At 45.5% G+C, this 144,179-nt stretch overlaps 2 protein-coding genes across 2 annotated transcripts in view; both read right to left on the reverse strand.

The window, feature by feature from the left end:
• Positions 1–1,058, reverse strand: part of ACAA2 (acetyl-CoA acyltransferase 2) — an 18,060-nt gene extending 17,002 nt beyond the window's left edge. The window contains exon 1 of the mRNA XM_050329198.1: positions 1,010–1,058. Coding sequence (XP_050185155.1) covers positions 1,010–1,025 — 16 coding nt within the window. The 5' untranslated portion in view covers positions 1,026–1,058. The remainder of the gene's footprint in view (positions 1–1,009) is intronic.
• Positions 1,059–3,173: 2,115 nt separating this feature from the next.
• Positions 3,174–120,828, reverse strand: MYO5B (myosin VB). Its single transcript, XM_050329856.1, has 39 exons — positions 120,817–120,828; positions 118,372–118,482; positions 114,643–114,814; positions 112,108–112,252; positions 98,290–98,446; positions 95,668–95,811; positions 94,358–94,439; positions 90,896–91,003; positions 88,821–88,930; positions 86,986–87,251; positions 82,041–82,122; positions 80,348–80,488; positions 72,784–72,906; positions 71,461–71,544; positions 66,889–67,038; positions 66,174–66,271; positions 61,473–61,559; positions 52,934–53,045; positions 51,463–51,674; positions 48,580–48,736; positions 45,664–45,903; positions 41,798–42,016; positions 36,771–36,855; positions 35,253–35,401; positions 34,361–34,480; positions 33,100–33,237; positions 31,366–31,425; positions 25,945–26,196; positions 25,027–25,124; positions 16,779–16,977; positions 15,878–15,971; positions 14,738–14,881; positions 13,493–13,644; positions 13,050–13,139; positions 10,969–11,119; positions 9,947–10,232; positions 9,236–9,410; positions 8,267–8,347; positions 3,174–7,524 (listed from the first exon to the last, which is right to left on the reverse strand). Exons 1-39 carry the CDS (start codon positions 120,826–120,828, stop codon positions 7,372–7,374), a joined length of 5,439 nt encoding a protein of 1,812 aa, XP_050185813.1. The 3' UTR covers positions 3,174–7,371.
• Positions 120,829–144,179: the final 23,351 nt, after the last annotated feature.

Consider the following 144,179-nt stretch of genomic DNA (forward strand, 5'->3'; position numbering starts at 1 on the left):
CCACGTCCACATGGCTTTTAAATCCCCCTCCAGGGATGGGGACTCAACCACTGCCCTGGGCAGCTGTGCCAGGGATGGACAACCCCTTCCACGAAGCAATTTTCCCTAATATCCAATCCAAATGGCCAGCTACTGGACAGACACATGCACCCTTCGCTAAAGGTTTGTAGCACGAGTGGCTTGAGCACTGCAGAAACTCAAACACTATATTCTAAGCAGTGCTAAAAACAAAGAAGCTGTGACTGACACCCTTTCCCCACCCTCTGACCCCCACTCCCAGACTTTGACCCCATCTTCCCACCCTCTGCACCACCTTTCCACCCTCTGAATCCCCTTCTCACCCTTTGCACCCCCTCCTCACCTTCTGAGCACCTTCTGAGCCTCCCCTCCACCTTCTGCACCCCCTTCCCAATCTCTGATCCCCTTCCCACTCTCTGCACCCACCTTCCAATCTCTGACGCCCGTTCCCACCCTCTGACCCCTTCCCACCCTCCGTACCCCCTTCCCGCTCCCTGAACCCCCTCCTCAACCTCTGAACCCTGTTCCCGATCCCTTCCCCCCACTCTGACCCCCGTTCCCACCCTCTGACCCCTTCCCACCCTCCGTACCCCCTTCCCGCTCCCTGAACCCCCTCCCCAATCTCTGAACCCTTTCCCCCGATCCCTTCCCCCCACTCCGACCCCCGTCCCCACCCTCTGATCCCACGCTGCCCGGTGCCTTTTGGAAGTTCCCAATCACTCCCAGCTGTTCGCCCGTGCTGACACGGCACGGACGGGACAGCGGGAGGGGGTAAACTCCAAGGGAGGGACAGGAACAGCTTCGGGGGCTCTATTTTGCAATTCCTGAGGGCAACACGAGCTGCCCCCCTTCCCCCCCACACCCCCCCTCCCTCATCGCCCCGGTTGAGGGGCCCCTCCAACCGGCTCCCTCCGCCTCAGAGCGCTGACGCCTGGCTCCCAGGGGTCCCTCCCGGTGCCGGGATCCGCGGGACGGGACACGGGATCCTCACCCCTCAGGAGCGCCATGGCCGCCCCGCTCCGCTCCTGCCCCCGCTCCGCGCCCCGCCGAGCGCCGCGCCTGCCCCGCACATTCGCCACGCCCGGGGCGGAGCGGGGCAGGAGCGGGCGGTAGGCGACTTGTTTGGCGTGCTAACCTACCCTTAATTTTAATATATTATTTTACGTATTTAGGATGTGTTGTTTTATTGGTTTTATTTTCTTTTTTTTTTTTAATGCGACCTCTGTTAGGTTCGATTTTTTCAGCGGTGGCTTTGGCGAATCGGCGGCGGGCGAAGCGGAGGGAAGGGCGGCGATCCCTGAGGGCGAGCTGAGCGCACGCAGCTGTCCCCGAACGCCTCACAGTAATTACATTAATTACAGTTAACCACAGTTAATCACGGTTAATCACAGAGTCATGGAGGTTGGACAAGACCGCCAAGACCGTCGAGTCCAACCTGAGCCCGATCCCCACCCTTTCCCGCTGCCCAGAGCCCTGAGTGCCACGTCCAGTCCTTCCGTGGGCACCTCCAGGGATGGGGATCCAACACCTCCCTGGGCGGCCCTTTCCAGCGATTAACCCTTTTCACGAAGATATTCCTCCCCATGTCCAACCCAAACCTCTCCTGGCACAGCTTCTGACCATAAACCTGCCTGAAGGGGTTTGGTGGAGGGTTGCAGCCCTGCTTTCCTGGACACGGAGGGAGGAGAGCAGGAGCTGCCTGCAGCCCATCGGTTTGACACCGTAAAGCCCTTGGATACTCTCATTTTTCCAACGCTGCAGACATGGAAAAAATAGGGGCAAAATGAACTAAAAAAGGCTACACAGCAGCATCCTCGTGGCCAAGTATATGTAAGCTCCCAGCTGCACCAGGGGATCCACAAAAGCCACCTTCCACAGCTCTGGTGGTTGAAAAGGCACCTTGAAGTATATAGTATGTACCTTGATTTATGTGCATAAATGCTTCAGTGGAACCATCCAGACTCTCAGACTGAAGATGAGAAAAATCAGTGAAGATATTTCACGTACAAACAAAAATTGCTGCATGTCTTTACGGACAAAATTTAAGTCCTATAAATTTTCTAGACGAAAAAATGTTTTCCTGTGGAGACTCACATTTTTTATTTACAAGAAACTTTCAACTGTTTTTGCTGCATAATTCCAATGATTTAATGAATCTATAAATCAGTGAACGTACAGCAACATGCAACTCCATCTTTTAAAAGAGCTGACAGTTTTCCCATATTTTCTCTCTCTGCCATTGACTTACCTCATTTAAGTCTCATTTAAAGTTGAAGGGAGGGGTTCTGCCCCTCTACCCCACTCAGGTGAGACCCCCCTGCAGAGCTACCCCAACCCTGGGAACAACAGCACAGGGACGGGGAGCTGCTGGAGAGAGCCCAGAGGAGGCCACGGAGATGCTGCCAGGGCTGGAGCCCCTCTGCTCTGGAGCCAGGCTGGGAGAGCTGGGGGGGTTCACCTGGAGAAGAGAAGGCTCCAGGGAGACCTGAGAGCCCCTTGCAGGGCCTAAAGGGGCTCCAGGAGAGCTGGAGAGGGACTGGGGACAAGGGATGAAAGGACAGGACAAGGGAGAATGGCTTCCCACTGCCAGAAGGCAGGGATGGATGGGATATTGGGAAGGAATTGCTGTCTGTGAGGGCGGGCAGGCCCTGGCACAGGTTGCCCAGAGAAGCTGTGGCTGCCCCTGGATCCCTGGAAGTGTCCAAATCCAGGTTGGATGTGGCTTGGAGCAACCTGGGATAGTGGAAGGTGTCCCTGCCCGTGGCAGGGGTTGGAACTGGATGACCTTTCAGGTCCTTTCCAACCCAAACCATTCAGTGATTCTGTGATTCAAGCACATGCACAAGGGCTAGTACTGCATCCCCTCTTCTCCATTAATTTACAGTGTCTTTGAAGGCCTTAAGATTCCACACTCAGTTAATTTCTAATTTGCTCAGATTATTTCAGCATCTCTGAAAGAAGCTATAATCTCTAAATTTTTCAGTGTCTTGAGTAAAAACTTTGATACTGTTAATGTTTTTCTAAAGTACTTTGTAATGCTTATAAAGTTACTTTGTAATGTTAAAACAGAAAAGTTTCCAAAAGATAGAAGGAAATATTGATAGAGGTTATTTTTTTACATTTCTATTTTTGACCACGAGACACAATTTCTTCAAAAGTGTTTATTTCACAAATTTTGTTTTTATCCCCATCTGAATAGCACAGTGACTATTACAAGCATTTTCTTATAAACAAAGGTGTAGTTTACAGATTTGTTCAAAATGGAAAAATATTCTATAAGCAGTAGTATTTCATCTACAGTATTCACTCATGTATATCATTCAACTTTGACAGCAGCTATACTTTCTGCTTGTTAAGGTAGACACTTCACACCAAAAAAAAAAAAAAAAAAAAAAGAAAAAAGAAAAAAGAAATAATCCCCAAACAAATAAAATAGACATTGCAATACAGTAGCACTTTTTTTTTTTTTAAATACATTTTTTTCCTTCTAATTTCAAATTAATTTGAAAGTCCTTTTCCACTGGCATTCACACCTTGAAATAATTTGGATACTCATCTGGGAATATGTCTCCTGGATTGCTTTACTTATCATCTATCTTGCTCAAATTTCTTTCAGAAAATAAATAATTAATTTATGACTGTTATATATACGTGAATCAACAAAGAGGAAAAAGACTCATGGTTGTTCATGCAATTTATTTTAATCAGCTTCTATTTATATGCAATGATAAAATGCTAGTTTTTCAGTTAATGGTCTGAAAAAATAAGTTTGAACAATTTTATTAATTTACTATTGAGAATGGAGGGAAATGACCTGTTGTTTCAAGTGCAGCTTTTTTATTTGTATCTTTTGCAAATCACACAAATAAAAGATCATGTCCAGCAAAGATTTCAGTGAGCGAGTTGCAGGATGATTTAAGGCAGCCACTCTGCTTAAAACATGCCCACATTTTGTTACTCATATAAAGAAACTCTTTTAGATCAAGTGAAATAAATTGCATGAGCAAAAAATGATCATGATGTAGGACTTCACAAAATCAGTCTTAAGGTCCAACATTCTACAGCAGCTTTACCAGACAAGATAAGCAACCTCAGCTACAAAATGACAATAAAAGGAAGAAAAAAAAAAAAAAGCAGAGGAAGTTTCTGGTGAAAGTGAAACATGGACATTGTCCTGGATGCTTCTTGTAGGTCAGCCAGCACATGCCTGAACTTCTGGTTGAAACTAGTTTTGTAATGCTGCTGATTTATGTGATTTGGGGGGTTTTGAGGGTTTAATTTATTTTATTTTATTCCCAATAGTGCTTTTCTAAGATACATTATACATGCAACAGTCAGCATGGATCAGTATTGGGTTTTTTCCCTGGGAACTTCAAAGTGTTTATGCAGACCTTGTCAAAGTAAGATTTTTTAAGTAGGGTTTTAACTCCACAGACAACTTTTTCTATGATCAAATAATAAAAATATTCTCCTCTTTTAATGCTTTTCTCAGAGAAAAAGGGGTTGAGCTAAAGGCACAGAGTGGGAAAATGCTCAACTGAATAATCAATATTTAAAAATAAAGACAGATCTGGAGAAGAGCCAGCGTTCTCAAAGCCATGCTTTGTGTTCAATTAGCTTTTTAAAGAAAGAAGTGCTAATCTGAGGAAAGGCATGCTCAAACATAGCGATTTGACTAATATTTAAATACAAATTTTAAAAACTGCTAACAGAAAAGGTAACATATATTAAAGATATTACATACAGTGTATGTAATATCCTCTTTCAGATGGATCTTACTGGATAAACTACATGATCACAGATCAAGACGTTAAATCCCAGTTCCCATCTATACATACCAAGAGTTTTTAAGAAAGTACATATAAATTATGATCCTGAACGTGGAAGGACCATTATCCCCTAGAAGACCATTAAGCACATTTTATAATTGTGATCAGGAACAAAATTGTTGCAGAAGAGGATTCTGCAGCAACCTGTCATTAGTCTGAGTGATGAGCATTGGTTTAATCAATCTGTTGGGAATTGTACTCCAAATAATTTACATCAGTGAGAGGTAGAGACCTGAGGTGCCTGAGAGGAAACTGCTGACCTACTATGAATCCTGAGCAATAGCTCTGTGTTAAAACCACCCTACAGAAAGGCTGAATTCCGCTTGGAATTATCTTTTCTTTGAACCGTGATGACTACTAGAGTTCGGAAAGAAGGGATGGGAGACAATTAAAAAAATTCAGAGCACTGCAAAGACATTCACTGCGAAAAGAGGTAGGTACAAATAAATAAAGATAGCGTAGATGAGCGGGTGACAGGAGTGTGGGCTTGCTGGGCACAGACAGCAACCTGGTGGCATTGAATATAAAGGGGAGATGAAGGCACTACTTGAATACACAGCAGATGTGAGTGCTCAAGGACTGTAGTTTGGAGGTAGTGCTGGCTCTGTACTAGCAAAACATCTTCTATGATTAGCTGGGTGATGGTTAGGGGGGAAAAAATATTTTCTTAGCCTTAAGTGTGTCCTTCAGTGGTAACAGCTGTTCTAAACCAGTCTCCATTTGAAACAAGGTATTTACCCACTGGTATAGACCAACATAGTTCTTCACAGCACTCAACCTTTCCTTTAAAAATGTGCTTTCCTTTAAAAGTGTACTATATACAGATATCTAGTACATACAGGACTATTACAGTTTGTATATACATAGATTATATACACGATGTTTAAACCAAAACACACTCCTTGCCTACAATGGGTAACTGCAGTAGACAGGAGCTAATGTACCTTCAAGAGACTTCACATTCTTCTTTAATCCTCTGAGCAGACAGCGTACCAGTGCTTGGATATCTCACCTCTCATACCCAGAGACCTCCAGCAATGAAAGAAAAAATCATTAAAGGAATTTAAAGAGGTCTTTAAATATGGACCAAACAGGTTTATGGAAGAACCAGTGCACAGTAGTATATGGATGTTGAAACGTAGAGTAAAAAAAGGGACTGGTCTGTATGTCTTTTTTTTTTGTAATTTGTGGCTCAGAAATACGGATACTTGAAAAATAGATTTATTTTTTACTGCTTGGTCTTATGTTGACATAGTTGAAAACCCATAATCGTCTCCAAAAGCCACTAACAAAAAGGAACAGGAGGTGGGAGACAGCAACGGCCTGGGACGTTGCTTATTTCCACTGATGTGGAATTTGTCACAAAGTCTACGTTTGAGAAATGCTGTTGTTCCTCCTAACTATATCCAGTGCATCTGCTTCGTGGGAATTTAAATAAATTGGTAGCGTGGACTTTCCTCTATTACCAAATTTATGTTAGCAAAGGTTGTGTTGTAGTGAAATAACCGTGATACAAGAAACAGCCTTAAGCCTTCTGCTTGTAGACTAGTGTCACCCTTTAGCCATCAGTGTGCTTGAAGCAAGCGTGGGTAGAGCCCTTCTCAAATCTTCGTTTGTGAAGCCTAGCCCTGATGATGATGAGTGTCATCCTGATCCCTACTGTTGGCTTTCCCTGTGCTCGTTAAGTGTCAAAAACTCTCATCCAGTGGCTATCAAGGTTCTTGGACCTCTGACATGGCGTGTATCAGCATCTCATGCATCGATCATGCTAAGGCAGCCCAGTTTAATTACAGAGTCCCCAACACTAATTAGTTCAGTGGTAAGTCCTAGCTCTAGCTGCCCGTGGAAAAACTTTGTTCATGTTGGTAGCCACCCCAAAATGTTACCAGTCGTGCAAATACAGGGGAGAACACTTAAAAAAAAAAAAAAAATAAAAGAAGTGAAATGTTCTAACACAAAAAAGGTTGTCAGATGGTGTGTTGGTAACGTAAGCCATTTCTTTAAGAGTGAACACCAACTCTTTGTCTACAATGACCTTAAATGAATAACTGCAATCAATGCAAACTCTGTTAGGATTTTTTTAAACCAAATTCATCAGCTTTAGTTGAGATACAAACCAACCTTCTGACCTCACCACACTGATGTTGGAGGGCACACTAGCTGCTCGCAAAGACAGTCACTGTTTTTTCTTGGCACTTCCACAACACATTGAATTTTCAGTGGCTGCTGGGCAGGGAAAGAGGTGGGTTCCCACGGCTGAGCGGTGCTACCCAACTGCTCAGGGTGGTGATGCTCCTACCATAGCACAGCGTGCCAAATTGCAACCAGGATGTTCGGCAGCCAGCATTCTGCTCTTTCCACTTCCATAAGGATCTTGTCTAAATAGATCTTAACCTACCTGCTTTTGTGGTCGCAGTTTCTTTCGTGCCCCGCAGTTCCACTATGATCAAAAAGCTTTCAAAGAAAAACCCAATCTCTCTATCTGACTACTTTTATTTGGCGTAAATGCTTAATTCTACTTTCTTCAGACCTTATTGAGAAAATCCAAGTTAAGAGAAGCAGGGAGATGAATAGAGTCCATGGTGATGGAGGATGGGTTGAACGGGAACACAACTGGGAAGATGTGCTTGAAGTCTAACAGCAGCTGTGGAGAGTCATTCCGTTTCTCCAACTGCTTCTGTGAGGTGTGGAGAAAAAAACAAATTTAGCATCACTTGTTGCCTTTTCTTTGCCTATGTGGTGTTTAACATCATCAAAGGTTTGAGAATGTACATAATTTTATAGATACTGCAGAAAACAGTGAGAACTACTTTGTTCTCTATTGCAGTAGCTTTCCTCTGAGCAGGGAACTTCTACACAGACTGTTGAAAACACTGCTTCAGGAGAACCTGGCTACATTTTCTACATGACCACAAAGCAAGATACAGGGACCCAGAAGCAACATGACCCCCTTGCACAGAAAAACCAGCACTGCACAATACCAGCAGTCTCTCTCTGATACAGCTGCTCAGTGACAGAGACATATTCTAGGGGTAGCTGAACACATTTCTTTTTCCTGCCTCCTCCTTCTGAGCATTAAAAGGTATTTGGTTTTAATTTGTTTATTTTTCCTTTAGTTCCCGATTTCTACTTCATGGCTTGGAAGCAGCTCCATTTCAGCAATATCTTGCTGGCTCCTGAAACCTTAATCCTAAATCATGTTCCTACTAAACAGCTGAACTAGCTGAGTTGGGAATTTAGATGCTTATTTCTCTTTGTGATTAACAGCCTAGTTATCCCTGCAGCTGTGTGTGTTGTAGGTGTGTCCTAGGCAGCACGCCTATTACACAGTTCCAGGGTTAACAATGATTTAATACAGATGTCACTAGAATTGCACAGATGCCATTTGTGCCCTCCAGGTTACAGCCCTTTAAATTTACCTGTATGTCTCGTATGAAAGCTACTGTCACACGTTCTTCAAACTCGTTCACAGGAGTGTAGAGATTAAGAATCTTTACGATCTGTTGGAAAAAAAATAAATAGGGTTACAGACAGACATGAGAAGCCAAACCTTTCCAGAATACACCACTAACAGCTTGTCATATAAGGCCATAAAAAGTCTCCTGTGATACAGCTGAGAAGCAGAAGCAGCACTGGTGTTTTCCTTTGCCCCCTCTAAGTTATTGCAATGGACCTTTCAAAGTCACTTCTTATTGCAAAGTTTGTAAACTGGGGATAGACTTGGACAACAGGTTTGTACAGGGACTCCACTTGGTTGGCACACAGTGTTACGGGTGACTTCAGATGTCACCTCTACAATGTTTCTCTTGATGTTCCCTTACTCCTGCTCCTCCCCTACTATCCTTCAGCTTCTCTCAAAAACACATGTTCAAGATGGGGACATGGAGAAAGAACCACTGGAGATCAGTTCACACCTCTCACTTCTTCCTTCTCAACACATTATCAAATTAGACTGGGCAATCCAGCAGCAAAAAACATGAGTTTATATCCTCCTGGGGCGTAGTCTCAAAGTTTAAGGTCAGTGCCTAGGTGGGCACTTCTCAACCTCCTGCTCCAAATAGGAATCCTTGGTGGGCATTCTGCACACCTAGCCAGGTTACACCTGGCAGAAGACAACAGGTGGGTTAAAATCTCAAGGGTTTGACTTGTAGCTTGAACTCCTCAGGGGTGAGTTTCATTTCTGCAGATTGCCACCAGTGGCACTGTAAGAGAGGAGCCACCACAGTGACCACCTCTGAGAGGAGTCACTGCTGAAAAGGACAAATTGTCCCCACCGAGGGAATGGCAGACTGAGGCTGGGCAGTGAAGAACTGGCACCAGAGGACCAACTTTTTCCACTCTGTTAAGTATCCATGCCCTCTGGTGTAAACCTTTGCCCTGCTGCCTACCTGCTGGGTCGTGAGTGATGTGCACAGGGAACAGATGGCCTCGGCGTCCTCCGAGGTTTTCTTCTTCAGCTGCAGAAGCTGTGCTGCCTGAATCAAGGGCACCAAAGTCTGTGCTGCTCCACTCTGCTGCAGGTTCTTCCCATGCAGCCATTCCTCCAGCTGGCTTATGTTAAACCTGGGTAAGCAACCAAGACAAGACGCGAGCTCAGAGATAAGGCGTAGCAGCTCAAAAATCCTCCGTGAGGCTCAAGGTATGTTGCAGTGCTGGTATATGTGGCTTTTTATGATGCATAGCTGTGGTACACGTGGCAAGAGACTATTAGAACAAAGCTTAATACTAAACTCAGAGAAAAATTTATACTCTATGTACCTTACAAATAGATGAGCCATGTAACAGCAGAAGAGCACAAGGGAGGTGCTTTTCTATAGCATTCAGATTCCTTCAAGTTTCAACTGCCAGTTAAGATGAAGCTTTTAACCAGCTTTTAGACGCTAACAAAATCCTGCAAGGTACCCAGGTACCTTTGAAAATATCTCCACAAAAGCTTTTGCTGTTCCCACTCCCCAGCTCAACGGGAGCACACAAAGCTCCAGTGTGGAAAGGGGAGTGGGTAGCAAGAGGAAGATTTAAATAATTTGCTCTGAGAAGTGCACTTAATAAAAAAAAGCTTCCTCAAGCAGCCCCAGCCCTGCCCCAAACCCCAGCCCCACCTCAGCTGCATGCCCGTGCTCCACGAGCAGACATCCTTCCTCAGCAGCAGGTTGTTCAGGGCAACTGCGTTGATCATGTAGAAGATCTGCCTGAACACCTGCTGGACGATCTCTGGGTCCAGACCCTGGTCACACATGATGCTGTGGAACATGTTCAGCTGGTGGATCAGGTCGTCCAACCCGTAGGACATGACACTTTCTGACGACTTGGAGATGTATTTCCTGTAGCCCATCGACTTGACACCAGAAAGCCCTTGGATACTCTCGTTTTCCAACATCGCAGACACTGAAAAAAAGGGGAAAAACAAGCTAAAAAAGCCTGTATCCACCTACTTACTAATCACTAGAAGGAAGAATAGATTCCTCTGTGGGCTGTAACAAACATGTGTCGGTCTCAGCGATGCAAGTGCTGGGTGATGCGGGGTCTGAGAGCAGGGCAGATCCATGAATTGCTGGTTTGTTCTGATAATATAAAACAGTTAAAAAGTACACAAATATCATGGAATCCTAGCATATTATGGGTTGGAGGGGATCTTAAAGGCAGGTCCAACTCCCCTGCCATGAGCAGAGACACCTTCCCCCAGACCAGGTTGCTCCAAGCCCTGTCCCACCTGGCCTTGAACACTTCTAGGAATGGGGCACTCCTCATATTCAGGGATTTGGCCAAGGAGGTAACTCTTCTCATAGTTAGTTCTCTTATACTTGCAACACAAGGTCTTTATAGTCTTTTTCCTCTTCCCAGTTTTCTCCTCTGCACATTTCCACCCACGAAGAAGTTAGCCATGAGCCTGGTGCGGAGGGGAACCCACCAGCACCACCTCACCTCTCTCACTACCTCCCCAACAGAGAGGAAAGAGATATCTTCAATCAAGGCGCAAAAAAAACCCTCAGCCCCGTTGGTTTCTATCATAGGGGTAAATAAAAACTCTCCCAGGTCATGTTAGCACTGTGCAAAGGTCTGGAAAACAGCCAGAGAAGATCATCTCAGCCAGGAAACACCCTCCTAGAGGCTGTGAACTCACCGATCATGGGATGCAGGATGCCCTGTGCTATGTTAATGAGATGCTGGTAGATCTGGATGGAGAGGTGGTTCAGCACCTGGCGGTACTCAATCAGGTCAAAGTTCTTCAGACAGTGCTCGTTCTGCTTCGGCGTGTTTTGCGTCGCGAAATCCTGAACAGAAGGAGAGAAAAACACCCAGGTTCATTATTCCACCCATTTACAGCCCTTCAAAATCACTGCATCAAAAAAAAAAAAAAACCCTCACACCCTCGGAGTACAATATACCCAAAGGACATTTTTACTCTATTATAGAAAAGCTCAAGACTCATAAATCACCTTTGATTTACTCAGGCATTGTTCATAAATTATTACTAGAGGACTACTTTTTGAAGAAAATCATTAAACTATCAGTTTTTTTTTAGCAAGGAGCAACGTTTGTATTAATTGCAGCACACAGAAACTAGAAAATGACATTTCAGTCCCAGGGAAATTACTTCTTAGCTATGTGCCTATCCCTTTGAGCTGCAATTGGGAAACCAAGTATTCAGAAATTAAGATTTTAGAAAATTGAAGAAAAAAAATATAACTGCGTGCCATGTAGTGGCTTTGACAACATTCAAATTGACCTGAGGTTTATAAATCTCTCCAGATAGCCAAATTTGTTGCTGAAGAAGCAGCTGATCTCTGATAATGAGTACAGATGCTGTAAACCCCGAGGTCTGGGTTCGAATATTAATACCAGTTTTAGAGGCAGAAGCAAATCTGATGTACCTTAATTTTGTAATTATCACAGATGCTTTAATTGCCTGATCATATGGTCTTATTTGGTGTCAAAGTGAGAACTATGCAAATGCTTTTGTTGGCTGCTGACGAGCAAAATACAAAAAAAAAAGTGCAAATTTGAGTTGATTTCACAATTTCCCCATTTTCCTGACTAATCAAAGAACATGCTCTTCCCATGAAAAGAGTGCACATAGCTTGGGATTTTCTTTCAGGTCTTTTCTTAAAAATAGGTTGAATTCAAACTAAAGATAACAGTATTTTTGAAACTGCTCAGAATTATTTTTCCCTCTCTGTTTTTTGCACCCAGTTATCGATAGAATTCGCAAACAGCTGATTCATTTAAGACAGTAAATCATAGCAAAGAATGTGAAATTTAAGTTTGGGTTGTTTTTTTTTTTTTACCCTGCTGGTTTTCTGGGCAGGATTTTCTTTAAATGTAATATTATTATCCAGACAGAAGAGGGCAAACAAGAGCATAACTACTGGTAACTATTCTCTAAATTATTTCCCTTTTTAATTTAAATTTTAAATATTCCAAGGCTATCACTGTGGTTTTACACACAAATCATTATCTTTTGAATGACCTGAATAGTTATTTTCATTCCTTGAAACTGTTTTTTATTTATTCTTGAAATCTGAATGCTCAATATATCTAAGAAAAATCAAAACTAACAAAAAACCCGAGTATTTGGCTCTGCTGGAAAATATAATATGCAGAATAGATAGCTACAAGGATGGCAGCATGCATTGTTACAAAAGGACTGTGATAATCTCATTTTGTTGGAGGGGATCAGCTATAACAGAACTTACTTCAGCTTAGGAAATATTACTGAGGTGGGAAGAAGTGACAGAATTTCCTTCTGAAATCTTGTGTTACAATTATCCATGAGTGACAGGACAAGGGGGAATGGCCTCCCAATGCCAGAGGGCAGGGTTAGATGGGATATTGGGAAGGAATTGCTGGCTGTGAGGGTGGGCAGGCCCTGGCACAGGTTGGCCAGAGAAGCTGTGGCTGCCCCTGGATCCCTGGAAGTGTCCAAGGCCAGGCTGGAAGGGGCTTGGAGCAACCTGGGCTAGTGGAAGGTGTCCCTGCCCATGGCAGGGGTTGGGACAAGATGGGGTTTTAGTTCCCCTCCAACCCTAATCATTCTGGGATTTTATAATTCCAGGATCTGCCTCATGCTATATCCACCTTAACAAAGGAGGGATGTCAGAGATCACCCCAGGGAGGGTTAGAGGGAAGGCACTGGACCCAGGAGACTCAAGGACCCTCCCTGGAGGAATCCCAACACACTCCAGACCGGCGATGGTTTCTTACCTCATCTCCACTGTACTGCTTTAGGCAGTGCAGGAGGCGACACGTGTTCGCCAGCCAAAACGACGTCATCTCAAAGTCACCAGGGTGTTTCTGGACAAACAACATTAAAACGTGTGAGATCTCCCCTCCCCTTCCTTGAGGGATGTTCGGCGCAGCAAGACAAAGCAATTTTGAGTTTCTCCACACAGTTATCAGGCATCTTTCCCTCTGCAGGTGGGCAGTATTAGCCACTTCCTCCAAACAAACTTTTTTTTTTTTAAAATCCATAATTGTGAACAGTTTTATTGCTTAGATCATAATTTGCCTTCGTTCTTCTAAAAAGGGAAGCTCCAAGAGTGACTTGGTTTGCAAATCACTGTAAGAGCTGAACGTCACACACCTGGACACGGTTATTACCATTTTACAGCATCTCAACCCCAAGACAAGAGCAAAGGGACACCTGCCTTCAGCACTTTCTTAATGCCGTTGATGGTGGAGGTAAGCAAGGAGTGCACCTTCTCATCATCGTTGATGTAATCTGCATGTCTGATGCACATGCAGAGGATGTAGGCAGGAAGGCAGGGAACAGTAGCAGACACTGCCTGGGGCTTGAGTTCTAGAAGATGTGACAAAAAATAAAAAAAAAAAATAAAAAAATTTTAAAAAAAGAAAACCAAACACCACAAAAAAACCCCAAACTTAAAATTTTACCAGCTGACAGGGGAAGCAGAGAACACCAGACCTGGAGATGTACCCAGGCAAACCCTTCTTTCCCCAGCCCTGGGGAAGATGATATTTTGGCTCTGCAACTTGCATCCCTCCCTGCAGCATGGACACAGAACCAGAGGTCCAGCTGCAGGACAGATGGACCTGCTGAGGAGCCACAGCACTGGGGCTTGGGAGGGTAGCTCTGCCTGCACTGAGGTGTGTGACAGTATCCCATTACACCTTATGGATGCACAGGTAGGGTTAGAGCTTCTGCACCGTGTAAAAGCCTACCCCAGCAGCACACAAATCACCTTAGAAAAGGCTCCTGAAGCTTCTAGGTGTACCTCCCACAGTTTATACCCGCCCTCTTCTGAACTGATGACACAGTAAATCGCTCTTTCTGTCAAGGTACTGAATCCTAATTGCAGCTGAGGGCACTTGTAGCCTCTACAGAACAAGCCTGTCTGATTAGGGGAACTTCAAAGACCACAGCAATGGGTAGCACTGCTCTTTGAACACTTTTTGGATCCTCACAAGGCTCTGCTGGGATTACAGTGTGGTGCTAAATACCAACACCCTTCCAGGGAAGTACAGAACAGGGGGATGCTGCAGTAACTCTGATCAGTCTGTGCAGCAGAGAAGAGCTCACAGGTTCATTATCTGTTATTACCTCATAAACCAAACTGCCTTTGTTCCACTGCTGTTCCAAATCCCCAGGGTCTAACCTTCTGCTACCCCCTCCCCAAGTTACTGCCTACTCTAAAAACTGCAGCCTTGTTTTGCATTTCCAGTTTTTTGCTATCCCTAAGGATTACATCCCTGCTGGTCTACCTGCTCAGTGCAGCCACTTTACCTACCCCAATTGCCACTGGCACAAACGTGCAGCCCCAGAAGGGGTTAATTTGAGATGATCTACTTGTCTACCTTGATCTCTCAAGTTCACAAACGCTCCCAGGCAAGAGAAGCACGAGTCAGGTAGAGGGGCAGAGGAAACTCCTCACCTGTAATGAGGTTTCGGATGAGGAGTGGCTCATCTTCGTTATGATACTCCAACATGCCCTGAAACTCTTTCTCCTTCCTCTGGACAGCAACTTGCATGTTACTGTCATGTGGCCTCCTCTCTGCTGGCGGCATGGTTTGGGATGCTGTGAGGAGAAAAGAGCACGAATGGTGGTACCTGGAAATCAAGAACTATTCAGGTCCTACAACGGCCTTACTGCAGACACCAAGTCAAAGAGTTATATAATAAATTCCCAATAATGTCATCAGCTTTGACAGACCTATAAAAAAATATAAACAACCAGGTCTTGAATTACCAGTCATCAGACTCTGAATGAAAGAAGAAGTGCAAAATTTGAACTTAATAGAGGAAAAAAATGAACCTCATTTTTTATTTTCCAAGAGACCACAGGCTAGAAGGTAGTAATCCTGTGGGAAGCTCTTTAGTGTATGATTTTCACAGATGGGGGGAAAAAATAGGCAGGCAGTGACAAATCCCTAAGCATCACGTCTTCTGTCTGTTAGAAAAGCTGCAGAGCCATGGTGGCACCGCTGAAGTTTAATAAAGCAGAAGAGATCAGCATGCAAATACTGCAGCAAACAGCATGCAAATCACACTGACAGAGACCAGCTGGGTGAGCCATGGAAACCCTCCAGTTATTCAGCTTAATTTCACTTAATGCCTCGTTTCCAGGAATTAGCTCATGAGAATGGGGCCCTGTGATTAATCACGGCTTCTCCAGAGAACAAGAAGCTCTTCCTGCACAACACAGATGTCACATTTGAGGTGTTTTCTCATCAAGAATATAAATACATATTTTTATTCCTAAAGGGTTGTAATCCCTCCTCAAAACTGATAGATCAGAGCACTTGCCTGATAGCCACTAGTCTCCTCTCTGTAGCTCTGCCTGGATCGCTGCACTGAATGCAATGAAAGCAAAAAGGTCTCTAAATACCCTCCAAACCTCAGTACAAGGTCAGTGTCAGCTCAGTGCCTGCTGCTAGTTCAGTGCCAGAATGAGCAGAATCTTACTTTTATAGAAAGAAAGAGAAAAAAACCCTTGCAGCTCTCCAAGGCTCATCAAAGAAGCAAATCCCAAATACGGTTCCCCCACCCCAATGCCTTCCAACAGCCACGTCACCTTCAAAATCCTGGACCTTCTTCATGTAAATCTTCAGCTGCTTCTTCAGCTTCTTTTCATTCTTTTCCAACTTTTCTACTATTTCTTTTAGATCCTGAAAAACATAAGAAGCATTTTTTAAAAAAATACCCCCAGCGTTAAGCCCAACAACGACTCAGCTGGGGTGAGTTTAAGGCTGGTCTGGTCTTTGAATCACCATGGCGTGGTGTGTGTATCTTGGCGGAAGAAGAGCGATGTTATTTCTGGGTTGCTCAGAAAGACCCTTACCTCCACCACAAAGACTGTGAACGCTGGGCACCTGCTTTCTACAGCAAGCAACACTCACCACCCACAGTATTTAATCCTGGCTGTTAATCACAGTTAAACAGTTCAAACACCATTCAGATACCAGAGCTTTTGGGACAGGTAAGAAGCCCTCACCTGAACTCAGGAGGTGCCAATGCTCCCTCCAGACCTTGCACACAGACATAGAAGGTGAGAAAGGGGAAATTTACGATCAGGTAGGCCAACTTTTTGGAGTGGCAACTGCCCCTCTACACTTCCAGAAAATGCAAGAAAGATGAAAGGATTGTGTGGTCTTTGTGTGTAAAGACAAGAGTAGAGGCATCACCAGTGATATCAAGTGGAAGGCAGTGCCACAAAGCAGACAGGCTTTAAAAAACACTAAAAAATAAAAAGGATCTATGTAGTTACAAAAGTCATACAGCAATAGAATATCAGCTCGAGGTCAGGCACCAATGTTCCCAAATGCATCAGGGAGATCCTGATGGTTCTGCAGAGAGTTTGGGAGGAGTGGAAGAGATCCCTGTGCCCTGTCCTCCCCTCCCCATCATGTTTCCTATCTCCTTTCTCCCAACCTGTTTTTTTCCCTTCTTCCTGTGCTTTCTGCACAACCTCTTACCAGGTTTTCATTGGTGAGACGTGTAATTTCTTGCTGAAGTCCAAACTCCACCTGGGCTCCGGGAGAGAGCTGCAGGGACTGCAGGGAGGCCTCCTGCTGTTTGTGCAGCTCTTCTTGTGTTGCATCCAACTTGTTTCTCAGAGCTTCTATCTCCTCCTCGTGCGCCCTTCTCTGATCTTGGAGCTGTGCTTCCAGCAGCCTGAGAACAGGACCACACTGATCAGACTGTGATTTCAGCATCAAGGTAGTCACCAGCATTTAGGTTGGTTCAGTCCTTCAAAATTGGCCACCCTGGGATACATTCCCAGTCAACCTCCCTATAAAACTGACAAACACGAAGCTATGGCTGTTATTGCCACATTAGTCTGTCATTTCCTATACTGCAGATCAAATGCTTTTGAAATTTAAAGACATGACATCAAATGTTGGGTGGGTTTTTCTTTGTTTGGTTGGTTTTTTTTAAATGAAAGGGAAAAAATCCAAGAGCTCCCATTTTATATTTAACTGTACCAGAAGTTTGGGTTCATCTACTTGCAAAAAGCAAACACATGGCAAGAAAGCAGCGCAGACCAACACATGCAGGTTTTGTTTTCAAAAGCCCAGGATCTTTTTTTCTTGCCCTCATTTCCTGTCAAACACCATTTCTTACTTCTGAAAACTGAACTGTAGGTCTTGCAAAGGGTTCCATTCAGTTGGAATGCCACTGGCTTCTGTCACTACTGCTGGGACTGCTGAGAAAGGCAGAAGCCCTCATTCTTTCTAGTTGTTTGTAGAGCTGCTATGTATCTTTGTTTAAAAAGAAATGTACTCACAGGTATTACAATTTTCATTTACAAACTACCTGCAGAATACCACGCACAAGGCAATTTTCTGTCCCCTTGATGTGTTCCTGCTTCCAACATTGCTGCTGACCTCACTAAGAGTCTTCAAGCAGGGGGACAGACTAGTTTCCTTCTAGCCCAGGACATGCAAATACTAACACCATGATTCACAGCTGAGAGGAGTCACCAAAACCACCCCTTCTTCTACTTTTTAGGTGTGCAGTCAACATTTTCCTCTAACAAGTTGTCCTGCCAACCCTTCCTACCCTCCTTTCACTTACACCTTCCAGGTCACCTTCCAGGCCTGCCCCGAGGCTCCGCACAAGGACAGCCACAGCAAAAGGATGCAGCATGTGTGGAGGGCCAGAATGCCTTCTTAAATACCACAGAAGAATGATTCATCACTAAGAGGTTAACTGCAGACACCTGTGCTGGTGGGCATGCTAACAAACCTGCCAGGTGATATGGTAATTGATTCTTTATGGGTGTCCCCACCCTCTGCTAAATAGAAATCTCCTCTTAGTCCACCAGCTCTTTCAGAAGACTAAAATAAGTGACTCCAAAAGGTATGAGGACTGTGAGGAAGGGCCATCAAGCCAGGGAACTGCAAAGTGTTAGTCCCAGGTTACAGAGGGTGATGGTGGCAAAGAGGAAGAATGACCCAAGGAGATAACCAAGCCCAGGTGCCTGCTGTAGCTCAAGGATGTGATCCCCTAGGCAGAGCTATGGATCACCACACACCCACGTCACAGGCTTCTCTTCTGGCATCAGATGCAAAAAGCAATCCCCAAAGATGAGGAAGACTGTAGTGTCAATAGCTTTGCATTTACCCAGGACATGCACAGGCACAGAGCTGGGCCAGGGGGGAAAAAAGCTACAACTCTTTCACCTGTGAACTGTTTCCCTGCAGGAACAATTATGCATGGGATTTTTTTTTTGTTGCTCTGTGGTTTTTCTTTCATAACTCGTATTAAAAAAAACATGCTTTCTAGGAAAAATTTCTGTGTGAAAAGTATTAATTATTCCCCATGGTGTTTTGTTGTTGTTGTTGTTAATGTCTTCAGAAGATTAAATAACACAATCTCTACTCCCATTTTGCAGCAAAGAACAGAAAAGCATATTTTCCTCCTATAGAAACATGGGCAATAATGCACTCAGCCTCATAATCCTGTCAGGAGTTATATCCTTAATAGGCTTGAAAAATACAGACCCACCATGAAATAAGTATTAAGTACTTAATTTCCATTTTATTTCTTCATACTGGGATTAGTTTGGATTCAGTTTGGATTAACTGTGAGACACCCTCAGAAGAACACACTCCTTCTTATGAACTTGGGTTCCTACATTGCTTGGAAAAACACACTTATCATCCCTGTTATTTTTTCCTGTTATTGTTTGCTTCACCCTGATAACTCTAGACATGAACATTTCAGACTACTTTCCACAAAATATTTAAATTTTCCATCTCTATAATGTCCTTAAATCTTTTATAAAGACATTGGAGCCCCATAACCACCAAAGACCAGGCTGAAACAGGGTAAGAATCCAGGAGTCCCCCAGTGTGCGTGTGTACCCTGTGGGGTATTTGCCCAGCAGAGCAGGATGTGGGGAGAGCTGTTGGAAAGATGGCACTGTGTATCCACCACGTGCCTTCCTCTTTACACCTGTGGGCAAGGCATGGATGGGAGCACACAGCCCCCAGGAGCATGCAAAGGTGGCAGCACTGGGATACAAGCACAGGGACTCTGCTTCTGACAAGTCAAGGACTGGGAAAGAACTCTTCAGGGAGGTGCTGTATCTTAGTGCAATTTCATTAAAAAAAAAATCTAAAATGGGAGGGGTTTTTTGGCGTCTTGGAGGTCAAAGCTTCCTAACACCTTTATCACCCAATTTCCCATTAATGTAACATAATCCTTAAGGAATCACAGCTCAGGTATTAGTGGCCACAGCCACCATCAGCAGTGCCCAGCCAGAATCACAATTCTTCCAAAAATCAGAGAAGGGTCTCAATTCCCCTGGTTTGGAAACCCTAACTCAAGCTGCTCCCAGAGAGGACAACAGGTCCTGTAGAGGACCACAGGGTAAGAGCAGAGAAAGAAACAAGAGAAAGAAACAAAAGGGTGGCAAAAGGGAGGAGAAGGGAGAAGCAGCAGTGAGGAAAAAAAGAAAGCGTTTGACCTGGCAACTTGCTTTAAACCTTGGTAAGCCAAGCCGAGCTCTCCATCTTCATTGAGATACCCCCAGTCCTCAGTCTTGCTAGAAATAAAGGACAGAAAAAGGAAACAAGAGGACAGAAGAAAGACAAAAGGTCAATTGCAAGAGAAGGGGAAAAGGTGCAGCAGAACCCTTATTAATTTTATTTAGTACTATTTTATAGAACACACTTTCATTACATTGTATTTCTTTTTCCACTGCAGTGAAGGAGAACCATGCCCTGGTTGTGTCCTGTAAAACATTCCTAGCTAGTGGAGCTTCTCCTCCCTGCCCAGCTGTGACAAGTGACCTCATGTTGCCCGTCCCTCCCCAGCCAACTGCAGCCAACAGGAACCCAAAATCCTTCAGGTCAGAAAGAAATCTTCACAGATCACCCTGTCCAACCTCCTGGCAGGTTATCATCGTTTCCAATATGGAATTTTTATGGTTATCGTAATTCCCAATATGGAATTTTTATGGTTATCGTAATTCCTAATAGGAATTTTAAGACAAGCTTTTCCATTTCCTTCTTTCTGCAGCAATTCATACTGTTTAAAATAAATTATCTTCCTTCCATTTCAGTTGAGGGTTTTCTCAAAACACTGAGTCAAACATGTCAGTCTTTCCTCAGAGCAATCTTTGGTCCAAACACCACACAAGATCAAATCTCCTCTGTATCCATCCAGGCAGAAAAATGCCCAGAAAAGTCTCATCTCACTTTGATACTAAAAGTCTACATTTACCAGACTGTTTGTTTTTTGTTGTTTTGGGGTTTTTTCCAAGTTATATGAGGCAAGAAACTTACTTATCTCCTTCAATGAGGTCTTGAGCACATTACAAATGAGTGATGTAAGCTGGTCAACTTGACCAGAAACACTTGTTATAACAAGTTTTTTACTTAGCTTCGATGTCAGTTAGAAAACAGTTTTTCTTTTTGGAAATAACAATTTCAAAAGTAAATAAAGCAACCACCAAACTTACTTAATATATCATTATAGTTCAGACATACAAACACACACACACACACACAAAAATACTCAGCCAACGCGCATCTCCTGTTTTGGAAAGGGCTGCAGGAGAAGCCATTCCCTGGCAAGGAAATCTCTGCATATTTCAGGGGAAATGCACAACACACAAACTTTCTCCAGCTAATTTTCACAGGGGGGAAGAAGTGAGAAATGCGGTGTTGCAGCACTGCCACGAAAGGACTCAGGAGGTGTCTCACTGCCACAGGCAGCCTGTACATCCCTTCCATGCTGGTGTACAGCATTTCTCCAAAAACAGCAAACATTTCAGGCAATGACATTTGGAAAGTTCACCTGTTAAAGCCACATGTATGAATTTAAATTAAAACCTTGTTGATACCCTATACACAGCAGGTTTCCAAAAGTGTTTGTAGGCTGACAGAAACAAGGAGGTTTATTGGTCTGATTTCCATTAATGCCTTAGTAAAGTCTTTTTTTTTTTTTTTTTGTTCATATAATCTTAACAGGACGTAACCTCAGGCACTGAAAACCAAGGAAAAAAGAAGGAAGTATCATCACTATTTACTGCATGTCAGTAACCTGTGAAATCTCACACAGTGAGCAGCATTTTTAAGAGATGCATTTTCCTGGATAACCTTCTTTGAAAAATAGCTTTCCTTCCTTTTTTTTTAAACAGAGGCATTGTGGTAAATGAGGAGAGCAGCTCAAGGAGGAGCCATTATAAAAGAAATATGTACAAGTGCCGATATAAGATAAACCTGCCCTGGGAAACATGCATTTAGTTCGTCTCCATCAACACAGCACTGACTCAGAAATCACTGAGCTCCTCTTTCTGCCAGAAGTTCATATTGACCAAGACATTAAACATCAAACAGAGGCCCTTTCAAGCTAATTAGATTAATTAGCATGTGACAACATAATTTCCTAAAATGCTGGCTAAATCCTTTTCTCAAACAAGGCTGAGAGGAGCTGAAAGTGCTTGATTCACAAAGCCTTCCTCCTTTATCCTTATCTTGGAAGTGCAGGTCTGGGGAGCAGCTGGGACAAACAGCACCCATCAAAAGTGAGAAATCCCTGCCCAAACACCTCCTTTCCAAAAACTGCAGAGTGGGAAGAGACCCATAGGAGAGTGGGAAGCAGAGATATGAGCCCTTTCCATATGATGGCCTCTTCCAGATGCAAAAGCATCCTCCACGTGAAGCCAGCATCAGCTCTTCACTTTGCACTGCATTTCCAGCTGGGACTTACACAGCAGAAAAAAAAATAAAAGAAAAAAATCAACAGAAATAACTTGGAAGTTATCACAGAAGCTAATTTCAAAGACACAGCCTGATTTACTTTGAGCTGCCAGGTTATTATCTCTAACATCATCACCTGGTCTCTCTTGGCTCTATGTTTCCACCAAGATCAAACAGGCTCCAAAGAACGATCCCAAGAACTGAAACAGGGAACAAAAAGCCTACTTAGCTTTACACTCAGTTACTGAAGCAGAAAATGAGCTGGGAACTAACCTGATGATTTCCCCTTTAGAAGCTAAAAGTAAGAAGGAACAAGAAAAAACCCCAAAACAAAGAAACAAAAAAAGCTGCAGTTATTTAATTTATAAAGGGTTGCTTTTGATTCAGACTTGGCCTTGACCTGGAATCAAAGGGCTTTGCTCTGAAAGCTTTGTGGAGACAGAATCACTATGTTGGCAAGGTCAGCAGCACCTGGCAGAGTTTTTCCTGTTTTCCTCCTGCTGTATTTAGAAGTCCTGCATTACACGGACATGGAGACAATAGAAAGATGATTTTCCACCAAAGTAAAGCCTAAATAACTCAGGTGAGCCTCCCATTAAAATATTTATTGATCAAGATCAGAAAAGGGAAGGCAGCTCTATTTCTCATGCTGACACCCTTGGGTATAGAGCTGCGTAAGTACAAATGCAAATTCATGCTGGGGGGAGGGAATGTTAATTTATATCCTCAAACACCAACAATCCATGCTTCCTAAGCATTTGTTTTCACCTATTTTTCTGCCACTGACACCGGCCTACAGTTTATAAATCAACCCCACACACAGGCAAATGCACCATATGATGGGAAAGCTGGTGGTGGGTAAAAATTAGCCACCGGATAAATCAACACAGAAAATCAGGGTGAGAGTATACAGAGCTACTGCTGCTGTCTTACAAGAGACAAGCTCCAGGCAAGCTTCACATGAGAGAGAGATAATAGGAAACTGAGCCTGGAGACAGCATATTTCCCTTCCCAAAACTCAAGAGGTCAAAAACCACCAAGGCCGGGCCACATGAACTTCCCAGAATTGCAGCTCACCCGTGCAATTGCAGGGAAAGGGATCTGTGCTCTCATGGAGAATCAGATCCTCGAAAATTATAAATCGGGGGCGGAAGGAGGGATTTAAAAGCTGTGCAGATGTGGCACTTGGGCACATGGGTTAGTGCTGGGGGAACAGCTGGACCTGAGACATATTTTCAAACCTAAATGATTCCATGATTCAGTTCTCTCTGCAGAAGTTAAGTCTGGAAACCAGAACATCTGAAGGAGCGCTGGAGTCTCCTGGAAGGCTACAGCAGAAAACATGTACACCAGTACGGCCAGATATCAATTAATGCTGGGGACTAGTGATGCAACCTGGTCAGACACACCTTACAAAAGCAGCAACTCTTTTTTTGACTCTTTCACCAACCCCTGAACACAAACCAACCATCCCTACGCGCGCACACCAGAAGACTCAGGGAGTAATTAAAGCTGTGCCTGACAGTGGGATTTCACATCCCGTATCAGTGCCCACAGCTCCAGGAGAACATTGGAAGGAAAAGAGACAAAATTCACAGACTTCCTTAAGTGACAAAAAAACCACACCTTGCTGCTGGAAGCACACTGAGCATCCCTGATTTACTGACAAGAAAGGATGTGATATTCAAATTAATTTTATCATCTCTATCGCAGGACGGGACAGAAATTTCATCAGCAAGTTCAGTTTGGGAAAGCAAATATTCAATGGCAAATTGAAAAACCACAAACACTGGTCCTGATCCAGCCAGAGATGACACTCAGGTGAGAAACCAGTGTAGCCAGAGTCCTGGACCCCAACAATCCTCACTCCTCCAGGTCCCTGGGCCAAGATGAAAGCTGGCAGAACTAGCCTGGGCAGAGCCTCAGCACCAGTCTGGCCTTGATCATGTTCCTTTCCTCATATTCATAAAGGGATGGATAAAATCCTCATTAAGTCATGGTCTGTCACATCCTGGAGTGTTAGCCACCTTCTGCAACCCCTCTAAAAAGTGGTAAAGTATATTGTCTTGTTATTAAAAGCCATTAATCCACAATGGCTTTGTCTTCTATCTTGATGAATAGAAATTATTTAGGGGAAAAAGTCTCAAACATCTATATTTGTCAAGAGACAAAATAAAAGAGATAAACATTCAATTTCCTTGGAGTGAAATAAAAATTTACTTTTCACACTATCTTGCTGTTAAATCCATGTAATTTTGTCTCCTTTCAAGACACTACTTTATTATTTGATATCCTCCTGGATAACTGCAAGGATGATTTAATGCTTAGCAATATCAGCCCATTGTTACTGTAAGGACAGACACATGTTCACAGAGTTAACCCCCACTATGGTAAACCTGTAATCAAAGAGATGTCCCCAACACTCAGTTTGGATGCAAGAAGAGCAATAATGTGACTGTTTCCAGGGAATAGGGCATGTTTGTTAGCTCAGTTAGCCACAACAGGCTTTTGCCTCTGGGAAAAAGAGAAGGGGACCGTGCTGTCTTCTCAGCATGGTATGAGATACTTTAAATAACTCACTCAAATATATCCCAAATCTTCATCTTGCTGCTATTTGCATACTGGAAGCAAAGTCAAAATCCAGTTCTTCTCGCTTTCGTGTTTGCTTTTCTACCTGCTCAGTATCTCCCCTCTCTTGGGGACACACACACAGCCCTAGCAATGAGGGCTCCTCACCCATTAGAACTAGTCGGAATTAGAAGATCTTTAAGGTCCCTTCTGACCCAAAACATCCCAGGATTCCATGATTCCATAAGACATGCGTCTTTGATTTCATCTTTGCGGCCCATCCTTGACCCAAGGCCCATAACACAATCCAGAATCTGGTAACTCTTTAAAATCCTGCTGTTGATTTTGATCTGGATCCCTTCTCTCACGCTTTGGTTAGGATCCCACCTCTTTCACTTTGGCCAGCCCCCCCTGCTGCTGGAAGAATTCAAGCCACACTTACCGGTTGGTCTCGCTCATCCCCTGGTAGGCTTCGATCACGTCCTCCTGGTCAACGTGCTTGTCACTGTTGGGCCAGCTGGCATTTCTGGGGAGGCCCTCCTAAATCCAACATGCAAAACAGCAGCATGACATCCTGCACACCTCTTCCTGTCTTTTTAAAAAAGTCCCCCCGATGCCAAACAGCTCCCAGCCATTCTGTTAAGAGCTGTTAGAAGCTTCTGTTGAGAAGCGTCCCCGGGGCATCCAACGGACTAGAGAGTTTCTATGAACTCACACACATGCAAACAGACAGCAGGAGAGAGGAGAGGTGGAAGTGATGCAGTGAACATGAGAGAGGGATGAGTGGGGTGCTTGGTCTGAAATACAAAACATACCAAAACCTCGAGGAATGATAACACAGTGAATAAAAAAAAGCCCAAGTTAGAGTTTTTGGAAAATGTGCTCTCCCACTGGAATGGGCTCTAAAAACAAAAGCACATCACAGCTGTTTGAGAGACAGGCTCTCCTCTTGTCTACACACCAGCACAAACACATTACAGCTGCACCAGCCTCAAGTGGGCAGAATCTGACCCAGAAGCTGTTTCTCCCCATCCCATTTTCCTGCAGAATAACAGCGCTGTCAGAAAACATCACCAGGAACAACTCGGACCACCACACCTTGGTATAGGACTGGAGAAGTTGTTCCTTGGTGTGGGGGCTGGCTAGACCTCATCAGGTATGGTGTTAAGCACCTTACAGCAGTACCATGGGGTATATAGTCCTGGGGTGCCTGAAATGTCATGGGCTGCTTCTCATCCACAGGCAGAACCTCCCATATCCCTGCACAACCCCCTGTGACCAGCCCAGCACAAGAGGCATCACTCAGGCAGCCACTGAATTCCCACCAAGATAAGGGAAAATGGAGAAGAAAAGCCATTACCCTCTCCTTTAGTATGTTTTTCCCCGTGTCTTTTTGCTGGGCTGCCTTCATGATCTGTGACCTCAGGATGAGCACCTCCTCCTTCCGCACTTCCAGCTCCTCGTTGGCCACTTTCAGGTGGCTCAGTAGGAGGTTGTAACTGTCCTGGACATTGCTGGATGAGTTGTTCTGGGTTGCTTGGTCTGCAATAGCCTTCCTCAGCTCGTTGAGTTCATTTTTCAGCTTCTTGTTCTCCGACTCCAGCTCTTGCCTCTGGAAAATATCGAGCCATTAACCAGTTTGGATAATCTGTCTTGTAGTGCCTCATCCTTTTCTGAGACGCCTCTAAGGTGACTCAATTAGTGATGATTATGGCTGAATGATCAGTTAAAGACAGGATCTGGATTTTGCTGCCAGTCCAGTCACATGTGGTTCAGAAAAGGGTTTTACTTTTATCAGCAGCCTGTTGCTGTTTAGTAACAACACTAACAGGGGACACAGGGGAGATTTTTTATTTGGTGACACTGTTCTTAAACACAAAAGCAAGCTGATAAAGAAGCTAAACACGTTGTTTTCTTCTCCACCTCTTTTCCTTCTCAATCAAGAAATCACCACAACCCCACAATGTTCAGCTCATCTTTCAAATTCATTAGGTAAGCTGGAAGGTGCTGATTTACATGACCCATCATCGTGGCAGGCATCCCATTAGGTGAGCCACGGGTCTGTGAATTCCCACTACAGCTCCTTTTCTCATACATTTTGTAATTCCCTCACCCTGGTGCAGTGTTTGCAGCTGGAGGATTTTCTCGCCCTGACATCTCATCAAATGCTGGCGTTTGACAGGCAGGGGCAATACTGTACAAGTTTGACTGTGACTGCTTCTCCTGAATAACAATGTGTTTGCTGAGACAACTGAAGGGCTCATTTCCTTTTGCATGACAGCAGAAGACAGAAGAATGAAAATCCTGCAGCTAAGACAGCCTTTCTTTTAGCATGTCACCCCTGAAACTTTGCAGGTAGCAACACACCATTTGGTAGCTCTTTGCAAGCACCCAAAACCCACCTGGAGCATCCCAGCTGGGTCAAGAGCAGCTTTACTTCTGCAGCAGTGCAATCATAGAATCACAGAATGGTTTGGGCTGAAAGCTCATCTCTTTCCAACCCCCTGCCATGGACAGGGACATCTTCCACTATCCCAAGTTGCTCTAAGCCCCGTCCAGCCTGGCCTAGGACACTTCCAGGGATCCAGGGGCAGCCAGGACCTCACAACCCTCACAACCAGGAATTTCTTCCCAATATCCAATCTAAATCTACCCTCTTTCAGCTTAAATCTGTTAAGTCTTTGCTATAGGTCACAGACAGGGTGGGAGCCAGACTCCTGGGGTCTGCTCACACCCAGTATCCAAAAACCCGCCTTCTTTTTGCACTGATCTTCCACCCCCAGATACTGCAGGGTGGCACCCAGGACTGCTCCCTCCTGCCCCCACGCACCCAGACAATGCCAAAACCCAGCAGGACCCTTATCCAACATGGCACAAACCAAGACATCTGCAAAATGAGCTGACAAAGTCTGCTGTCTGAGTGATTTGGGATCAGCTCTTTCCTAGGGACAAACCCCATGTGGATCCACTACAACAGCACAAGATCTGTCCCCACTGAGATCCAGGTGCTTCCCTCTCCCCACCACCTTTTGAGCCTTTCCACAGCTTTCTTCCACAATCCCCCTTATCTCTGGGATATCTGCTTCTTTATCATCTTGGGCTGAGGCGAGTTAATGAATCCAAAAATGGCTGGGGAGGATGGGGGCAATTTATACAATTTATACAATGTGCAGCTAGCACAGCTGTGTAAACCTCGTTTCCATAGGAAACGGGTGTTGTAATTATAAATCCTTACAAATTATAAATAGCAAGGCTTATCACAGCAGAGGTGTGAACAGAATAGCTGATCTGGCATCTGGACAGCATGCTCCTAGCTGAACAAACAACATCAGTAACGGAGCGTATTCAGGTACTTGATACCATCTGTCATTAAAAAAAGACAGGATAAGAAATGCGCGAGATCCAGCAATTCTTCCACATTAAGCACAGCTCAGCAAAGGGAGCATATGAGACATGGGCTTCTCTGTACTGGTTTTTAAAGCAAGAGCTGTGCACACGTGGTGGGAATTCATACCAAACTGGGTTTAACTGTTCCTGCTACGTAGCTAAAGCATCATCTTCACTCTTTTACTGTTCATTCACTCTCTACTGATTATGCTCAGAGACAGGTAAAGGGCAAGATGAAAGCAATTACCTGCTTTTCTACACAAAATGGCTCTCCTGTGATTTTTGTCATTTGCTGATTTAGACCTCTGATTTCCTTTTTCTTTGCTTTCCTCCTCCTCCTTTCTAACCCTTTCTCCTCCTCCTCCTTTTTTAATGGGTAAGCCACACTGCTGACGCCAAGGACTGGTCATATAAAGTTCAGCTCTGGTTAGAAACAAAGCCAGGAGGACTGGGAAAGAAAGGAATAACCAACAACCCTACTTCAAAAGCCAAGCCTTGGACTCCACTTAGAGCTTATGTGTAAATTCATTCCCAACCCCTTTCTTTGTGGATTTCATGGAGCAGTGCTAAAACATCTACTGTCCCCTGCCCATACACCCTTTTTGCACCAGCAATAGCCATGGCAGTACAGAAGCTAAAATAAAATGCTCTGAATGTGGAAAGGGAGATTTCTACTGGTGCTGTGAGAAATGGTCTCTCTCTTCAGCATAGTCCAGTAACGCTGATTTATTTGACAAATTACGGTCAAAATGAACTGAACTTGAACTCACACTTGTCCCAACATGTACAGCACTACAGAGCTGTGAAAGGGGTACCCAAGCACTAACAGTGATGGAAATAGCTTCCCTCTTTAGAAAAGGGGCTTATACAGCAGTGCAGGGGGAAGTGTGAGCCTGCCTAAGTCAGGGGTTAGCAGTGCCATGCCAGGAATTTGCCCTCTCTCCTATTTCTGGTAGTCCATGGGAAAAGAAAATAAAATCTGCTAGAAGCTCATTCTATGATGAGTTTCCAAGTCTAAGGGATCACACAAACATCCCAGCTATGCAACAAGTGAGAAACTCAGTTATGCCTTGTGCTCCTGCTAGGTAGGAGTCCTAGAATGGTTTGGGTAGTAGTCTGACCCCCCTGCCATGGGCAGGGACACTTTCCACTAGACCAGATTGCTCAGAAACAGAGAGTCAGGGCAAGGGCTCCTTGGTGGTTTCATTTCCAGTCCCTCTTTCCCAGCTTGAAAAAAACCAGGCTGGAAAATACATTTTTTCACTGAAGAACTTTCTTGGGCAGGCGTGACTCAGGGGCATATCTCCCTGTTTTGCCTTCCTGAATATGGTAACCAAACATCTGGCTGGGCAAATTCTGGGACAGCGTCTCCTGAAAAATCTGTTTATCCGTTACGAAGGACAGGTAATTTCTGCCTGCTGTATCTATCAGTTTTAGCTCAAGTTTCTCACATTTCTTTGCAGTGTTACAAAAGGAAAGAACTAACTCAAAGACACTGTAGCCACATTTCTAAAACCAGAAACCTTTCTGAGCTGGCTAAGGTGTCTCAGCTTGTAAAAGATGGAGCATCAGTGGAGCATTCAAGCCCATATCTCCTCCTCCTCCGTGATCGGTATCTCATGGACCACTCAAGAGCATCCACAGAAAGATGTGTGTAAGCTTTAAGGCACCTCAGCCTGGTTCCCCAAGATAAAGCCTTTTAAAGCTGGCAAAAAGGAAAAAATAAATCTATATACAGCAGACTCTTAAAGGAGCCCGAGATAGCGCAAGTTTTTGAGATACAAATGAGCAGGAGAAATACAGAGAGGAAGAGCTTTTCCACAGAACCACTGAAGCAGCTGTCATGGGGGAAGGAGGGGCAAGCAGCCCTCAAAATCAGCAGTAAGTCACTCTTTCATTGCAGAGAGAGACTTCAAGGCAGTGTCCTATATCCAGGTGTGGGGAAAACACCAGTGAGGTGTATTTGTCTCTCTTTTTCACTGTTGTCTCTCTTTTTCACTGTTGCCTCTCAGGGAAGCATCCTGTGTTCCTATAGGGAATACAAAATCCCTGCAGGTTCATTTTCCACCTGTTTTAGGCTAAAGAACCCTTCCTTTTTAGCAACATAGGCTACCTATTCATATGAAATGGTATTAACATAGAGTTTTCAAGGTTTCTTAGATACGCAGGACTACGCATGTTAGTACATTAAGAATGTAGAAAGTAAGAAAATCTAAAATTACAATTTCCTCTCTGAACTTCCTGGGTTAAAGCTTGAAGAAAACACACTTTTTGAACTCACACTGAAGCCAGAACTCCATAGAAGCCATTTAAGAAGGTGCCATCCTTCTTCTCCTAGAGACTGTGCAGAGGTACTAATGAAACTCAGCAGGGTTTCCCTCTGCCACAAAAAGCACATCCAGCCAGTTGCAACATAAATACCATGCTCAGAAAATAAAAACTGGATGGATTAAATGACAGAAAAAGCTTTTGCTAGAGGTATGTGCTTAGTGAGGGTTGAACATCTGTCCTTCCCACCTCTGATGTCTGGGGTCTTTGTGTCCTTCAGAGGAGATGATGCAGAAGCAAAAACGGTGTTACTACTTACAGATGGTTTAGCATTGTATTACTCTGGATAACATGTGTCCCCCTGGACTTCTCAGTTGTATTGCAATATTTGCTATGGGGATGGGGAGAGAAGGAGCCTCTGAAAGGCAGGTCTACACCAAAAAAAACAATATAAAAAAAAATTCCCTTACTAACCCTAATCTGGAAACTGGATTTCTGAGGACAAGCAAGACATAAGAATTAGTCTAACAGTCAAGACTGGGAGTATTTGGGTACTGTTAGAGCAGGAGGGGAGAACCCACAGAAGCTGCAGTAGGAGCCCAGCAGGCTTCAGATGCTCTGTGTGTCACAGGGAGAAAATGATGGAGACAGAACATCCACGGATTTATTTGGTTTTGACCTGAGTGGCACCTCAGGAATGCACAGAAAGTGGACAAAAAGCAGAGTTGAAGCCTGGAACAAGAATCACACTGGGCTTCAGCTGTGAGATTTACACTTACAGCAAAGCAAACTGCTGAGAGCTGCAGTGTCCCATCAGAGGAAACCCAATAAGGTCCCAGGGGGAATATATGCAGTGAAAAAAAACATTTTTCACAATAAGTGGGCTTTTTACCTGTGTGGATGACTGAGAAACAGGTAGACCAGTGCAGAACAGATGTTGCCCCAGGGGGAAACATCTGTGAGCCCATCCCAGACTCCAGAGCTGATGGACAGCTACAGCTACAACTGCCCCCTCTAGCAGAGCCAGTTACAGGAGGTTTTGTGTTATTACCACGTTCTTACCATTTGTCTGGGCTGCTGGAGCCATGGAATAGGTTACAGCACTAAGTGGGAGCCCCTCACTCACCTTCAGGCTGTTGTATGCAAAATCTTCCTGTTCTGAAGTCATGGTCTTTGTTTCAATAACCTGCACGGATTAAAGAGACAAATTTATACTTAAAAGCAGCCGGAGGAGCTGGCACACAGCACAGGATGGCTGGGCACGTCCGGCCAGCTCAACCATAAAAATGTTAATTATTGCCATCAGACAGCATCCCAGCAACACCTAGTGGGGTAGAGGACACTTCAAGAGAAAAGGGTTTAATCTCTCATTAATATCCTGACAACTGTGGCTCGCTGCAGCCTTCAAACAGTGACAGTCATTAAGGGAACAATCTTCAACACAGCAGTCGGAAAACAGGTTTTTAATCCACCTCTGCTGCAAGGAGGAGAGGCTGGGGAAGTCTCCTATTTCCTGTGTCCCCTGCAAATTGCCAGAGGTGATCAGTAAGAATAAGTAGTGAAGCAAGCAAATAATTACTGTTGATGATTTTGCCGAGTCTCTTACTGCGTTTGTCCAGTTACATCGATCTCACACTGGAGAGTAATAAAGAAAATAATCCCCAAACGAAGCAACAGAAGCCCCAGAAATTTCAAATACGAAACCAAGAGTGATGGTATTTGCTCAGCAACTCGTAAAAGAGCATCTTTGCTGCTTCACAACACCATGCACACAGCACTGCTGTTCCAAGGCACACATCATGCCCTCTGCGGCCTCGGACAAGCCACAAAGTCTTGGTTACAGGTGGCAAGGAAAATGTGTACAAGAGATCTGCTAGTGAAAGCCCCCAGTCCCAGAATTCCTCTCACCAGAACACAGAGAGCTATATTTTCAGACTTCAGTTGTAAGCCTGGATGGACTCCTGTCCCTTAAGTTACTGGGATGTCAATAATGGTGATTTTTAAAATATATTAATATATATTAATATTTACATTATATACAAGACAAACACATTCCATATAATTATATTATATAATATAATTATATTATATATTTTATATAGTATAGTAGATAAATATATATTAATATTTAATATTAATATTAATATTTAATATATATTTTTATATTTTTAAATTTTTATATTTATATATATTTTTAAATTGTTTTCAAGCAAGCAACTAAAACTGCAGGATGATTTTTTTTTTTCCCCACAAGGAAGAAAGAATACAGCATAGGAATACCCCTGGCCTTGCAACTGGAATGAAGAAACCATTCTTCTAACAGCTATCTTGCTATTTCTGATTTACTATACCATTTTTAAGCTCTAAACCAACCAAACCACACAGATGATAACAATACAAAACCCAGGACACCAGCCTGACTGACATGTGTGAATTGTAGCTGTGCCAAGGCAGTGACAAACTCTTTCTTTAAAGAAATATTTCCTAATATCCAACCTAATCCTCCCTGGAGCTGGAGGCCATTTCCTCTCCTCCTGTCCCTTGTTCCCTGGGAGCAGAGCCCAACCTGCACCCATCTCCACCATCCTCTCAAGCTGTTGGAAAGAGCTTTCAAGATACTCAAGATACTGTCCCAAATATTTTATAACCAGTTTGTTTATACAAATAAATAAAGCACTTCCCCTCTTCAATTGTCTTTAGGTGACAAAAAAAGTTTATCTCTGTTTTCCAGGTGGATTTGTTGCCTCTCCTTTTGGACTTGTCACTCTCAAACCTGAATTCCTACATCGTGTCCTTCAGGCAATAAAGGAAAGCCAGTTACCAACATGAAATATTAGTATCAATGAAAGCCATCCTTTACCTGGGATTTCTTGCTCTCTTGCTCCTTTTTCTCCAGCTGGGTTTGCAGCCTCTTCCTCTCCAGCTCAAGCTCCCTCACTCTCTTCTGTAGCTTTAGGAAGAGGGTCATGTCCATGGCTGCTTTTTCCATCCCAATCTCCTAGAGAAGAACAGGAGAGTGGGAAAAAAGAGAAGATCTCAGTGTCAAGTTTTATAACCACAGTGCCAGACACGTCCTGACTGTACATCAGCACTCACCCCAGCCACAGACAGCAATAGGAGGATCTCAAAAAAAGACATGCACTTTCAAAGACCAAATCTACATTTTAAGCACCTATTTTTAATGTCAGTAATATAGTTGCCTCTTCTTAATAAATCACTGAATGCTTAACAGCCCAACAGATAAACTGGGTCTGATTTGGGCTGCAGCTAAGAACACCAAAAATGCCCAGCTAGAGTCCCTTCTAGCCAAGTATTTATTTGTTGTTTTTTTAACTGGCTTCACCTGGAATATTTTACAGCAGAGCATGGCCATTATATTTTGACTTCAGAAAGCGCTCTCAGAGGAGTTCAGAAATACTAAATATAACACAGCAGCCAGCTAAGGGCAGTGGGGGCTTCTGCAGGCATGGGGTGTGTGTGTGTGTGGGACGCAAAATAAGGTCCTGCCAACAGGGTGTCAGATCCCAGGAATGTTCATCGCCAACATGCGCTCTCGAGTCACAGAAGTGGAATCTAAAAAGCAGCCTATTCTAGCAAATGTAAGTAAAAAACACATTTCTCTTTCCCATAGGATTCTTGATAGCCAGGGAATAATTTATGCTGCTCTTTTCTGCATTAAGAGGCTGTTGATTTGATTACAGGGGCTGTGCTGGCCAGCCAAGCATCCGTGAAGATGCATGGGAGTGAAAACACTCAGGGCAAGAGGGTAATGAATTCTGGTATCCTTGCAGAGAAGGATCATGATACAGTCATCGCCATCAGTGCTGGATATAACTGCTTTGATGAATTTTCATCAGTCTTTAAGCTGGTGCGGCCCAAAGGCAGCACTTCGTTATTTTTAGAGCCCTATTTAAGCCTGATGCTGCAAACGAGTAAGCATTTGCCACAGCACTACAACCCCTGCAATCCCTCTCACACAATTAATGATGTACTTCTTTAGCCTGAAGTCAGTTTTGTATGCCAGACCTTCTCGCCCAACCTTTGTGCTCTAAACCCCACACCCATCACCCCTGCAGAGCAGGGCTGTCCTCCCTCCTCCTCCCCTGCCCAGTTTCCTCTACCTCCACTTGTTGAATCACGTCCTCAGTGTCTCCTATCTCAGAGGAGGATATGGATGGATTATTGGAATCAGACTCCAAACTGCTTTGGTTGGATGGGTTTCTTCTGTGCCCCGGTGACTGCTGCCAAAAAGTAATGCAGATACATAAAGCATTCAGTGTTTAAGGATTCCTCACTGTGTCGTTTATAAAAAGCAAATATTTGACTATGTACCAAAGTTACCTTTACAAAAGGCTTGACTTTCACCATATGGTGGGTTCCATTTTTGAGTTTTTATGCCCTAGCCATGAAATTCCTATTAACACAAAGGAATACTTTAAAATATGAAGGGCTATACAGACCCAGTTTAAAAATTCTGCATGGGTTAAAGGCACTTCACGGCACTAGATGCCTGGTAAGTGTGAACATGCAAATCTGAGCTCAAGACTGTACTGCTGACAGAACCCTCTGGAACTCCATTCAAACACTCAACCTTCCACCAAACCCAGCAGCAGTCTATTAATCTGATTTTCAACAGTTTTTCTAACATTTAAAAACTTTGGCTTTCGAAATTCTACAGTCATGTTGCTGGGGTTTTTTTGGTTTTTTGTTTTTTTTTTTTAACCCAACACCTACACCTGAACATCACCAACACAAAACAAGAACAAGGAGCACAATCCAGCTTTTGCTGAGATTCACAGAGATTTCTAAGGAGTCCACAGAGATGCATGAAAGACCGAGCCCACTTTTCCAAGGCACACAGATGGTTTGGTAGAAGTGTATCCTTAGAAACATCAAGCACAAACTGCACAATAATGTCAGCTCTATTAAATGTTTTGTGGATAAGTGAGTCAGGTTGTTCCCCAACATCAGGTTCAGGGTGCAACAGAACAGGGATAATTCCAGTTTCATTACCTTTACAATCGTCATTTCATCCCTCAAGTTGTCATATCTCTGCTCCAGACCTGAATACTCTTTTACCAGGTTCTGATAACGAGATCTCTCTTCTTCCAGCTCTTTCTTCATCTGGATATTTTCCTCAATTGCATTTCGTGCAAATTCATCTTAAAAAGGGAAAAAAAAAAGGAAAAAGAAAAGAAACTATGAACTTTATCTCTGAAATGAGCTTCTGGTAAATATGTCCAGTTACAGGGGCTAATGAACAAAATACCACCTCTGCCAGGAGCCTTTAGAAAACATGTAAGCATTCTCTAATATTTAGATACTCTTATAATCTAGAGATGTCTCCACGACATTTGAATTTGAGTTAAAGAAATATCCCCGGCACCTACAAACCACCAGATCTGTTATGTTTAACTCAACTGTGCCAGCTCCAGCTCCCATGGGCCAGCCATAAATCCATTCAAGGAAAGACCAGCACAGTATGGAAATACATTCATGTTGAAAAAGTGGCACATGCTGCATTTACAAAATTCCCTCCCTGCTTCCCACCACCAGATCTGGCACAGGAGCAAATCAACTGCAGCAGCTTTTTTTCATGCCATCAACCATTTACCATTGTAAGACTTGGGGGGTTCAAAGTATTTTATATCCACATAAATTAATTTCTTTGTTAAAAACTCCTTTTTGGAAGCCAATCTGGTCCCTCCTTTTCCTGAGGAACCAGGCAAATATAGCCCTTGTGTCCTTTTAAATGGGAGAACAACAAACTAACCCCCTCCACTTGCTTTCTCCCATCTCAGGTGCTCCAGAAGCATCCCATTAAGAGACAAAAAAATATTTACAGGAAGTTTCTTTTCAACACGTTACTTTCGTTCCTTTATTTTGTGTCAGGGGCTGAGGGCAAAAGGTACTTCACACAGAGCAGTGATAGATACATCCACAGTACAATGCTCTTTGTAAACCCTGCTAGAAAATCAAAGCTGAAAAGGATGATAAAAAATAGAAAAGCTCAATACACGCAGTTTCTTTTGTGACATGGGATTTTCCCAGATTGCTTTTCCCTTTGTATGTCTTGCCATCTTAGTCTCTGCTTCTATAAAACACTCACAGACTTGTGTCACACCAGAGAAATCCTTTGTCATAGCTCAGTAATGTAAACTGTGCTGTTCCTTGGGTCCTTTGTTCATCATTCTTGGGATGCTGTTATTCCCCACCCCAGCAGCCTCACTGCCTCCCACATCACCTGCAGGAAGTGCTGCGACCTAACTGAACTAAAAAGCCCTTTCAGGTACTTTATTCCATGTTTCAGCAATTAAACTGGCCTCTGGCTTACCATCCACTAGCAGGGCTGGGTGAACAGAACTACCTGCACAACGAAACAGTGACAAAAAAAACACCGGGGAAGGGTGGCAGGAAGATGAGCACTTTTCAAGGCAGGAGAAACACACAGGAAAAATGAGATTCGGGGGACACCTGTTAAGCTCCTCGCTTAGCAGAGGCATTACAATGCTACAGGCATTTTTCTCTTACCTTCAGACTGACAGAGAATCCTGCTGTTAAGCTCCTCTTTTTCCTGCTTCAGGAGAGCGTTTTCTTCTTCCAATTCGGAGATACGCTACGGAGCAAGGCAAAGAGTTACTGCTTGCTGCAGGTCAGAGCCTCTGCACAGGGATTACATTTCACCTGATGGGAGACAGGGAGCTTTGTTCGGGCTCTCTTTTCTGTTTAAGAGATCCATCCCCCCGTGCTTTACCAGCTACCCTTTGTACATCAGGAGCCGGAGTGCAGGAGAACTGCACTGCTACCACAGAGACTAACTTTCCCCCTTCCTGAGTGAACTGCTCCATTAAATTAATGTTTTCAGCAGAATCTTACAAAATGCTGAACAGCTGGACCTGGCGACCACAATCCGCAGGAGTGAAACTCCTGCAAAGTGATCAGGTTGTGAAATCTGAGGTTTATTTTCACGTCTCAATGGGCTTCATCGCTTTCTTCAAGTCACAGCACAGAGTGCTGTTGGGAAAACGAATCTGCTGATTGTTCCCAGCAATGTAGCACTTAAGGAGTTGAGACGGACACAGCAACTGTGAGCTGAGTAAATAGTTCAGGCTTTTTTAACTATATTGTAACCAATTCATTAAGTGTGGTTAGTCACATTAATGCTTCCCGGTGACTGCAGAACCACTAGTACAGTGAGGCATGGCATGTACCAGGGCCTTTGGTAATACAACAGCAGCATATCTAGCAATTAACACCAACAACTGCCTTGTAAAAATTAACGAGAACAGAAAATAAATCCTGCGAAATGGTATTTTGCGTTGTCACAACACCAGGGCTGGTCTGATTCTGCCAGCAACTGATGCCATAATACTGTTCATCCTCAGGAACTTTGAGGCATTCAAGGGCCTTATCTCAAAACACTAAACCATCACATTATCAAGTGAAATATGCTGCTACAGTTAAGCAGGACAATTCTGCTGCTGTCAGGCAGGAGAACACGCATCAACCCCAGCATAATGTCACTCCCTGTGCCTCCTCCCTCACATCCTATAGCCACTGCTTGGGAAACAGCTACACACAGCAGAAGAATCTCAAGATGCCAACACTAAACAACACTGTAAACATGCCCAAGAGTAATAATTTTGCTGTCACCATTAGATTGAATTTATAGGCAGCCCAGCTGGCATGCATCCCTAGCACAGATTTCAGTCTTCCACACAAGCGTGTTCAAATTAAGGTATTTTATCAAACCCTGCATATGCCAGATACATACTAATGGTGTGGATAAAAGCAAAATGAATATTTTATTGTAAGTCCTGACTGAATCAGTCATATTCTGTGCACAAACTGGAAAACATCACCACCCCTTACTCTCCTTGTGCATTTACTCCAGCTGCTTGCATGACACTATCACCTCCTGCATCTCTCTCTATATGATATGAAAGTTGGAGTCTGCAGATACAACTAGAAAGCGAAAAAAACCACAATTAAGGAATGCAGAGCTATTGGTGTTTTAAATGTTCTGAAATGAGACAAGATTTTAGTATTCTGTACTTAAAACAACTACATTTCTTCTTCCATACATCAAATCTGCCATCAGATCAGCACTAGTGCCTTCAAGGTAGAAAGAATTTTTAAAAAAATGGGAAAGAGCTACAGGAGTTATAGGAAAAAATGAGAACCTGTTCTGCAATGGGACAGCAAGGAATTTGAGCTGTTTATCCCATCAGGGGAAAGATTAAAGGCAATAGGATCATTTTACTAGTGCACTTTAATGGGTACTCATAAGGTACCCTCTGCCCAGAAAAATTCATGATGGTTAGAAACCAAAACTAGGCAAAAACCTGGAGTATTTTCAACAATGATGGAGGGATAATTTGAACTGAAAGGCTCAGTAGAATCCACAACACTTATTCCAAGGTTTTAAAATTTCAAATGCGGATTGGGTACAGCTATTTTTAAGACGTGATCTTAAGGCACTGAACTTGTTTATTGAATTCCTGTTTCTACACGAAGCAGGAACAAGCTCAGAGTTCAAAACCTGTGTTTAACCAAGCCCCCTGAGGATGAGAATAGTCCATTGTACACAGGTGGAGGCAAGACGAGCAGGTTACACAATGGTCAAGCAGCGTGAACTTCATCTCTGCTACCTACTGGCACCTTTTGTACCTCCTTCTCGTCTTTCTGTAGGAAACAGATCTCTGAAGATGCTTCAAAGCAACAGCACCTGCTCTGAAGGATTTCTGTGGAAGATGCTGAGCAGGGAGCACTTGTGATGGCTTCAGCCCTTATGTAAGTGTTATGCTGGAGCAACCTGCTCAGGAGACCTGCCTCCTATCCTCCCCTAATCTTGTGAGGAAAGAATGATGGCATTTAGCATTTTCCTAACAAAAATTCCTGGCCAGGCTTCGAATTACTCTATCTCACCGAGTGAGGAGATTTGATGCTACTGAAAGCCCTACAAAGAGCTGTCGGTACTTACCCAGACCCGATGTTTTAAACTTTATCACAAAATTGAGTGGAAAGAGCTATTCCAAAATTAAGGGATCAGAGAGAACAGCTATGAGGAAGAGATTAAAGGACTTTTTTAAAGTAACGAAATCATAACTGATAGGGGTTTGCAGAATCTGAAGCCTCAGCTCAAATTACAGAATTAAGGCTCATCTCAGTCTCGCTCAGAGGTGAGATGACTTTGGGAATCATCCCTAGAGAAAATATGTCCCACTACAAGCACGGCCATGGTGTAATCCTCATCCTAAAGGTTAAAAGTGCTTCTCACCTGAGTTCAGTTTCTAGACACTCCCCAGCTTCTGGTATTTGTCAGAATTACTCAAAAAACGTCTTATCAGAATTTTCCTTGAGAAGTTTGTTGGCTACATTAATGTTTTCAGGAAGGAAACAGGTCTTCCCCTGTCTCCTTCCCACTGACAAGGAACCAAAAGGAGCAATGGAAAGCTAATGCCAGAAATGGGAGCCTGCACTGCTCATTAGAAATGTTTTATAATTAAACCATTTACTGTCATGGTAAAATGCACAGTATTTGCTCTGCTGTAGGCGCTTCTACAACAAGGGAGAGCTTTTGCTTTGTTTTCATGCTTTTTAAAAGCATTTCTTTGGTGATTAAACCAACCTTCCTTCCGAGTGCTCGAAGGGGATTTGCAATCAAGAAAGAAGAGAAGCAGTTTATCCCCAGCTGCATCACCTTCAAAATAAAGCATCTTTTCTGGCTCTAAAAGTCTGTGCTGCAGCCAGATAATGAATGGAGTCCTGTGCCAAAAAGGATCTTCTAATTTGGTGGTGGATAAAAGAAAATCGCTAATTTCATACGTTCCCTGCGTGGGTGCAACACACATGCAAAGAGTGGAGTAGGTGATTACCTGACCCCTCTTGGTCCAGCCAACAGGCAAGTACACAGGGTGCCCACCTTTCTGAGATGTACACCCAAAAAATGCATCTCAGTTGTTCCAGTGGTTCAGGTTAAGTAATCCTGACCACAATTCCTGCAGCTTCTCAGCCAAACCCGAGTGCTCAGCAGCAAGGGGAAGGCTGGCCAGGGCAGGTGGTGCTGCATGAAATGCCCTAGAAGAGCCCCATGTGGGCACTCTTTCACCATAATAAAAACACAGCTAATTCCAGGTTCTTTTTTTTTTTTTTTTAATTTCCAAAAGTGACTCATCCTCAGGTTGTCACACACAAAGTGCCGTTCCAGAGTAACAGCAGCAAAACAGCTCTTTCTTTGCAGTATACTGAGTAAGAAAGCCCTAAATTCTTTCCAACAGCAAGATCAAAGATTAAATTCACTTGCTGCTACAGAAGAAATATGATGGATTTAACCTGATCATCCACAAGCATTCGCAGAAGGAAACCAAACCCACATCTGAATGCCTCAGGTTATGTATGAGAATGGTTGTTATTCAGAATTAATCTGACCAGCAAAGGAATTCAGGGCAAAAGGTCCATGTTTACTCTTTGCAAAACAAGCTGTCCACACTGAAGTCTCTTCCTCCACTAGAATTCTTTCTTGTACAGTGGTGGCAGTGTTGGACCACATCCACCTCTAGAGATAAAGCACAGGATTTGGACTAGATTATACTTGTGGGACCCTTCCAACTCAGGATATTCTATGAGTTTGCATGAAGGAAGAGAAAATAATAAATATATTTAGAGCGTATCTCAGCTCCAAACCCTATAAAGGCTCATAACAACCAGCCTAGGTGGTGCTGGAGCAGTGCCTCTGCCTGGGTACAGAGAAGTTGGTCTTCACACAGATCTCAGCTCTGTGTACCTACAACACTACTACAACAGCTGCAACAGCCATGGCAAAAACTGAACCCTTGTGTCCCATCCTGGGCTGGAATGAGGAAGGACATCTTCCTAATATTGACAGCATCTATGACAGCCCTATCCAGTACTTTGCATTACATGTCATGATGAATCACTGTACAAACATGGAGCTCTGGCATACAGAGCTGAAGCTCAGGATGAGAAGAAACAACCTCCAGCTGTGCCAGGGGAGGTTTAAGTTGGGTAACAGGGAACTTTTTTCTCACAGAGAGGGTTGTAAAGCATTGGAGCAGACTGCTCAGGAAAGTGGTAGAGTCTTCATCCCCAGAAAGTGTTCAAAAACAATGTGGACGTGGCACTTGAGGACATGGTTTAGTGGTGAACACAGTGATGGGACTGAGTTCATGGTTGGACTTGGTGATCTTACAGGTCTTTTCCAACCTTAACGATTTTGTGATATCCATGGTTATTAAATGTCCTGTTTTCCAGATGGGTTTGGGTTTGGGGAGTTTCTTTGTCATTGGCAGTGCAAAAGGCATCAAGATGGGACATCCTCTCACACAGGGCAGTCACTGCCCCTGCAGGGATGCTGACCTGCCCTTGCTGCCCCATGAGCTGGTTAAAGATAAATTCTAGAGGCATTCAGCAGCAAAAACAACAACAGCAAAAATATTAATCAAAGAATAGAAACTGTCTCCCCTTCAGGCCCATGAAGAATGAGCTTTCACCACTATAACCACCTGCACAGCCTGAGGTGTGACAGACAGACGTACCTTTCTCAGCAGGTCTTTCTCCTGCTCATGGCTGTCCTCCACCACCTTCCTCTCCCCATGAGCCCTCTCCAGCTCCAGCCTGAGGTGCCTCATCTCCTCCTGCAGGCTGACAAGCTGTTTGCCATCGCCCTGCTGGCTCTGCTGGTACTGCAGCAGTTCCTTCTTCAGCTTTTCCATCTCGGAGGAGTGGGCTGACGCCAGGAGTTTGTATTCCTTGTTCTGCATCCCAAAGAGAAGGAAACAAGAGCATAAGTGACATGAATGCACGCACTGCATTGATGCACCACAAAAGTAACCGCTCAAAATCCTCGAGTGTGGTGGGTGACAAGCCCACAATAACAAATATCTCCCTGCATATGCTAATAAAGCTCATAAAGCTAAAAGCTAATTCTAAACTGCGTTGAAAACTCAACAGTATTTTGGCAACAATTACAGAAGCATTTGTTAAATGGGTATTACATTGATATTGCTCAAAGGCAAACAATGCTTGGTAGCACTGGCAACCAAACCAGAAGACTGCACTCCTTATTAAGGCTTCCAAACACTGCTGCCTAATGCGACTGGTTTGCTGCTTTTTTTTTAAATATGTGATATTTGTTTTGCAGTTTACTCTTTTATTGGCTCCTGTGCCCACAGAAACCTGAGGACAATGCAGAACTGCATCCTCGAGCTCTCTAGTTTTAAGTCATGTGCGTGCTCAGTCACCTTCTTATTTGCTCGGGTTTTCTCTTTTAAAGCAGTTAGCAGTGATTTGCTCCCGAGTTTTCAGACTCAAAAATTGAGTAGCCTCATTTGTTTTTTGTGATTCAAATCGAAGTCAATGACACTGTGACTAATAAACACCGTCATTATTAGTCAGTCCCAGAAATGTCAGCTAATTCACAACAGACCAAGAGCTTTGTTAAGACCCTACCAAGCTCTGCTAACATTAGGTAGATAACCATGACAGCAAAAGAACCATTTTGAAACTTAAAAATGTAGTCTGTTTTTTAAAGTTTGTTCTGATCATCCTTTTGGCCCCTCTTTAGGTGACCTCCCAAAGTGACCCCTCTCAGTGTAGAGTCTCAGTGGTCTGATAACACACATCTCAAATGGAAAAACTAGTAAATGAGGGATATTACCATTTTTCCTTTGCACCCTTGTAATGCATTATTAATGAAGATCAAAATTCAGCACTTAGTAAATTACAATTTCTGCGTGACCAAAGGCATTTCATAGAATCCTAGAACGGTTGGGCATTTACTGGGATTCTCCGCACTGCAATCCGAGATTGCTCAACTGACCATGTTAAACTTGAACTTGCTTTATTTCCCATCATTATCCAGCCCTGCAGAGCTGTGAGAGCCCTGGTTTCAACCCAGCCTAGACTTTATTTTGCTACCAATGGCAGAGGCAACAAATTCATCCATACTACTATCCAAACCAGTTTTATTCACAATAAGTGCTCACGGAGATACTACTGCTTGTAGAGATAGTATGGAGACCACACTGTGAATCTAATTATTGGCTGCATGAACATGTAACACTAAATTAGGTACCAGCCTTAATAGTATCTCAGGCTGGCACAACACGTAGATTTAAAGAAACTCAACAGAAAAAAAAAAAAAAAAAACAGGAAGAAAAAGAAAGATTTAGTCTAACATAGTTAGAAAAAAAGTGGTCCAGTGAGGATGTTTAGTAGCAAAATAGATTTAAACCTTTCTTGTGTGTGCAAAAAAATCCTTCACCTCATTCAGAAAACTGAATTAAATCATCCCAGTTACAGATGCCAGAGCATGTGAGCCGAGGCTGACACACAAGAAAAGGTTTTAATGTTTTCAAAGATCTTCTCTTCCTTCGGGCACACGGAGTATTGCATCTCTACTCATGCATGAGCTAAAGTAGCAGAAATAGAAACATTTTCTTCCCCGGCTATTTAGAAAATGATACAAGCGCAGCTCTCCAGGTTACCTGGTATACACTTTTTTTTTTCTTAGAAAGTTAATTGGTATTTCCAAAGGTTGTGTTTATAGATTAGCAAGATCCTTCAGGGAAAATACCATGCAGCAAACTCACTGTGCCAGAAAAAAAATAAATCAGTGTACTGAAAAGAAAGTCCACTGTAATGGTGCTCATTAGCACTTCCAAAGCATCCCAAGGAAGGTTAAAATCAGCTCACTGGACAGACTAACACAAGTAACACAAAGCAGCAGTCCTTCCCTGCAAAAGTTAGACAGAAAACATCAAAGAAACTCCTTCAAAATGGCTTGTGCAGAGACCAAGAGAGAGCAAGATGAGCTTCAGACCATTATTTCTGCCTAGTTAAAAGCTCTCCACGACTCCTTCCCTAAAGCAAGCCCTTCTGCTGCTTCCATAATCCATGACAGGAAGCCAGTGTTAATCAAATATTGGGGGTTTTTTGTTTATTGTTCTATTCACACACTTTTCCTAGCAGTAAATTGGCAACGAATTGGGGAAGAATGTAAACTAAAAACTAATACTGCTGCCCCAGGGCCAAGCCCAGCAGGTCTAGCATGGACGTTCACACTCATTGCACAAGTTCAGCCCAAATATCTGGACCTCAAATGACTCATCCTATTTAATTCCACTGAATACCCTCCGGATAAAGGGTCATATCAAACATTATGCTTAAGGGTTTCCATTCCAAAGCTACTGTTTGCAAAATATAAGTATGCAAACAGGCATTTTAAAATTAAACAGCAGGGTCTGAAAGTCAGACTCGTCTGCAGTGCACGCTTTGCAGCCAATTAATGCTGCAATGAAGGCTGCCAGCAGTAATGCAAATCCCAGGGTATCCTGACTCTGCAGTATCTGAGCCAACACAGAGTCACTTCTCATCATCTTCATCACAGGACTGCTCGTGTCATTCAGGCATGGAGAGGTATAAGGTGGTGAGGAAGCCATGCGTGACGTATAAGGGTCCCTGACAACATCCCAGAATGAAAACCCACAATTACCTCTAACTGGTGCTAGTTATCCTGACTTAGAGGGAATGTTCTTCTGCCTGTAAAAGGCCTGTTGAAGGATGCAAGTGGATATGAAATTGCCTGTTGATATATAGGTCCCACTCAGCATTTCTTATGCTCACCCTGAAGTCCTTGTATGGCAACATAGAGGGTATTTATCAGAGCAACTTGCTTACATTAAGAGGTGGGAAAACCCTTCTCCTAAGTGTGTAATCAAACCATTGTTCTGCAGCTCATTAATAACAAGTGGCAATTGATGAAGACCTCCCTGTGATCAAGGAGTCACAGTAAGCCCACCAAGTCATCCACAGAGGCATCTCCATCCCACCATCCCATGCCTCACCACGGCTCTCGCTCCTGAAGAGCTGTTATGTCTAGTAACACAAACATGCTCAAATTACTTTGCAAAGTATTTACCCAAATTGCTGTTTATCTTCTAGGGAAGGTGACTCATAAGACACACAGTTCATACAACCAGTTGTGGCAGAGACTCTGCACCCTCAGTGCTTGTAAGGCAGGAAGCACAGGAGAACAACTGAGCCCCAAACCCCCTCGACATCGGGATCTCACATGGAGCTGGCCTGGGTTTTCAAGCAACAGCTTTCAAAATTGCCATTCTGCCTTCCTCCTCTGAGTCCTCCTGGGCAGTTCTCTCAACAATTTCATTGCAGCTTTTGCAGCTCCCTGAGCAAGGGGGAGCCTGAAGACCCAAGCGCATCCGCACTTCCATGGTGGTGTCCCACCCTTACAAATGCCAGGCCAGAAGCAGCAAAGGCAGCCACCAACACGACACCCTTCCCAGACCACGTGGAAAGATAAAAATCCTTCCTGGGGAGAACAACAAAACAGAAGCAGAGCGGCAGCAGGACCACACTCGCCCCAGCGCAGCTCGGGACGTACCTGCTCATCGATCTTCCTCTGGAGCTGGACCACCTTGTTCTCCATGCCGACGTTGAGCTTCTTCAGGTGCTGGGCTGAGCGGGCCTCGATCCTGAGTGCCTTCAGCTGCTGCCTGGCCTTCATGCGCCGGTAGTAGCACTGCAGGACGATGGTGGCAGCCCGCACCCTGCGGAAGCGCGTGCGGGCCAGCCAGCCCCGGGCGTACTTCTGCAGGATGGTGGCCTTGTGCTCCACCAGGATCTGAGCAACACGGGCAGGAAGGGGACAGTCAGAGGAAGGAAAGCCATAGGATCGTAGAACCATGGAATGGCTTGGGTTGGGAGGGACCTTAGAGACCATCTCGACACCCTCACGGCAAAGAGTTCCTTCCTAACATTCTGCCTAAATCCAGCCCCCTTCAGGTTATGGCTATTCATGGGAAGTCACCTGTACAGGTACCAGCAGCCCTGGTTTGGCTGCATCACGGCACTCAACACTTCCCAAACTGCCTTTGGAAGGGCTTGTCCTCCAAGGAGTGTCCTGGTAGGTGCAGAGGGAGATGGCTGGAGATAAAGGCATCCTCTGTCACAGATGGGACTTCAATCCCCCCCTCCTGGGGGTTTTCTCCAGACACTGTGCTTGACACATCCAGACCTCTCTTAGGAGCTTGGCTCTCTAAAACGAGTCAAGACCTGCTTGGCCAGTGACATGAGGGTGTATAACCCTGGTTAGTGAGTAGAGAACTTGATGGGAACAGGGGGCATCTGGGCTCAAGTGAGGCTCCACGGACTACCTCAGAACAGTACTGAGATCCACAAGATCCAGTGGATAAATGGATAAAAAGATCCAGCAGAATAAACAGCCATTAACAGACACACAAACACTTAGCAGTAAACTTACTGGCCCTTCAGCATCAGATATAACTCACACCAGAACAGGACTGTAGATTTTTTTCTGTGTTCCACCCCTGCATTATGATAATTTTTGCTGCAGATAAATGCTGTCCTGGTGGGATTTCTTATCATGTGAATAACCTTCAGATAAAACCCTGAGTCCTTTCACTACAATCTGCAGCCAGTGCTCTCACACAATTCAATTTCTAGGAACTTTTATCTGGGGTTTTGTGAAATTTCTGGTGCTTGTGCATTGAATTTCTTCCCCAAATTTTATCACAATCTTTTCAGTAGGTGGCAATTCAATTCCTTCCTCTACAACTGAACACTGACATATTAGAGATACAACCAATATGTTGTTAATAACTTCCTTATGCTCATCTATGCTTCAGTCTGATAAGGAAATAAATAGCAGAAGAATTTAAAGATTACAAGACACTGCTGTTATTAGTTTGGGATATCTTGTCTCAGAAAAGGTACCTTCTCAGCTTCTCTTACAAATCTTTTGTTTCACCCTAAGGCTTTCTTTGCCATTGCAAATTTTAATTCAGAATAAAGGGATTGCGTGAACTCAGGATGCAGCAGGAGTTACTGGGAAATGAGCTTTGTATGTTTCCAGCCTTGGCATTCATAGATGGAGAAACTGGGGGTGCCCAAAGAGGTACAAGAAACCCCACTGCATTGCCTTGGGGACCTATTCCAGCCTTACAGAAAAGTTTTGGTGGGCACTGGGCATGCCCTGACCCCAAGGAGCATCACCCACCACCCTGCACCTGTTCCTGAATGAGCCAATACCTGTGCCCACCACCTATACCCAGGTGCTCCAGAGATTAAGGATGTTCAGATTCGAGAGCCCTGGACTTCTCCGACTTCTACAACTTGTTAAGATTTGGGCTACCTTTAATCTCAGAGTGTTTAACTGCTGGAAAAGCTGCCACCCCTGCAGAGGCTTCCAATCTGAAAAACAGATTCTGAAAAAGCAGCGGAAGCACAAATTCCTTATCACCAGCACCCAGCTGCTCTGTCTCAGAGGACAACCCTGATCTCTCTGGCAGGTTACCAAGTGTCCAGGTTAACCTCCACCATCCCCAGGAGCAGGTTTTCCCCTCCTGTCTCATCATTCTTCTCACTTCTTCAAGTGGGCCCATGGCCCAGTTAGGCATAAGTTCAGGGACCACCAAAACAGTGCTGGATCTGACGAGTGGACAGAAGATTCCCCAAAGCTGTTCTCAGTTTCCTGACAGACAATAGCTGGAGAAAGAATTTTGAAAAGGAGGAATGGCTTCACACTGACAGGGGGCAGGGTTAGATCAGAGATTGAGAAGAAATTCCTGGCTGTGAGGGTGGGGACGCCCTGGCACAGGTTGCCTAGAGAAGCTGTGGCTGCCCCTGGATCCCTGGAAGTGTTCAAGGCCAGGATGGACAGGGCTGGGAACAACCTGGTCTAGTGGAAGGTGTCCCTACTCATGGCAGGGCAATGTAAAGGGATGAGCTTAAAGGTCCCCTCCCACCCAAACCTCTCTAGGACTCTATGGTTTCTCACTGTACCACTGCTGTCATCAAACTTTTAGTTTTTGCATTCAGGTCCTGGTTTAACACAGAGAGCTAGTGTAGACAACTAATTAAAGGGAGATTTCTATCAACAAATGACTTGTTGCCTTCCCTGACAGACCCTACTTGTCTTCCTACTCTCCTGGAAACAGCACCTGCAGCACAGCTCAGGCACAGATTCAGTTGGCCAGGGAGGTTTTAGCAGAGAACAGATCAAATGACATTCCCAGACTCCCACAATGCCTTCCAGCACCTGAATGACTGACTTCATTTAGCTGCTCCACTGAGGTGCTGCTGCCAAAATCTTCTTTTTTTTTTCTTTGCACAGCTTTAAATTGCAATGCTCACTGCCACTGTCTGCTCTCCAGAAATATCAGAGGCTGTCGGCTTTGTAAACATCAAAACAGCCACAACAAACACATCCCAGTGCTGTGGCAGCACAGGTAAACACAGAGGCTCTTCCCACTCTTTCGTAATGCAAAACGGAGTGTACCTTGTGGTAAATCCTCCTGGCAAACATTCCCCGAGCAAAAGCCTGGATGGTGATGGTGGACTTGCGGACCCTCTGGAAAGCTCGGAGGATCCGCAGCATTCGGTACTGCTTCTGCAAGACGATGGCAGCTCTCGTCCTCCTCAGGTGCTCAGCAAGCCTGCAAAGCACAGGAGAAAGGTTAGCAGGAAAACCAAACTCCCCTTCTTTCTGCCAAATAAGTTTTAAACTGGACAGAGAGAAAAACTCTTTTTCCCAAAGTAGTTTGGTGGTATTCAGGAAAGACCACCCCAACAGTAGGGCTAAGGAAATCTCCATGCTATCAGACAGCACCTATGGAACCCAGGAGCACTGGAGCCACAAATCAACATACCTCATTGTTCCCAAACAGCATTAAAAACAAGTATTTCCCGGGGTTTTCCCTGGATTTAGTCTCTCTGCCTTATGTACCTGAGCCAATCAATGTCCAGGTTGGCTCCATCACTTCCCTAACTATAAAAAGCCCATTTTGCATGGGGTATCTACTGACTCAGTGAAAACAGCAGCAAACTGATTTGACATTTCAACTGGTGTTTGGCAGTGGTTTGGCAGCATTTATGAGCAGAGCCTCAAGCAATTCATGGAGGGTAAATAATAAGGGATGTGGTCAACTCTCCACCACGTGGCTCCCACTCCCCAACTGAACTCATGCTCAATTTGTTGTTACACCGGTTAATAAATCCCATAACACTTCCATTTCATTTGATAATTAGCTTGTTTTGTTGAATTTATGACTCATTTATTGCTCTCAGTATGAAGCATTATACAGACATTTGATTCACTTCTTCTATTTCATGAAAAGCTTATCACAGCTAAGAGCCACATCATATTGGTTTATATATCCACTTGATCAAGGTCAATAGTTCCTCATTAGGACTGCTGAACCAGGGCTTCCTAAAGAGGACAAGGGATGGTCTGTCTCCAAAAAGAGGAGACAGCAGTTATTCAGATGCCATCCATCACCTATGAAACCTGCACAAAGAGGGGAATTGAAAAATCATGTAGGAGAAACACTCCAGCAGGTAGTTTTTACATGTCTGCTTCCGGCCTCTCTTTTAGCTCATACTCCATTGTAGGAGAATTAGAAACCTTTTGGGTTGAGGCAGGAGTGAACCAGCTGGTGGGAATTTGAGGAGTCTCAAGGACTAAGTGTTTTGAGAACATGACAAGGACTGGACATCTGCAGGAACAAGAAAAACAGCACCTGCAGATAAGAGTTTGAGTTAGACCTGCCAGGAGGCATGTAAATAGAGCATTGTGGTTAGATTTAGAAGGAGAAGAATTTAGAAAATAAGATATGTTTGCTAGCCAATAATAATCGTGTGAACAGTGTGTGTTCTGTGTGTGTGACCAATAACAGGTTAAGTAGTCAAATATGTGGTAGTTATTGAATTGTATAAAAGTTAAGTGTAATTTCCAATAAAGATGAAGCTTCCAGAACATCATATTGGTGTGTGTGAAGTTTCCACTGGGTCTCGCACGTGGTTACACCCCATCACTTTGACATCAGCAGGCATCTCTCCTCCTCTCCCTAGAGGAATGGTTGACTGATGTAAACTCAAATGTAAAGTCCAAATCTGTAGGTGGAGAGCCAGTCTGAGAGGCTCAAATTAATCCCAGAACAGTTTGGGTTGGAAGAGACCCTAAAGATCAGCTCCATCCACCCCTCCGCCGGTCAGGGACATCTTCCACTAGACCAGGCTGCTCCAAGCTCTGTCCAACCTGGCCTTGAACACTTCCAACTCTCCCTTTTCCTTAACCTTCCTCTTATTGCTTAGGTCTCATTTGCCTTGTCCAAGGCTGCAAGGCTGGCAAAGAGGGACCTGTCTAGAGAAGTATGTGGACTGACAAGAAAAAACCCTGCTCAGTTTTAAATAAAAGTCACCAAACTGCCCGTCTTTGCTTCTTCTTCTAGACCTTCTCATCCCTGGATTATCCACGGCACCAACCCCTTTCACAATCAAAAGTAACACCACAAATTCAGCCAGTACCTCTGATGCTCTTCCAAAACTCAGTGTGACTGTACACTGCAGTGTCAGACTTGAATAAGGGGCAAAAGATGGAAGGTGATCACTGTGTTGGGATGCTATTCCTTTGCTTTGCTGCTCCCTCACACTCACCACACACCTGATACCAGCAGCCCAGAACAGTGTTATCTACAGAAATCCCAGCAAGCCAATGGCATGAGGGAGCTTGAGGTTCCTTCCTACGAAGTGTTAACACTGAGCTCTGTTATTCTGTACCATAAACAGCCCCACTGCCAGTGATTCTGAGCAATTTTTCTCATTAAAAAGGAAACAGCCAATCAATCCTGAGAGCTCCCCTTGGACATTAAGGAGGCACAAAGCTGGTCCCTGCAGAAGACAGCGCATACCAACTAGCCAGCTGCTCCCTGGCTAATCCAAATGCTCTTTACCACAGGTAGTCCCAGGAAAATATTAGTTCTGTGAAATACCTTCAGCTAAATACTTCAGAGTACTTTAGTCATCTGATTATAACCCAGTTGCCTATGCTTTGACCTTGGCCCAGCATCTAGAAATTAAACTAATGTAGACGGGAAACCAGTTTGAGGCAAAGAATTTTAATCTCTTGCCCCGAAGTAAAGCTGAGGAGAGGGGCCAGGAACGAGTCCTGATTTTCACACAGAAACTTCCACCACGCTGTGCTATCCACATGCACAATACGCATCTTACTTTCAAGGCGTTAAAAGGCAAGGCCCCATGCGGGGCATTTTCTGTGTGAAAACCACAAGTTTAGGATCCACAGGATGGAAAATGGAAAACACAAGTGCCCAGCAGTGGTTTTACACCTGAGTTGCCAGCCAAGCCCTTCCTCGGAGGGACCCACCTCCGTGCCAGGTGCCCACGTGTGTAGCGCTGGAGGACGATCGTGGCCTGTCTCAGCCTTTGGTACTTGACCCTCTGCAGCCACCCCCGCACCGTCTTCTCAATTATGATTATGGCAGCTCTGAACTTGTCTGCCCGCAGTTTCTCCAGGTACGCCACCTGGCCTGCGCGGAAGAAGATCTTGGTATGTCCAAACTGGAACTTGTCTGGATCCTTTTCAAAACCACAAAGGAAACGAAATTCAATTAAGGCAAACATTAATATTTTCTTTTTTCTCTTCAGTTTTGTGCTGCTTGGTAGATACAGAGCAAAAATCCCCCTTTGAATAAAATGTCAGCTCACGTCCCTTCTTAATTGCGTGATGAAGATATTATTAGACTCCAAGCTACTCAAGCACTACAATTCAGTCTTAAATTCCATGTATTTACACAAATTTTGAATGGCTTGGGAAGTTTTTGGTTCGTTTTGGGTTTGGTTTGTATTTGGTTTGTTTGGTTTCTTTCTTGGGTTTCTCTAAAGCTGAATAGAGAAATAAGAGAATCCTAGAATGGTTTGGGTTGGAAGTGACCTTACAGATCATCTAGTTCCAACTATGGGCAGGGACACAATCTAGACCAAAAATGCAACATCACAGCATTTAAAGAAGGGATTTCTTTCTCAAAAAGATTAACGTTTTCATCTGCAATGTCATTCAAAAGGATCTGCAGCCAAGGGAAACACTTGGTGCATAAGAAAAACAGCTTTTGTAGAGAGGAATGCAATTAGGTACACTCCTCAATATCCCACAGGAAAACAAGAGATCAGATATTACAACCTGGCTAAGGTGCTGTGCAAATTCTGGGCTACCCAACAGCAAGAAACCTCTGTGTGCATATTTGCTATTTAAAAATAAAGCACAGGGGAGTGGTAAGGTTTTGGAGGGGGGGGGGAGGGCAAAAACTCCCAATTTGTTTATGGGAAAAGAATCCCAATCTGTGGGGTGCTTTTTCCACATCTGGCTATTACAAGTCCCCCATACATCAAGATAAGGCATTTTTTGCACTTTTCTCTTAGTCATTAGGGCAAAGAGTGATTTAATGATTGACTAAGGTTCATGATGTTGTCCCAGGCTGGACCTCTAACACATGCTCCAGCTATGGCTGGCCAAAAACAGAAGGAGGGCTTGGGGGGACACGTTTTTAAGAAATGGTCAGTTGATCATGTCCGGCCAGTGACAGCAAACTCAGGACTTCACCAGCACTGAAATGGTACATTCATCTCGACCACAACCATGAGATCCCATGTCACACTTGCTCCCTCTGCCTCCTTGTAAGACCATCTCATTTTGGAAAAATCCCCAGGCTGCCTGGGACGAAGAAGCACCTGCACAAGCAGCAGGTGAAGCTGGAGCAGGAGCAGCAATTTCAGATCACACCAAAGCCATGAGCTTCTGTGCTGTTAAAATCATTGCCAAAGATCTGGTGCCAGCTCACCTTAATGAGGTCTTCCAACAGGGTCTTACAGATCTGCTTCTTGTCTTCCTTACGGAGGTCTGTCTTCCTTATAAGCACACGATATCTCTTTAAAAAGTCATAGTAGGACCACCTGAAAGCAAAGCATACGCTGGATTAGTCTGTATGCTTGGCAATATTTCCTTAAAATAAATGGTTTGGAGTCATAGATGAGTCAAAATATGAAACTCATACTTTGAGGGATCTCTCACCACTACCCTCAGAAAGGATCAAAGACAACTGAAAGTAGCTTGGTCACCCTCAACCTGGCCCTCACTCTCAGCCACTGAATGACCTTATCAGGGCCTTTCTAGCCTGGAACAGAAAGGTCACAGATCACCTTGTTTTCACTCTTCCTGATGTGCTTCCCAATCTGCTGCACTTTACCAAATGCAACAACCCTGTTCCTTTCAGGAAGCAGAGGCTAACTTTGAAGAAATCATGTATCTTCTGACTGGCCAAAAAAATAAAAAAGCAATCTTGATAGTCATAGACAATGAATGAAAAAGATATACTGTTTTATTTTGTGTTTCCAAACTCTGCTGAATATTTATTAGAATCAATTAATTCATTAATTGCTCCATCATGAGGTCTGTGACGTAGACCCTGGAAACACACACAAAATCTTTTGATGCTGAAAAGACAAAGCAGCCCCTTGGAAGATGCCTCACTGTCACCATCAGTGAAGCTTCCAAACAGGCAACACTAATTGCAGGGTTTAGAGCACTGCATCCTACTGCTAGGAAAGAACATCTCCTGCTGCTCCTGTTAGATATAGAGCCTGCAGACTGGGATCCTAAAATTGCTTCAGCATCTGCTAAGTTTCAGCCTTCTGTAGTTTAACATAGTGAGTTATAAACGCCCTCAAAACCTGAGTTTTTAATTAAAACATTAGGCTTTTCCAGCAATGTCCAGAGCGGCCACCGTTATTTGAAAAAGAAAAATAACAAACATCAAAGGGAGACTGGAAAGAATTGCTGAGAATTTGAGCCCTGCCCTTACTCAACCACCTGTGAGCCGGCTCCTCATCCACATGGATGCTGTGGCAGCCAGGATAAGAACACACTGTATGAAGAGCTGTCATACAGAAACATCTCCTGTGCCCAGCAGCCCCATAAACGCCTTTATTTTTTGTGCTATTACACTAAATTCTTCCTAATTTTCCACTTCTAGAGATTAAAAGAGGAGCAGGTGGAAAGGAAAAATAAATTGTAAACGGCCAGAGTGATGCTCATGGTGGGTCCTTACCCTTGGCCAGTCTGCAGTGGTGGGGCTGGGCGAGACACCACACCACCAGAGCAGTGAGGGCTGCCAGCTCTATAAAACACTTCATTAAACAAAGGACCTGCACAATCATCAGCTGCAGATATCGCTCATGAAACATCTTGAAGATTGGAAGATGGGGTATTTACTAAGACAGGTATATTCCTTATTTCAAAATACGCAACCAAAAGTTTCATGTCACTTCAGAAAACACAGTCAGGGGAGGAAAACCAGTTTGATTAAAAGCAGTAGTCTAATTAAAAGAGTACAGTAGAAGAAAGTGTTTGCAAACAGAATGAAGGGAGCAAAAAGGAGGGGAAAATGGACTGATAAGGACTGGGAAGCAACATGCAACTCCTGCATGGACACAACTGGCAAAGAATACGGGACTGGAAAAGCTAGGGAATCCTCAGTACTGCAACTGAAGCCAAAGGAAAGGTGGAGGGCTCCTGGAGACAGAAGAATGAGGGAAACTGTCATGAGAGGACTTCCAGTGCTCTGATTACTCAGATTAGTTCTGGAGCATCCAGATTTGGCACTGATTTAATCCCTGTCACACCTTCAAATAACCAAAAATGTTGGATTATCACTAAAAAACCTAAGATACCAGCTATGAGGAGCTCTCTCTGGGATGAAAACTGAACACAAACATTATGCAAGACTATCAGCTTTGTGTCCTGTAGGGTTTAAGCTTGAATTCGCTTTCTCTTTGCTTTCTCAGTGCCTCGGTTTTATAATTACATTTCCCATTTTGCTTTGTGCAAATAAAACCCATTTTCATTTTAAGCACGTCTGAGGTTTACACAGCTCCAAATCAAACCTGAGAGGAGAAGCAGAGCATGCAGTGCCCGAGGCACCCAGCCAAGCACACGATGCTGGAGATATCCTGCCTGGCTGAGGTATTGCTTGAGCCAGGGAGAGCTTGATCAGGGGAAAGAAGAGTCAGTTTAGGTGCTGCCATTATTAACTGCTGCTATTTGCAGAAGAAAATCATCCTGCAAGTGCCACCCAGGCTCCTCCAGCAAGAGCAGATGGTGAAGAGGCAACACAAGAAACTGAGGGCACGGGTCCAAGCTGGGTAGAAAGCAAAATCCATCATCTTCCAGCACCAAGAAAGAGACAGAGGTCCTGTAGCTGCTCTCAAACAGGAGTCAGGCACCTGCAGGAATTCCTTAAAAATAGATCATAAGTCATTACATAATGGTCTTCCTTCAGAGCCTGTTGTTCTCGTTTCACAACATGGCAAAAATTGATTTTCTACGTGTTTCCATTTGAGTCCGTCTTGAACATAAATGGCGCACTTTTTAGCAGTAAGTCTCACATGAGGTATTGGAAGTGGCAGGGAATGCACTCACTGATTGCTGCCCAGGTGTTTATCTGTGCTGGTGGCATCCACAGTCCTCCATTCACACCTCCCAGAGGCTCCCAGCCCAGTGCTGCACCTCCACAGCACAGAACTGCTTTACTCATCCTCTCACCTTCCTTGCTGAATCAGCAGGAGATGACAGCCCTGAGATCACACTGCTTGTGCTATTGTCCACAGAGTGTCAACACAAAATCCCTGCCGGGCCAGGGCTCAGCTGGTCCATCAGGAGTTTCGCTGGAATATTTGCCATCCCAGTTCCCAAGCAAAAGAAAGCTGCAGGGGCTCGTAGGTGCTGTTACAGGATCCTCCCAGGAGAAAGGAACAATTAAAGCACTCAGGTTTAATGTAACATGCCTCACTGAACCACTTGAGGCTCAAAGCTGTATAAAATTTCTTTACAACTATGTGCTCCAGGAGAAACAAACATGATCCCCCACCCCTTCAACGGAGAGCTCTCTGGTGCAGAAACACTGAAGCTCACTTTAAATTATTCTTCTGCACATACACGTCTTTTCTTTACGTTCAACACTTTCATTTTCAGAAGAGGAAAAAAGAAAAAAAAAAGAAAATAAAGAAAAACAAACAAACAAACAAAACCCACACAAAACAAAACAAACAAAAACCAAAAAACCACAAACAAACAAAAACCAAAACCAAAAAAAAAACACACTTGTTTCCCACCTGCTAAACCACGCACTGATTCCCAGCCACAGGCAAAGGATGTGCTGTGTTACCCTACAGCTTAGCAGGTTGGGAGAGATTATGGGAAGGTTCCACCTCAGTTCAACTTGCTGACAGGTATTAAATAAAAAAAAAAAAAGAAGGTTGTCAAGTTTTCAAGATGCTGCCACACAACACACAGCACTGGTATGTCTCGTGCTGGGAGCTGGAAACCACCAAGGGCCACTGAATAAATACAATTCCATATAATTTTCAAGTTATAAGATCCAGATAGGCAGTGTAGAGAAAGAGCTGGAATCAGCAGGATTTTTATACCTGCACAGCTGAGAAAAATGAAGAAGGAGACATGAAGAACTGGGCAGATACTTCTCCAACTTTCCCAAGGTAAAACAGAATAATTTTGGGACTGAGATCAAGCACAACTAAACCTCAAACATCAGTGTTTTGCTTTGAAGTCACTAAGGAGGAAAGACAATAAAAGGAATGGAAGGGTGCAGGAAAATAACTTATGCCTGTGGAAAAAAGTCCTCCCTGGGTTCCAACAGCAAGGGGGATGCTCAAGGGCTTGGCCAGGATCAGGAAACTTGGTAATCCCTGCAATTTCTTTGTCATCTACAGGAATTATAAAGAAGGAATAAGCTGTAACACACATCACAAATTGTCTTTACTTTTTTTTTTTTTTTTCTGTAGTTTAAAGAACCAGATTTGGATGTTGTACAGAAAACTACAAGGTACAAAGCAAAGAGGCTGCTCCTGGCCAAAATGAAGGGGCTACGGACCCAAGCACAGCCCCCTCTGCTGCAGAGCCAAGCTGAGTTTATTACCTCAAATTAAAGGGAGGGCTTGGGTAAGAAACCAGGGGTGACATTCTAAGGAAGCCTCTGAAAAGCTGACTCCAAGCAGTCAGCAACTACCCAAAATATCTCCAACCCATTGTTTCAGGGTGATTACAGCAGCGTTATGTCAGCTGCACTGAATTAAGAGCTGAAAGGAGCATAATAAGTCAGCAAAGCTTCAAACTCTTACCCATAATATGGTTTTCTTTTGGTAGCCTAAAATAACTTAATGTAAAATGTTTCCATTCACGGCAACCAAATTAATTACCCCCAAGACCATCCCATGTGCTGAGCAAACCAAGTTTTGTGTTAGAAATCCTGCCAGCACCACGTGGTGCCCTCCACTGAATGGGCCGATATTTTAAGCAGTGAGGAGCTGGACTAGAATGATCTCTCCATAGGATCCAAAGCCTGTTTAGGGGGATGCAGGTTGAACCTCTCAGCCAAGATTTGACATGAAATTATTTTAGAAACCGTGGTTCAGGGAGAAAATTTCGCTTGCCTTGTTTACTGCAGCAGAACAGATTTGCCTTTCAATTAGCTCTAAAACATGCAGGCTGGCCTGGCTTGAAATTAGCTGGAATATATTCAAAGAGAAGAACAAGGGGGGAAAATACCCCTCCATTTACATATTACACCTTTTTTTTTGGGAGTGGGCAGACAGAACTGCTGGTAGCCACAGTCATTTAGAGGTTTTGTTACTTTGAAATGACAGCTAAAGGCACGTTATATAAAAAAACCGTCTGTATCCAAGGATGCCCATGATAGATTGCAATTATAAATGTTTAATGTTTATGGAGTTTAGCAGCTGGGATTTCACACTGAATTGATACAAAAATGCTGCATCTGACAGTCAGATTCAGGGACCAGAGGAAGCAGCCAAATGCCAAGAATACTTAAACTATAAATACATAACAATTGCAACAACAGTATTTCAGAGAGGCTGCAGTGCTGAGGTTATTCAGAGTCGTGGCACAGTGGGAGAACGTTGCTGTTCGACCACTGACTGGAAACCACCAGAACCAGTAAGAAGAAAAATGTAGAGTTTTGACAAAACGCAAGTTAAAAACTTGTTTTAGAGAGTATTTTGTGATTCATGGAGATCCACACCAATTAATTCTCCACAGACTCATCTTTATGCAGCCAGTTTCTATAAAGAAGATGAATGGCTGTATAGCACAGAGACATCTTCCACACTTTACCCAGGGAAGCTGATGATAGATTTACTATCTACACACCTCAGACAGTCCATTCATCACAGCCATTTATGTACATGCTAACAAATACATTTCTTAACTGCTGAGCAGCATTTCAAACCAAATGATACATTTTCAATTTACTTGAGACAAAGGCAGAGAGCAGTGCACCATGGAAATGATAAAATAAACCGGGTGCAACCAAAGTGGGGAGCACAAGGCTTCATCTTCCAGAGGAACTACAACTTACATTAAAACATTATTTCTTTTCTTAAAGGTAAAAAGAAAAAAAAATAAATTATTAAAGACTCAAAACATTGCATTCTTCAACCCATGAAGTAACTGTGATGGAGTAGTGTGAAATTAGAGCAGAAGGTGGCTTCATCCAGAGATCTCTGACCCAAGGCCACATCACTCTCAAAAAGTATGATGGAAAATATTCAGATGTAAACACTACATTTTCTACAGTTTCTGCAATAAAACTTAGCTTTAGATAAAAAAAGTTGGGAATTCTCTGTTGTTTTAAAGGTAAATTGCTTACACCGAAGTGAAACAAAACTCACAAAGATCAAGTTTTCTGTTATTATTTTAAAGGGGTTTAAATTTAGAGCCTTCACATGGGATTTAAATTTAAAGCAGTGACTCTCCTGTTTTGGTTTTATCATTAACCAACCAATATAAATCAACTTATCTCAAAATATAAGGAAATGCAGAGGAGTAATCTATCCGTAAGGTCACTTACAGATTGCATGTAAAAATGCAGAAGCAACTATTTCCCACAAAATAGGATCCTGTTAAAGCATCTTTTCCCAAGCTGGTTTATAAAGCCAATTCAAATACACAGATTATTCACAGTGTTTCAAGGATGTCTTCCAGCTCCTGGGTCTGGATTTTCAAGGCTGGAATTTTATGACCATTAAGGGTGAAGAACTACCAGAGCCCAAAGTGAGCATTTTATTTAGTGCAGAGCTGTTCCCATGCACAATTATCTTCTAGAAACATTAAAATACACAAAAAAAAAATCTGTCCTTGAAGCATCTCAAACATTGGAGAAGGTCACTCTAAAAGGCTGAAGTAGGCATTTGCACTTTTTCTTTTTCCCCCCTGGATGAAGAACAAGAGGTGACAAATTGCAGTGATTGAAGAGTTCTGTATTCTCAGTGTCCTGGGAAAAGATCTCATAACCAAAAGCAAGCAAGCAGAGCTGAGAGCATCACTTTTGAGTTTTTCAGGGTGCAGGGGTCTTTGCAACAATCAATTATTTGCTGTAAATAGATCCTGGCTGGTCTCCAGGTGCTGCAGCGGTTTCTAACAGTTACTAATTATACATTGATTTTAGTGCTGTAGGGTCTAAACTGCAGTTAGATGAGGAGAAAAAGGATAAAAGTCTGTAGTATAGTTACGAATGGAGAGGAGCTGGGTATCCCTGAAGCCCTGACAGGACCAGTAGCAAAACTAATGGACAACCCTCAAGTTAGAGCTCACCAAACCTGCACTGGGGAGGGTGACTGCTTGCTTAGCACAGAACTGCTTTCACATGGCCTCTCCCATGTGAAAAACAACAGCTTTTTCATTCCTTAAGGCTTTTACTGCAAGAGGACAGACAGATGTGGCCCTGAAACAAAGACAACAACAACAAAAATGACCCATGGGCTGTTTTCTAAGTCCTCGCTGTGTCTCAGAGATCATGAAATTTAGGAGCAACTTTTTATTAGTTACTTCAACAGACACCTTCAAGACTTCAGAGGTGAGACCCAGAAGTGATTCTGGGTTTTCTAACAGGGTCAGACCCCCACAAGGAGGACCTAAATCCCCACGTACCTCTGCCACCCTTCCACACTGGCAAAGAGAGAAATTGGTTTCTATGAAAAATTTCTTCTTCTTTTTTCCTTTTTTTGCCTCCTTAAGTAGTTGGGCTCAGCTGGTCAGGGAGAAGCCCATCATCAGCTTTTGCCTGTCCGTGGAGGTCACTGGCCAACACAGGTGAAGTGCAGCAGAGCCACCTCATCTCAACGTGCAGGCGGTGCCATCGACAGCACAGTCCTCCCCAAAATCCAGGACAGGGAGTTTCTCATGGTGCACAACATCATGCTCAGCCAACTCTTCACTGAGCATATTTATAACCTCTTTGTCCCATATAAAAAGGCTGATGGCTTTGCTGACATGAACACAAAGCAGCTTGGCACTAAAACGCAATTGATGCATTTTTAGAATTATTTGCCCTTGTCATCTTCAGGGTTTATTTATAGTTTATGTTTCCTGATTTATTAGGCCTTAAAAACCTCTTTTGAATTTTTATACCACAATCAGCAAGAGCCACACCACCCACAACACTTCCTTTTTACGATGCAAGATTCTGAAGCCTCGGATGCTTTGGATGTGCAGTGTGGAAGTCTATAGTAATAATTTACAACCCTTATTTTCTTTCTCTGCAAGTACAATCAATTTTTTTTTTTTCTGAAATGAAAATTGCAACAGATGTCTGAAGCCAGGGGGGAAAAAAAAGCACAAAGGAAAGTAAATTGTAAAAGTGGAAGGATCTTCAGGCGAGCAGGGAAGAATTTCTCTAGGGCAACATTTGCTTCCAAGAAGGATGGGTGCAGAGGATATAAAGCTGTTGTTTTGTTACTTGATGTCCACCTCCATTTGGGATCAGAGCTGGATTCCTTTATCTGCCAGGCATCAGCTTTTTCAGGGATTTCACCACATCAAATTACATCTCAGGACCAAACTGAAAGCACCAGCTGAAACGCTGGACACAGCACAACACACCCTCTGTCAGCCTCACTTTGCAGCTCTTTGCCTGATAATGAATCTCTTAGATTTGAGGAACCCAGGACCTAATGGGAGTTTGGCAAACTGCAAACAAAAAAAACCCATAAGAAGCAGAAAATCTACCCTGGATATAAACCAACCTAAATAAATACTCTTTGTCCTGAAAACACCAGTGTTTCTTTCTCTCTTGCCTCAGATAATCACAGAATGGTTTAGGTTGGAAGGGACCTTGAAGCTCATCTTGTTCCACTCCCCTGCCACGGGCAGAGACACCTTCCACTATCCCAGGTTGCTCCAAGCCCCATCCAACCTGGCCTTGGACATTTTCAAGGATGGGGGATAACGAACTTGCTGAGTAAATCACACCAGCAGAACACCACCACAGCAAACACCCAGCCCAGTACCTGGAGGGGAATCCAGCTGCACTGATCCGGATGGTCTCCAGCACTCCACAGGCTCTCAGCTGCTGCACTGCCCTCTTTGGATCAAATCTGCAATCATATTTAGGATAGAGATTAACACAGTGAAAAGGAACCCACACTTTAAGCCCACCTGACAGCGACCCTTGCAGAGACAGGAATTATCTTCTGCTCTTGTCATTAGAGTAGGGGTTGAATAAAACCACCTTCCATACTTTTTAGTCCATAGCCATTCCCTCACAAGTCTCAGGATAACCCATGCCTTGCTTTGGGAACATGCTGCACAGATGTCACACATTTCCTCTCCACATCACAAGTTGTTGTACTTTTCAAGAGCAACAGGCTTTGCTACCACCCTGCTATCAATCCCTAGTGGTTTTCTTGGGATAAGATGACAATCTGCTGCAATTAATTAGTCCCTACAGCCATAATGTACCCAGCTTTGTAAAGCAATACAATTACAATACAGTAGGGAAAGGCTACCCCACCTCAAGCTGCCTGATGAACCAGACAGTACTACTTCTGCAGTTTTAAGGTCCAGAAATCAAATTCAACAGCAAAACAAGTCTGATACATTTAACTCCATATTTATATTCATACCAAACCAGGTCCCACAGATTTACAGACTATATTTACCCAGAACAGTGGTGCTCATGCTCCCGACTAACATCAAGGGGTTCCTGAATAATGCAAGGGGTTTCTGCCCTCCTCTTTTTAGCTGGCATCATCCCTTAACACTGGCATCTCATTTCCATCATCAATTTGTGCCAAAAAACTTCATGACAACTTCCAGCTGAATACCTGGGCTGTGCTCTCTCTGGCTCCTGGCACGAGCCCACTCCAGATCAGTTTATCTTTGCTCAGAGTGAGTCCAGGTACCAGTGTCCCCCATTGCTGCTCCCTCCTTCCACCCCAACACTGAATGCACAAAGAGGTCCCAGCTCTTCAGTTCTGAAGACCCTGGAAGAGTTCCTTGGGTGAAGCCTGGACTCATACAGTGCAGATGTACACAGCTGTGTGAGGTTTCCAGAGCAAGGGTGAGGAGCCAAAAGCTTCTCACGTATCTGCTTATCTCCCCCTGAAAGCCCAAAATATTTACACCTGCAAGTCAAGATTACATGAATAATTCTGTCTGGTCTCTGCTGTACAAAAGCAGAATGGAAAATGCTTTCCTTCTTCTCTGTGCTTTTTTAAATTCCCTGGACTTGTCCAGACTTACCAGCAAGTTATTCACTGCAACACCACAAACACAATGCAGGGCGAAAAATCAAGTCTGGGCTGTCACTCACTTCAAGGAAGAACCCACAAGGGTACAATTTCCATAACAATAAATAATAAACAGGACTGGCAGATCAGCGGGGAAGCTTCAGGCCTGGAAGATCCCAGGGCAATCTCCACTGTGCACAAGGGAAACTCTCTCCAAAGCAGACAAGCCCTGCTCAGAGTGGGTGAAATGCAGTAACAGGAGAGGCTGTAGTCATCTATCTGCACCAACTCCAGCTATGGGCTAACTCTGAAATAAAAAGCTTCAAAGTGGGACTATACACACTATTAAAAACTTCTTTTCCTTGCCATGGCAGGTAGAAGCAACTGGCAGCAGGTTGCTTTTGGCCTGGAAACCCAAGTAAAAGATCACAGACCCTGCCCGAAACAGAATTCGAAAGGAAAATTGAAAAAGGAACAACCTGAAGTCAGGCATTCCCCTTGCACATCTGTCTTTTGAGGTCTTCACCATTATGGAATAACCTCAGACACAGCCTGCAGCCAGATGCAGCAAATATCATTGTTTCCTCCAGGATGGAAGCCTGACACCCCTCACCCTCATTGTAGATCTTATGTTTTCATCAACTTGTAAAGTAGGAATGGAAGTAATGCAGGGTGCAAGAGACCTGAGGAAATCAACCTCCTGTTTTTAAAAGCTGGGACAGCTGTAGGGGCAGACCCATAGCTCAGGGCTTTATCCAGTCAAAAGCTGAACACCTCCAAAGATGGAAGTTGCACAATCCCTCTGGGAAGACTGTTCCACTGACAGACTGTCCTCAGGGAGAAAAAAAACACGTTTGCCCATCTCCACTATGAACCTCTCATGCCAATTTGGGGCCATTGACTCCTGTCCCCTACCTACACACCATTGTTAAGAGCATGGTTTTGTCCTCTTGGTAGCCCCTGTAAGTACTGAAAGGCTGCTATTGGGTCCTTTCTCTTCTCCAGGATAAACACCTCATTTTAGCAAAAAATGTAATGCTCCTGTGAGTTGGAAAATGTTACGTTTTAGGAAGAGAAAATCTGTTTTTTTCGTTGAACAACAAACATAACACTGAGTGTTCTGCACACTACAAAATATCACTTCAGTGCTAACCCCGGAGCAATGCCACTGATGCCTCCCAGCACTGTGTATTTTCCAGTAAGTGGCTCTGAAACACAGAGTCCTTTACAGCCACCCCAGTACTCTCCAGGCTCAAGTTTTACCTATAAGCAAATAGACTTTAGAGGGTAAATCTGATGAGGAGCGGCTGAGGGAGCTGGGGGGGCTCCTCCTGGAGAAAAGGAGGCTCAGGGGGGACCTTCTGGCTCTGCAACTCCCTGACAGGAGGGGGGAGCCAGGGGGAGTCAGGCTCTGCTCCCAGGGAACAGGGACAGGAGGAGAGGGAACGGCCTCCAGCTGTGCCAGGGGAGGGTGGGTTGGACATGAGGAGGAATTTCTCACTGGAAAGGGTAGTCAGGCACTAGAAGGGGCTGCCCAGGGAGGTTTGAAGTCCCCACCCCTGGAGGTGTCCAAGGAAGGACTGGACATGGCACTCAGTGCCCTGGGCTGGGGAATAAGGTGGGGATCGGGCACAGGGTGGACTCTCTGATCTTGGAGGGCTCTTCCAACCTTAATGATTCTGTGACTTTATTCAAGCCAAGCTCAGGATACAAATTCCTCTTGGCAGTAAGATCAATACTGACCAAGATTCTCAGATCACGTGTCAATTAAGCAATCCATGGTGGGTGAGGAGGGAAATCGTCTCTTGCAGAACCCCCCACAGGGGACACCTGAACCAGAACTTGTAGAAGGGGATGCAACCCCACCACCCCAACCCAAAGGAATCGCCTCCAGAACCATTCTTGTGTGTTATTTTGGTTTGTCCTTTGTTCCCAAAACCCTCAGCTGGGAAAACTCTGACCGGGAACATCTCATCAGACCAAGCCACCACTTAAACCACAAGCAGACACTGGCAGAATTATCCTCTTGCTGTTTGCTACCCACAGAAACAGCTCAGAAGTACAACTGAGTTAATTCAGACAACTACTGCACTTTCACAACCAGGAGCTCACACATTTGTGAAATTATATTAACTTTATCCTGAGCATCACATGAAAAACTGAATTGAAAAGTTAAAAGGCAAAGAAGTAAAGATGGAGGGCTGAAAGCATAGTTGAGTATGGACGTGGAGTATTGGAAACACCCTCTGGAAAGGTGAAGACATTTCACCATTCAGAACATCCTTGACACTTTTCACTACAGCAGTTCAGAAAATATTTCTGTGTTTTATCTAAAGAAAACAGTCAATCACAAAGTATAATCCTGATTTTCATTTAAAAGGGAAATCATTGCAATAGGCAACAGGTGTGGCCCTAAGCATCTCCAGTACCTACAAAATGGTACATGAAACAGATACAACAGAGTACAGAAGCCAACACAACCTTCTCCAGAGCTTATAACTAATCATCTAAGGAATCAGTCAAATATAAACCAGTGTCTGAATGTCTTCTAACCATTAATACTCTTCACTTTGCTGTTTGCAGGGGGAGAAGAGTCAAACCAGGAAGCTTCCCAGTGGATACATCTCCACCAGCACATTGTGACCAAGGGTGAGCCTGTTGGCAGGTGCTTCACTCTCCTTTCAGGACACTGTTGGAGTTGTCTCTGCACGCTGAAGTTGCACTGTGCTCACTGGGAGCCCTCAGCCTGTACTGGACCAGCTGGAGGAAAATTCCTCCCTGCTGATGGGTTAACCTGCTTTCCTAAAGGTCACCACCTGCAGTTTATGCCTTTCAAGGACATCAAAACATGATCTATGAGGCGCCTACATACCAACAGACAAGGTTTTTTTGGAGCTGAAGGGAACAAAACTGGGTACAAAGACACGACCAAGAGGTCAAGCACGCCTAACAGCTCTCTGCTCACAGAGTTCGCCGCTCGCTACACGTCTCTGAACTACAGAGGAAGATCGAGACTGGCTGTTTGTTTCAGCTGTTCACTCACCTGAAAACCTGCCTGAAGTTGACACAAGTCACATCTTTACTTTTTCTGCAATTTATTTTGGAGGCACCAAGACATTTTTGCTCATTTTACAAGCCCCACTACTTTTCTCCACATTTTCATTTCTTCATCTTTTCACGGTTTGGAACTGTAGCTATTTAAATCAAAGCAAGTCTAAGAAGAAATTGTACAAAGACCCTATTACTGCAAAGTAAGGATGCTCAGTATTATTAGAAGAGTATAACTACGAATTACTATAACCTGAATCAGTCTTCATTTCACACAGGCACAAAAAGCGCGTGACGAAACCCACAAAAAAGTGACTCCAGCAAAATATACGGACCTTCCAGTTGCAGGGACAACATTACAAGGAGGGAGCAATGCCTCCAACAAAGGTCCAAAGCACACTCTGTTGCTCTAAAGACGAACATCCCACTTACTTAAAGGGCAGCTTCTCGTCGTTGGGTTTGATGCAGCGCACATAGTGCGGGGTGGTGGCGTTCAGGGTCTCCATCAGCAGATGCAGGGAATTGCGGAACTGGAAGAGAAAGCCACTCGTTTTGAGGAGGGAGGAAGGTGCTGCAGCCCAAGCTGGCAGCTGCCACAAGGCACCTGGAGTGACAGCCCCTGGATGTGACACAGCGTGAACCTCCCCGCCTGCCCAGCACGTGCAGGGGAAACTCAGAGAAGGCACTGGTGGGGTTGAGAACTTCCAGCTTAAGGTTCATGAGCAACAAGTGTTTGCTCAGGACTCTGCACAGTTGGGTCTCTGAAATGCCTCCAAGGGTGGAGACAGCACAACCTCTCTGGGCCCTTGTTGCACCACTTGACTGTCCGTACAAGGGGAAAAATGCTCTTTTTCTGAAGTTGTTTCAATTTATGAGATCCACAGCACAATGGAACACATTCCAGTGAATCCCAGAGTGGCTCCACCCTCCTTAAACCTCTCAGCTACTTCCAATCAAGACTACTCAAGCCTCCTCATACAGAGACACTGCTAGAAGTCATCCATGTTCGGCAAGAGCCAAACATGGGTCATGGGAAAGTGTCTTTCCATCCCCAAAAGCTTTTTATTTATCTCCAATTCAAGCTGAAGCAACAAGATCTTAACTGGATTCCCCTGTTGTTGGCTGACCCATTCAAATTATACATTACCTGATGTCCCACTGTTTTTTTGTGCTCCTTGTTGGCAGCTTTGATGGGTGGCCTGGCAGAACGGACGCTGATTTTCGATGTTCCCTTTCCCTTGGAAGTGACAGGCACAGCACCCTTCTCTTCGTGGAATAAGTCTGCCACCATTGGATACTAAAACAAACAATAACACTTGAGCAACTCTGGCCCTGCCCACTGGGGGAATGAGCCCACCCAAGTCACATTGCTCAGGTCATTTTTTTACCCATCTTAAGCCTGGAGGAGAGAAAAAGGGCAAGAAAAGTGAAAGCAAGAAGCACTGTGTACATGACCCACATCGGGACCATGAGACCATTCTGTCTCATAGTTCATCAGACCTTGAATGTGCAAAAACAAGGAGGCTGAAGTCTTGTCACACAAAACCTCCCGCATGTGAGGGGCCTCACTCGCAGGGCTTGATTCCAGCATACTCATCCAGTCCTGGCCTCATCAAGGATGCTGCCTGAACAGCACACACCCCAGGAACGGGAGTCTCCATGTGAGAAGGTCCCACCACAGCCCCAGAGGCACTCTTGCTTCTCTAACAATTAAAAAGACCCCAGCAATTCCTCACTAATTACCTGCCCATCAGCTGAACAGGCAAGGCAGCAGCAGGACTGCCATTCCACAGCCCTGGGTGCACCACATTTGGCTCCTCAGATCCCCAAAGACTGGGATTTCTGGCAAGCCAGCAGCAACATTTCCTCCTCTTAGACGGGAGAACAGGTGAGCTGGCAAATGCACTTAATGTCCTTTTCTAATTATTATTATTTAAGGAGCAGGATATTCAAATCTGCATTAGACTGGGGAACTTGAATATTAAGCAAGCCACCATAAATCTGGTCTGGTTAGCAGGGCTGTTAAATTTTCTTGGGCTCCAGGACAGTGCCTGCTAAGGATCTGCTTCATATTCACAGTTTTTTACTTTTATCTCTGGGGCTTACTCAACTCCTACCAGAATAAAGGCTCTCACCTTCTTTGCCTGACACTTCATCCCCCCCAAAAAAGAGACATCCTGACAGCTGCTGTAGAGGTGCTGAGGGATAAGCAAGAAGGACAGATCCCTCCTTCCCAACTGGCAGAGTCAAAACCATCAGTGCATTATTCGTAATTACAAAGGAACTGGAGTACAATACCTGTGCAGCATGCCTGTATGCTCTCCTCTCCATCAGTACTCAAATCAGTTTCCTTAATTCAAAAGAACATCAACTCTCAACTGTTTTAGCTGACCGGTGCTAACAGGACTAATTAGCTGCTTTATGAAGTCTCGTTCACTGTCCTGTTGATGGCATTAATTGCATTCTAATTAGCAGAAGGCAGTTCTGCCTCAGTGGGAGTGCTTCATCAGCGATGTGGTTGTTGGTGGAGAGGTGTTTAGGTCCTTGCTGTGTTAAACTGAGTGTTCCCCCTTGCCCTCCACATCACTTTGGTGGGAATACAAAGAAGAGAGCAGTGAATACTGTATGGAGGCCTGGTCCTGAGGACAGGACAAAGTCCTCACATCACAGCCTTTTGCAGCACAAATTTAAGTTTTAGCCAAACTAGCACTTCTGAGCAGCAGACTCGGCACTGCCACTGCAACTCTCTTTGGTTCAGAGAGACCATGTTGCTTTTCACAGCAAAAGAAAATTGGTTTTATTTGTTTATAGCCCTGGAAGGCACATGGCAAGCAAGAGGCAAAAAAGCCACCCCAGGATAACACAATCTGCTGGCAAACAGGGGTTAAGGAAACCAAGAGCAGATCATCAGGTTTTAGAGGCTTTTCAGGAAGAAGGTGAGGATGCTCCTGCTGCTCTTCTTCCCAGGACAGCACAGCATCAGCACAGGCTGATAACAGTCGCTGCCCCCATGTCACTAAAGAAATGGCTTAAAGGCAGAAATTCTTCAAACTGTCTCCCAAATGTTCTCAGAGCCAAGTGCATCTGAGAGTGTTTTGTGCTGCTCAGAGAAGCTGTGGCTGCCCCGTCCCTGGGAGTGTCCAAGGTTGGAGGGGACTTGGAGCAACCTGGGCTAGTGGAAGGTGTCCCTGTCCCTGGCAGGGGGTGGGACTGAGATGGTGTTTAAGGTCCCTTCTAACCCAAACCATTCTGTGATTCTGTGATCACAAATGCAGATGTTGGTGTCGCCTACAAAGCCACCACCATGAAGCCACAGGGTCCAAACACCTGATCCCAAAGGAGCATTCACCTAGTTTGAAGGACAGGTAAACTCAAATCTTTGGTCCTAAGACATTCACATTAATTTTTTAGGGTTTGATTTGTTCGGGTTTTTTTAGGTCGAGCAAACCAGCTGCAAGGAGCAGGGTTTGGTGGTGTTTTTAGCTATTAAATGAAAGTCCAGCCTGCTCTGGTATTATATTATAGTCCCTATACATGACAGAGAGACCTATTTCACCATTTTTTAAAAATCTCTTATTTTTGCAGAAGGAGTTCCAGGGTCCCCAACACTTTCCAGCAAGGGGTTACATCTCTCCTCTGCAACCAAGTCAAACAGAAATCCCTACCAGACACTGCCAGTTCTGCACCGCTGACTTCAACAGCAAGTTCAGCACTGGTTAAATAATTCATCATACAGCATCAATTATTCCTGGAGGCTACCTGGCATTTCTAATAAGCTCTAATCATGTCCAGATTTTGCCCTGGGAAGCTTCCTGAACATGCAGAGCTCTTGGTTTGGGTGTTATTAATGTCCAGTTTCACAGTTATTTGTCTCACAACTACCCCCACGGATAAGAAATCTGCTCATCCTGTCATCTTCACATGAATTCCTGGTGGGGACACAGGACAAGCCACTGATAACAGTCAAATAATTTCCCATTCTCATCTCTGAACTTTGACAGGAACAAGTTCCTGCTTAAAATGCTCCTAAACCCACTATTTCCTCCATCTCCCCTCACCCCACTCCTTTTTTAGGGTGCCTTTGGAAGGCGACAGCCAGAAGTAAACCCAAGGGAGGGTGGCACAAAGAGAAGCCTGGATATGTGACACGTTTGCTTGCAACATGCAGGGGGGTCCAAATTCTGTAATGCAAAAAAAATCCAAAACCAATGTAACCTACTGGCCTGTGCTGTGGAAGGCTTTGAAATGTTTTGCAGAAAAGCAGATGTACTCCTTCCTTAAACCACACACAAGGTTTGGCGGGACAGAGGTGCCCCAAAGTCATGCAGCCTTGATTTTGGATGCAGGATGCAGGTGTTGGACTTTGCAGGGCTGGATTTTCATACCAACTCCCTAATAAAAGCTGCCCCTGGAAGGGATGAGGCTGTCTATGAAGTTTCATCTCATTAATTGACAATGAAAGACTCAAGGCTGCAGGGAAGAACTTTTGGTCTGGTTTTAAAACAGCAAGTATTTGAGATTCCTTAGATGTCTGCACTGACACCTTTAACCCAATCCACCCAAGTGCCCGTGGAGAGAAGAGTGTGGTACTGGAAGTCAGCGTAAAATCTGCTCAGTTTATACATAGAACTGTGAAGTGTCCAACCTGAAGCCCACTGCCAAATGCCCTTTCACTGCAGGCAGGACCCACACCAAAGCCTGCAGAGCCCCAGAGCTACTGCTCTTCTGCTTCCAACATCCCACCAAATCCCCAGCCCACAGAACCGCTGGAGATTTTAAACACTGAGAGCCAAAATGCTCTCTACCAGAAGACCTGGTAGTCAAGGTCAGTCAATACATCCCTGCCGGCACCTGAAGCAGTGAGGTGTTGACAAGTTGTTTGTACAACACCTGAGAGGAGAAAGGCACAAGGCCTTGTATCACAGGAATTGGCAGCGTGATCATCAATATGAGTTAATCTGTTAAAACTGTATATTGGCAGTGCTGTGAAACAGCTCCACAGCAGCTGGGACATCTCAAGGGTTTGGGTAACGTTTCCAGCATTTTGTATGAACCCTGTTTTTTGCATACTAATTATTAAAGTAATTAGAAAACACAGGGACATGTATGATGGACTACAGCTAAAACAAACAGCAATTTTCATATAGGAGGGTGATAGGGTCATCAAGGCTACCCACAATATACAGACTACACTGTTGACCATGGCTTTTAACCCCAGGATCACCTTGCTTTTGAGCAACCTAGTCCAGTGGAAGGTAACCTTGCCCACAGCAGGGGCTTAGAACAAAGATGATCTCTAAGGTCCCTTCCAATCCCAACCATTCTGTGATTCTATGATAGCACCTTCAGTGCCAGCTGACGAGTGGGGAGCTCCAAGCAAGAGTTAAATGGGATTTACAACACCTAGTAACTTATCTGTTCCTAATTTTGGCTCTTGGTGACCGAAAAAGAAGAGGATCGGCAGGTTTGGAAACGATTTTTGTGATGACAGGATACCAACACCAGGGTGAAAGAACACGTACAACCGCTCACCTTCACACATGGGTGTGACTACAGCCCCCAGCACTCTCCTCTCTCCCTTTTCTCCCTCCTCCACATCCCACATATTTTCCCCTTTCACTGCTGTTACATGTTCACATACCCAACACCCTGTGGCATGGCACAGCAACACACAACATCAGCTCCAACCAGGACCACTGCCACGATTTACTGCTTTTACCTTGCTGGCTCTCAGGATGCTGATCTGCTCCTCATATATGGTGTCCCGGTTCTTCTCCAGAAATCCCTCACTCTGGTATTCCACCTAGCGATGGAGACAAAAGGAATCTCAGAGGGTAAAGTCAAACCACACGGGGACAAGGTGCTCCCACCACTCCCCTGCTGTCAGGAGCTCACCCAAAAAACCTGAGAGGGGCAAAGGGGAGAACAAGAGGAATTTAAAGGTCACTTTTTAATCAGAAGAAGTGAATCTGAATGAAAGCACAACCCTTGCTGCAAACACAGACTGTCATTAAATTGCTCTGTATGGAAACCAGAGGGAAAAAATGCGAAGTTCATCAGTAACTCTACACACTCTTTTGTTCATTCCTTATCTTCTTGTAAGGTAATCAATAAACCTCAAATGATGTTGTGGTTATGTCTCTTGTAGGTCTCTGAGTTTTTGAAATTGCAGAGCATTGGGATGCAAAGGAACTTAGAAAAACATTTTTTAAAGTATACTTTAGAGAGAACAGAAGAAAATTTCTTTTTTTTTTATTTGAAGTTGGCTGAAATAAGTGACCATAAAAAAAAAAAAAAAGGTAAAACTTGCAGAAAGATATTGATTGTGAGGGATACAAGTGCAAAATCAATTGCCTAAGGAAAGATGAGTACCAACCTTTACCACAAAAAGTGCCTCTCACATCCAGGGCAAACCTGGTTAGGAGAAGCACATGTATGGCAGCAAAGCACCTGCTTGTTGTCTGCTCCTGAGACATATCCCTGGTCTTTTTTTTTTTTCCAACAAATGGGTCTTTGGGATAACCACAAGCTTTTGAAATTCTCATTTGCTGTGAGTGGCACCTGTCACATCAGGGTTTTGATGAAGTTGGAGCACATGGACATGTCCCTGCAGCTCCAGACAGCAGGATTTAGTTCATTTTAGTCCCACTGTTGGCATCTTCTCCCTCACAAAGGTGGGATCAGCCCAGCATCACCTCTCACCTCCTCCCCACACTGTGCCTCGCTGACACTCGGAGCCCCTGCCCTTCAAAAGTAATTCCTTTTTCCAATACATTCTTTGTCAAGCTGCCCTTACAGAAATTCACTTCGCCGCAGCTTTGAAAAAGAGGATTTTGCTCTCGTCTAGAAACCACAACAATTTACAGCTTAGAGCAATAGTTCTGAGGCTGAAGGCCTCGGAGCTGACCTAGACTCAAGCACCGAGCTGAGATCACTGCCACCCCGTCACCGAAAAGCAGCTCGCTGGGGCTGTGAACTAATTTTCCCTCACGTGGCTGTTCCTTTCCCCTTCTGTGCACTCCCTGTTTCCAGCCCCAGGTACCTTATCAGCGAAGTGCAGGATGATGAAGGAGGTGTTGGACATGCGGGGCTTCTCGAAGTGCTCGCTGGAGCCATGGCGGTCGTACAGCTTCTGTGTCCAGTTCTGGTCAGTGCCCTTGGGGACCTGCAAGGGGGGAAGATGGACCAGTTCTAGCACCTATTTTCTTGTATATTCCTGACAAACACACTAAAATTTAATTGCCAGTGAAAAACACCCAAATGCCAGTTCTGTTCCAACACACAGAATTGCTCCTGCACGGAAAAAAAAAAAATCCCAAAGATTAAGGAGGTATTTTTACACTTAAGTTGCATTAATGACTCAGACACCAGCATTATTTTTTTAGGGCTATTTTTGGTGAGCAAATACTTCCAGAAACTGCCGTCTGAGAAAACACGTAGGAAGCCCTGGTTTATCTCATTTAAAATAATAATGGCAGTACCATAATAATTCTTAGATACTAAAATCAAATAATAGTAAAATTATAAGTCTTAAGAAATTTCTGCCACTTTGGGATCACTTGGATTCCAGCCCCATGATGTTTTAACCCCAGTTACACACAGGGCTGGGGCTTCAGACCCACATACTTGTCCTGCCACAGCCAAACGATTCCCATGTCCCCTTCCCACACATCCAAATCTCCTGTGCCACGGATGTCCTGGATGCCAAGCCCTCCCTCTGCCTCCTATTTAGACTGAAATCAGGATGCCAAATTGACACCCTTTGAAAGAATTTGGCCATTGTACAGTAAGATATCAGGTGTTGCCCAAGAAATTGCTTTGGTAGAATATGGCAGAGAATGAAGAAATCCTAAAAAACTGCAATTACTTAAAAGAACACCTCACAGTACTACCTGTGCAGCAAGGAAATGTGCTACTTTTCACAAATTAACAGTTAAAAGAAACCTTTAGCTTACCATCCTCTCCAGCACCCGCAGTTTTTACCCACTAAATAATGGTTAAATTAAGCTAATGCAATATACTGTCAAGAAATTGTGAATACAGCACATACAACTGTATAGCAGCATATAAAAATATGCTGTAATTTAATATTTAATAAATACTAAATACATAATTACACTTCCCATAAAGAGTAATTTTTCTAGGATACATTTAGATCCTTCTCTGCTAACCAGCCAAAACCCCCAAAACTTTCCAAAAAACATAAGGGCATTTGAGGAAAGCACCTAGCTGTAAATATATTTTATTTCGTATTTTTCTAACCCAACAAGCGTGACACAGAACAAAATTCTTGAAAATCAAAGGAAACAAGGAGTGAAATTGATACTCTTGAAGACTGAGAGCTACAGCTGATGGGGTCATGCCCATCCCATGGATCACTGCCAGTGGGACAGGAACAGCTGCACATACATACACACTTACACACACATAACTTTTAACAAAAAAATGACCAACTAGATAATTTAGGTTAGGAAAGGAGAACAGCTGGAAGAGAAGTGTTAGGCAATATTTGAAATTAGATGGTACAAAAGCCTAGAAACCACAGAACAACTGTGCAGCACCAGGGAGAGCTCTGGATCATCCATCAGGACTTTACACAGACCTTTATAAGAAAAAAGACGGTGGAAGTAGGGGCAGTAAACAGTGAGAAGGAAAATTCCAGACAGATGAGGACTATTTCTCAGTGCTGCTCTGAAGCAGCCTTTGATTTCATGGCAGCAAACCAAAACACACCAGAAGGGCTCTGGACACCAGGATAAGCATCTCCTGCCTATCCCCAGTAACAGGGGTGAATTAAATGCAGCAGCCACTCATGCATGTCATGCTAACCTAGATTTATTTATATTTCACAGGTTTTAAGTGTGGCCAATTACGGATACGCATAGAAATAACAGAGAGTACATATGAATATTAAAAAGGCACTTAGTTATGCAATTATATACATGTTTTATTTAGGCAAGATAGAATTGCATGTTTAAACTGCAGAGTTATATAAATGCAGATGGGTTTCTTTTCATCAGTTATTTTTAATATTTATATGTAAAAGATATTCTTTCTGGAGCTAGATGCCTCCTGCTCAGGACTAAGTCACAGATGCAGAGCAGGAGCACCTGAGCCACGGGATGCTGCAGAGAGCAGATTTACCCTGCAACCAGCTCTCTTCTAGGCCATCCACTTAGCTGAAAAACCTGCTTATCTCAGAGCTGAACTTCAAAGGCCTCGCTCCTGCCTCCCAAAAAGAGGGTTTTGCCATACCCTGCTCACTGTCCTGCAGCCAGGGTATTTTTAGCTGCCTGGAGGAGCACCTGATCGGGACAAAGTTCCAGAGATAAAAACTAACAGGGCCATTATCTGCACTATTATAACAGCTTTTGGTATTAGCTTGGCAGTTTAAGGCCCTTAGAGCCACTGAGAAAGTTATTTAGAGACTATCTCATCTCTTTTTTAGGGGCTGGGGAAGACGAAAAGTGACTGCCTTGCAAGTATTTTGTATGGAATCTTTAAACGAGGCAAAACTTATACCAGCAACAGCGCCCAAGGTCACTGCTTCTGCTCGTCCTCCTTATCGTGCCTCTGTCACTCCGCACAAAATTGGTGTGTAATTCCTCCATGCACTGTCCTCTGAGCTGCCAGGAGCTGCTGCAACCGAAATCAACGCCACCCAGCACGGCCAGGGTCACCCCACAGGCTCAAGTCTGCCCATCTTGCACCCCAGGATCAAGAACCCACCGAGATCACCAGCCAGCTGAGGAGCTGCCTGGACTAAAGGCTGAGATGCCTTCTACCGTCACCTCCAACAGGAGGACAGTTAAAAGGAAAAAAATAACAAAGGTCATTGGCTTTAACCTGAGGGAGGGTAGATTTAGACGGGATATGGGGAAGGAATTGTTGGCTGTGAGAGTGGTGAGGCCCTGGCACAGGGCAGAGAGGCTGTGGCTGCCCCTGGATCCCTGGGAGTGCTCAAGGTCATGTTGGACAGGGCTTGAAGCAACCTGGTCTAGTTGGAGGTCATGCCCCACCACGGCAGGGGGATGGAAAGAGGGGGTCTTTAAGGTCCCTTCCAACCCAAACCATTCTGGGATTCTATGATTCAAACCTAACGATCTAAAAGTGAACCCTCTGAAAGCCATTTACATATTATTTCTTTTGCCCTTAACTCCAATACAAGTTAAAGCCTGAAAAGAGCCTGGGCTTCCTCTGTGCTCCAGAGACACGTTCCAGTGCAAGTGACGTGCCTGGCTTTAAAGTCATCAAATCTGACAGCATGACATGGGGGAGGTTGTTCTGCCATCGGATCGGGCGGCCCGCCCGAAAGGAAAGCCCAGAGGTCCAACCTCTGCTCGTGGAGCAGAAATCCCCCTGGACAGGACAGGGCAGCACAGGAAGGCGATGTGCTCGTTTCTGATGCTCAAAAAACTAACGAGTCCAGACAAGGAAAACACATTTGCTCAGATACCCAAGTTCACAGCGATGCGCGGAGACAAGCGGGATTGAAAAGCAGTCAGCCAGAAACAGACCTCAGTGTTTCTGGCACTTGACAGAAGGACACGGGAAAGGTTAAAGAGCATCTTTTGAACAACACTAGAAAATGCATTTGGCACATTAACAGCATAACACGATGGCAATGTGCCATAAAACACAAAACGGAGCCACAAAAGAGCTCAAGAATGTGAGGGAGTCTCTGGGTTTGGTGCGAAACGTCCCCCTTTGGCAGCCTCGGGGTCAGGCTGCTCCTCAGCAGAAAGGATTTCACCAAGATCCCTAACAAATTTTGGACAACAGTTCTGCAATTGACTCGTGAACCCCTCCAAACAGCCTGTTCTTGACTGAACCCTTTTCAGTGCATTTCATGCTAATGGACAGGGGTTTTTTTCATTAACTTTTTCATCTGCACTCCCATCCCAACATCACAGGCAAAAGCATTAAAGCAGAGTGGCTGCAGGACACCTCATGGAGAAACCTGGGAATCCAGAGCAATCTCTGACTGTACTCCCAAAGAGAATCACAGAATCACAGAACGTCCTGAGTTGCAAGGGACCCAGAAGGATCATCAAGTCCAACTCCTGGCCCTGCGCAGGACCCAAGAATCACACTGTGCCCCTGAAAGCCATGTCCAAGGCACTTGGGAAGCACATGGAAGACAAACAGCATTCCCACAGGGAAAGCAGTTTCATCCTGAAAAGCAGGACAGCTCATTCAACTTTGACACAGAGACTTGACTGCGTTTCTCAGAGAGTTTTCCGTTTCCTCTGAGGGTAATTTAAGTCTCTTGAAAAGCCAACTCCAGCGGGCTGCACCTCTCCAGAGAGTGAAAGTCACTCTTCACACATCCCCTCAAAACCTCAAAACCTAAGAAGTGTGCTGCCCCCTCCACCAAGGTAATTTCCTTCACAACAAGTGCAACCGTAACCCAAATGCATTTCAGACATCCAAGCAACACTCTCACACCTGGATTTTCAGAAGACAGCCCCCCTCCTTCATGCTCATTTCTTCTGGTAGGCTCTACATTCATCTCCTTGCTCTCTTCAAGGACTTTGCTCTTATCCCAAATTACTTCCCATCACCTCACTTTGTCCCACGGTGACTCCACGCACACTTCACAGCTCTCCACAGGGAGGTTCTCCTGGGTGCCCTTCTGCCCTTTCCCATCTCTTCAGGCTCATCAGTTTGTGCCTGAGGACTTCATCATCACACCATCACGGTGCATGGGGCGTGAACCCTTGCTGTTCCTCTGACACTTTTTTAGGCCAAAGCAAAACCAAGAGGTTCCAAAAGCTCTGGGGAGATGAAACTCCAGTGCAGGAAACAGGGAAAAGTCACTTCAAGAACTCCACCAATCACTTAGCAGAGGACATAGGTCACAGTCCGTGGAGATTTTAAGGACTCCTGGGCAGACCAAGGGCATAACTGGGCGTAGGACCAAATGAGCTCCAGAAGCCACCTCCAACCTTAACAATTCTACAGTAGTTTCCAAATCCTAAGATTCCAAAGCTGTTTAAAAAAACCCCAAACATAAACATCTACCTGCTGGAGAGGGATTTTTCATGAAGGCATGAAGTGACAGAACAAAGGGGAATGGCTCCACACTGCCAGGAGGCAGCGTCAGATGGGATATTGGGAAGAAAGTCTTCCCTGTGAGGCCCTGGCACAGGTTGCCCAGAGAAGCTGTGGCTGCCCCATCCCTGGAAGTGTTGCAGGCCAAGCTGGACAGGGCTTGGAGCAACCTGGGACAGTGGAAGATGTCCCTGCCCATGGCAGGGACCTGGATGAGCTTTAAGGTCCCTTCCAACTCAAACCATTCTATGACTATATATCTTAAAATCTTTTTTAAGAACTAAGGGTTTTCTCATTTGCTTTCATGAGACAGGCTTAGTCCTTAACACTCCAATCTCAGTTCAAGAGTCCTCTCTTTCATGGCTAATTTCTGTTTCAATTTTTTCCTAAACAGGGACAAGAAGGTCTCATATGGCCTTCACCAGCTGAACTGCTTTAGCACATTCCCAGCCACCTCCTCCCCATCCATACATCAAAGATTAGGAAAAAAATCCATACTGTGAAGCAAGAACACCAGTGACAAACCCTCTGCATTTGTGCTAGGGCATCATTATGTAGCCAGGATCCCCTCGATGCCCTTTCAAGTCCCACAGTACATTTATCCACCACTGTAGGTCCTAATGAGGTGATGTGCAATTACCCTATTGTGATCCCACCCTGAGAGGTGAAACACTTCCTCGGGGGTAAAGGTTTTCATCCATAAACTGGTGCTTTCAGTTGACAGGTTTTGCTGAAATTTTCATAAAGCTGGAGAACACTTACAGGTTATTATAAAAGAGGTGATTACAGGGCCTATAATAAGGGCTTCTGACTAATGACAGCATCCCCCACTGACAGGTAAATAACCAGATAATTGTCATTTTATGGGGGGGGGAAGGGGGGAATAGATCTTGTGTTTCTTTTTCTTTTTGGTAAAAAATTAAGCACAGATGAAAAAAGCAGTACCAGGCAGATCTGCAGCAAAGTTGCCCATGTTACTGGTGGTGCATGGGAGTTGCTCTGTCTAAGGCAATGTCACCAGCAGCAACCAGTGCCATGTGCCCCAGAGAGGAGCCCAGGGTGTTACTCCCAACAAGACACAAGGGAAATTTCATTTAAGGTCCTCAAAGTTATCCAGGAGACAGTTTGATACTGAAAAATTCAACAGGCCTAATAACACAGAGACCAGAAGAAATGGTACTGAACATTAAGCAAACACTCTGGCCTCCTTCCGAGCCAGCACTGGCTGAGATGCTATTTTTAAGGACATCAAATTAAGTTTAATTTGTTCTCATTTTTAAGGAGTCTTCCTGAGGGAGGATTTGAAAAGCTGAAGCCCCAGCTCTGGCTCATCACAAGGAGATAGATGAAGTGTTTGTACCCCAGCTGAGCTGGGGATGTGCAGGTTGGGACAGCCCCATCGTGCCTGGGAAGGCAGCCCTGTCGCTTGGAGGAGAGCAAACACTTGACAGGTCACCCCCTTCCCAGGTAAGGACAGGTCATACATCTCCTTAAATCCATCCCAGCAGGGGCATTAGTCTAAATAATTGATCCAAAACCTTTCCTTCTGATGCAATATGACATTCCTGTTCTCAGGCCACCAGATCTTGTTGTTCTCTATTCATGGATCCCACAGAGCCAACAGGAATTTCTTGCATCCTTCTTATCACCTCGACTATCCTGGCCAGGGCCCCTCCTTACTTCAGCTTTCTCACCACCCTTTGTCTCATTCCTCCCTGCCTTTGTTCAAAAACGCTCAAATATCCTCCACAACCAGCAAGACATTTCCAGTCACAGAATATATCCAAGTGTCAATGGAAACTCTTCCCAAGGACAACTTGCTGGATCACACCATAGCAAAACCAGTCTGAGGCTCCTCAGGGCAGGTACATCCAGGAGGAAGGTTGTTCCCATCCCCTTCCAGCAGGAGGTCTCCAGCATCAAAGACTTTCAAAACAGGCATCCCAACTTCTCAAAAAAATCTCCCATCTGAGAATTCTTATTCCTAGGTATATTTGGCAATTCATGACTGAGCAGTGAGTGAATAAGGAGTCCAGCCTTTCTTATGGGTTCTCATGAAGGTCTGACATTCTGGCCTTTCTTAACTTTTAAACAAGCTTTAATTTTGGCCAGTATGAGAGAGAGTGCGAAAGAGAGCAAACTGCTCTCCAACATTACAAGTCTCTGCAGTCTGTGCACTGAATGCAATCAGCTCTACCCCAAATAGCTACTGCAAGAGGACTTGGATTTCCCGTGAGGCAAAATAAGGCTTGAGACAGGGAGGAACTACAGCTCCTGGATAACACCAAAGCAATCAAGTCTGGAGCAATGGCTCTTGCTAAGTACAACCAGGCCAGAAACATAAGCACTGGCAGCACAGGGTGAGATCAGGTACCAGGCTGGTAGCAAACACCTGCCAAGGAGGCTCTGAAGTGTTCTAAGGCAAAGCAAATGCCAACAGCCTACCCTGGCCTCAGGTACCCCAGCAACACACGTAAAGGAGGTGTTTACCCTCTTGCAAGGCACCTCAGGTTAAAGCCCATTATTTAACCTCTCAGAAAAACACTCTTTACCTTGCACTCTTCATCCAGCAGGTCCAGGATCCCAAGTTTGGCCTCTATCAGGTCTATGCAGGGCTGGTTATCGTAGAAATCTATGAGAGTCCAAGGGATTCCCTCCTTCATGTACTCTTCTTGTTCCAGTTTAAACACGTGCTGAGAGTGGAAGAACAGTGGAGTTACTGGCCGTGGCCCCAGCCAGCCCCTTCCACATCCACCCCCCGTCCCCACTGGAGTGCAGTATTCCATGAGAACATCCAGAAGCCACAGAGGCTTTAGGGGCCCTCACATTCAGCCTGTGCAGGCTCTGCCATTTACACAATTTAGCTTCTGGCAAGGAAAATAAAAGCATTACACTAGGAAACCACGGGGCAGGGGAAAATAAGGCTGTAAATGACTTTCCCCAGAAAACGACTGACGCTGTCACTACATTGAGGTGGAAGCCACATATTGAAGTGGCAATGACACATATATCTCTTGGGCTGACAAAAATCCCTCTCTCCTTTATTGCTCTGCTGATTAAAGCAGTGACCTGCAGTGGGAGCTCAGCCAGGGCTGAGAGTGTGTCCCCCCATCTGCTTCACAAAGAGCACCTATCATCCTAGAAGGGATATCAGCAGCAGCATCTGACCAAATCAGGGACACTTCTATGGAAGCTTCTTATTTAAAAAAATGTATAACAAAAATTAAAAAAAAAAAAAAAAAAAAAAAAAAAGCCTCTGCGTGGCTTATGTATCTCAGACCTCTGCCCAGGCAGATAAATTGTCTCTGGATATTTCTGAGATATTTCTAAAGCATATGAAAAAACGATTTTTCAAATGCACTTTTTTCCTTCAAAGATAGCTTTTTAAAATCTCTTCAAACATGTCATTTCGGAGCTTGAATTTATAAGCTTCAGAAGTGATAGTTCAACATACTAAGTAAGATATGAATAGCGCAAATACAATCCATAATTTACTTTTCATTTTTAGCAGCAGTGATCTATCTGATGCCTCAGATAGACTGCAAATGTTCATGGCCATGCATATGATATGGTTTCAAAGGGCCAAACTAATCTGCAGTACTTAGCTGCTCAAATTTAACAAGTTTTCCCTTGTGTCCTGAAACCGATAGTAATTTTTTCCCTGCTTACAACCAAAGCAGAAGACAAACCCCTTACTGGTTTCATTTCCAGTGCAGGCAAGCACTTGTTTCTAATAAAACAGGAAAGTCTCCAGGTTCTGTGAGGCATGCCCAAGTGAAAAGTGGGGAGTGTGTCCAACCCTGCTATTTAATACAGAGTTTTCATTTCACAGGTTTAAGCCACACTTAATGGGCAGGTTTCCACACCCATACTTTAGCTTACACTGGAAATCAGGACCTGGCACAAGACCATCCAGATTTTGCTTTAGGACCGAAACTACACCAAGAAAACGGCAAATTATATGCTTACTCAAAACCCTAGTGAACCTTTGCATAAAACATAAAGCCTCTTTCCAGTATCAAGCTTATACATCAACTGAGCAACATTTTTCAACTCGATGGCAATATTTAGTGCCATTTCAATGCAATGCCTGGGAGAGAGGTATCCCAGGGGCTACATTCATGCTGGCCACACGATCTGTCCACGCTGCAGGTGAATGGCATTAAACAGAAGCCAGACGTACAACAATCTTGCCTTGTTACATTTTCTGCTAAGTTCTGTGGAACACTTCCAAGCTGACCTTACCAAGTTGAACTGCTGCTGGAGCTTTTCGTTGGCGTAGTTGATACAAAACTGTTCAAAGCTATTCACTTCAAAAGTTTCAAACCTGCAAAGCAATGAATAAATCAGCATTAAGCGTTGCTTTGTCTCAAAATCTACTTTTTTTTTTTTTTTCCTTTTCCTGCAACGGTGTCATCTGTGCAATGGGGAAAACCAGTTATTCAACTGTCTCCTTGCATTCCTTCTATCCCAGATCTACTTTATTCCTCAAAACATCTCCCTCTCCTTGGCACAGCTCAAGGGATTCTAGAGGTCTCTCCTGCTATGCACGAATGAGATACTTGGCATGACTGCAGCTTCCTGCCCATCACGCAGAAGCACTGTCTGAGACAAGAAGTGTAACAGCCTCTCTTGGGGAAAAATATTATGAAATATTAAGTCCAAATATATTCACTGCAAAGGTGATGAAGAAACAGGAGCCGCTGTCCTGAAAGACCCAACATGCTATTTTTAATGTAATTCAAGAGAGCAGAAAAAGAAGGTATTAAATTTGTAATTATAGCTTCTGTACTGCACCCCTGTTAGCACAAAATCTGGACACACATGAGCAAGCAAATTCTGGAAGGCAGAGGGGGAAAATGATGATTTCAGCTCCAGTTCCATGTTCCTTAGAGGAAGTCTGGAGCTGTACTCAGTGACCCCTCTCTTCATCACCTTCCAAAACTCCACTCACCAAATCCTTACCCCACCTTTCCAGAGACTGACTCCAAACCAAGCTCAAAACTGGCTTCCTCGTCACAAATAGAAGGGGAAAAATATGAAGTTTTAGTAATGTGAACTACAGGTAAGCAGCAGAGAGCCAGTAGAGCCCCTGGGGCTGAAGCACATGACATCCAGGGACAGGCACAGGGAGCCAGGTCTGCTCTTAAAAAAACCAAAGAGGACCTTCTCAGCTACACAGGGAACTATTTTTTATTTATTTCTATTTTTAAGGCACAGTTGGAAGGGGGAAGGGGGGAAGAAAATCTTTGGCATATGACTGTAAGGATTAAAATAAGGGGAGAAGTGGGAAGGCTCCCTGTGTTAAATGAGTAAGCTGCTGTAATGATAAATACACAGCTAAATAATTGTTCAGGTAATAGGTACTGCAGGAGCTGGCAGAACAATCTCAAAGCCCTAAATAAATGAAGCCTTTTTTTTTTTTTTTCACCACGCCTCCCTAAAATAATCCGTTTTTCTGCTGCTTTCTGAGGACTACCTTGCTGTTATCCAGGTCATGCAGCTATTCCCCAGGTATTACCAGGTGACAATGCCCTCACCACATAAAATGCCTGAGACTTTGGGGAAATACAAGGCAAAAAGGCAAAAGAAAAAGGAGAACGGGATAAATGAGCTGCTTTTGTGCTTTTATCAGTCCCACAGCCCCTGAGACTGCTGTCTGAGCCCTGGGACTGCTTCCCCTCTGCCTGTCCAGGGCTGGCATTGCCCTTGGAGTTGGTGCAGCCTGTGCCGAGCAGAGAAGGCTCAGTCCTTTCCCTTACAGTTTTTAACACAACGAAATTTGGTCTCTGGGACAACAAATATTTACATTAAACACGTGGCCTGAGCCTCAGTGATGAACATCCCCTTGAAGAGCTCCCACTGTGTTTGATCTTGGTTGCACAGCCATCGTGCCAAGCAGGTCGGTACCTCCAGCTCCTGCAGCTAAAGGGATGTGACTCCTTGGAAACACAACTCCTGCAGGTTCATGATCACAGCAGCAGGGCACGAAAAGATTTAATTAAAACACAGACGAAGAGGGATGGTGAGCTGGGTGGAAAAACACAACAAGAGCGGGACTATGAGAGGAAACGAAATCGGAGTAGAAACTTTATATCCACTTCAGAGACACCAGATGAGGTTTATGAACCTTCTCCGTGAGCACCAGCCAGGGGCAGAGCAGCTGTACAACATCAGCTCCAAGGGAGCTCTCGCTAAATATCTTATTAAGGGACTCCACCAGCTGAATTTGCTAATTGACAGAGCAGATCAGTCACCAGCTCTACATGTGTGCTGGCCAGGAGGTCCTACCTGCTCAGAGTGACTTCACCAAGGCAACATCCTAACAGGAAAAGGAAAAGCAAAGCAGAGCCTGTTTGGTTTCTATTCATTTTAGTGCATTAGATCTTGGTGCAAAAAATAAGCATATTCACCACTCCTGCTCATCCCTGTGACTGCCCAGAAGGCACATCCAGCTTGGAGGCAGTAGACTTCAGGGGGTAAACACTATATTTTGGTTTTTCTACTGCTCCCCACTCTGCTGTGTGACTGGTATCTCCTAAATCCGCTGTAGCACCAGGGTGTATGCTAAAATATTTAAAGTTCATAAATAAGTCCAGCATACAGCTGGCCACCTGGGTGTTCACACTTCCCTTCACAGGGTGAAAACAAGCCGTCCCCACCAAGTCCAGGAATGCCACGTGAACCCACTCCTCAGACAGACTGCAGGAGTGCTGCTGTGGCAAATAACGTGCTTTCAAAAAACACAGGAAGGCTTTTAATGCTGCACACCGTCACCTCAACGTTAACAGAGAACTAGGGATGCAAAGTCGAACATTAGAAAGTTTGGAGACAAATTCTACAGCCTCTGCATCCTCTCTCGGAGCTCAATCCCTCTCCCAAGGGAAAAGGAAAAACAACAGACATTTGGAAAAAAAAACTTCTAATATTTGGCAAAATGCATTAAAACTCCCTAAAACCCCAAGTTTGGGGAACAAAACCACTTTTAAGGACTGCAGAGACAGGTTATCGTTACGCAAATTCCCTGCACTGTTAATCACTCAGCATTTAGACAGCAACACCCATTTCAAAAAAAGGGATTTTTAGGACACCATATTCTCACAAGCATTACAGGCAGAACACAGACACCCTTCCTTGGCAAATCTGCCTCTTTCAACAGGACCTGCAGATCCTTGTGGGGAAAAAACCCTGCTGCACCCCATGGTGACAGCAGTGCTGTTAAAGCATCAGTTTGCCCACACACTAGATGTGATGCACAGACCTGCAGCTAAAGGACGGTTTTCTTCCTCACCAACAGGTTTTCAAGCCCAGTTTAATCTTTCACGAGTATTATCCTCAAGTCTCCTTTCATTCAGATTTCTGAAAGCCTGATTTCCTAACTCAGGCATCCAATTTTCTGTATTGACCCACTATCACCCACACAGTTCGATATCAGAGCTTTATTTATCACATCCCAGCCTGCTGAAATTTTTTATCTGTGGAGACACTTACGGGAAACAGCTTCTCTACCTCATACAGTCTTTGAACAAGACTGTGCCATTCCCATTTAGTTAATTGAGATCTTTCAGGTCCTGTGCTACCTACTGAGGAGAGCCTAGAAACTTGCAAGCCTGAAAGAGCAACCTCACCATCTCAAGCTATCCCTCTGAAATCCCAAACCAAACAGAACAGTATTCTTATCGTTCTTGATAGAAGTGTTCCTGTAAGCCTTGCCATACGGCAGCAGTTGCTGATGGAGATGGGCAGAGTGGGTTGCACTGATGCTCCAGCACTTTCTAGCATCCTTTCTGCTGCTGTGTTTGTCCAGCAGATGTCAAAATCAACATCCCAAACACCAGTAGCTGTAGAAACCTCCTGGGAGGGTTTGTACACAGGATCAAGCTCTGGCAATTGTATAGGTATTACAGCCATAAAAACTTTCTTTTTGTTCTGACCCAGCACTGCTTTGGCAGGGTTTCATTCTGAAATACAGGTTCACTTAGATCTGACAGACCTTGGAGGAGCCTGGCATGAGAGGAGATTTGGGACTGAGCAAGCACAGTGACTGCACTGGCTTAGGGAGTGCTTCCTGAAGCAGCTACAAATTCTGCATTCCACCCTCCCCTCCAAAACAGGAACAGCTCAGCATTTTAATGTATTAAGGGAACACAGCAGGCCACTGCTGTCCCATTTAGAACCACAGAACCATCAAATGATTCGGGTTGGAAAGGACCTTTGAAGGTCATCTAATCCAGCCCCCCTGCCATGGGCAGGGACACCTCCTGCTAGGCCAGGTTGCTCCAAGCCCCATCCAACACGGCCTTGGACACTTCCAAGGATGGGGCAGCCACCACCTTTCTGGGAAACCTTGGACTTCTCCCTTTGTCCTTGCTCCCCAGAGAGACAGAAAAAGGATGACGATTAAAGAGTGGAGGGTAAAACCCAAACCCACAAGGTATCTTTCCTTTTCCACCCCATAACCGACAAAATCCCCTTCTCCTCCATCTTCTCCTTCTTCGCGGCACTCCAGCTAAAATGAACCCTTCACAAAACACCTCTCACATCCCTCATCTCCCAGCACTCAAGTGCCACGAGGACAGACCAGGCAATGACTGGTACTCAGCCCAAATTTGAAGCAGCTCGCTGCCCCTGAGGCTGCAAGAAGCTTTTTGCACCTTATGGCCCTGCCGCAGGTTAACAAACCCCTCCAAAAGCTCTCACTGGCACAGGGGCCCTGCAACAGCGTTTTCACAGCTAAAGAAGCAAAGTACTTTCCTCAAATCCCAGAGCAAGCCCAGGCAGAGCCAAGTGCAGTCTTTGGTCTCCACACTGGCACCTCTACCACGAGCTCATCTTGAGCTCGATGCAAATGAGACAGAAATCCCAAATGAGAACAGCACGGGAGGTAACTCCCAAAGCCAGCACTCAAACAGAACTGTTCTGGGGTCAGACTGTACAATCTAAAGGAGGATACAAACTGCAAAACACACATGATGGTGCTTTTTTTTGTGCTTCTTTCCCATCATTCCAATCACCTGGCACAAGCCGAAGTCAAGAGTGCCCTGCAAGAAGGGCAAGGCAAATTATGATGGGCCAGGCAAATCACGAAGGGCGAGACAAATTAAGAAGGGCAAGCAAGACAAATTATAAAGGGAAAAACAAATTACAAAGGGCAAATTAAACTGCCCTAAAAAGCAGAAACCACGCCTACCCATAGATATCGAGCACGCCGATGAAGGAGTGCTGCTTGACAGTGGTGTGCAGGGCCTTGTTGATGTGCTGCACGATCCAGTTGAAGAGCTGGGCGTAGATGTGCTTGGCCAGGGCGTTCCTGGCATTCACCACCTGGTGCAGGGACATGTTCTTGACGTAGGTCTCGGTCGTGGTGACGAGCTTGCGGTTGCAGAGCCAGTGCTGCATCTGGCTGAGCTCCACGCCCAGCAAGCTGCAGAAGTTCTTCAAGTGCTCGTCCTCGCTCTGGGAGAGGGGGATGAGAGCCAAAGTCAGCAGGCTGGTGACACCCCAAAAGGGAATTTTAACACCCAAGATCTTTGCAAGGAATTAGAGGCATTTCCACAACTATCTAGGGAGAGACTGTGTCCCTCTGTGGTTGGCAGGAATGGAAGAGCAGTGACATTCATCCAATTGTGCCAGTCTTCGTGGACATGAGTGGAACAGCTCACACAGAGCTCCAAACAGTGGCACCACGGCTCGGCTCTGCTCTGGTTATCCTTGAGGTCTCAGTTTTCAACTAAGAGCAGATTTCCACAGGACAGGGTATTCTCCACTTTACTACTCCTGGAGCTGCAACCACACACTCCTTCAGAGCAACCTGGATTAAGCTCTTAAGCTGAAGCTTAGGCTTTGCCATGACACCTTTTACAAATTAACTCCCATTTTGAATGACAAAGCCACAAATTGTGCATTACCAGAAGGGCTGGGGTTTTGAGCAATTAATAAAATTATATGTGAACTTCATTTTCTTTAGTGCAATGTATTTTCCCCCCCATCAAGGCAAGGCAGCTCTGAGTCTCTATTCTGCTAAGACAGTGGGCACTGCTTTTGGGACAATAAGAAAACAAATTCCTTTTCTTCTGTGTAATAACATATATGTAAAGGAAGTAAATTCTTTCCAGTTAGATATGTGCACATACAAATGCTGAATTGGTTTGGTGATGGAGAATAAAAGTGCACTTTGTGAGAATTCTAGGATGCTTTATTGCTGTCATACCTTTCTGACTACAGATTCAAAGGCATGACAGAATTAACTTAAAACCTTCCAATTACATCTGAAGGTAATTAAACAACATGAACTTCATTAACAGAACTCAACATTGCCAAAGCAGAACCTCCTTCAACATATCCATGTTGCCAAATACCAAGTAAATTACTCCGGCACCTAATGCATTGAACACCAAGATATCTCAAGGGTAACACTAAAACTGTGTGCAGAACCCATTTTAATACTTTAATTGGGAACAAACTACCCAGCCTGAGATGCAATGATAATTTACAGGATAGTATTTTCCAAATAACTGCTTTCTTCCCCGCCCCCCACAACCTCCGAACAAACAGAGAAATGGAAAAATTGCCACTCAGGCATGTTTTGTATTATTTATTCTTGCTAATTAACTGTGCAGTGTTCCTTTGGATACTGAACTGGCTGCATCACAAGCAGCAGCTCCATGGCTTTGCCTGTAGGAAAGTGGTTTTAGAGCATCACACCTTCTGCTGGTGGAGTCACCGTTCCCCAACACAGCACACCAGGTTCTTTAGGGAAGCAGGAAGAGTTGGAGATGTGTTGGGATGTAAAATGATAATCTTTGGATGATCTTGCCTACAGGCTGGCCAGAGAGGAGGCACAGTGCACTAACTCCAAGGAAAAACAAAGCAACTAGGAAATTATAATGTGTTTCCAAAAAAAGGCGAAGAAAATCAGGGGGCAAAGGGCTTTCCTACTAAAGGATACTGCTCAGTGCATCCAACATGGCCTGATTTATGAGCATAGCAGGCTCCCCACATACCCCACTCCAGCTAGTGACCTACCGACAGGCTACAGGTTTCGTTGCCTCGTTCCACTTGGATTTCCAAGTTCCCAAGGTGCAGAATGGCCGCAATTATCCTAAAAATGGTCATCTGATGAGACTCCTTCACTCCTGCGTGAACAATTGATAGCTGATTGTCACACCAGAAAACAAACAGCAATTTTCAGTTTATTTGAAGACACTCAAGGTGTTTGATTTTCCTTCCCAGGCTGCTGGTTTTCAGAATTATGAGACTTCTTCCAATCAACACACCGTAAACACTCAATTTTAACACAGATGGGTTTAATACACACAGAACCAAGGGTGCTGCTCTATAATGATCAAACAGGGTCAGAGCTGTAACAGCTCTGTGGCTTTTACAGAACAAGGAGTTGTTTTCTGTTGGCTGAAAACTGAAGCACAGAAATTACAACATATTGCAAGTGTCCCACAAACAGAAGAGAAAATTAAAGGCCTGCACACGATGCACAAACACATCCAAAGTGGTGCTACAGCTGGATACAGCCAGGCACCAGGGAGGTGAAGAGGAACTCTGCCTTACTGTCCCCAGTGCCTCAAAAAGAGCTATGTGTTGTGAGTCTTTACTGGGGATATAAGATCTTACTGCTTTATATATTTTTTCTGGCAGGATTTATAGGCATTCCCAGCAGGAGCTTTGCTCAGCAGCAGCCTGCACACGGCCTTCTTGCCGTATCTTGCATTCTTTTCACATTCCAGCTGGGTTTCTGCGTCCCTTTTTTGTTCAGGGCTGGTGTCCTAATTATCCACCCAAGGTCTGAGACATCACCTGCTGGTTTCTGAATTACCCAGAGCTTCCCTTTCTCTCTCTCAGGACTTTTCTGTTATCAGCACAGTGAGAAAGGTTTCAAGGTTACTAAAAGGACCAATGCTCTGCTGTTTCTTGGAACTGTTAATTGGAGTTAAGCCTGGCTAGGGTGGGGATTTGCAGATAAATCTGACTTCTTCTTGTTACACACAGAAAGGAAAGACTGAGAAGTGCAGTAGCAGTATCACCAGGCCCTGAACAGAAACAGAGCTGAGAAACACTGAGGGAAAGACGAGGAAAGGCAGAGCATGCGAAGAGAAAGAAAACATCATCAAAGTGGCAGCAGAGGAAGATACTCTCACAGTACTTCCCAGAGACCAGCAGGGAAACAGGGGGGCTGCTCGGGGAGGTGGAGAAGGGGAACAAAGAGAGACTACACGTGCCAAGGGGATGGGAAGAGAGTTCCCTAGGGATTACAGTCCTGTGTGCAAATCTGGAGCAAACAGAAGCCTTATTTTTGGAGTAGTTAACAGTTAGAAGTCACACAAGAGGAGGGTAATGACAAGACCCCGCTATCACCCCAAAGAAAAAGAGACTGAGCCCATCTGAACACAAACAGGACAAATTTTTGGGAAACACTGGTAGTTCCAATGCTTGAAATGAGTGCCCATGCTCACTGCTGGCACAGTTGGTCAGGGGATTTCACAGCCAACTGTGAGCATCATGAGCTCCTCTCACAACATATGAAATGCAACTGAAAGGCACTGAGACTGAACAGGATTTAAAAACATGGTTTCAGATAAATATTAATAAACCAGGGAAGTTTTCCCCAGCAAAAATTGCTCTTCCTTTCCAATAGCCACTGCTGCAGGCAGGCTACAGCACTGCTCCACTGCAGCATGCCATGGTTTTTGCAGCTGCCACGCAGAGATGGACTCTGCACAGCAGGGATGTACTCAGCTCATTATTTCCAGGAAATCAGCTACTTGGTACAATACTGTGATGGTCCGAGAAGTGACATCACCCTCAGCCCCAACAAAGATTGAACTGCAGAGTAATTGCTCTTTTCCTGCTTGTAAACAAGTGTAAAAAATAGCTGCAGCTGGTTTGTTTAAGTTGCTCCTAAATTCTGTGTCCTTCTCTATTTCACTGCTGCTTTGCAGACAGCTGTAAGAAACACTTCTGCAGCTCATACTGAAGAACAAAGTAAAGCCAACTAGGTCAACAGGAAGATTATAATTCAGGCAAAACACCCAAAACAATTGCAAGAGACTTCTGCTGGGCAGGCTCCAAGCAGAGCAAACCCTTACCAAGCAGGGTGAAGGCATGCCTGGTTTTCTCAAAGTCAGCAGCGTCATCCACACCATTGATGGACGTTTCACCTCCCTGAGAAATGTAGAAAAAGTCTTCAGCACAGGCTAGGAAAGAAGAAAGAGGAGATATATCAACAAGCAGTATTCATCTCCTGGAATATGGACTGGGATGCTCCCCAAAGGGCACTCGTCTCCTTCAAACCACAGTTACTTAGAAATGGATGAAGCAGAACCTTGATAAGTGACTGCAACTGCTTCTTGCAGTGATGAAACCTCTTCCCCATTCAAAGCAAGTTCAGTCAGGCCAGTGCTATGGTATATTTGGTATTCTAATAACTGCTCCATCGCAGAGGTGAAGATTATTTCAGATACTGAGGTTACTGCTTTCAATACTTTTTCATCCTGTTTAACACACCCATGACTGATTCAGATACTTTAACACCTTCCCCACATAAAGCCTTAAACCTTGGTAGCAAAGGGAATGGAGAATGGCTTGCAGTGCCAGCGTTACACCATGTAAACATCTGTGCTTCAGCCAAGTTATTTCAGGACAACAACAACAAATCGTGTGGAGACAGAAAGGCATTTCTAATGCAAATACAACAAAAAGAGAGCACAGGGCTTATATGCACTTTAAAAAGCTGCACATGCAATCACCCCTCCTTAAAACAAGGGCTTACTTGAGGCCAATACCATTAAGGTGTGCACCCAAGGCTGCTGGGCTGAGTCCTGGCACAGCCACCCCCCATTCCACCCAGAATGGGTTCTCAGCATCAGACTCAGCCTGTTTTGAACTGGGTAGGAGTGACTTGCCAAAAAGCATTCACTAACACAAACATATTTCCCAAGCATCGTGAATGTAAAGAGAAAAAGCCTACTGTGTGTTCCACATCAGCCTACTGGTAACCTTTAAAATCACTGCAATCTGCAATTTTTGACTCAAACTGCCACCAGAAGCTCCCCATCCCTTCTCTGCCCTCCCGCAGGCTTTTGCATTAGCTGTACTTCCAAGCTGTAAAGAAAAACATCTAATTCTTTTTGGCACACAAAGCCCGGGGACTCGGAGGTTTTGGTAATTCTGCTCATTGATGGAGCACCAGGAATAAGGGGCAGAAAACGCTGATTGGGGTCAGGCAGACAATGTCCATCCTGGTCACCCAGCACAACAGGAGCTCACCCAGCCCATGATGGAGCACATCACATTAACAACTTGCTGTTGCTGCACATCACCGTGCAAGAGGTATCCAGGGCTGGTGGTGGTTGATGGGACTGCAGCACCAGCTTCCAGTTTTAAACATCCACATGGAGATCTGTTTCTGCCTCAAGTCATCTCTGGCATAACTGACTCCAATCTTTACCTTCCAATATATGTATAATAACTTTAACAACGACCTAAACCCTTTGACTCACTGCAAACAATTCAAACACAGTCCTGCTTTGCACCACTGCCGAGGCATCGTAAAATCAGACACCACACTTTGAAAGACACCTGCACTGCACACCAACATTTTAAGTCAAATATTTACCTTCTAGTTTCGGATTAAGCCTTTAGGATCACTCTGACTGAGCAACACTGGTTTGCTCTGCTGGACTCACATACATTTAGAGACTCTCTCTGTTTTTGAGAATTTTACAACATACAAGACAGTAATGACAACTCTTTGTATGTGCAAGGGCCAAAGGAGAAGCAAACTCTCTTATTTTTTATAAGGAAAAATATACATCCTCCACCATGTCCAATAAATGGTGGATTTTCACAGCAAGATAAACCTTGTTTTGTGTAAGTCTTGGGGAGAAAAGGCTGACATGTAAGGTAAGTACAGCTCACACGAGGAAATAAATTTGAGTTTTGACTAGTCATCTTGAGATACAGGCTATTAAATCTGAGGCAAAGCTGGAAATTAAAAAAGAAAACATATCACTCAAGAGAAAAAAAAAAAAATAAGTGAATTGTGCATATCTGCACTCACAGAACACTGCCCAGCATTAGCAATTCCACAGGTCAAGGCAGAGCCTCCATCACGCCAACAAGAGCAGCCCACAGCACCCACATCTCTGACAACACCAAATTTTGATTAAAAATGACCCATGAAGCCTCCTTTCGGGCCCTGGCACCCACTGCCTCCTACACCACCAGCTGTTGCCACTGAACTGAGAAGCTGAGAGCCCCAGTCACAACAGCATAAAGACGTTTTTGCATTTTGGATGATGCACCAGCAGAGCAGAGACCTCTCAGCCTACACTATTACCAGTCACCACCAATACAGACGATGCTTTCAGAGAGCTGTGATGAGCAAGACTGGTGTTTCCTCCGACCCACACGTTCCCAGGATGAGAGAGGTGGTTGCACAGCTGGAGCTCTCACACATCAGCTCATATCCCAGTCTGAGCTGAAAGCATTTGTGTCTGCATTTTAAGATGCCAGCAGACATCACCATTACCTGGGGTATCTTTGCAAAAATGAAGCACACAACTACATGGCAGCAACTCTTGGAAGTGCTCAAAGTGACGTGCTCTGTGTGGGCAATATGCCTACAGTGACACAGGAAGTCTGAAACACAAAGCTCAGAATTACTCAGAAACTGAAAACTCTCTCTTGGATCTTGCATTCCTCTGCAGCCAGGATGGAAAACTCTGTGAGAGATTGCTGGGATCACAGCCTGCCTTGCTTGCTCACTGTTTTAAATACTGAAAAAACCTATTTTAAGCCTTGCTACTTTTTCTAAGCAATATCAAATATTCAAGATAAAAGGATAATTAAAGTACATCTCTGCACCCCCTGCTGCAAGTGCAAACCCTCTGAATCAGGTGTCCTACTGAGGTTTTGCTGCAAATTCTGGGAAAAGAACTCCAACCCATTCCAGGACTTAACCACTGAAAAAAATACAATGGATTCAAAGCACACTCCTGCCAAGACTTTGGTCAGACCCTACTCACAGTGGGTTTAAAATACACATCTTTACGCAAGCTTGGTACAGCATTAACACATGATCTCCCTGCATCAGCTGGCATCTACCAGGGCACATAGTTTCACTGTGGTTCTGCTCTAAATTTTTATAAAATCCTACAATGGTTTGGGTTGGAAGGGACCTTAAAGACCATCCTGTTCCAACTGCTGCCACGGTCAGGACACCTTCCACCAGCCCAGGTTGCTCCAAGCCCTGCCCAACCTGGCCTTGGACACTTCCAGGGATCCAGGGGCAGCCACAGCTTCTCTGGAAACCTCTGACAGGGCCTCCCCACCCTTATCCTGGGTGCCACATCCGTGGTGATGGCACAAGCAAACCTGTGCACCATCAAGGAGAAGAAGCCCTTCAAGCTCATCTCCCTTCACCTCTTCCCACTGCACAGGTACATGTGACCTCACCAATGACCTGAATTTCTAACCTCACCATGTTTTCCTGTTGCCATCGGATCTAGGCAACAGCCACCAGCGCACAGGGAGGTTCCAGTACTTACTTAGTCCGAGATCTTTGAATTCTGGAAGGCTTGAGGAGGCACAGAGCTGATAGAAGATGTGGTAGTTGCGCTCATGCTCTGCCTGTGGGGAAAGTTCTGAGTTACCAGAGGCACAAAGAGGTTACAGCGATGCTCCCACCCTCAGCCTGGTGCCCACTGAGCCCAGGGCCACACTGATCCCATTCCCTGTTTCCCACTGTTGACCCCTCCTCAGTGCCACCAGGACAGGGACCTTTTCTTGCCACCTGGGAGAAAGGAGGTGCCAAGCCTTGCCCTGTCCAACACACATTGCCCATCTTGCAAAGAAAACAAGTGACTCTGTATTACCTTTCACATCTTATCCCTCTCTGGGATAACCCATCTAAGTTAGCCAGCAAGCACTGTAGTGCAAACCTACAGTAATGTAAAAAAAAAGGTGGCCTATTCTCATGGCTTCCCAAAGTTGTTAATATTTTAGGGGGAGTGTATTTGGTGCCTTTTGTGTGTGTGTGTGTGTGTGTTGTGTGTTTAAGGACAAAAGTTTTGCAGGTGCTTCTGAGTTACATCTCAAGCCCAAACCAAGAAAGCTTGTCCTGAGCCCTGCACAAGAAACCCAAGGGACGTGCCAGGGCAGAGACATCAGCCTCCTCAGCCTCTCCTCCATCTCCAAAACTGAAGACAGTTGCCTGCAATTTGTGCTCCCTGGCTCTTTAGAAGGCTCAGCAAAAACAAAGCAGCTGCCCAGAGAAAGGTTTTCCATCCCTGCCCAGCAGCCACGCCAGCAGCAGTGATCCCTCCTCCAGGCTCCAGCCTCAGGCTCACACAGGGAAGGACCCAAGGCCAACTAAAGAGTCTCCCAAGTACAAATTATCCCAGAATGAGGGTCATCACGTTGGGATCATGAAGAACAACTGCAAACGACTGAGCCTGAAAGACACTTCTGGGAGCTGTGTCTACCAGGAGAGCAATGGACAATAGGAAACGACCTCAAGTTGTGCCAAGGAAGGTTTAGATTGGATACTAGGAATGATATTTTCACCAAAAGGGTTGTCCAGCCCTGCCACAGCTGCCCAGGGCAGTGTTGGAGTCCCCACCCCTGGGGGAATTTAAAAGCTGTGTGGATGTGGCACCTGGGGACATGGGTGAGTGGTGGCCTTGGCAGTGCTGGGGTACAGTTGGACTCAAGGATCTTAGCAGTCTTCTCCAAACTAAATGTGATTCCAGTTTTAAAGGGATTCTTTTTAGCTCATAGAAAAGTCCCAGACTATTGAATTCCCAGAGAACAGCACCCAAAAGAAACAAAAGAAGGAAAAAACCCTTCAGCTGCTCACCTGAAACACAACCCGAGATTTTTCCAACAGATATGTCCTTATGTTGGCACCAATGATGTGGTATCTTTTATCAAAGCCAATCTCAATGTATTTCCCAAACCGACTGCTGTTGTCATTCCTCGTTGTTTTAGCATTTCCAATGGCCTGCATGAAAGAAAAATCAAACGTTAATTTTTAATTTAATTTTTGAAAAGCTTTAAACATTTAAATTTGTAATCAGTGTTATATAAACAGTCACAGGGGGATTTAAGGAAAAGCCCTTCCCAGATGCAGAAGGCAGAGCAACAGTGTGACTTCGGGGAGGATTCTTCACTGAAAATGTGGGTTTTAGGATTTTTAGGGAAGAAAAATGTGTATGAACAGCAATGAGTGTCCATACAGTAATTAAATCATCTACATCCCAACAGCCTCAACACTCCTGTTTTGTTTTACAGGACGCCCCCACCTTTGTCCAGAGTCAACACTGACAGGTTTCCTGGAGGGGTCATAAGCAGTGAAGCCCTGAAAGAGGGAGGGAACCAGCTGCAGTCCATTTCCAAATGTTCAGGCTCTGGCACATGGATTTGATGACTTGGCAGAGTCTCTCTGTGCCTCTCCAGTGCTGACCTGCCACCTCCTGGGCAGGTAACGCTGCCACACACTGTGGCAGGAGGGAGAGGAGGGAATCCAGCCCAATCTACAAACATCAGGGGTGTATCACTGCAAACATGGGAATCCAAGAAGGAGCAACTAATGGTGATGCAAGAGGGCCAGAGAAAAGCAATATCCCTTCATGGGGTACAACAGCTCATTTTTTACCAACATTCCCCTGTCCTGAGATGATGAGCTTCAAGCAAGCACAGAAAAAGCGATGGAAGGGAAGGGACACGTACAGGGAAGATCCCTCAGGCCCCTCTAGAAGGCTGTCTGCCTTTCCCAGGCAATCCTTGCAGATCACCTTTACCTACATGCAGCTCCTGGGGAACGCACCAAGCACTGACCAAGAATCACGGCATTACCTACAGCATCACCCAAAACTTTTGATCACAGGACCCGACGCCTCCAGTTGCATGTGATGGAGATCCCCAGGGAATTACTCTGTGTAGTACAGCCACCAAAGAGGCTGCTGCACATGCAAAGCTGCCTGACCCCTCAGCTGCTCCACCCTTCCACCCAGGGCTGAGGGCTCCTTGGCCTGACGGCCTCAGCATCACACCCAGAGCAAGCCCTGCCTGCTACCTGCCCTATGCAACCACCACCCACACAACTCCTCTTCTAGCTAAGGCACCTTCTTTCCCCCAGGCCCATTTAACTTCAGGTTTTTCTGCAAACCCAGCAGGTTATTTTTATGTTTTTTCCTGCATAGGCAATGTTCTCATCAATTTCCAATAAAGACAGGCAGGTTGCCCGGCCACAGCACTTAGAAATTACAGCCAGAACAGAGCACAGGCAAGAAAATTAGAACAATAAAATTCTGGGGTCATACAGAGGAGTAGCGTGCACTATGAATTTTTCCCATGCGTTGTTTTAGGTGTCCCCTGGGTATTGCAGCTACATTTCACAGAGGCAGAGGAGATGGGTGAGGAAAGGAGTACACCACCACGAAGGAAACTATCTGCAGAAGACCACCGTGTCCCCTGCCAGCTGTACACCTGTGTGGCTTTTCTTACTGATCACCTGCACCGTCACTTGTTTTAACATTCCAGCTCACACCCCACATCAGGCAGCACGGTGCTAGATCACATGTGCTGCCTCTCAGGCTTGGTTTTTATCCTGGATCAGACACGACCTCCGTGTCTGTGAGACAATTTGCCCATGAGGCACCGCAGTGGGAAGCCTCCCTGAAGGTTAAGCCAAGCCTAAGTTTAAGTGCAGGACAATGCTGTACTCCCTAGTTCCTGCCTTAAAAAAAAAAAAAAAAGCATATGACTCTGAAGTCCTTAGCTGACTTCGGAAAAGCCCAAATCTTGTCTTCATACTGACTGGGGTATTTTACAAATGCCTCCAAAATGTTGCACTCTGACTCCAAAATCTGTTTGGAAAACAGGATTTAGGCACTCAAACATTTATTTTCAGCAGCTGGCCACAGTGCAAGGAAAACAAAGCTACTTTTCCTTTCTTTTATATTTACATAAGGAATTATTTTCCTTCAGAGCAGGGATTTTCCTATAATAGGACTTTTAATTCCCCCATGCAATTGATAGCAACAGAAAATTAGCAAAAATAAAACTGTATTAAAGTATGTCAAATAGATTAATCCCTTTCTTTTCTATACCATGCCTACACAATTAAAGAAGATTAGGAGGTACCATGCAGTGACAAAAGGAGGAAGATGGCAAAATACTAACGGTGCCAGCAGCACCGCTTGGGTTCTCCTCTCTGGAGCCCCATCAAAGCCCAGCTCCTGGAGCTGTGCTGGGGTTGCACAGGTTCAGCTTTAAGACCATCAAATACAGGAGCAATTGGTGTGGGTTAAATTCAGGCTGTCAGTGTATTTCTGCATTTTCAATCCAGCTCAAGGACGCTGTGATGCCGCAAATCAGATCTGGCTCACAAGCCCCCGGGGTTCTCACCGTTTTTGTGACTTCTGGAGTCACACAGTGATCACTGCAAGCAGGGCAAAGGAAATTACGTAGATTTTACCTCCATAATTGGGCTCGATGCGAGGACTTTGGCCTCAATGTTGGTCTTGCTGGCAGAGCCCCCGACGGTGGCGAAGAAGCGCATGGCGTATTTGGCAGAGACCGTCTTCCCCGCGCCCGACTCCCCGCTTACAATGATGGACTGGTTCTTCTCATCCCTGTTGAGGCAGAGGAGTCAAACTTTTGTAAGCTAATCTGTTTCATTGCTCACCGTTTGCATCATTGGTCCCTCACCTTGTTGCCACCTGCGTTACGGACGCTGCATTTTCTCTGGATTTACAAAAGCCACAGTGAATAATACACAGCTGTGACACATCTCACAGAAAACACAGAGGACACTGGACATCTCCAGAACACCTCCAGAGGCCTGCAGAGACACTGGCAGATGAACCCCTGCGTGAAGCACTGCTGCTGCCTTCACCCCTAGACCAAGTATCCCAGTGCTGGGAAGCCAATTCCTTTCACGCCACAATCCCAAACCTCTGCTGCTTGGATTCTGCCTGGAGAACTATTAACTGGCATTGGCTGAGTCTCAGCTTCTAGTATCATACATTTAATTTTTCCCTCCAATGCCTTCACTCAAGATTGAGTGAAGATTGAGATTCTGCCCAATAAAGCACGAGCAATTCATTGTGACACTTGCTCAAGTAGCCTTTAAAACACAGATACCCAAAAAGCTTCCTGTATGCTCAAAATGTGTTAAAAATATTGCAGTTGTAAAATCTAGCACCCCTACAATTAGGACACAGAAGAAATAACTTGATTTCCTAAGCAGTTACACAAATATCAATATTTTCACACAGCTCCCAACATCTGGCTACAACATTGACAATAATAATACAAAGCATGTTTTTGACATCAAGCCCACACCAGATACTCATCTCCAAATCCTCTCAAGTTGTCAAGTCATTGATCTGAAGCGCAGAGATACTTCTGGGAAACAAGGGGTAACAAAAAGAGGATAAATAGTTTAAAAACAATCCACGGCAGACATCACTATGTCCAGTTTGTTCAGCTCCTGAAGTTCTGCGGAGCAAAATAGTTTTTTAGAGGGGCTAGCTCATTAACAGAAGGATCAAGCAGCCTGACACTCTCCAAGCACAGAACAAGTTTCCTTACGAAAGGATACAGGTGTCCCAGCTCCAGGATAGCAATATTCAAGCAAATACACACCAGAACTTTGGGTGTGCACATATGAAAATGCTTTGCAGGGGTGGGAAGCGTTATCCTGGCACCGAGGGGCTGATGCAAACCCTTCTGCAGCCATGATGGGAGCAGATGCCACTGTCCCATCCCTGGGCTGGTGCTGGGTAGTGGGAGCAGTTCTGCCCCTCCAGGCTTCTGATGTCCTCAGAGCCCAGGTAAACCACCAGGTACCTCCAAGACAGATCACCAGGTACCTCCAGGGCAAACCACCAGGTACCTCCAGGGCACAGGACGTTGCACAGGGAAGCAGTGGGTGCATCACCTCATGTAGCTTTTGAGCCTTGCACAGAGCACAAACTCATCCAAAAGCCTTTCTCTACTTTCGAAATGAATCCTTTACACAGAAAAAAAACCCTTGCACAAGTCATCATTAAACACCCAGCCCTTCCCAGCACGGGTGCACAGCATGGTACCCACTAGATACATCCCAACAATTAATCAGTTTATTGTGTTTGAGCTGCAAGGCATAGAAAGGGCCAAGAAGACAGTAAGAGGAGCTCATTTTCAGAACTGTATCCTTCTAGGCAAAGATTTGCTGGCTCCAGGACTAAGTAGCTCTGCTGCAGTGGGATTCACTCCCCAGGGTATTCTCAGGACACTGCAAACCCAGCACCTCCGCAGCTTGGCTGTGGACTTCAGGAAGGAGAGAGTTTTCACTGCAGGATTTGCTATAAGATCCCCAAATACCCAAGCTATTGGGTAAGCTGTAAGAATATAATTGAGTATGTTTTTAAGTAAGACCAAATTAAGCTTCCCAGACTCTGCCTGGTTTTCATGAATCACAGCTGAAAGCAGGCACAGAAAATCCTATATATGAGTACAACAACCTTGCAGTTCTCTTGACACCAGGAAACACCATAAAAACACATTTCAATTTAAGATATCAGTTCAAGTTTATACCAGCAGGAGATGAGAACAGAGTCTAAATCATTGCCACATCCCACTTCTACAATTCCAACCTAAACACACCACACTGTTACTTTCCTCCACTGTCAGGCACATACACCTTGGTCCTTCCAGGCTCACGGTAACTGGTCTGAGAAAAAAAACACCTCAGCCAAGTCCCACGTCACATTTTGGTGCAAACCACAACTTTGTGACACTTTCAGCAGGAGAAGAACAACACCATAATTTCCAGCTCTATACTTTTCAGGGCACCGATTCACAAAGCGTATCTTAGTCCATCCCCTGGCCAGTTGCACTGTTGTCCTGGGCATCAACCAGCAGGAGGCCAAGAGGAACCACCAGCTACTCCAGCTGTCAGGGAGTTAATGCAGAAACACAGGTTGGGAGCTGAGCACAACCTCACCCAGGCGCTCAACATCCTGGAGCCAGCATTCCCGGTGACTCACCCTGGGTGGGAACAGCCTGGTCTTGCTAAGTCATGGTGTCGTGCCCTCCCTGTGTCTTGGCAAAGCCACCATGACTCTCCCACAGCCAGCTGGCAGGATCCAGGCACGGGGCTGCCAATGCACCAGTCTCACCCCTTTGGCCTTCCACAGGTGTGCAATAAAACTCTTCTTGTAGCGCGAGCCGTCAGACACACGAAACCAACAGAGGAAAACCAGGGCCAACTCCATGGTGAGAAAGGAAAACTAGCCACCCAACCCAGAAGAACACTGGAAACAGCCACAGCAGTGGTTCCTGGGACAGCTGATGGCAGTGATTTGGCATGGTTTATCTCTGGTTAAAGTAGGTGAAAAGCTTCACCTCTGCTCTGATCATTTTCAGTGAGGTGCACTGCCAGTCTCTCCTCCCAGGTGACAAGGGAAAGGACAAGAGGAAACAACTTCAAGTCGTGCCAGGGAAGGTTTAAAACAGGTACGAGGGAAAATCTCTTCACGGAAAGGGCTGTCAAGCCCTGGCACAGGCTGCCCAGGGAAGTGGTGGAGTCCCCATCCCTGGAAGCATTAAAAAATATGTGGATACGGCAACTGAGGGCATGGTTTAATGGTGGACATGGTGGTATTGGGTTGATGGCTGTACTCGATCTTAGATGCCTTTTCCAAACTTAATGATTCCATGATTCATGGAAAACCACTCGCTGAGGTCCCATGTTGGTCATCAGAAGGATGCAATGGAAAAAATTCATGTCAGCTACAAAGGAAGTGGCAGACAGAGGTTTTGGCATGGGCTGCAAGGGTGGGTGAACAGATTATCTTCCATCAGAGGTGAGGGAGAAGCAGGAGAAAGAAGTGACAACCAAAATCCCTGGAAGTCTGCAAATGCAAAGTTGGTGTGGCCTAAAATTCTCAAACTTACTTGAGAATTTTTGTTTCTTATCCTTCTCTTCATGACAGGTACAGCCCTAACAGCACATTTCAAAAAGCATATCCCCACCACTCTTCTCCTTAATCCTGAAGATGAAAACTCCATCATTCTTCAGGGAGTGGGTCTCCAGCTGAATGAAGCCAAAATCTCAAATAATCTCAAAATCTCATTACTTGGCATGCAGACAGCACAGCTACAAAGTAATATTTGATAACCTACTTTATTCACAATTAATATTAAGATTCACATCAAGACTTCTTGATATCAAATCTGATCTCTCTCATTACTTCTCCCTGTCAGCTAGTGGGGTGTGTCTGGATGGAGAAGGCAACCCTAGTGGGAGCCCAGCCAAGGAGCAACCCAGACCCACAGTCCCCATGGGGTTCAGATCCCATCATAGAATGACTTTAAGTGGCATTCTGAGTTGTTATTCCTCCCTCTGCCTTGTCCCTTTTAAAAAGAACCATCATTCTCCAAAGGACACTGAACATGGTGATAAAAACACGGCCAACACCACTTACTGCTACTGCAGCCACTCTGACAGGTCACATTTTCCCAGAGTTTCTCATTATTTTGCCCTAATGGCTGATGTGCTGCAACAAGAAATGGGCCAGGCGGGCTCTCCATGGCACAAAAAACTTCTGGATTATATTAATAACATAAAGTAAAAAGAAAGATGCTTTTTAGCAGGCCACTCCATCTCCTGCATTTGCAGTAATGTGTCTTTTCTGTTGTGTTTTTTGGGGGTTTTTTGTTTGTTTTGGTTTGGGGTTGTTTTTTTGTTTTGTTTTGTTTTGTTTTTTTCTTGGATATAATGCATGTTCAGGCATTTCTTTTCCAACTTCAGGAATAAAGGCTGCAGAGACTTTCCCTTCTTCAGTGTAAAAGTTAACCAACTGCTGGTGCCAGCAGGGAAGGATTGATGAACCCCACGGAGCAGTTGGTAGCAAACAGGATGCTCAGAGAGAAGAAATGGTTAAAACCAGGCAGGGGGTGTTTGTATCCAGCATGGAATAAAAGCCACTGAAATGTCTGGCCACTGTGCAGGCACAGTGTGCAACACAGCTGCTTGAAATATAGTCAATTTTAGCAGCACCAGCACAGAAGAAAATTATTATGGTAAAAAAGCCTGAATAAAGTGAAACTTTAAGGGTGAATACCGTCTCTGCTGCAGCATGGCACTGCTTGTCACATCTCCTGCTGGGGCTACTTCGGGATTGCCTTTAGGATTAGGCTTAGGGGATGGTCAAACCCTGGCAATAGCAAAGGGTTTGAACCCAAGGATGGTTCCCACCACCCCTCTGCCCGTCAAGAAGAGACAGGGGACATCTCAGTGCAGATGTATATATCCAGTACCCTAAGTCTTCAGCAACACTGCTTGAAAACAGGCATATTTGAAGACAATGCCCCAAATGTTCTCCAGACGTGTACCACTAGTCAGCATTTTTCCTAAATCAGCTTTCTTGAATGCAATAATCCAAACCCATGAGTGGGGACCTAGAACTTCTAGGGTTTGTTTTCATAGTCACCCCTTCAGAAAACCACCACTGGGCACCAGCAGCTTAACTGCACAACTTCATCTTGATTTCTGTAGCGGGAGCAAAACCAGCTGCACTAAAAACACAGCTCTTCCAGGAGGGAAAAATATCTGATGCAAACAAAGGCGGAGCCAGACCCTGTGAACAATTGTCAGGGGTCACTCCAGCTTTAATCCCAGATCTGACACTAATTCTCCATGTCGTGGAACGAGTCAATAAGTCTCTCCACCATGGAAATCATATTTAACCTACTTCTTTCAGGATGCTGGGAGGATTAGTGTTCATAAAGCAATCTGAAGATTAAAAAGCCTTTAAGTCCTGCAGTTTGAATTGAGCCTGACCACCACAAGAACACTCAGGCCCAGACACACAACAGGCTCTAATACACTTCTCTACTGACAGTGCTGCACAGGCTAAAGATGAGCATTAATACTGCACTGTGTTGTTAGTGATATAAAAAAATGCAATAATTTAATTACCACTAGATTGCATCCCTCAAGTGCTAACAACAGTGCTGAAAAACTGAGATGGTCTTACTCTGCCTTCAAAAGAATAAGGAAAAGCTGCACACTGTGAAGGTAAAACTCAGTGCTGTGGTGTTGTAACACAGAGAAAAGCCATCTCTGGAATTCCCAAGCCAGGAATTGTTCCCATTTCAGTAGGATAACTGGAATTTGGAGCAGCAGCATCGTGGCAAGAGTGGCAGCAAGTTGTTTTACTTGTTTGCTTTAATTTGGATTTTTAGAGTACCACTCCTGGCATTGTTAGTCAAAGCAAATAAAAACCCACAACTTTGGGGTAGTTAGACTTTTCCCTCAGAGAAACCCACAAAGATGTTATTTAGCATCCAGTTGAACAAGAGTGTCTAAGGACATGTTTTCTGTTTGCATTATCAAACAGCAGCTGCAAATGCACATTTTATGCTGCAGCTGCTGGAGCCAGCAGTGCCATAAGGACAGATTTCTGAGTGTTATATATTCATCTGAGTCTGTTTTTACACTGAATCTTTCATAAACAGCATGGATTACCCTGTACAACCTTTTTTTGCCCCTTCTTTATGTAGATACCGTTTTTAATATGGATAACTTCTTTTTTTATAGAGAGAACTTTTCATACAGTGGCTTGTACTGATAGGGGAAAATAATACTGTTTTCACCAACAACCTACACCCACGTGGGCCACATCAGAGCCTTAAAATTCATTTTGTTCACAGAACTGGTGCAGCCCTTCCCCATCCTGGTACCATCACAGCTCTGAGGATAACATTGCACTGTAACGCAGAGAAACCAGAGAAAGAAAACAGCAATATCCCATCTCAGCAAGGCCAAAGCCTCGTGTAACATCACTCAGTTTCTGCAGGTGTCCCTGGGGGATGTCAGATCATGCCTAGCCCAACCAGGGTCTCACTCCCGAAGGTGCACCAGGGATAATGTATCCCCCAGGGTCTGCCCTGAGCAGCTTCGGAGCAGATTTGCTCACACGCAACCCCGCGGGTTTTATCAAAAAGCCAGGGAGAAAATACGGATTTGAATTTCTCAGTCGCTGGGAGAAAGCCTAGAAGTGCCGGTCTGGCCCTGAATGGGAAAGGACGAGCACGCAGCACGATGCTCGAGGAGCAGGTAAGGCGCAAATTAACCTCGTCCTCTGCAGTGGTCACCGTCAGCTCCGCTGTGCAGCGCTACCCCCTCCGTGCAACACCGCTTAACACACATCAGTGAGACGTTTCCAGCGCCGAGATCAAACGCCCCGGTGCAAATTAAGCCGTCTCTGCAGAGGTCAGAGCTCTTTCATGCGACGCCCCAGCAAACCCAGTCCCCTCTCCTGCGGGAGTCCCGCCGGTCCCGGCTCATTAAGGTCCTTCCTCCCCCCAGCTCTTTGTGCAGCCGGCTGGAAACGCTCCTGCAACAACAGAGCAAGGGAAATCCCAGGAGCTCCAAGTTTCCGCAAAATGCTGAGCTGCCTCCAGTCTTCCCATCAATTCCCGAGAGCGGGCGGGCGGGCAGGATGACCTTCTCCCGGGATTTATGCTTTGCATGCACCTCGCTGGGGAAGAACACGAGCTCCTCGGCCGCACGGAAACCAGGTCAGCAGCTCTTTTGTGCGCTGTTCCTAGGGAGAGCAGAACACGCACCTGGCCGGTTTTCTTGGCTCTCTTGGCACCCTGATGCTCGTTTCTGAGCGGGGATCACACCACAGAACATCCCTGGCTCCGGCCCAGGGCAGCTGCAAGATACTGGCCCCTGGGGAGCACTACAGAGAGAGGAGGTTTGGTATGGCACCCTTCCAAAAATCATCACAGAGGGGCAAGAATCATGTGGGATGCTGCCCCAGCAGATCAGCTTTGGGGGCACCAGCAGGACAAGTCGGTTTTCTTCCATCCCATGGCAGTCCCAGAAAGGTGGTCCTTCCGACAGACTTCATCACCTCCACCATCATCAGCCACTCATGCCTGGAAAAATCCTACACTATCATCTGATTAATTAAATGGGGAAAGAGTAGGAAAACTCCAGAAAGAGATTTTTCAGAAACCAGTTGACTTCTGGGTGTGTGCTCTGGGTTCTCCATCCTGAGGGCCCCCAGAGCTGAGGATGTGGGGTGGCAAGCAGTCACTGGGAGGTGGGCAAGGCCAGTCGCAAGTCTTTGAGCTCTGACGTAATTATGATGCTCATAAACACTGTTTTGAATGTTTAGTTATATTTGGCGTTACAGCCTTCTCACCTCAGAGCTCCAACAGTTCTCTTGCGTCACAGCAGCGATTACACGTTTGACGTAGGCTATTATCACTCCTTCCCAGATGGTGATATTTCACACACACACACAATCATTACTCTCAGTCAGGCACTGACCTTTCTCTACCTTAAGCTCTCCCATGCCATTTCTGTCCCATTTATGAGTATTTATGATCTCTGTGTAAGGGACGTCTCATTTATTATTAAGTCTGTTAGCAAGCAGCACAGTTCTCATTCTAAATTGTCAAAAAGAAAAAGCAAAAGAAAAGATAAAATTTAAAAAATAGAATAAAAGTTAAAATTAAATAAAAATAAAATAATAAAATAAAATAAAATAAAATAAAGATGGATTGAATAGTTGGCTACTTATCCTCAGAGCATCTCTCTGTCCTCTCCCATAACTCAGCAAGAAAGACCAGAGGGTTTCTCCTCAAGTCCTTTGGAAACATTACCTGGAGTCCATCCCAACTTAATTTTTTTTCTGTGTATGACCTCTGGAGAAGAAAAGCAAACTCTGAGGTGTAACAACAGCACTTTCTCCCCCCATTCCTATCCCACTTTTAATCCTAAACAGAAGAGAAAACCCTCAGTTTTACTCATTCCTAAATTCAAGGCTATACACTGCTTTTTGTTCTGATCCCTTTCTTAGACCTAAGCTTTAGTTTTGAGATGGTACCTGCTGCAAGGCCCTGCTAAACTGCAGCACAGCTCGGCCCCACAGCTCCCTGAAAACCCCCAACCCAGCCTCATTCATCAGGAGACCTAAACCCTTCCCTGCCTTTAATATAACACCGGACTCAGCCTTATTTACTGTGCCAGTCTGATTCCTCTCGCATCTCCGCCGGGGGTTAATCTCTCTTTTTACTCCTATCTGCTCTCTCATTGTACAGCTTTAAATCCTCCTGTAAAGCTTGAAATTTGAAGTGCTATCAAAGGACATCCCCCACCGTGCCCACGCCCCTCCCTGAGTTTATTTGCTTGTGTGCAGGGCTGATGCTGCAATTCCTGCTCTATTCCAGCTCCAGCACTGCACCCCACAGCAGGAAAGAGAGCAGCTGTCATCACACACAGCCGCACTGGCACCTGTATCTCTGCAAGACACAGATACTCTGTCTGTTGCTGCAGGCTAGCAGTGATTTTTACACTTTGACACATGCTTTTGACAGTGCCAATGCAAAGCCTGGGTACACCAACTTCCAGTAAAAGTGGAAAGACGCTACTAAACAGAGTAGCCTGTCTGCAGTCCAAGTGTTTGGGCATTTAGTGCCAGAAACAGCATGTGGGCAGTGGGGCTGAACAGGGGAGACATTCTATTTCCATATAACTTCTAATTTAGGAATCACACAGTGGATGCTGACCCTGGTTTGAACTGCAGAGACTGGGGATTAATTATCTGGTACCCAAAGAGCTGCAGTTTAGACCAGATATGCAGAAGCTAAACTCACCCATCAAATCACTCCTGCATTTCTTTTTTTTTATTTGTTCTGCAAGAACTATCAAAAACAGTACACTGTGAGGGGATCCTCACACTGGGAGGGAGGAGGATCCAGTCTAACCAACAGGTTACGAGAACACTTGCTCTCCCACTGATGTTGCAAGGATCAGGTAAGGTCTGCAGAGCCCTTTCATGCTCCTGGAAAAACACTAAAATATTCTACATTTCCAGTTTAGCAGAGTTAAACATGAATCAGATCAAGACAGTTGTGCCTGGCCATATGAAACAGCTTTGCAGACATCGTGCATCTGTGAAAGCATCTGTCTGATGGATGCAAAAGGGAATAAAGGCCATGGCACTTCACCCAGTCTGTGCTCTTAGGAGGCTTTCACAACTCCTTTAGTACCCCAGATCTTTCCCAGGGTAAGACCTGAACACTGAAATTATTTTGTGTCTGTCATCTGACACAGGCTGCTGCCAAGTCACACCTGTTAAGAGGTCCACAAAAGTGAGGTAACGTTCCTATTACCACAAGATCCAGATGTGCTATCTGGAACACACACAGAATATACAGCAAGGGGGTTACAATACCTTCAATATTCAATTTATGATTTGAGCAAAGATCACCTTTACTACCTGCACCCTGCTTTTGAAAGATGTTTGACAACCTTTGGAGGGTCCATTCTGCTCCACTGCCAACAGCAGTGCTGTTCATACCACATACCTCTCTCACCTAGTGCTGTTTGAGTCACTATTTTATTAAGTAAAATACATGATTTTTATTTAAAAACAAACAAAAATCACGCACATAGAAAAAAAAAAAATTCCCAAAGGCTGGGAAGGGGAAGCTGGTGTTGTACTGTCACTGTCCAAACTTTGGTCACCTCCGTGGAGCTGGAAACAACTGATGGGACATTTTCATGGAGAGGGACACGGGTCAGGGTGAGAATAATGGAATCTTCAAGGCTGGAATGGAGCTCCAAGGCCATCAAGTCCAACTTGTGACTGATCCTCACCTTGTCACACAGCCCAGAGCACTGAGTGCTATGTCCAGTCATTCCTTGAACACCTCCAGGGATGGGGACTCCACCATCTCCCTGGGCAGCCCATTTCAAAATTTAGCGACCTTTTTCACTATGAAATTCCTCCTGATGTCCAACCTGACCCTCCCCTGGCACAGCTTGAGGCCATTTCCCCTTGTCCTGTCCCTTGTTCCCTGGGAGCAGAGCCCGACCTCCGCCCTGGCTCCCTGCTCCTGTCAGGGAGTTGCAGAGCCAGAAGGTCCCTCCTGAGCCTCCTTTTCTCCAGGATGAGCTCCCTCAGCTCCCTCAGCCGCTCCTGCTGCTCCAGACCCTTCCCCAGCTCTGTTCCTTCCTCTGGACAAGGTCTTCCCTGAATTGAGGGCTCCAGAACTGGACAAAGGACTTGAGGTGTGGCCTCACCAGTGCCCGGCACAGAGAAGTGAGGAACAACCCTGGCCCATGTGTGGAAAGCTGCCGGTCAGGCTGACCTCAGATGAAATGCAAGTTTCAAGGGGAATTTTTGCTTCTGCCCAGGGCAGTGACACACAAGGAAACCAGAGCTGCCACCGGGATCTGGGCACACAAGGGATCTTTTGTTCCCCTATGAGGAAAGCAAGAAGCAATCAGCCACGGCACCAGAGGCTATGCTGGCTCTCCTGTGACCGTGGCAGAGCTTTCAGTCTGCTTTCAGGATTGCAAACACCCCCTTGCAGCCCCCAAAGGTGTAAAAGGCAGCAACACCCACTGCAACTCGCCAGGACAGAGATCATGACCAGGGGAGGAGGTGGCTGCACTGCCCTGCAGGTAATGTGTGACCCAAAGCACTCATTGCTCTGAACCCACAGCCTCAGCTATTAAAAATCACTAAGTGATCCCTCCCTCCACCCTCCCAGCGCTTGACTCCATCACCTCCAGTAGCAGCACTTGGTGCAAATTAACTCAGTGCTGTGTATTTTGCTTAAAACAACATTCTTTCAGTGAACTGAGCGCATTTAGTCTCACACTGGGCATGCGGGGAGTTTCTAAAGAGCTGGTCAGTGTAAAAATTAGAGGCTGTCACATATGAATTTTAATCACTTGCCTTTCTCTTTTTTTTTGAAAGCTGTTTTACATGCGGGTGCTACAAAGCAACTCCCTGCAAAACATCCTCTTAGGGAAAAGCTCGTATTTAAAGGGGAGTTTTAATATGTGCTGAAATAACTGCAAGTGTTCAGATGCTTTGTGAACTACTTTGACTCAAAAAAGGGATCAAATGTTGCTGCACACCCTCTGTAGCTCCCTTGTCCAGCTCACCTACAACTTTTTTTCCTTCCTTTTATTTTTTTTTTCCTCATTTTAAATTGGCATTTTCTGATGACAGGACAAAACCAAACACAGGATCCAGCAGAGTTCCCAGTCCCCTCTCATGAACACTACTGGCTTGAGGCAGGGGAGAAAGCACAGGACCACTTCACTAACACTTGTGCACCACCAATATCTTAAGATCTGCCCTGGCACCTCATCTCTAAATGGCCATGGTATAATAGAAGCTCAGAGAATTAAAAATCTAATTACCTCAATTTTTCTCATTTAACAGAGAGTCTTATATTTTGTGCCCTTTTCCCTTGCCATCTACTCAATCCCATTCAATCACCTCCACTGTGCCTTTCCAGTGTGTTCTGGGCCACTAATGAAGCTAAAATATTCAGAAGACCCAGAAGACTGTTCTCCTGCTCTCAATCACATTGCAAGTTTGACCTTCTGGGATGGCGGGTTTGAGTTTTATCCCTGGTCTATAGGATGCACCAGACATAATCCAATTGTTTCAAAGCTCAGACACTGCAAAGGAAGTGATGTTTTTGCACCAGTTTAGGTTTAGCATGCTCGCAGACCTCCACCCTTATGGCTGAGCTGCTCAAGCACCCATGGCCCACCTCACATGCACCCCAGTTGCCTAAAGCTGAGCTGCAGGCACAAGGTATCCCACAGAGTCAGTAATTCAGTCAAAAAAAGGCAAAAAGAAGTCCTGTTCAATGCACTACACCCATCACTCATGAGCCGTGCCATCCACACGCCCTGCTCAAGCAGCTCCACCCCTCTCCCTGGAGCACTGCGGAGGGAAAAGCTCGGATCAAACTGTGGAAAACACAACTTCCACCCAGAGGCTTTCAGATTTAAAACTCAGTGTGCTACATTTTAAGGCACATTTCAAATAAACAGGTAGATTCCTATAATCCACATCCCAATCTGCTCTCAGCCCCGTTTGAAACCCTCTTTTGTACCCAAACCCGCAATTACCATAATAACAGCCCCAAACAGAAAGCACTAGAGGAACGCTGAACAGTGAGCGTCTTATTTAAGAGCTTTGAAGGTGGTTATTTTCCTGTCCCCTTGAAAACAGAGCAGTCTTAACCACCCAGAGACAGCAGTTATCACTTATGAGTCGCTTGTCAAAAGTAGCTTTATTCTGTTAAGAAGGAAAGCAGAGTCAAACATCTTTGGCTAAAGCTTGCTGTTAGCCCGCTGCCTGCAAAAATACACAGGGATGTAGGAAAACATTGTCTCCCCTAGCACAGACTTCAGTTTCAGAAAAGCAAGTTGTTGCCTTTTATTTTAGACACCTGCCCAGGAAAATCCATGGGTCCTGTTCACATTGGTCAGCAAAACCCTGATTATCTTCTAAAAAAAACCCATGCAGCTTGCTGCTCAGCCTGGACTCACAAAGGGACATAGTCCTAAGCCTTCCTCTTTCTAGAGACAGTTTCCCAAATTCCTGAATTCTTCTCAAAGCAGAGCTGCCCAAAGCACAAGCACTTGGGGGAGTGAGCTTCACTCAGTTTGGATAAAATCCATCTGATCTCCACTCATGGCAGTGCTCCTCCAGATGCATTTACGGACTGAACTCTGGCACACCTTTGATTAGAAATGCATCCTAACTCACCACTAGAGCCCAGACATGGCAGAAAACAGGTTGCAACCCTTGGAAAATGGTTCAGTGCTTACTCTTGCTATTAAAAGCCAGGGCTGTACAAAAATCTCAGCTAATCCACAAGCAAACATAAACACACTGTGCGAGTCCTGACAACTATAATAAAATGATCCCTGGTGCAACAGCTTTCAGCTGTCTCCCAAATTCTCTTTTAGATCATGACTTATCTGCTAAGAACAAAACCCTACATCTGTCCTCAGCAACACAACAAACATGGAAACAAATGAAGTGAAACTCCCACCACATCCATCTGGTGAAGGCACTGCTCTGAAGGATCCATAAATATCTCCTAATTCAAAATCACAATGTCTCCATAAAAACAACTAACATTAGCTCCTGGGTTTAGTTGGATTATCTCACCAAATTATCTGAAACGTGGTTTCCTCTAAGCTATTAAACACGACATTTGCAGTGTGGTTTGAACTTCATCCAGGAAGCTCATCCAAGCAGCAGCAGGAGAAGGATCCCTGTCAGAATCACGGCTGCACCGAACCCCTGACTTCCCGAGGACCACAGCGATCCCCATCAGCCCAGCAGCCTTGGAAAGCAACGACGGGGGTCCAGCCAGCAAGCAGAATCCCACAACTTCGCTTTCACTGCATAATTGCCACATTTAATTGCATCTTTTCCCACTTTGAGCACCCACTCACCTGGCCATCTGCTTATAGGCTTTCTCGGCCACGGCGAAGATGTGGGGATCCATGTCCCCCATGTTTTGGTCACTGTATGCATAGATGGCATCGTCTTCATAGATTGGCAGCTCCTCATATGGGTTGATGGCCACAAGCACGATACCTTAGAAAACAGATAAATAGGCAGGTATATTACAAACCAAGCAGGGAGTTAATATTTCAGGCTTTTCAGGACGCGCATTAGCTGTTTTGATCAGTTTTTTTGAAATATGGTGCTTGAAGGGAAAAAAAGGATGAGAATTGATTGGGGAAGGACTCCTGATTCTTATCTCAGCATCTCCTTTTAAGGGCCATGCTTTCATAGCAAGGCAATAAGCTCCCGTGCAGCTGCAGAGGAGGCCTAAAAAACTAGAGATAAGAGCAAAAATTTGTTATAACTTACGCTGTGTGAAGCCAGACTTTGCAGAAGGAGTGAGGAAAGCTAAATAGAGCCTGAGTGATCACTTCAGAAAAGCAACCAAAGCTCTGCTAGACCCCAACAAACATGCTGGGGTTTCCCCTGGCTTAAATCTCAAGTGAAAGCTCGTAACAAAGAATGTATCCAAATCAAACTGAAATGCATAAATCATAGGAAAGGAATGCCAGAGCCTGCTTTAAAGCTTTAATGTCTGCCTCCTCTCCAGCTCTAGGAACACCCTGCCTGCCCAGAAGAGGCAGTAAGCCTCAGAATTAATGAGAGGCAAAGCCACGCGTGGTGCTCCCTGTGTGCTGGAGGGAGCTGCTCTGCACATAAGCCCTGACAAAGTTCCACCTCCAAAGCACCTTCAGGTCCTGCAGGTTCAAACTGTTACTGGGAGGAGCTCCAGGGAGCAGGTGGGAGTGGGCCCCAGCCAATTCAGGGCTTGGGCACCCCGAAATTACAGCAGAGCACAGGAACCCTCAGCTGGCAGCGAATACCAGGAGACGCGAGTTCACCTGCCGTGGAAGGCAAAGGTCAGCGATGTCACCTGCCTCTGCAGGACATTAACCCAGCTGCTTCACAGGGCTCCCTGTGCCCTCCTCCTGCCTGTTTGCTTCCTGGTTCTGTTAGGCTAGGCATGCCTCAATTTCCCTTAGTCACCAAAAGCACCACGCAAGCCAAGCCGAAGGGCTGTTGTTGACGCAGATAAGCATTTTCCCGCCCTTCTCAACCACTTCATAACCAAAGCACGGGGTATTTTGTACCCGCACAGAGCTCTGCAGCTAAACCTACACTCGCTGAGCCCAAACCCCTTTATCTTCATTTACATGATGCTGTGCTCGAGGTTTATCATAAACCTTCACGAGAAGCTGCACAAATGAAACCTCGCTGATTTTGGACGGGAGCAGGTTTGCAGCTGACTGAAGGCACAACGTGCAGCTGCGAAAGGCTGCAAGTTGTGCCAGCAGTCCCACATTACACATCATTAAACACTGGGAGGAAAGTCACCACTAACAGCCACAGAGGCTGCATATTTCAAGGGAACCATTTAAAAAAGCCATCTCCTCCTGCCAAGCATTTCCTCAACAACCCTGAACTGAAACACTTCATCACAGCTGTACACACCAAGCTTAACCCTGCCATGCAAGTGGTGCCGTGGATTTTGCTGAAATCCTGCAACTCCTCACAGGACAAGGAGGAACAGCCTCAAACTGACACAGAGCAGGGTTAAATGAGATACTGGGAAGGAATTCACCACTGTGAGGGTGGTGAGGCCCTGGTTTCCCAGAGAAGCTGTAGCTGCCCCTGGATCCCTGGAAGTGTTCAAGACCAGGTTGGACAGGGCTTGGAGCAACCTGGGCTAGTGGAAGGTGTCCCTGCCCTGTGACAGGGGGTTGGAACGAAATGAGCTTTAAGGTCCCTTCCAACCCAAGGCATTCTGGGATTTTGTGAATTGCCTTCTTTCTTTTTTTTTGATTTTTTAAGTTGCAATTTGTTGCTATCTATTCACAGGTAGCTGCAGTCCTGAATACCTTTGGCAAGCCACCTGCCCCAAAAAGGACAAACCCAAGTTCACACCTGCCCTCCTTCCCCTTTGAATTCAAGGCTTATATGACTCCCAAAGTCATTAAGAAAAGGAAGGAAATAAGAGCACAAGAAGGTTTTTTGCAGTCTTGCAGGAGGACAACCTGCTATGAACATTTCTCAGTCGGATCACTATTTCTGGCATGCTGCTGGTTTTTGGCGATTTGCTGTATCCTACTTTTCCCCTGTGGGGGTTGCCAAGCACACAAAAAGTTGGCCTCAAACGCATCTGACAAGATGCTCCCACCAAGAGTTAGTGGAAACACCAGCTGCTGTGGAGCTGGATCACCTGGACCACGAGCTCAGGAAGTTCACAGTGCACCAACCCTCAAAAACCACCTGTGGTTTTACAAACTAAAGCCTGCTGGCACACACCTGTGTCTCCCACCCGACCCAAAATCACAGTCCCCAGAATTTCCTCATGCTGCAGCCTCTGGCTTGTGGTCTCAAGGGGTTTCTCTGTGGACCCACAGCTTTCCAGGAGCTGATCGTGTGGCCTGGACACTCACCGCAGTACGTGTAGACAAAGTTGCTCTCCAGGAACCTGACTTTGAGGTTGTGCAGGACTGCAGGCTCGTGCAGGTAGCTGAGGGCTGTCAGGTCATTCTCTCTGACCAGGATATCTGGATTGCATAGGAGAGGCAGCTCATTTCCTTGGAGGTCAAGACGATATTCGTAGAGCTGAATAGAAACACGTGAGGAGTATGAGACCACAACAAACAGCTCCTTTAGTATCTAATAATTTGTCCAAGCATAACTCTGTTCTGATATTATAAAATACTTACACATCCTGCTCTAAGTGAAATTACAAGCCCCTTTATGCTAAATGCTATAGGGACCTGGATGACATGCTACCAGGTGACAGGACACCCTTCTAAAATGGCTTTGAGGTGGACAACCAAGGTCCTGGAGTACACTGATGGTCCACAAGCACCAACCTGAGCCTATCTGAGTTGCTTTCAGGCCAACCTTGGGGCAGACAGCCTTTAGCCAGCTCTGAGCAGTAACAGGAACCACACAGGCAAGCACAGCTTCATCTGATCTAAGCACCTTCATGCTCTTTGAAAAGCAGCCTCATTGCAAACTAGACCACGCTCTTACTATCAGAACGATTTCTCAACTCGTTTTTAATTCCAGTTACTTTCATACCCGAAACCTGACACCCCTTCAGGCAGAGAGGACATGGAGAATCGTGGAGTCCCTGCTGCTTCAGTGTCTGAGGAGCCAGTTTACGCTGCTGAAGTTACCATATGGGCAGCCTTATGCAATTTTTAACTCATCCTCAAGTGAGCAGCAGAGCCACTAACTAAAGGAAAACTGTAATTTTTTTTTTTTTTTTTTTTTTTTTTTTTTTTTACAGTGGAGGAAAAAAATTTTTCCTGTGATGTTGCTTCCCACAGAGTGCCTCAGGAAGGGGTCCTGACGCTCGGGTCCCAGCAGAAGGGAAGAGCCCCAGTTTGCAAGCAAAAGAGCACCAGTAGCACTGCACTGGCACTGGAACACTGCCCGTGCAAACAGCACAAGGAAAGCTGGCCCCAGTGCACGAGGATGGGGTCTCTCAGCACGTCTGACAACCTCAGGCTGGTTTTATTCTCCAATTCCATCTTGTCAATGCCAATTTTCAGGAGTCTGCGCTCAGTCTCACATCTTAATGGCAAACACACCAGGGATGCCTTGTGATATTTAAAAGTCAGCTCTTCATTCAGAGGGAGTACTCTTGCATACAGAGCAGAGCCAGAAAACACAAAACCCATGAAAATGCACTTAAAGCACAAGGACAAAAGAGAAGCACTAAACTGTTGGGTAATGCATGTTGGCTGTCAGGAACAAAAGGCTTTCAACAGCTTGGAATCCCCTGAAGATATGTATGCTGGGTATCTCCAGTCTGATGGAAGGGAGTGCTCTCTCCCTATCCTAAAGCTTTTCAGTCCAACATGACTCAGATCCAGGCAGGGTTTCATACAGAAGAGCATCAAACAGGGTGCTCCTGCGCAACCCCAAAATGAGATGTTCCATGTCTCACCATGACAGTGACATGCTTATTAAGCTACTTCCTACAACACCCAGTAGTCCTTTTGTCTCTTTGTACTTTAATGTTGCTGATACTCAACTCAGCTCTACAAAAAGATTTGACTTTGCAGGATTTCTCAGCCCCTTTGGTTTACAGGGAAATATCCAGATTAAAGAGGGAGAAAAAAAATCCCCCCTTTCCCCCCGCCAAGCACTAAAACTGCTGGAGATCTCAACCAGAAAAGGATGGAGGTTGTAGCACTCAGAAATATGAGCAGACATACTTTGGCAGCCTGAGCACAAGAAGTGGTAGGAAGGAGTTGCTGTGAATGAGATGGGCACCCACTTGAACCCAGGCACCCATCTGTGCCCAGCTCTGGGGTTCCCAACAGGTCAGAAGGTCCTGAAGCTGCTGGAGTGATAACAGAGGAGGCCACAGAGATGCTCTGAGGGCTGGAGCCCCTCTGCTCTGGAGCCAGGCTGGGAGAGCTGGGGGGGTTCACCTGGAGAAGAGAAGGCTCCAGGGAGACCTGGGAGCCCCTTGCAGGGCCTAAAGGGGCTCCAGGAGAGATGGAGAGGGACTGGGGACAAGGCATGGAAGGACAGGACAAGGGGGAATGGCCTTAAGCTGAAGGACAGTAGGTTTAGATTAGATATTAAGAAGAAATTCTTCTCTGGTGAGGCCCTGGCATAGGTTGCCCAGAGAAGCTGTGGCTGCCCCCAGCTGGGGGGGATCCCTGGAAGATCCCTGGAAGTGCCCAAGGCCAGGCTGGATGGGGCTTGGAGCAACCTGGGATAGTGGAAGGTGTCCTGTCCGTGGCAGTGGAACTGGCTGAACTTTAAGGTCTCTTCCAACTTGGTGCCTGGTGCTTCCAAGCAATAGTGGGGTGGCATCTGTGCATCTCCTCATCCAGGTTTATCACCACGGATGGTAAAAAAAGCACCTCCAAGAGTAGGCTCATCCAGCCTTTACCCTTCTCAGAAAGCTGCCCTGTGCTGGGAGAACAAACTGTGGAGGACAACAAAAGCAGACAAGGCTGAGCCAGGAAAAAGCCACAGCGCCAAGCCCTGAGTGCAGATTCCAACATCAGTGACTTTCCTTGCAAACCTGGTGCATTCACACACTGCCAACAGCCTGTGCTTGCGCTGCTGGGAGAGAAAACCTGTTTTGATGAACAGTTAGTTAGCTACATCAACCACGTCCCATTCCTGTTCTCCATCCTCCCATTAAGCAATATGGTCAGGATATTCCCCAAAGTATCGAAATGGTTGGCTGGCAGTGGGATGTGGATTACTTGCCCTCCTCGGAGCATGTTCAGTTTGGAGTAAATGTTCTTTTAAGCAACAGAGCAGATCATCCTCTAGACTACTGAGGAAACCCTACCTGCTCTGTGAAGAAAGCTGGTTTAGATGATATTCTTCATGAAAAATGTGTTTATTCTTCCTGATACACCAGGCACCTTGTGGTGGGTACACAGCACAGCTGCCCCCTTTCCATAAACCACCCAAATTTGCAGCTGATGCAAATGCCAGGGATAACTTCATCTGCAATTCCTTGCTGTCACCCAAAGTACCACTCCATGAGCTTTCTGTGCAGAACAGAAAGCAGCTGCTCTTCCCCAGCCTCCATCCTGCTTTGGGAATGATTTATTGCTGGCTGCTTGTGCATTTGGAAGCAGCGCTTGCTAAGAAAACATCTACATTTAAATGAGTTTCGTGCTTTTTGTCTTTTAAAGCCTATTTGTTTAAAACTAAAATGGAGGAAAAAGAGAGTTTTACAAAAGGTTATACTTAAAGGGAAAAGCAAAAAGGCGTGGAGAAAGCTGTTGCACAGCAGTCAGCTCTGTGCTCTGTGTGATTTCTCCATCGGTGCCCAAGGTTGAGTAGATGCCACCAGCCGTGCTCTTCACAGTCTGTTCAGCAGCAAAGAGCACAAACTGGTATTTCTAAGATACTGCTGCTACTAAAAAAAAAATACATTCTGATAGCACAGACTATTACAAGTTTGCCAGGGGATGAAAAGAGATGATGGAGGTCAAGGGCTTTTCTCACAACCCACTTTAACGTGAGTGTCTAGGGAGGGAGCGGGTAGGGAAGAGCTGGAAGTGTTAAGGCAATAAAACACATTATAAACTACTTCACAGAAACTATGAGATGGATCAGGCTTCTTCACACATTAATTTGAAGCTTTAAATTACTAAAAGGAATAACGACGTTCAAAAGCTTACAGTTTCATCTTCAAGTTTCAGCTGGAGGCTTTTATCTCCCTCTTTGTAATCCTTGATAATTTCTGCCGATTTCCAAACTTCATCAGGGTCAGGAATCCAAACCTTGGTGTACTGGAAAGGGGGGGTGAAAAAGAAGAAAGAAAAAGTTTAAACATGAGGAAACCTCAGGAAAGTAAATGAGAAATAAATTCACTCTCTATTAATACAATCCCACACTCATTGTAAAGTCAGTGCAGCTTAACCAATTATTTCAGTCAAAAAAACACAAATTCCAGTTTTAGTTCTTGGGGTAAATTATAGACCAGAAGTCTGGTTTTCAATCAAGCTTCTCCCGGATGAGGTGTATGCTGCCTTGTTACTCATCTAACAAAGCAAGGTAGAACCTCAAGGCAAACGTGGAATTTAATTTCCCTGGGAAAAAAAAACAGCCTTCCAGAAGCTTTTATGAAATAGCACAATTCAGCCCCAGCAGACCATACATCAAAGTGTATTTATTTTGCACGGAACAGGACAGTTTGGTTCCCACAGAGCAAGCCCCAGACCAAACCCACTGCCACGGAGCAGGCAGGAGACGACACCAAAGCCAGCTCCTTCAGCTGGAGGCAAACCTGCAAACAGGCTTCGGGGCTCCAGGAAAATGCAACATTTAACCTTTTTCCCCCCCACCAAAACCCCCCAAGGCATAACTGCACAGCCCAGCCGAAGTGTGCACGAAGGGATAAATCCCCAGCGTGAGAGGCATCGCTCACACATAAGGAGATCGCAGAGTTACTCTGGGCCACAGCTCCTCCTGCTAATGAGATTTAATTGCTTCTAAGATACAGAGATAAATATTCTGCCCAGGCTGCGTAAAAGCATCCCCTCGTTCTCAGCAAGTAGCCAGTGCTGTGCTGAGACTTCCATGGCTTTTTCTGGGAGCTGGGACAAAAGTGCTGCAGACCCACCAGTAACACATTCACTTCCACCCGTGGGTTTCCCCTTACCCTCTACACCCGCCCTTCTTTTTGCCAGAGCAGTTTTTCAGCACTCAGGGCTGCCAGGGCAAGGTCCTGAGAACAAGGAACCCCAAATTGCTTCATCTTTGCATCATGAATCAGGCTTTAGCTGCTGGCCATGGGCCCACGAAGTCAGCCTGATGCTGGACTCAGACAGCCCAACAGAGGAGTCAGTGGGAACCCCTAAATTATCACTAATTTATTGGCATTTGGGGGGCATGTGTCCTCCCTGTTGATTGAAATAGGAACTATATAACCCTTTTCTTAGTCCAAACACAAGGGGTTGGGGGAAATCTCAGAAAATCCAAGCGACAGCAGCACCGGAGCATCAAAGATAGTTTCGGCCTTCACCAAACCCAAGCACATGACAGCCAAATAACATTTTGTAGCAACCCACGAGGTAAAACAGCAGCGGCCACCATCTGACAATCCGCTCTGCAGCTGAAAAGCAATAAGGTTTTTTTTATATGTAACATTGTAATTATTTTTAGAGCTGCTCAATACCTACAGCAGCAGGAACCTTTAGATGTTACTGGAGCTACACAATTGTATTGCCAGAACAGCAGTTTTATCATGCAGGGGAATAACTAACTAACTAACTAACTAACTAACTAACTAACTAAATAAATAAATAAATAAATGTGGGGATTTTTTTCTTAGCACACCAGCTCTAGACCCCACGAGCCTTCGGTGCTCTCCCCACCACGAGCAAAGGAGGCTGCAATGAGGAAGGGGCTGGTTCAGGACCCACAGCCCAATCTCCATTGTACCCTCCAGCCAACAGCAATGCAAGAGCTGACACATCCCTGCAGCACACCCCATCTTTGGCTGGCCCTTGAAAGAAGAAGTAGGTGCAGCTGGCGAGATGATGATGCATCACTCATCCTTCCTCACCTGCGTCTCCAGACTCCAAGACTACAGAAAGGGCTTTACAGACCATTCCTGCAGCTCTCATCCCCCTGCAAAGTGCTTTGCCTGCCCTTTTATCCCCACCACTGTGGATTCATCCAGTGCCAGATCTCTCCTGGCAGAAGAGAGATTCAGACATGCTCCAGAAATGCCCAGAATAGCCAAGGATCAGGATGTACCCTGCTCAAGGCAGCTTCAAAAACAAGATGTTGCTGGTCTTGGCAACCTTGCAAATTCTCCACCTGCACACAGGGCTGGGCTGGGCCATGGATCTGCCTGGACAGGCAGGTGCAGACAGAGACACGCTGACCCCAAAGCAACCCAAAAACCACAGGGGTGCTTGTGAACGTTTTGGTAAATGGAATTTGGGTGCACCTCCAGCAGCAGTAAGAGGTCACAGTGGTCATCCTCAGCAGTTCATCACCAGCCACGGCCAGGAGCCACCCAAGACCCAGGTGTGACAGGAGGCTCTGAACTGCTGGTAAAGGGTGGCACCTCTCAGCGTCCACTTCCCAAAACCCAGTGGTGGGAGACTTCATACCCCATCAGCCATCCTGACCAAAAAAACCCACAGACTTTTAACAATAAAACAGATTTTCCAAGACTTTGTGTGTACACACATGTGCAAGGGCTCACACAGTACAGGAGGAAACAGGACAGAGATGTTTGCAAGGTCTCGGGATCCCTGGGGGTCACTCACCCCCCGGCTGGGAGATCCCAAACGTGGTCAAGGTCTCCATGCTCCGAGTGCTTCCCATGCTGCTAAACAGCCAGGGGCTGCTGGAACAGGCTGCTGTTGAATGCATTTCCCCAAGCATCTGGAATGCTGTCCTCTCGCGCGTGCACACACACGTGTCCGAAAAGGGGAAGAATTATCGCGTTTATTTTGTTGTGCCTTCTCACCGTCCTCCCCTCCTTGCTGTGCTCCAGCACAGACACAAGTGCTCAGCCCTCCAGGCAGGGCAGGCTGCTACAGAAACCCCCACCCAAGCCTTTCCCTTTGACCCATAAATACCAAATATGTGGAATACAGCGCTGGAATAAAAGCACTTTGTCATTGTTACATCTTTACAAGGGGAGCTTTAATTAAAACCTGACGAAGCCTGGAGGCGGCCCGTGGTGGGGGCACCGGGAGCACCACACTCATCCCTCCTGCACTCCCTGCCTGCAACCTGCTCCCTCCAAAGTGGCTTCACACCCCATATATTTTCCAATTTAATCCATAGAGATAGAGCCACCAGGCCACAAAAAACAGCGACCCTGGCAGCTACCCACCCAGGTAGGAGGAGAGCATCCCTGCGAACCCCTACTTCCACAGTCACACCTCTAACATAATTATACCACTCCATATGCCATGTCCTGGCTTTGTGAGCTTTAACAGCCTCTTGGTCTTCTGGAGGAGCTTGTTATGAAGGAAAAAGGCAGATGGATCCACCTCAAAACACTGGGAGCAAAGGATTAACTTGAGTTCAGGCTCGGCAGACACAACCCTGGGCAAACCACTTAACCTCCCAACACTCCAGTATCTCCATCCATTTTCTTTTTTTTTTCTTTTTTTTTTTTTTTTAAGAAAAACATTTTCTTCAATCCTCAAGGATGCCTTTAAATTATGTGTTAAAATTAGTTGGAAATAGCTCTGCATGCTCAGCCTCTCAAGAAAAAATATATTAAAAATAAAAAATTCTGGTTTGCTTTGGGTCTTTTTAAACCAGATCCCCAATAAAACTAAAGCCATTCAATGCTCTTGAAGCCTCTTGCCTTATTCCACTCAGCTTAAGCAGAAGCTTAATAAATTCAATCCCCACCTCTTGATTTGATTTAGATTTTAGCAGGCTGCCGCTGCGGATGCAGATTAAAACCAACATTAAATTAGAAGAAGCAGGTCTTGTTTTACTGTTTTGAAGCCCTTGGTGCTGGCCAAAGGCACTCCCAGCAAGCTCCAGGCAATGTGCTCGGAGGATGCTCCATGAAGGGATGTTGGTCGGCATGGAAGGAGTGTGGACAGAGTATAATTTTCATTACATTAAGAAAATTGGATGATCTTTCATCACACAAAAAATATTAAAAATTAGCTGTCTAGGTTTAGTGTGGGCTGTTTGGGGGTTGCAAGTCTTTATGGCAAGCTTGAAGTCAGCAAAATCCGTGTTTGTTATGATTGGTTTTTAATCCCCCGAGTTATTTCAGGAATGGCAATGCTCACAGCTGACCCTGGGAAGTTTTCACTGCTCCTGAGTCAAAGGCATTCTGCCAGGGACATCCTTCCAGCAAGCTGCAGGTAGAGGGAGGGCACAGCAGAAAACCCACAGTACTGGCAATACAACAGCACCAACCACCTCACAATTAGGAATTCAGTAACAGAGATTAAGATAGAGTATCTCATTACAAAGGCTCTTCCACACTGGTTAAGCAAATCTTATGAAAGGACTCTAGCAGAAACCACAGGCGGTGATTTGTCAAAAACTCAGAGGTGAACACACAATTGTCAACCAGAACGAGGCGGAAATTGGGACAAATCTCTGTATATTTTTCTCTGTAAACCAAGCATATTTTCACCTTTCCCCCTTTGCAGCAGGCTCACTGTATATTGTTCAGTGGTCCACGTATTGCTGGATGCTTCTGAAGAGTAAAAAAAAAAAAACCAAAGGAAAAACCAGCATGAGCTTCAGCCCTTGGCTTCCCAAGAACACACACACAGCACGTGAATGTTTAAGCAGCTTACACTGAAACATTACAGTAACTACCCCCCCCCAGCTCTCACAGGCTACCTATTACCAAAATCAAAGTTTCCCCAAACTGTGCTCTTCCCAAGTAAGAGGAAAGCACGAGCTGTACTTTAAATTAAAACCTGGTCATGCCACACACTCTGGATGTATTTTTCTTTTCCCTACTTTTCTTTAAAAGCTGGTATTAAAGATCCCTCCACAGAGATCATTTAAAGAGGCTCTTGCAGACAAAAAAAAAAAAACAACAAACAACCCAGAGGATTTTACTTGCAGTCACTGGATGGATGCTCATGGCATCCCCTTCCAGCTCTGCACCAGATCAAAAAAACTTCTCTTCGTTAATTTGCACTGGGGGTGCAGTCCTGGGCTGAACCAGGGTCACCAGCACACGTTTTTGCCCATCCACTGGCATTATGCCCAAGGCAGCAGGATTCCACGTCCCCCACAAGTTACAGGTGGTTGCTTATGGAGTTATTTAGCTCATATGGCAGATGTGTTTGTGCAAACCACTGTGCCTGTCGGTGCTGGGAAGAGCTGCTTACAGGGTGCTGGCAGGAGGGGGCCATGGAAAGGCACCAGCTCCAAGGCTCTCCCGGGTGCCCTGTAGCTTTAAAATTCCCTTCTGCCCCACTTGGCAGTGACTCAGGAGAAAAATCTTCTTTGCCTGTGGCACAGCAAGGCACAGGTGAGGTGCTCTGGCAGCAGGGCAAAAACCTCTCCATTAAGAGACTTGTGGATCATTACCTTTTTTATTATTATTTACAGTATTGAATATAGAGGCAGATGGCAAGCCATAATCCTCTCTTTCCCATCCTCTGAACAAGATTTTCACCCCAGGAATGATTTCTTCCCCGCCTGACAGACAAGCAAAGCCCATATTTAGGTCAGAGGTCTCTAAACCGTGCCGTGACTCCAGGACCTGCTGACCTCTGTACCTCACCCTGGTCTGGCTTCTCCACTTGCTGCCAGGTACCACCAGCTGGCAAACCCTCACAAGGGACAGGAGGGGATGGCAGAGGCTTTCACTGCTTGGTACAGAGCAAGCAAGAATGTCCCAGTGTTGCACATCTCTCCACTGCCCGGCACCGGTACTCGATGCTGGGAAGACAAAAACGGGCCCAGCAGCCCCAGAATGACCCCAGAGGGCATCTACTCACAACAAAGACCTCTGCTAGGAAAAGACCAGCTTCCTCCTCACCCTAAAAACCCAAAAGCACTGAAAGGAGAGGTTACGACTGGCAAATCAACGTTTCGATTCACAGCAGGGGATGTACACTACAATAACACCATGCTCAAGGGGTAGGGCAAAAAAATAATAGGACTTGACTTCTTAAAAAGCACAAAAAACCACCATTTGGAGCTACAGAACGCAAGTGTTAACCTGCTGAGGGTGTTCAGTGCACAGGGAAAGAGAGTGGCACACTGCAGGACCGTCTCTAATTCTTCAACGTGAGAACGAGTAATCTGTGTGCTTCCCAGGTTGATAAAAACACGCCATCCCAAACAGCTGAGCCAAGGGAGGTAAGCATAACCTACACCATCCCTCACATTCCCCACCATCCTCATGCTATCAGCCTGGATAGACAGTCCCAGGAAAAGCATGCAGATGCACACTCAGACCTTGCCCTGTTCAGGGCAGGGCTCCTAAATCTTGGGGAGCATCTCCCCACCCCGGCGGGCTACAGGGGTCCCTGGATTTGAGCTAACAAAGTACGTGCTTTGCTGATGCCTCCTGCGTAAAGGGATATTATCCTCTCCCCCTGAAGAGATGTCACACTGATGGATGGCTCCAAGTCTCCCACTAGCACTAAATTTGCTCCGTTTCTCCTTGTGGAATTTTACTCCCCTGCCCAAATTAATTCAGATGACGATTTGCATAAAGTGTCACAGCAGCTGAGCAGCACTTGGACAAGCAGCATCTGCAGCATTTATCCACTGGCTCATTAGCAGCATTTCTAATGAAGGGGCATTAAAGGGCTTCAGTTCATCCTTGCACCAACTTCATGTCACCACAGGCAGACAGAAAACTGGCACCAAGCAGAGTGGGGCTGCGGGCAAGCCCTGACACCAGGATAGGAATACTGGGGGTACACTTGAAGCCTTTACTTAATTAAGCATGATTTTCAGGATGATTTCCAAGACTAATCAATAGTCTTACATGTAACTAACAGCCAACTCTTGTATTCCCATCCTCTGCCTTGCCACTTCTTCTGTGGCATCTCAGCATCCCTCGTTACTGCAGGTTTAATTAAGAGTGACAAGTTCAGCATCAAGGTCTTGAGTGCACACGTAGCCCTGGTCTCACTGCAAAACTCCTCTTGCAGTAAGTCATTAGATGTTACAAAACCAGGTAAAGCCCCAGGTGCTTTTGGACAGTGCAAATAAACAATTTGGTCTTAATTTGGGATACAAAAAGCAGTCCCTCCTGGGCTGCGGAACGACTCACTCATGGGCTGCAAGACCAGGATTTGCTCTGGGCCGTGCAACAACTCCTCTATTTTCACTTTGCCCCTCTACCCTTCCAAAAACAACAGGACCAAAACCCCTCTGCCAAGGTCAGCAAGCCTTCACCCGCAGGGGCATCTTGTGCATTGTCACCTGCACTGCCACCGTCCCACAGCAGCCCGAGATGTTCCAGGAGGAGAGCTGTGCCCTGTTAATTAGAGCTGGCAGCACCTGGGGTCTCTCTCTGTGGTCCTTTCCAGCCTTGGATGAGGTTGAGCACAGGAGCCCTTGGCCCTTGGTTGCTCTGAAGCAGCGCTGGGGAAGGCTGAGGGCTGGCAGCAAGGACATAGCCAGGAGCCAGGGCTGCTCCTCTGGGTATTTAAAGCATGTACTCCATGGGAGAACCTGGAAAGGCCCCTGCAAAACTTAATATTCACTGGTATTAAAGCAGCACTATGAGATGCCAGTCACCAGCCTGCTGGCAGGAATCCTCTCCCCAGTTCCTGGGGTCCCTCAAGCAGGTTATCACCGCCCCACAGACAGCACTGAGTAGCTCTATCAGGCCTGGCTCAGCCCTGCCAAGCCCTCACCATTTGCTCTACAAGATGCTTACCATCCCCATCCATCCACTGTCACACTGACAGAAGGAGGGATGCTCTGCAAACCCCCCTAAACCGCTGCAGAGCCCCTGGAGGAGCACAAAGGGCCTGGTGATAAAGCTGACCCGGGTAATGATGCGCCTGACTTGCAGATCCTCCTGCAGGAGCTGTGGGCATCAGGGCAGCAGCAATTCGGAGCAGGGGGCTCAGCACCCCCTTCCCAAGCAAATCCCCTCGTTCCAGAACCCATGGGATGCTCATGGGAGCCAAACCAGCTCCTTCAGCGCTCCTTACCTCCTCTCACAAGTCACTGATTAAAAAAATCAGCACATTGCACAGGACCATGAAAAAATCCTTGACCCAGGATGAGCCCCATGGTCCTAACTCAGCCATGTAGCCAACTTTTTTTCATTCCAGTAATGGTTACTGGAGTTTTACAGACTTGGTGTTTTTGGGTTTTTTTTAATTAAAAACCCCATGCAGGGGCCAAGTGTCTCCATAGCATGACTTGCACCAAACAGCCTGTCAAAAAGCAAAAGTGAAATCCTTCCAGGCTACTTTCTGCAAATCCCTGTTGATTGGCATTAATTACCCTTCTCTCATGTAATTCTCAATTAATCAAAACCTTGAGCAGTGCTGTAGTTTAACCTTGTCTTCGTCGTCCTGTTTCCCATCCAAACTCCATGTAAGCACCTTGATGAACATAAGATGGATCCAAAACATGCTCTCTATGCACCATATACACCCTATTGTTAATAAAGAGTTAAAAAACGGCCTTTGGGTTTAACTAAGTAGTCCAAAATGGCCTTTCACACCAAGTTTTCAGAGTCCTTTATCTATAATGCAGCCTTGTAATGCATTATGTTTATGGAAATTAAATTTAGGGAAATTAATCATCGTGTTCACTCCCCAGTGCAGTGACCACCCTCTGTAACATCATTTTATATGAAAATGGTCCTGGGAGGAGCCCGGCTTGGTGGTGCAGGGATGCAGCCAGGGGACACCAGAGCTTTCAGCTGGAAATACCAAAAACAGTGTCTGCTTTTTTGGCTGTAAAGGTGGTGACACCAGTGACATTCACAGCCTGACAAGCATCTCCCAAAATTCAGGGTGCACCGCACATCAAACGCTCAGCCATCCTCCCCACTGGGCACCACTGTGCCCGGACAGCACCACCAAAATTCACCTTTAATTGCAGGGCAACCTCCCCAGCAGACTGGATTTTTAACCTTATTAGAAAGAAGTAATTGGATTAATCAACCTGTATAGTTACCCCTCACATCTCCAGAACTCATGCGTTAAAAACCCTCTTGGAACATCACTCATGCATACATAATTCAAAGAGGGGTTGACTTGAAGCTCTAGGACATTTTTCCAGCATTTTCCAACTGGAGGGGTGCACTGGAAAGGCCCCCCCGGCCACCTCTGCATCCTTTTCATTGCTGAGCAACTGAAGGAAAACAAATTGATTAGTGAGGATTTAAATAAGCAACATTTTACCAGTCATAATTAAAAAATTCCAGCAATAAGGTCTGTTAGCAAGGAGACATTAGACACCTGGAGAAGGACACCAGTGAGCAAGACACAAAGCTGGAATAAATATGTTTAATTAAAACAACTGAAGCAGTGAACAAACACCCATACACCCCCAATTGCTTAAGAATGGGAGGGCAGAGAAGAGGTCTCCCGGAGGGAAAAACTGCTCCTGCATTTTCATACAATGATAGAATGTTTTGGTTTGGAACCACCCTCACAGCCAAGAATTTCTTCCCCGATCTCTTTTATCTCATTGCAGTCATTTCTGGGTGTTTGGGAATGTGATTTGTACCTGGCTCTGCTTCTCCCAGGACATCCATGTGCCAGACCTCAGATGCACACTTGTATGGTGAATTACTTTATATTAATTTGCAGATTTTATCTCTTCTCCCCAGTGAGACATTGAAAATAAGTATGATCTTGCAATCCCTAAACTGAAGTTGGTTTAAAACACTTCAGTGAGGAAACTCAAACTAAAGGAGGTTTTAATATATAAATATTTTTAATTTATAAAATGGCAAGTACAGGATGGCTAGACAGTCACCTACATTTTCTTCTTTATTTCCTTATAATTTTAGATGTCCAGCTAAAACGCTGAGGTTTTGGAACTCCAGATCCTCCAGCACTGATATCCTGCAGCCTCTTGTTTACACCACACAGCAACCCCCAGGAAAAACATCCCCTAAATCCTGTATCCAATCTCCTCTAACAGATGCAGGGGAGAAAAAAGTTTAAATAAGGATGGACAAACCATCTCCCTCAGCCCATGAATCCTGAGTCTCGGGAGGTGATGCTGGTAGCAAAGCAGCATTTGTGTTCTGCAGGGAGGGCTCAGGGAAGGAGATCAACGCGCAGAAGACTGTCCAAGTGGCAAAAGGGTTTGCAAGAAGGGCACAGGCACCAACTTAAAAAAATTTTTTTTTTAAAAAAAAGGAAACAAACAACCCCCTCCAAACAAACAAACAAACAAACGAAAACCAAAACAACAACCAACAAAACATCACCAGGCCACTAAATGCATCTTTTCTAGCCTTCACCTTTGGGTTTGAGTTCCTCCCCTGACTTGGCAGCATCCCCTGAGCATTAGGCAAATCCAAGGTTATCTCTTCCCCTCGGAAGGGCGGGTGCCCCAGCTGCACACGGACATGCAGATCAAACAACAGCTCTCATGAAACACTGAAGTGTCCACACAGAACAAAACAGCACAGTCAGAAGGAGAAAATAAAAATAGATTTTTTTAAAAAAAAGGGAGGGTGTGTGGAAAAAAGCTATCTCAGCCACTCAGGCGCTGCTTCTGCCTTCCCCATCCCCACAATAAACCCCTCTCTCATGTGTCTCTGGGGCAAGGCAACATCCACATCCCAACAGGAGATGTATTCACTCACACAAACATCCCTCCCTGCATTACAGGAGTGTTTCTTCATTCCTCCAAGCTACAGGCTACCTCTTGGGCACAGGCTGTGGCTGCAGACTTTCCATCAAGGAAAGACTCAGCTCTGGCTCTCGCCAGCATCTCATCATCCCAGGGACATTCCAGCTGTAAGATTTCTATTCCCACTACCTGTTCCCCACTTCAGGCCCCACGAGTTTTGCTCCAAGACCAGGAAATGCAGTTCCCATCCGAGGGATGCGTTTCCCTTTGGGAAGGACATGCACTTATGGTCACGCTGCACCCAATGCCGCTTGCCTCGAAGTCCCATCAGCACAGGTTAAGGACTAAACCTGTTTCAAGGTTTAGTTACACCTACTCTTACCACACAAAGTGTGTGTGTGTGGGGGGGAATTATTATTAATTATAAAGGCAGCAAAACACATGAAAATACACCCTGAAGTTACAGCAGTTTGAGAATGCATGAAGACAACTCAGGAGAGATGTAGAGCAGCTCACTCAAGTTAAGAGCCCAACACTGACTCAAATCCATCTCCACCAAACATTGCACTGTGACTTATCTCTCTCCTCTAGGGAATGACTTCACGCTTTGTTAGGCAGATGAATAAAACAAGGGGAAGAAAAGTAAATTGAAGAAACACTACATTACCCCACTTTATTCTGTTATAAAAGCGAAGCTTTTGCAAACTGTGCTGCCAGTTCCCAGCTCAGAACGCCCAAAACCAAACGTTTCTGCCCGTTCTAACAAAATGGTCAGTCCCAACAGCTGAGTTCCTTCAAAATCCACGGGCTGGATGGGGACACTTGAGCTTGTGTGGCTCAGCCACTGCCAAGGGCAAACCAGCACACATGATAACCCACAGCATTACTCACATTACACCTTTGTCCCACAGAACCTCCAAATCACAGAATCCCAGAATCATCTGGGTTGAAAGAGCCCCCTAAGACCATTGAGTCCAAGTGTTCCCACAGCATCTCCAAGCCCACCAATAACCCATGTCCTCAAGTGCCACGTTCACATGGCTTTTAAATCCTTCCAGGGATGGGGACTCCAACACTGCAAGGACTCAAGAACCCTCTCCCATGAAGAAATTTTCCCTAAAATCCAAATGCATCAGGAGAGGCATTAGGGATCATGCACATCCATGGTCCTAGCAGGGATTTAGGACTGTCTCTGAAGGGGGATGGATCTACAAAAAGCAGAAAGCTACTGAAGCAGCACGTGCCCCCTCACAGCTGCTCTTTATTCCAGATGCCTCTCGGCAGCAGTACGTCTTTTCCCCTGTTCCACACTACAGTGAAACTGGATGCTGCTGCAAACTTTCAAACAGGTATTTTTAGGTGCCTTCTTAAGAAAAAAAAAGAAAAAAAAAATCCCTGTTTGGATCACTGCATCTGGCCATCATTTATGGTCCTCCAACCTGGGGACAACATACCAATGTGTCAGTCCTGGGAAACGCCAGATTGAAGGTTGTGTTGGGGCTACCCACACACTGTGGTATTTTAACCTTCAACTTGAACACCTGAAGGCACTTTCAAACTTGCTGCCCCAAATACAGCCAGGTTTTCAGACCTAAAACCACAAGCACCTCTTGCTTCTAGAGGCATCCCATTCCATGATCACAGAAACACTAAATCCCAGAATGTTTTGGGTTGCAAAGGACCTTAAAGATCATCTCATTCCAGCCCCTGCCATGGGCAGGGACACCTTCCACTAGACCAGGTTGCTCCAAGCCCCATCCAGCCTGGCCTTCAACACTTCCAGGGATGCAGGGGCAGCCACAGCTTCTCTGGGCAACCTGTGCCAGGGCCTGTCCACCCTCACAGACAACAATTCCTTCCCAATATCCCATCTATCCCTGCCTTCTGGCAGTGGGAGGCCATTCTCCCTTGTCCTGTCCCTCCATCCCTTGTCCCCAGTCCCTCTCCAGCTCTCCTGGAGCCCCTTTAGGCCCTGCAAGGGGCTCTCAGGTCTCCCTGGAGCCTTCTCTTCTCCAGGTGAACCCCCCCAGCTCTCCCAGCCTGGCTCCAGAGCAGAGGGGCTCCAGCCCTCGGAGCATCTCCTTTGGCTCCATGTCCTCCAGATACTGGGGGCTCATTTTTGATCAGAGAAGTCATGTCCTAACCTCTGTTCCTCCCAGAGTATGGGGATGACCAGTGCACAGGTGCCTTCCAACCTAATACCATGCCCACCCTCTTCACTCACCAGCCAAGCAGGCTACCAAACCCCAAGCAGTCTTTGCCATCGTTCCAGTTTCCCTCCTCCCCGTGGCACCTGTCACCTTGCCCACTGCTCCCTGATAAGCCTCTTTCTCCCTGTAAGGACGGCAGGGAGCCCTTATCGGAGCATTATGAAAGGCACTGTCGGAGCACAGCCTCCCCATTCCCAGCCACAGTGGAGATAAGGCCCACTTTCTATAAACAAATGGTACATTTGGAACCACTTCAGTAAGAGCAGAGGCTCCAGTGTGAGAGGGGCAGGGTCTATCAGAGCATCAGGGGGACAGATTCGACCTCCGAAAGGCAAATATTTGCTTTCCGCTCCTCTCCCTTGTCCTCCCCGTGCTGTGTTTGCAAAACAGCGCCACTTCCAGATGCAGAGCCAAAGGATGGCTCCGGCACCAACTGCATCGTGCAGGAGAGCCACATGCCAAGCAACCCTGCAGAGCAAATCCAGCCTGGCCCAACGCTCACCTCCCCTTGGATTTCCCTTGATGCTTTCAATCATTCACTTCAGTCACCGGAGAGGGACTTTGGACAAGGGCCTCGAGTGACAGGACTAGGAATGGCTTCCCACTGACAGAGGGAAGAAATTCTTGCCTGTGAGGGTGGGGAGGCCCTGGCACAGGTTGCCCAGAGAAGCTGTGGCTGCCCCTGGATCCCTGGAAGTGTCCAAGGCCAGGTTGCAGGGGACAGTGTGGCTGCCACTGATGGGCACAGCGCATCCACAAAGTGAGCTCGTTCAGACTGCCAGCTCTGACGAGAAACCCCAAGGGACTGGTCTTCACAACAACCCTTCTCACAGGAAAGCAGTTTAACCTGTTTAAAGGGCATTTGATCCTGTTCTCAGAGGACGTTTCCCCTCTGCCCGGCTACCAGCAAAGCACTGTCAAAAGTCTGGGCTCCGTTTGAAAGGAAGCCAGCAAACCTCAGCATCCCCACAGCCTGATTCCAGCCAGGAACACCAGCTGGGAAAGCTCATGAGCTGGGATTTCCCCATCCCTCCAGCATTTCTGAACTCCCCCCAGGATCTGCATGCACAGGAGAAAGCCCACATCTCGTTTTGCACCGACACTGGGGGAAATCAGCCACAAATCTCTTCCTCATCACAAGACATAAAAGGATGGAGGATGCTCCGGCAGCAAGACAGACTGCCACAGTTAATATCATTATCACTCCTAATGTCTGCTTTATCACCACAGTAAATTTATCCCCAGAGTTACACGCTCGGTCTGCAGAAATAAAAGTGCAAGAGACATCCCCAGAAAAGGCTTTAAATCACCCGAAGTGGGGGGTTTTGTGAGCATGTGGAAGGGATGTTTAACAGAAGCAGAGAGTTCAGCAGCTGCTCACCCTGCACAGGGGAGCTCAGGCCTCCCCAGTTTGGGGGGGCTCACAGCATCCTCACAGGTTCGTGCCTCATGAGAAGGACAACACAGCACACAGCTCCAGGGCACCAGCAGTTTGGTTACTGAAGCAACACCTGAATCCTGAAGAGACCCATCTAGATTTCAGGTGCCACTTCAGCCCCACAAATAGCTGGTTTGTTTAGTGGCCAAAGGCCACTGCTGTATTTTCAAACCCACATTCAGTGCAGTCAAGGGTTTGTGGGATGAAGGGGCACAAGATCCACACATGCTTCTCTGGTGGCTTCAGATTTCCTTAAGCTCTGCCTGGAAATAAAGGGTGAAAAAAAAGCCATGTCTCCATTTTTAACTGGCCTGCTTCCATAAAACAACTTAAACCTCCTTAATGCATCTCAGCCATCCAACATGAGCCCTGTGGATGGGCGCTGCAGCTCCCAAGAGACTGCTCCAAGCCTCGCTCATGGACAACCGTGTTAACACAGCGGCCAATTTTCAAATCAGACATAAATTATGCACAAAGCCTGTAAGAGACAAGGGTCAGTGCTGTTTATGGGGTTAAAGCAGGTGAGGCAGATGCAGCCAGGGCCTCTTCCATCTCCTGGGGTGCTTCAAAAGCTCTTTAGCTTTCGAATTATGAGCCCTGGTTTGAATCTGCACACATCTGCAGCACACCCAGCTGCTGGGCTGGCTCTCTCAGGCCTTGGCCTCTGTATTTTGCCCTGCCCTGACTTGAAAACTTACACGTGTTTTGTGTGAGGAATGGAGACAAGTCCTTCCAAAACACCCCCTTCCCTTCCAGATAAATTAACTACATTGAAGTTTAGCCTGACTCCAGGACAGGTTTGTCCAGACCCCAAGATATATTTTAGCTTTTCTCAAGCACGTGAGAGAGAGAAGAGAGGCATCAGCGAGGCCACCCAAACAGGTACCATCACTCCTGAGTCATCCAAAGATCACAGATGGTCTCAGCATCACACACGACTTCAATCCATCAGGGCTCCAGCATCCCCTGCTTCAGAAATTCCTCTTTGAGTCATTCAGGGGACACAAGGATCATTTGGAGTTCAGAGCCCCCAGTGACCAATTCACCAAACACCCAGAGGTGTGCAAAGCAAACTAATTTATCTAGACAAGCGTCGGGGCTACGTACCTTCAAGCTGTATCTGTAACTGCACGTAAAAGCAGAATTTATCAACAGAGATGCAGCCAAAAAATTTCAGCCTACTGGCTTCAAAGCTTGAAGGCAGAAGAAACAAGACTTTAACCCAAGGGAGGTGTTAACTTGCTTGGTAAAGTAACTAGAAGCTTACTGTAACGTGGCTCCTCAAAGGACAGAATTTGGGGAACTACTTAGAATACAAGAGCTGATCTTACACTGTGGAAGAAGAGCAACGGAGTCCATGGCTACAGACAAAACCAGAGCATCAAAAACCAACTGAACCTGAATGATCACTCAGAAGGTTGGTTTCAAAAATCACAACAAATGGTTGAAAACTTGGACCCCCTTCCAGAAGCCAGGAGCAGTTCCAGCACACCTCTAGGGTGGAGTTTTTCCCCCCACAAATGCTGCCCATGTAGCACAACTCCTCTTCCCATTTTCAGGTGGGCTCTGACGCTGCCCCATCACACTGGACATTTGTACCAGCACAGCAAATTACAAGATGCTGCCAGAGTTTAGCTGAGATATGAAATTAAGGCAGAAGTGTTGTTGCTGTACCCCGGAAGGATTACAGAACTATTTTTAATAAGTGGTTTAATAAGCTTTAGGCAGAGTAAGTTGCTTTTGCTCAGCTCACATGGCTGCAAAGATAAAACCTTGCACAAAGCAACAGCCACGAGTTGCTTGACAGAACTTGCAGCGCTGAAAATCATGGAGTTACCTCTTAAAGAACATTCTCTTTTGTTGTCTTTGAAGGAAAGGTTTATACACTACAAACCTCAGCATCAAGGTTTGGCTTTCTCACAGTTTTTTACAACATCACAGTGCTACACCTCTGCAATTTCTGTTGCTGTTTTGGCCAGAAGCTCACAGGAACAGGAATGTGCTACATAGGTGGTTTGTGGTGTGAAGAAAGCACTGAAACTTGGCTCGATGGATTAATATTCTTTAGTCTTTGTGTACTTGAGATGCACATCATCAGGTGGACACACCTTCTGAGCTGCCAGAACCCCCACACCAGGCTCCCCATCCCCAGCCAACAATGGTCACCAAGAGCAGCACCACAGCTCTCAACACCCTCCATCCCAACAGCCACCCACAAAGGCCACATCCCAAAGAGGACAGGTATCCACAGCCCAGGGATGGACACCTCCAGACAACACACATCTGCTGAAAGCCAGTTAGCAACAGTATTTTCTTATTCTTAAAAAAGGGAAACAGAAAAAGAAAGCAAGCCCATCCGGAACCTGGGAAAGGGTCAGCGCAATAAATTCAAAATTGCAAAGAATTATTAATTATTTCTACCCTGTGAATGCTACTCCCTCCCCCACCACTTAGCACAGTCTCTATTGTCTGAAAAGCGTTTAACTGGAAGTGGGTCATGTCTCCTGGCATTACTAAATCTTCCCAAATTTCCCCCGATTAGTCAAACGCGATATCCTCTCTGACATCTGAGTGATTGAGGTAGTGTGTAATGCCATTTTTCCCCTGAATGAGCCACATCAAAGAGGGTTATAAGCCGAGAGATGGCACACTGGATAAAATAGCCGCCAACAGATTGCCCCCGAAGTATTACCGGGGAAAATTATATTGTTTTGTTGGAAGGCTTTTCCCTTAGAAACGTTCAGCCTTCAGTACCGAACGTGGAGAGACAAGAAACTGCCTTCAGAAATGCCAGAAGGGTGAAACCTCACTAGTTATGGGCTGCGCGGTCCAATGGTTAAAACACTTCTGGATGCTAAAATCACGGGGATTTTCTACCAGCCACAACATCCAGGCTTCTCTTCACGCGGGGAAATCAAAGAACCACCCTGCTGCAGGTTAATGACAGCCTAAATTTGGGTAACGTCTTGCGAATTGTTAAATATTAAAGCAGAATTATCTGAAACTAAAAACGAGGGGGAAAAAAAATACAATTTAAAATTGGGGTATAACAGCAAGCAGTCACTCAGGCAAGCATATCACCCTTCAGAGCAAAAGGATGCCAGGACTCTGTAAGGATGCTCAGCAGGGGCAAGTGCTGCTCCAGGGACTAGAGCTGGGACTGAGCTTCCCTCCCACAGGAAAAGAGCTGGAGCTTTTAAATACTTGACAAGTGGGTGATTAGATGAGATCCGGGCAAAGTTTAGTCAGTAACAGCAGGGTTTGCATTCTGCTGATTTACCTCACGTGACCTTCCAGGGCTGAAACTTTGTACCAGAGCAAAGACTGGCAGGAGACACCACCCTTTTATAAAAAATTTAAATAAATAAATAAATAAATAAATAAATAATAAAAAAAAATTTTTGGGGAGAGTCTAACAGACTTTCTGGCACTGCCAAACAGAATAGTCTGTTTTGTATGAACAGCCTTTATATATAGCCTTTTGTATAAATAGCCTTTTTTTTTTTTTAATATGGATTTCTGTATCACATTCTTTTTATCTTTGGATAAAGGGAGGTTCCATTTGGGTGAGAACACTAGTTTTTCTGCCCAGTCTGCTGGATTTTGGGATGCTATCCTCTGGTTTGGGGGGGAGCAGTACCTGGGAAGGAAAAGTCTGCTGGCATCTCACTTTTTGGGGACTGAGACTTGCACAGCCTGAGCAGCCTCAGCCATCCCATCTCCTCCTGCAGGGAGTGTTGGGTGCTGAAAGGGAAATCCAAGCAGGTTTCATTAGTAAAGGTGATTCACACCCACCCTGATGGTCAAGCAAATGGGTAGCTCAGGTTTTTCAAAGCACTACCCGTGCCCACCTGGCATCACAGGGATGTTCCCCACGCCGGGGGAGGGATCTCCTAAAATAAGGGGTGCGAGCAGAGCCACCACTCCCCGGAACAGCAGCGGGGAGGGCAGAGTGAAAGACGAAGATTAGCTCTGACAGCCTGACTCTGAGTTTATTTTGGCATGGCAAGAGCACACGAGGTTTCAAAGCAGCTCCCGATGAGCAGGAGCAGGGCACGGCTGCCCCGAGGCTGAAATCCACAGCCGTTCCTGCCACTGGTTGCACCCAAAGCATCAGCCCTTTAACCCTGAGCGCCACTGTTTTCCAGGACTGAGATTCCGCACGCTTAAGGTGCCTAGATTTTTCTCCTTCCTTCTTCTTCCTTTTTTTTGTTTATTTTTAAACGAAGTGTTTTATTTAAGAGTTCTGCCTCCATCCTCCGCGACAGGGCCGGCGAGGCAGAAGCATTCCTCTCGCCGCTCTGCGCAGGGAGGAACAAGTCACCTCCTGGCTGAGGCGAGGTGAAAACAAAACACAAGCTTTGGAAAGAAAAAGTAAAAGAAGAGAATAAGCAGAAAGGGAAGGAGAGCAACAGATTTAAAGGCTGGTGTATCTAGGCTTTACAGGAGCAAAACACAAGCTTCTTATCTCTCTGGGTAGTGTATTTATAAGGCCATATTTATATGGCCCAGGGCCATAAAACACATGCTATGGGAGAGCCAAGGGCACGTCCATCACCCTGGGACCTCTGTCCCCTGAAAGCCATTGTGAGGAAACCCCAGTATTCAGAGAAGGGGAGGCCCTGCAGACACCCCTGAGGGCAGCTCTCCACCCGCCCCCAGGTGAGATGTTCACACCTCCTGCGAACCTGGCTTCCAGAAGAGCTTTTTAGTGCTGTAAAGCTCTTGTTTCAGCCAAAACATCCCTTACTGACACCATCAACTACAAGATGGGAATGCAGGTGTTCACAGTCTATCCATGCAGAGAAGTGATTTATTCCCGGGCCAGGCGAGGCAGGAAGGCAAGGGGACAGCACGGCGACACAAGACACTGACCAAGCGCTGGATGAGTGGCACTTGGTCTTCCATTTCCTTCATTATTTTATTTCTTACCACCAAACGTGGCGGAGAAAGCAGGCACCAGCTACAGAAAGAGCCACACCAATATTCCCACACCAGTATTCCCACATCTACCTCCCAACCCAGGCCTGTGTGGCTCTGGAGCAGAACCTTCTCCCGCAACTTGCTCCACAAACAGCCACGTTATCAGAGCTCACAGTAATTAAGACGCACAAATCCACGAGGAGTTACTCAGCTTAATTAGACTGAAAATTATAGCTCCTATCATCTCAGAAGCCACTCACTGCCTGGGATGTGCTTACACCGACTTTCTGCTCACTTGGGGTGTAGCACGAAGGACTGGCTCCGCGGCAGGCACGAGGATCAGATTTTTTTTTTTTATTATTTTTATTCCTTTAAAAAAATTAATAATCAACGCTCATTTCATAACACACATGTCAGCAGCCCCCGCTGCCTGCTCACATCCAGCCTGCCTGGGTATTTGGCAGCTGAAGCTTTGCCTGAACCACTCAAAATCATCATCCCTGTGGGGCTTTCAGAAGAAGCCGGACATTCCCATGATTTTTAAAAAGCCATCTTTAAATATATTAAGGGTCTCTTTTCCTTTGAAGAGCAATGACTCTCTGGGCCACATCCCCGACGTGTAACATGTCATTTTGATAAGTGGTGGCCGTGATTCACCCACAACACATTCTGCTGCCTGTAAGAGGTGGTTAGCACATCCTACCAGCACCTCACACCTGGGTGACACTTTCATCAAGGAGCTTGGGCAGTGACTCACAGGAAGGGTGAAGGCATGGATTAGCCGGGTCTGAGGTGTGGAGCCACCAAGCGAAACAAATCCCCTCACCACGGGGCAGCCTGTAGTCCAGCAGGATGGGAAGGGGTCGTGAGATGAAAGGGCTGGTCAACCCCAAGCTTGGAAAAGGCATGTTCTCAAGAAATAGTTATGCTGGAAGCACGTGGCAAACGGAGATTCATGGATGAGAGCCAAGAGGAACATCAAAAAAATCAGGATGGACAGGTGTGGACAAAAGCTGTCTGCAGAAGTAGGTTGCCCAGGGAAGCTGTGGCTGCCCCAGCCCTGAAAGTGTCAAAGGCCAGCATGGACAGGGCTTGGAGCAATCTGGACTAGTGGAAGGTGTCCCTGCCCACGGCAGGGCGTGGGATTGGATGAGCTTTAAGATCCCATCCAACCCAAACCTTTCTGGGATTCTGTGGCACAGCACACATCTCCTGTTGAGGTGCCACCTAAGCACCTGGAGCACCCAGAGAACACAAACTCAGCCCGCTGGTACCACCCCCGATGCCAATATGGGGAACACAAAGGGAAAGAGGCAATGCCTATACATTAAGGAAGAACATGGACAAGGTATTCTACAACCTGCCCTGCACCATGAACTGCTGGTGTGGCAACAAGAGCTGTTACAAGTGCTGTTGTTGATCTGCTGAAAGTGCCGGGTTCATATGGGCAAACACAGGGAACTAAAAGTCAGTACCACAAAAAACTGCTCGTGGAGGAGAAAATAAGTAGTAAAATTTTAAAAAATCAGATGGGATTTGGTTAAAAGTCGTGGAGGACAGTGGCACGGTGGGTCATCCTGCATCATGCCATGAGTTTGGAGTCCTAACCTGCAATTAAGGGCTTATATTGCCCATAGTAAGGGTTGATGGACTACATTGCTCGTATGATTGTCATATAGTCCAGACTTTGACATGTCCAACCCATTCCCATGACTTGCAGGTTTCAGTCAACTGGAGAAGACTTTGGACATGGACAAAACAAGGACAAAGGAGAGCACAGCTGGAGATGAAGTCACATTTCCAGGCTGCAAGGCTCTTCTCTTATAGGGATGCTCCTCTCCAAACCCTCTGGATACCACAGCAGGGGCAAAGAGCAGAAATACTAAACCCTTAACAAGTCTCACTAGTAAAACTGATGAGTTTACCATGACCCAGGCAACACATGAAAGAGTGTTCGAACCAGGAAGGCCACATGAAGCCCATCACCCACCAAATCCAGTCCTTCCCAGCCCTGCCACCATCTCTGGACAGGTCCTTGCTCACATTTAAAGGATCAGGCTAAGCCAAAACCCAAGCCAACCCCACAGGACGTGTCTCACAGCAGGCCAGAGGCATATGAGGGCAATTGCTTTACAACCAGCTCGAGACACAGAAAGCTCACAGGGAATTTTTCTCAGCTTTGCTAAAGAGCAAAATCTTCACTGAAGTGTTTTGCAAACATTTCAGGTGTCTGCCACAGCTTGAGGTTTTGCTGCAATAACAGCAGTCATTTTCCTGGCCGGAATTGTAGCTGACACCGACTTTCCTTTAACCACCACAAAATGCCTCTGTTTGCAGAGAGGGTCAAAGATCAGACAACAGCACCACACAAAAACACCCAGCTCGGGGTTTCATCTATGCTACCTGATACTTACTGCCCTGCTGGCTAACTCGGGAGGTCCAAAGTCCAGATTCATGCTCAAGTTAGGCTACTCCTGTAGATTCTTTGCTGGACAACTATCTCAGTAAGAGCTACAAATTAAGTGGTGTGCAAACTGAAAGTCCAACATGCCCAGAACTGCACCACATTACAGCAAACTAATATCAGCTTCAAGAGAAAGAAACATATAATGTGTAAAAGTACAGGCACAAACACAAGTGGACTTCTTTCCTGGCCACCAGAACGCATGCATAAATTCATGTTCAGGGTCATTATTTTCTATGCCTGGGTAACTGGCAGCAGATAAGAATAACGAAGCAAAAATCCTCCCTTGTAAATATATTCCTCAACAGCAGCCAGGCTGCCTGTGACAAATAACCTCACTTAAACTCCCTCCTCGGTGCAGAAAAGGGTAGGAAAGATTCATCCCACCCCATGCCATAAGAACCAGCACAAGCCTGAGGCTTCAGACACCACCGATGCTCCCAGGTTTCCATCCGTCACCCCAGAGCTAACCCAGCAAATGGCTGCAATTTGGGCTTGCATGCACTGGGATTTCCACATCCCCAGTTTCACACCCTTAAAACAGTATCAGGGCAGGAATTCTTAAAAATAATTTTTTTAAAAAGGCAGGCTGATTGAACCCAGCCAGCAAGAGCGCATACAGCTGGAATCAAGCTAATTAATCCCTGCTGGAGTCATTCCTGGGGCTGTGCCCCAGCACCTGCTCTGAGCTCCGTGTTCCTTGGCTCAGTGGCTCTCGTCTAACCCAAGCACAGGGGCTATTAGCTGCACAGCTGAAATGAAAAACTGCACAAACAGAAAAGAAAATGGGATTGTTTTTGCAGCACAAAGCCCCTGGAGCGGCGTGCCCTGTGGTGCCAGGAGGGCACCCACACAGTGCCAGACACGGGGTGAACTCGGGCCACCCCATGCCCACCAAGGGAGGGAAATGCTCCCAAGGCCGCAGCCTCCCACCTTCCTTGACTATACTCAAGGCCTCAGACACAGTGGGCTGGAGGGTCTCTAAACCCCAGGTTTGGCTCTGCCTTCCTCACCCCCGTGCCATCCCAGGCAAGCCGAGGAGGCCCCTGAGCTGCTGCAGCGCTGGCCGTGCCCTTGGCACGGTCCCCAGCTGCAGAGAGCTGGCTGGAGCAATCATATTTTACATTTCAATGATTTTCTCTCCGCGACTGCAGCTCATAATGAGGCAGGACCAGGAGGAGCCCGGGGATGCCGACGGACCCAGCTCCTTCAGCGAGGCAGCCCCATCCTTAAATAAAAATCCCAGCGTGGCCTCCGAGCTGTCCCTGCCCTTTGTGGAGTGACCCAGACATGTTCTCATAATCTGAAACACAGGAGAGAAAAAAACCACAAAAACCTTCTCAAGTATAACCTGCTTTTCCTAACAGCAGCTGAAATGGCAGCAGTAGGAGTTCAGGAGCTCTGCAGCAGAGAAATTTGCTTTACACAGTTCAGAATTTTTAAAATTTGGGGGGGGGGGTGTTTATAGATTTTAATGTAGCTGTGGTTTTCACTCACTTTAGACCACTACTTTCTCACAGTTTGTGTGTCACATTCCTGAAGCTTCCATTTAACCATCTGTTTACCGTCTTTTCAACAGTCTTTTCAAGGCCATGGATATTTAGCAGCAACATTCCACTGGATTCCATTGGGATGTGCACCTGGACCAGAATAGCAAGAGATATGGTTGACAGAATGAGACAGAAGGCCCCAGACCATTGGAGGGACTCCAGTGGGGCAGTTCTGAGGGTGGTACCAGGGCAGAAGGGGTCTTAGGATTGGATGTCCCTATTAGATATGAGAATCAGCAAAGGATATAAAAGTGTATGCACCTTTCGTGCTCCGTGGCCAGAAAGGCCTTCATTAAAAGAGCTGTTCTCTGTCCTATCTAATTCTGCCTGGAGAGTCTTTTCTCCTGAAGATTTTAGGCATCACAATCCACAGAAAATCTTCTCTCTCCTTCCCAGCCGCTGCTCAGCCCCAATCCAGCACACAGGCACACACTAAGGATGATGAATCCTCCCCAAGCCTTGAAGGATAAATGATTTTCAGAAGCTTTTATGCCAGAAGGTTTATGCCAATTCATTGACTCAATCAGTGTGTGATCACACTGGCAGCATTTATTCACTTTTGAAAAGTTTCTCCCCAGGGTCAGAAACCACCAATCCATTCCAGCTACTTTACTTAATACAACTTTAAGTGAAAACCAGAGCGTTTTCTACACCCAACACTAGCCATTAGAAGAGGATTTTTTTAATGCATTAAATTCTATCATCTGTGAGAAAATACTTGGCAAGTAACAGTCACTTTGCACAATGGGAGGAAAAAAGATAGCATAAAAAATAAATACCCTGGTTTCTTATTTACCCAGAGCTTGCAAACCTTACGAAGAGCGTATCTTGAGCTCCACGACACCCCAGGAGCAGAAAGGCACAGCTCATTCCCTCTCCTGGCAGAAGCACTGTTTTGCGTGAGGTTCAGAGGCTATACTTAAAAGAACAATTAACATATTTTAAGAAGCACCTCTAGGAGAGCAGAACATCCAGAAGCCAAAAGCAATTATAGTTGTTTCAGTCACATGAAGAGCTTCACCTTACAATGTAACAAAGGCTAGCCATGCAAACAACTGTAATTTCTGCGTTAATGATGCAAATAAACCCTTTGCTGGGGATGGCACCTTCCGTGGGCGATGTCCTCCCTCCGTCCTGCCCAGCACCCAGCTCGGGGAGCTGAGCATCCCCGTTACCTCATTACAGGTAATGCTGGCACCTGCACAGGCTCACGGGGATTGACTGCAGCTACCTGGGCTGCAGCTTAGCTGCATAAGCAACAGGTCTCTTTGGAGGGCCCTGGATGGAGAGGAAGGGAAGAACCCTGCATGCAGGGAGCTGCCTTTGCCTCCTGCTGCAGGTAAATAGCGTCTGAGAAACTGCCCTGCCTGGCAGCAAACCGTTTGTCTGCAGTGCTGCAGCCGGGCACCTCGGGGACGTGGCAGAACAGGACCAGCCCAGGCAGCCTCAGGAAGGTGTTTCTTGGGGGAACTGGGCAATACACTGGTTGGGCAAGGCTCCAGCACTTTCCATCTGGAATGGGTTTTTGCCAGCTGGAATCCTTGATGCCACTAACTGCGCTACTCCTCTTACACGTGCTGGTGCCAGCAGCCCCAGGACCAGGTCTGCACCCTTTGCCACACAGCTCCTCTTCTGCTGGGACACGCACTAAACTCCTGTTTGCTTCTGACACAAAATAAAATCCGCAGCCAGGTAAATCCTGGAGTCCCCAGGTAAGCTCTGGGAGAGAGAAGGGTATTCGAATGGTCTCCTCGTAACTATTTACCCAAGTGCAGTCCTACGTGCTTTAAGGTTGATGCAGTTTTGGAACTACCCTCATGCTCATAATTAGGCACAGCTATTTATTATCTTGTTTGATGGGGGCTCTTAAACACCAGTCAGCCCTGATCTTAAAGGGTTAAAGCACATGGAGAGGGCCTCCACCAGCAACTTGGAGCTGCTGGTGTTTCCCAGGACAGATTCCTCTCCAGTTTAAGTGCTTCTCAGGGAAGCACCCAGTCTGACACACCAAATTCACCAGCATGTTGATGAACTTATTCACCAAAAAACTCCTACATGTCCCCATAAGGTCTCAGAAAGTCTTCTGTAAGCATCATGTGGAAATTAAGGACTCTCTACTTGATACACAACAGCTCCCATTGCAGTCCATCAAGAAGGAGAGTGGGGAAAAACAAAGAAGTCCCACTTGGACACTCCAAAGTGCCTCTCCAGCAGTTTCTGTCATCCTGGTTCCAGCTGGAGGAGGAAGAACTCCAAGGGAGGTAGTGTTGTGGCTGTGCTAATGCAACACCACACATCGGATCGATCGGCTCCTCTCAAGACACTATTGATTCCAGCGAGAGCATCCGCCTTCCCTTCCTCTGCATCCTCCCTCAAAACGCCACGTCCCCACCCTGCCAACAAGGCAATCCAGGAGGCCCCACCTCTGCACTTGGAAAGTCACCTCCTGCGCAGATGTGATGATGTGCAAGCAAGAACCGGGACCCTCCTTAAATGACCAACACATCCCCTCTTCTCAGGGACCTCTGACAGCAACCACCACCGCCAGGCTCAGCATCTCAAGGCTGTTGGGCTTGCTGCGACTTTTAAGCCTTCTTTGCTCTTTTTTTTTTTTTTTTCTTGTGCTCTCAAAGTCACAGGAAAC

Source organism: Myiozetetes cayanensis, unplaced genomic scaffold (assembly GCF_022539395.1).
Source record: "Myiozetetes cayanensis isolate MyiCay16 unplaced genomic scaffold, myiCay2020 scf4, whole genome shotgun sequence".
Lineage (NCBI taxonomy): Eukaryota > Metazoa > Chordata > Aves > Passeriformes > Tyrannidae > Myiozetetes > Myiozetetes cayanensis.

What these genes read in the sequence shown, in the direction of transcription:
- MYO5B (XM_050329856.1), bottom strand. An exon ending in CCAGGAGGATTTACCACAAG is followed by an intron (nt 45,904 to 48,579) that starts GTACACTCCGTT and finishes CGTGTTGCTCAG; the next exon opens with ATCCTGGTGGAGCACAAGGC. An exon ending in TTGCATACAACAGCCTGAAG is followed by an intron (nt 26,197 to 31,365) that starts GTGAGTGAGGGG and finishes GATATTTTCCAG; the next exon opens with AGGCAAGAGCTGGAGTCGGA.